Source organism: Herpailurus yagouaroundi, unplaced genomic scaffold (assembly GCF_014898765.1).
Source record: "Herpailurus yagouaroundi ecotype Mexico unplaced genomic scaffold, PumYag 139, whole genome shotgun sequence".
Taxonomy (NCBI): Eukaryota; Metazoa; Chordata; class Mammalia; order Carnivora; family Felidae; genus Herpailurus; species Herpailurus yagouaroundi.
In genome coordinates this window covers 58,964,438-59,108,616 of record NW_024412394.1, presented here as the reverse complement: position 1 = coordinate 59,108,616, position 144,179 = coordinate 58,964,438, and the positions used below count along the sequence as shown (strand labels likewise).

General features: G+C 38.5%; 1 long non-coding RNA gene across 2 annotated transcripts; it reads left to right on the top strand.

Moving 5' to 3' along the window:
* The first annotated feature begins 45,385 nt into the window (after nucleotides 1-45,385).
* Nucleotides 45,386-113,160, top strand: LOC121029824 (uncharacterized). 2 transcript variants are annotated; one of them, XR_005789923.1, is made up of 4 exons: nucleotides 45,386-45,539; nucleotides 109,869-109,972; nucleotides 112,601-112,650; nucleotides 113,066-113,160. It is a non-coding gene; the product is annotated as an uncharacterized LOC121029824 (long non-coding RNA). The 2 variants fall into 2 exon arrangements; XR_005789924.1 differs by lacking the exon at nucleotides 45,386-45,539 and adding an exon at nucleotides 84,609-84,749.
* The last annotated feature ends 31,019 nt before the right edge of the window (nucleotides 113,161-144,179 follow it).

Sequence of the window (144,179 nt, the reverse complement as noted above, 5' to 3'; positions counted from 1 at the left end):
GCAAAAAGCTGACTCCTAGCAGTATCTTTATTTCCCTTTGTCCATGATTGAAATTTTCTGTGTTCAGCTCCTAGTTTATTTTCTACACCTGGAAGGTCATTTAATTCTCATGATATCTTAATGGAACAATGGAGGGGTGTGTGTGTGTGTGTGTGTATGTTGTCCATTTGGGCTGTTATGACAAAATGCCATAGACTGGGTAGCTTGTAAACAGGAATTTATTTCTCACAGTTCAGAGGTTGAAAAGTTCAAGATTAGAATGCTGGCCGAGTCAGTGTCTGGTGACAGCCCATTTCCTACTTCATAGATGGCTGTCTTTGACTAGCCCTCACCCGGCAGAGAGCAGAGAGAAGAAGAGAGCTTTCTTGTGACTTTTACAAGGGCACTAATCCCATTCCTGAGGGCTCTACCCTCATGACCTCATCTAATCCTAATTACCTTCCCCAAACCTCATCTCCTAAAATGATCACATTGGGGGGGGGGTTAGGCTTTCAACATACAAATTTGTGGGGGAGGGACACAAACATCCAGTGTGTAATCTACATATTAATAATACCTGTCTCTCTATATTATGTATATATCAATGTACTTCATACAATTTCTTTCCTGGCCTGTCTGTAACATTTGATAGCATTGATCACATCTTTCTCTTCTTAACTTCTAGGATAGCCTTCTTTTGATTTTTCTCCAAGTTTACTGACCAGGCTTTCCTTAACTTGACCTTTGAATGCAGGATTCCCTAATGCTGAGTTATGGGTCCTGGTCCTCTCCTTTCTCATCCTCTTCCCAGGGCTTTCAGCTACCATCCATGAGCCCAGAACTCTTAAATAGATATCTATCTTAGGCCACTTGCCTTTGCTTCAGGTCCATATTTCCAGATGGATATGCCACAGGCACCTCTAACTCAGCATGTGCAAATGTATTCTATTCCTTCCTCCAACCTGCATCTACTCTGGTTTTCCTCACTTTGGTCAATTGCATGAGAAACCTTGGGATCATTGAAAGGTTAAATCTGAAGTCATCCTAGGTTTCCCTCATCACCCCCCATTTCCAACTCGCGTTCTTTCCACCTCCTAAATACCTCTCCAATCTGTTTTCTCTTCTCTAACCCATTCCCAGTATCCTAATTTGGGATCTTCCTAAAGAGTTACTAAATTCCTAAAACTGGGCTCTCTTCCTCCTTTTTCCTCTCCTTCCTCAGAACTTCCAGAGGGTTTGTTCTACAACATCTATCAGCCTGAGTCCCCTCCTTGCCTAAAATCCTCTACTAGATTCCTAATTCCTTCATGGCAAAATTTCCCATTCACGCTCTTTAGAAAGGGAAGTAGAATCTATCATAATCTGACATCTCTCTACCTTCCCTAAAATAGGTTGTGGTGGAGGAGGAATTAAGATGGCGTAAAAGTAGGGGGACCCTGGGCTTTCCTCAAACACAGCTGTATTGAGGTCAGACCACTTTAACACCCCGGATATCAATCTGTGGAGTGGCAGAAGGATCTCCACAGTTGGAGGGAGACAGCTTGGTAGATGTGAAGTGCATGGAAGTGAATTGGGGGAGAGAAAAATGGCGGTGCCACGGAGGAGAGGGAACCCTTTCTGTGGAGAGACAAAAGGGAGAGAAACAGAGGAGTTGAGAAAATGCGGCTTGAGTTTGCAAAAGAGGAAAACCTTTTTTAACCATGGACTGGGGTGCGAGAAGTACTCAGTATCCCAGGTTTTTTTGTTTGTTTGTTTGTTTGTTTGTTTTTGTAAATAGCATTTGGAGCTCAAACTCTGAGGTTTTGGAAGTGTGAGACTCTCTGGAGCTGAGGCACACATGCTCTTGGAGAGGAGGGAGTTGGCCTTGGAGTGCATAGCGTGGTGTAGAGATCTCCAGAGTGCAATGGGAAAGAACATCCCCTTATTCCCCTTCCTGGAGTACTTTTGGAAGAGGGTATATTGCCTCCCCGATGACAAAAGGCCCTGTAGGTGCCAGCCAAAAGCCTTTCATCAGCAGCGGACAGAGGTGCACCCAGAGGGAATATAACCTTTGCTGTTCTTGGCAGTGCTTCACCATATATTCTGCGCACTGTGCATGAGCACTGTTTTTCAGGGACAGAGGACTTCACAAAGCATGGATAGGCTCTACTCCAGAGGAGGGGAGCAGATCTGCATGGTGCCAGGTCCTTTAAGACTTTGGGTTTTGAATCCCAGTCGCATGCTAAAGAGAAAACACAGGAGAGTTGTGGTGCAGGGCGAGCTGACTGCCTTCATTATGCCTGAACAGTGGGGAGTTCCAGAACCCCAGTATGGGGATGAGAGTTTGGGGTGGTACCATTTTTCCCCCAACACCAACACAGTGGGACTTCAGAGAACAACACAGCGACCCCCAGTGGAGGCGGAACCTGCTTACACCAAATTCCACCCTCCTCTGCCTGGCAAGTGCGTATATAAGAAGGCAAGACTGACTCTGAGCCAATGCAGGGGACCTCTGCTCCAGACCAGCAAAGCCAGCACCCCGCATGCACCAAGTGTACTGAACATCGAGTCCTTCAACACAACACCTGCAGTTCTTTCTTCTTTTTTTTTTCTTTCTTCTTTTTTTCTTTTGGAATCAGGCTCATAGTTTCTTTATTTCTTTTATTTCCTTATCTCTTTTGTTTTGGATCAAGCTTTCTTATTCTTTTCTTTTCCTTTCTTTTTCCTTTTCTTCTTTTTTTCCCTTTCTTTTTCTTTGGAGTTAGCCTTATAGTTTTTGATTCTCTCTCTCTTTTTTTGTTGTTCTTCCCTTTCTTTTTATCTTTTTTTTGGGAGGGGATCAGGCTTTTTTCTCCACTTTTCCCCCAACGTTTTTTAAAAAACAGATCAAAGCACATCTAGTTAAAGGTCCAAACACTCCCTCACTGCAAGCAAGGAGGAGGTCTGCAGAGGACTGACCAGGAGGAAAGAGGAGTCAGAACACAACAGCAGAGTGCACACAGCATACACCAGAAACATTTAATCAAGTGCCAGGCCCTGGACAGTGTATGACCCCTTTTTAACATAGCAGTACTCTCGGGTGCAGGAAACATAACAAGCTTTAAAAACACGCAAAAGACAGAAATTAACCAAACTGACAAGATGGAGGAATTCTCCTCAAAAGAAAGGAGAAGAAGATTTTAAGAAGAAATAACAGCCAGTGACATGCTCACAACAGATATAAGCAATATATCTGAACATGAATTTAGAACAACAGTCATAAGACCACTAGCTGGGCTTGAAAGAAGCATAGAAGACACTAGAGAAACCCTGGATGCAGAGATCAAAGACCTAAGAAGTAGTCAGGATGAAATAAAAAATGCTATAAATGAAAGGCAAAACAAACTGGATACAGTGACAATGAGGATTGAAGAAGCAAAGGAGAGAAGAGGTGACAAAGAAGATAAAATTATGGAAAATAATGAAGGTGAAAAAAAGAGGGAAAGGAAATTATTAGATCACAGAGGGAGACAGAGAACTTAGTGATTTCATGAAATGAAACAATATCCATATCATAGGAGTCCCAGAAGAAGAAGAACCGGAAAATGGGGCAGAGGTTTATTTGAACAAATTATAGCAGAGAAGTTCCCTAATCTGGGGGAGGAAACAGGTATTCAAGTCCAAGAGGCAAAGAGAATTCCCCTGAAAATCAATAAAAACAGGTCAACACCATGACATATCATAGTGAAACTTGCAACATGCAAAGATAAAGAGGGAATTATGAAAGCAGTTAGGGATAAAATGTCCTTAACCTACAAGGGGAGAGACATAGGGTAGTAGCACACCTGTCCACTGGAACTTGGCAAGCCAGAAGGGAGTGACAGGAAATATTCAATATTGCTGATTGGGAAAAAATGCAGCCAAGAATTCTTTATCCAATAAGTCTGTCATTCAGAATAGAAGGAGAGATAAAGGGTTTCCCAAACAAACACTAAAGCAGCTTGTGACCATTAAACCAGCCCTGCAAGAAATTTTAAGGGGGACTCTGAGTGGAGGAAAAAAAAAAAACAGACCAAAGCAACAAAGGCTACAAAAGACCAGAGAATATCACCAGAAACACCAACTCTAAAGGTAACACAATGGCAGTAAATTAATATCTTTCAATAATCACTCTGAATTTAAATGGACTAAATGCTCCAATCAAACATAGGGTATCAGAATAGGAAAAAAAAAAAAATAAACAGATCCATCTATATGCTGTTTGCAAGAGACTCATTTTGGACCTAAAGATGCAGATTGAAAGATTGAAAGTGAGGGGATGGAGAATTATCTATCATACTAATGGGCATCAAAAGAAATCCAGAGTAGCCATACTTATATTAGACAAACTGGATTTTAAAACAAAGACTGTAACAAGAGATGAAGAAGGGCATTATATAATAATTAAGGGGTCTATCCATCAAGAAGATCTAACGATTGTAAACGTTTATGCTCCAGAAGTGAAAGCACCCAAATATATAAATCAATTAATTAGAATCATAAAGAAACTCATTGATAATAATACCATAATAGTAAGAGGCTTTAATGCCCCACTTACAGAAATGGAAAGATTATCTAAGCAGAAAATCAACAAGGAAACAATGGCTTTGAATGACACCCTGGACCAGATGGACTTAACAGATATATTCAAAACATTTCATCCTAAAGTAGCAGAATACACATTCTTCTCGAATGCACACAGAACATTCTCCAGAATAGATCACACACTGGGTCACAAATCAGCCCTCAATGGGTACAAAAAAATTGAGATCATACCATGCATATTTTCAGATCACAATACTATGAAACTTGAAATCAACCACAAGAAAAAATTTGGAAAAGCCTCAAATGCATGGAGGTTAAAGGACATCCTACTAAAGAATTGAATGGGTTAACCAGGATATCAAAGAAGAAATAAAAAAATACATGGAAGCAAATGAAACTGAAAACACGACATTCCAAACCCTTGTACTTTCTTCTTAGGATGCAGCAAAGCCAGTCTTAAGAGGAAAGTACATTGCAATTCAGGCCTAGCTCAAGAAGCAAGAAAGGTCCCCAAAATACAACCTATCCTTACACCTACAAGAGCAACAAATAAAGCCTAAAGCCAGCAGAAGGGAAATAATAAAGATTAGAGCAGAAATAAATGATATAGAAACAAACAAAACCTTCAAAACAGATCAATGAAACTAAATGATAGTTTTTTTAAAGAATAAACAAAATAGAAAATCCCTTATCCAGAATTATAAAAAGAAAAAAAGGAAGAAAGAAAGAAAGAAAGAAAGAAAGAAAGAAAGAAAGAAGAGAGGACCCAAATAAAATCATCAATGAAAGAGGAGAGATCACAACCAATACAACAGAAATACAAACAATTATAAGAAAATATTAAGAAAATTGTATGCCAACAAACTGGGTAACCTGGAAGAAATGGACAAATTCCTAGAAACTCACACTACCAAAACTGAATTAGGAAGTAATAGAAAATTTTAACAGACCCATAACCAGCAAAGAAATTGAATCAGTTATAAAAGATCTCCCAATAGGGGTGCCTGGGTGGTTCAGTCGGTTGAGCGCCCGGCTTCAGCTCAGGTCATGATCTCATGGTTTGTAGGTTCGAGCCCTGTCAGGCTCTGTGCTGACATCTCAGAGCCTGGACCCTGCTTTGGATTCTGTGTGTGTGTCTCTCTCTGCCATTCCCCTGCTTGTGTTCTGTCTCTGTATCTCTTTCTCTCTCTCAAAAATAAACATTAAAAACAAATAAGTGATAAAAAAAAATCTCCCAACAAACAAGAGTCCTAGTCCACATCGCTTCCCATGGGAATTCTACCAGACATTTAAAGAAGGGTTAATGCCTATTCTTCTCAAACTGTTCCAAAAAATAGAAATGGAAGGAAAGATTCCAAACTCATTCTATGAAGCCAGCATTACCTTGATTCCAAAACCAGACAAAGACCTCACCAAAAAGAAAAATTACAGGGCAACATCCCTGATGAACCTGGATGCAAAAATTCTCAACAAGATACTAGCAACCGAATTCAAAAGTACGTTAAAAGAATTACTCACCATGATCAAGTGGAATTTATTCCTGGGCTGCAAGCCTGGTTCATTATTTGCAAATCAATCAACATAATGCACCACATTAGTAAAAGAAAGGATAAGAACCATATGATCCTGTCAATAGATGCAGAAAAATCATTTGACAAAATTCAGCATAATTTCTTGAGAAAAACTCTCAACAAAGTAGAGATATAAGGAACATACCTCAACATTATAAAGGACATACATGAAAGACCCACAGCTAGTATCATCCTCAATGGGGAAAAACTGAGAGTCCCCCCCCCCACCCAGGTCAGGAATATCACAGAAATGTCCACTCTCACCACTGGTGTTCAAAATACTACTGAAAGTCCTAGCCTCAGCAATCAGACAACACAGAGAAATAAAAGGCATCCAAATTGACAAGTAAAAAGTCAAACTTTCACTCTTCACAGATGACATGATACTCTACATGGAAAACCAAAAGACTCCACCAAAAAACTGCTAGAACTGATACATGAATTCAGCAAAGTCGCAGGATATAAAATCAATGTACAGAAACCGATTGTGTTTCTATACACCAATAATGAAGAAACAGAAAGAGAAATCAAGGAATCGATCCCATTTACAATTGCACCAAAAAACATAAAATAGCTATGAATAAACCTAGCCAAAGAGATAAAATACCTGTACACTGAAAATTATAGTAAGTTTATGGAAGAAATTGAAGAAGACACAAAGAAATGGAAAAACATTCCATGTTCATGGATTAGAAGAATAATATTGTTAAAATTCTATATTACCCAAAGCAATCTACACATTCAATGCAATCCTTATCAAAATAACACTAGCATTTTTCACAGGGCTAGAATGAACAATTCTATAATTTGTATGGAACCAGAAAAGACCTCAAATAGCCAAAAGAATGTTGAAAATGAAAACCAAAGCTGGAGGCATCACAATTCCAGACTTCAAGTTGTATTACAAAGCTGTAATCATCAAGACAGATGGTACTGGCACAAAAACAGACACACAAATCAATGGAACAGAATACAGAACCCAGAAATGGACCCACAAATGTATGGCCAATTAATAATCTTCAACGAAGCAGAAAAGAGTATTTAATGGAAAAAAGACAGTGTCTTCAGCAAATGGTGTTGGGAAAACTGGACGGTGATATGCAGACGAATGAAACTGGACCACTTTCTTACACCATACACAAAAATAAAATGGATGGAAGACTTAAATGTGATACAGGAAACCATCAAAATCCTACAGAGAAAACAGGCAGCAACTTTTTGACCTTGCCTGCAGCAACTTCTTACTTGACATGTCTCTAGAGGCAAGGGAAACAATAGCAAAAATGAACTATCGAAACCTCATCAAGATAAAAAGCTTCTGTACAGTGAAGGAAACAATCAACAAAACTAAAAGGCAACAGAATGGGAGAAGATATTTATAAATTGGATAAAGGGCTAGTATCCAAAATCTATAAAGAACTTATCAAACTCAACACTCAAAAAACAAAAAACACACCAAGAAACAGGCAAAATACATGAATAGACACTTTTCCGAAGAAGACATCCAGGGATGTCATCATCATCAGGGAAATACAAATCACATGAGATACCACCTCAGATTTTAAGGGCTAAAATGGACAATTCAGGTGTTGACAAGGATGTAGGAAAAGGGGAACACTTTTGAACTGTTGGTGAGAATGCAAACTGGTGCACCCACTCTGGAAAACAGTATGGAGGCTCCTCAATATATTAAAAGTAGAACCATCCTACGACCCAGCAATTGCACTACTAAGTATTTATCCAAAGGATACAAAAATGCTGATTAAAAGGGGCACATGCACCCAAATGTTTATAACAGAACTATAAACAATAGCCAAATTATGGAAAGAGACCAAATGTCCATCGACTGATGAATGGATAAAGAAGAAGTGGTACATACATATAATGGAACATAACTTGGCCATCAAAAAGAATGAAACCTTGCCATTTGCAACAACGTGGTTAGAACTAGAGTGTATTATGCTAAGTGAAATAAGTCAGTCAGAGGAAGACAAATATCATGGTTTCACTCATGTGGAATTTAAGAAACAACATAGATGAACATAGGAGAAGGGAAGGAAAAATATGATAAAACCTAGAGGGAGACAAACCATAAGAGACTCTTAAATACAGAGAACAAACTGAGGTTGATGGGGATGGAGAAAATGGGTGATGGGCATTAAGGAGGGCACCAGTGCACTGGCTGGGATGAGCACTAGGGGTCATATGTAAGTGATGAATAACTGGGGTTTACTCCAGAAACCAAGACCACTCTGTATGTTAACTAACTTGAATTTAAATGAAAAACATATCTCCAGTATCTCCTGCACTGTAACCTTTCCTTCAGCCCCGCTGGGCTAATTTGGGTTCCCAAAGTTGTCTGTGCGCTCTCATTCAAGTCTCTTGTCTCTGCCTGAAGTTTTCTTGCTCCTTCCCTACTCCCCTCCACAACGTTTCTTTTCCTGCTCCCTTTTCCTTGTCTGTTCTGCTTGGATCCTCCCAGATTTTCCTCAGACTTCTCTGATTGCTCCTTCTCAGGCTTCCTTACTCTCTCTTCCTCCTTTAACTCCCAAGTGTTGATGCTCTTCAAGGCTTGATTCCAGACTACTTTCTCTTTAAATTCTCTCTTTTGGAGACCTCATACAGTTCCATTCCTAAACTTATCTCCAGCTGAAGTCTCTTTTGCATACTCTACCTGGATGTTTCTGACTTTTTAAAATTTAACCAGTCCAAAGTGGAGCATCTGAAATTCCTCCCTTGTTCTCCCTGTTCCACCTTTTGTTCTCTCATCTCAGTAACTGGCACCCCTGACTACCTAGACTTGAGTGGAAATAAACCAGGTTTGAACCATCTTTTGCATCTGGCCCATCCCTAGGTCCCATCTATTATACTTCCACAGTACATCTCAGGCCTCTGGTGTCCACATCTCCACTGCTGTCATTCCAGTTCAACCCCTATCTTCTTTCACATGTATTTGTGGTAGAGCCTCCTGCCTGGCTTCCTTGCTTCCATTTATGCCTCTTTACAATTCAGTCTCCAGATAGTCATCAAAACAACATTTTAGAAAAGTAAATCTGATCAGGTTCTTTTCCTGTTTAAAATCCCCTGATAGCAAAACAAATGAACAAACTAACCCTCAGTGGCTTCTCTTTACACTTTTGATAAAGTCCAGAGCTCTTGCGCTGGCCTTCAGTGCCCTGAAGAAACTGTCTCCTGCCTCCCTCTCCAGGGCCATTTCACACTGCTCTCCTACTTGTGCACTACGCTCTGTCACATTGTCTTTCTTCACTTTCTAAAACAGGCCATTTTGTTTTCAGTTACTTACAGTTGCTTCTCCCAGAATCCTTTTCACTCTACCACCTCACTTGACTCCCTCCTTCTCATCTTTCATGTCAGAACTCAAATGTCACCATTTTAGATAGGACTTCTCTAACCATATTTTTCTGAATAGCTTCATATAGCCTTAACATTTTATACCAGAACAACTGATCTCCTCTGTGGCATTTATCACACTATCAGTGTTTTATTTACTGACCATCAACCCTACTAGAATATTTGCTCCATGGAGACAGGAGCCATGTCTCCCTGGTCCAGTGCTGAATTCCAGTACTTAGCACAGTGCCTATACTCAACACATATCTGTGAAGAAATAAATACTTGATGAACATGCATTTTAGGTGTTAATCTCTTCTTGGAAACATTTTCTAATAATACCCACTGGAATTAAGGGTTTAAGTGAATCTTGCCGAGTTAAAGAGCCCCCTGGAACTCTTTCCTTCCTTCTGTATTCTACTATAGCAGTTTTTTATAGTATGGTTGTTGATTTTCATATTATTCTATTCCAATAGATTTCAGGCTTGAACCATGTTCATCCCTGCATCTCTGATAGTCTTAGCACAGCATCTGACCCACAATGGCTGCTCAACAGTCATTTGTTAATGAGTGAATGCATCGGGGTCTGCAGTATCAAATTCAAACTTTCCAGGGGTTTCTCATTTGGGTTTCAAAAGCAGTTAACATTTTGTGTTGAACAGTCTTTGGTGTATAGAATCATCTAGAGTGTGGAGGAACTTGTAGATCTCTGATTTCTGGGCTCTAACTGCTGGTAGCACCCACCAGCCATTGTGTCAACCAAAACTGCCATTCTACCTCTCCGGTGTTATCTCCCTTTCTAGAAATTCCAAAGAGTTCAACTGTCAGCTTTAGATAGTGATTGTGTCTTGACTTCTCCCTTTCCCATAGAAACAGTGCTACTCTTTCCACACATGTGCTTAGAGACTGATAAACACCTATTCATCTTTAATTCATATTGGAAGTCATTAAGTTTGTTGGAATTCTACACACCAAGATGAACTTTTGAGATCAGTTTAGGCATTGTCACTTTTCTCCAGTATATTTATTTATATATTATACCCTATTGTCTTATTAAAAAAATAAAACAAAGCAGTTAAAAGTATATACTAAGAGAAATCCAGAGAATATCAACTTTTTTTAAAAAAAAGAGAAGGAAAAGAAAGGAAAGAAAGAGAGGAGTTTGCTTGGTACAGTGGTATCTAAATATAATTTGAATATAATGTATAAATTGAATATACAATATACAATATAACATATAATATATAATTTGAATACTCAAAAATCATTGTATTCCCATACTTAAAAATAGCTGAAAGATGTTTTCAATGATCCTTTATTTTAAAAATATGGAATATGAGATAGAATCAAAAGTTTTACTTATCAAGCTAAAGTGGCATGTGATTTCAGTGCCTCCTTTTTCAGAGTGCAGTCATGATTTTTAGTATTTCCTAAAGCACTTTGTTATCTGTAATGCCCTCATGATATTTGTTAACTTGCTTCTAAGTGAAGCCAATTGTTTCCTTTTTATTTTGCTGTGAAATCTGCCAGAATTGTGTTTTTAATGTGTGAGGATACTTCTTTTATAAAGTGATTAGTCTGGCACATTTCTCTCCTGAATTTGTTTCTTCTTGTTTCTTGTGAGATAACATTGTACAGAATAAAAACACAAAGATTAGACCAACATCAGCCACAAGAGTAAATTTCTATCACATCTAGCTGTGGGATGTGTGCAGTAATGTGTTTATCTTTTTTTTTTCCTCCTCTTATTCTAATGAGTTTTATTCAAATGGCTGATTCTGAATTATAAATTTATTATCTATAAAAGTGGAATCAAATTCCTTTGCTGTTTCTAGCTCCAAATTAAACCTATAGTCTTGGGGTGCCTGGGTGGCTCAGTCGGTTAAGCATCTGACTCTTGATTTTGGCTCGGGTCATGATTTCACGGTTCATGGGATTGAGCCCCATGGCAGGCTCTGTGCTAACTGGATGGAGCCTGCTTGGGATTCTGCCCCTCCTGGACTCATACTTTCTCTCTCTGTCTCTCTCAAAATGAATAAATGAACTTAAAAAAATAACAAAAATAAATAAATAAAACCCATGGTATCTCTCCTACTACCCTACCCTCTTGTAAGTATGTCTTTTTTTTTTTTAATTTTCTTAAGTTTATTCATTTTTGAGAGAGAGAGACAGAGCACGAGCAGGGGCTGGGGCAGAGAGAGAGAGAGAGAGGGAAACACAGACTCTGAAGCAGGCTCCAGGCTCTGAGCTGTCAGCACAGAGCCTGATGTGGGGCTCAAACCCACAAACCACAAGATCATGACCTGAGCCGAAGTCGGATGCCTAACAGACTGAACCACCCAGGCACCCCTGGAAGTATCTTATATAATGTTTTTTAAATATTTAAACTCACTTTTATCATTCCCATTCCAGACTTCAGTAAGGAAATTGAGGACTCTATCTTTATAATGATTCAAACATGAATTTTTCTGATCAGGTTATCAGTACCAATTCCTCATTAGTGCTCATATGAACTGAGTCAGTTTATCAATTACTGTAGAAGAGGACAACTCAAAGCTCATTCCCTGGTGTCCCAATTTCTTCCAGACTGGTCCCACTGCCCTCATCCCATGTAGCTAGGTGAGCTCTGTCTACCCACACCCTCCTTCAGTAAACAATCACTGAGGACAGAGGGAGAGGCAATTTAAGGGTGTAATGAACTTCTAGACAATTTAGAAATCCTATAATATTGTCATAAGCAGAATTCCATTAGCAATTTTTAAATACAACTTTTATAGTTTGTCTAAGAAAAACATTATTTCTTTCTTTTTCTAGAAAAGAAGCACTAGCATGAAGGGAGCTACCAAATCAAGAATAAAAAGGAAAAATAGATCTGAGACTTAGCTAATTAATGAAATGTTTAATCTCGGTATAGAAATGATCCCATGCTGTGCTTTCCACAAAATCCAGACTTGGTGCTATTTTGGCTCTATTACATATTCAAATTCATTCAGGTTTAACTGAGAAATCACTTACTAGTGCATGAAAACATGGACTACCCTTTTAACATTTTCAAGTGAGGTTGTCAACTTCGTTTTACCCCATGTGAAATGTATGAGCTCAAATGATTTGGATTGTAAATCATCTATATTCCTGTAATTGATTGGAGCCAAGTAAAATGGAACTTACTGTGAGCAGTCATCTGAGCTCAGTAGAATTTGGTGACAGCTTTATGAAATGGAAAATTTTAAGGTGAAGATATTAGCACACATATGAAAGAGACACTAAACATAACAACACTAATTTGTCTTCCTTTAAAAGTTCCAAAATTCGTTTGAAGAAAATATTGGAGCTATATTGTCACATTTAAAAAAAGACTACGGCACTTTAAAAAAATCAGAAAGGGACAGTAGTTATTTGCTTGAGATACGCTTTGTAGTTTTATTTCTAAGAATAAAAAAATCTGAGGGCATCCTAACTGGCAAGTTTATAAGAGACTTGAATAGTAGATTGTGGTACATAAATTAGAATGTTATGGAGTTGCCAGAAATGATGATACGCAATGATCGTTTAATATTTAGTTAAATGGAAAAAAAAGAATGCAAATTGAAGCTGTGCTTTGATTTCAGTTATGTTGAATTATGTGTGCTTGTAATTATGTGTATTAGGATGATGAGAATGTGGAAATTTTGCCCTTTTTTCCCCTTTGCTGCAGTACAAATATGATTTGCACATTAAATAAAAATTAGGCAATAAAATAAATATTAACGGTGCCATTCCTAACATAAAATACTGTACAACTGTTTTCCATTGTTTTTGGTTCTGCTTCTGTTGAACTTGGTTCTTATAAAGAACAGTGAGCCTGACTTCAGTGATTTCGTTGTTCACCAGATAGTCCCAGGGTAACTGCATTTTACTGTTAAAAACCATCTGGACTTTGTTCAAAATCCTCCTTAGCATGAATTGTAGTTGGCTAATGTCTCTCCCTGTACAAACACCATAAATTATCTACTCTCAGTACGGACCTCTATCACTTATAATTTAAGTTCTTTCAACTTTTCAGGACACGGCTACTGAAACGTTTTAATACTTCACACTATTTTTTGGTTATAATTAGCATATTTTTAAAGATACTGTATACTGAGTTCACCTTCCTCCTTTTTCTTTCTTTCTTTCTTCTTTCTTTCTTTCTTTCTTTCTTTCTTCTTATGCTCACATTCAGGTATTATATACTAGTTTTTTTTTTTTTTCTTTAACTATCAAACAAAAAAATATGTTGGACACACTGTGTTAGAACAAGGGTAGCAGGGAACTGCTTCCGAGTTTTCTCTTACTTTAACCAATAGAGGTGTGGAAGTAATTTTAATTTTCTCATCCAGCCATCTCACATTCCTTGGTCTTGCTCCTTGTCATCCTGGAGGTTCCTGCTCCTTAAGTAGCAAGCAGCTGTGGAGGTGATAAGAATGTGATAATAATCACCTCGAGGTGATTCTTTGTGTTGACTAAAGGCAAACACTCCAGCCCCAAGAGATGAGGAAGAGAGATTGACCTCCTGGCCCCTAACTGGAGAAACTAGAAAGAAGGCTTCACTTTGAATCTTCAGGAACACAATGGCTGCCCCTTAATCTCCTTCGAGCTGATGGGCGGGACTTTGCCTTTCTCCATGTACTGCATTTTTGGTCCCATAGGTATTTTGTTAACTTCAACTCAGAAGAGCCACAAGCCTATTCTCTCTCTCCTGCTTTCTGGGTGTGGCAGTGACCCAATAGTCTCTGAGATTTGGGTGTTAGGTTCACTTTGGAAAGAGAGTTGACAAGACAGTCTGTCAGCCATGCAACAGCCCACCTGGACAGAAAGGTTTGAAGTGATTACTTACTTCTCAAGCAATTATCCCATAGTTGGAGCACACTAGTGGCTCTGGATGGGTCTTTGCAATTGGCCTTCCATGACACCCCAGTCGGTAACCCATGGCCAACACCACAGAGTAGTGGATTGATAAAAGGAGTAAAAGGAAGCGCTGAGACAAGGCTGTCTTTATCCCACACTGAAGTGGCCCATCCAACTCTACTCTCTCCAAAATAGTGTTTTGAGTGAGGCCTTCATGAGCCAAGTATCCCAACTGTTACCACCAAGTAAGGAAGGTGGGAATAAGGGAAAACAAATATTGAGTACCTACTGTACCATATATGGCACTAGGTGTTTTATGTATGCTAAATCTCAGAGAAACCCTGTAGTAAGTGATGTGTTATCGTCCCTGTTTGCTGGATCAGGAAACCACAGCTCTTACTCGATAAGTTGTGGAGGAAATATTTGAACTCTATCAGCCCATAGCCATTCTTCTAACACACACTGTCATTCATACATTGCCCAAGCCTAAAATAATTTCTGGGGCTTTGGGGGCTACTATATGGAGACTTGACTGCAAACAAGCAGAATGAGAAAGAAGCGAATGGGGGTGGTGCAGTCAGTGGATTTCAGAGCAGCAATGGGAAGGAGCAAGCAATGTGCTGTTTTTAGGTATTGGATGTTTAGTAGAGAAATGGTGATCACTAATAGTGTGTCTTTATATTTGGAACCATTAAAAAAGCTTTCCTCTCCATTTTATCTGCCAAAGTTAATCAATTACAGTGAGGCCAGGTCTGGCCAGACTAGATGTTTGTTGAACTGCCAGGGTGAGGACTTGCATTCAGTAGGGCTGAACTTGTAGTAGGGAATTTTATGCCCAGGCTGGAATAAGACCCTGAGAGTACGGAATACAAGTCAAGTCAAAGTCCATAGGAAAATGTCAAAGGTCACACCCAAGGAGACCATGTATAAACATCAAGTCCACAGTGCCAAAGGTAGGATTGAGGGCAGGGTCAGAGATCAAGAGTTTGAGACCAGATGGGGATGAGATTGGAGCAAAGGCAGGCCAGGGGCAAGCAGGTTAAGACTGAAGGCTGGTGGTGCAGCTTAGGATGAGTTCTTTCAACCATAGTGGAAGTCTGCACTCATTTTCCTGGAGGTGGATTCATTGTGTGTGGATACATAGGACATAGGACTTGGCTTAAAGTTCAAAACAGGGTTAATATTGGCATTTGATTTTCAGGATGATAGGGGATGTAATACTATTTTTGTTAATAAAACAGACCAAGGGAGACTGACTCTCAGTCACACAGCATGTGAACGATGGAACAGTGGGTTGGTTTGCAGAATGGCACAGGAAGAAGTGAACACATTCAGCACTATTCATGAGAATAGTACAGAGGTAGGCAGGACCCAGGTACATCATCTCCAGTTGTCTGGTTGACAAGCTGTGAGGTTAACACAGATGTGTGGGGTCTAAACTCAGTCCACAGACTCAAATGTGCATGAAAGGTAACTTTATTATTTTTATAAATTATATTTAATATCATTTACATTTCTATGATGATGCCCTGCCCCATGGCCAAACATCTCAGCCAATTCATGGAAAATACCCCTTCCCCCCAGAGCTGATTTAAGATGGAGGTGGTGTGACTGTATGTGGGCAGGGGGAAGAAAGTGGGGACGGGGATCTGGTGCAGGTCTGTTTTTGCACAGTGATGTCTGCTGAGTTATCTTCAGTTTGTGCTCCTTGCCAAAGGAGTTGGCCCCTTGCCATCTCTTAGTCCCAGAAACAAGGTTCCTGCAACTCTCACCAATGTCCTCAAGAGATAGGGCCTCACTTGCTTCCGTAGTGGGGTGTCCCAAAATCTGGTGGTGAGTTGGTGGGGATCTCTGGTCCCAGGTGCAAGGGAATTGGAAAACTCCCCCCTGCCCCTTTAATTATTTCCACAAGTCTTGGTCTTCCATTTCACCTCTCCTCTGATGTGAACAATTGATATTTCCTCAAACTAATGTGAAATGTAGGCAAATGCCAATGAAGCAGCTGCCTCTTGCCCATAAGCCCTCCTGCGTGGAAATTCTGGAGCTATCCTGGCTGGCTCCCCTAATAAAACCAGCAAGACTTCATGGGGTGCTGGGCAAGATGCAGAATACAGTGAATTTCTCTGAGGTATCCTGCCCAGTGTTCATCTAGCTGCCTTGATTTTCCTTAGTGACTAACAGGATTGCCAAATATCAAAATGGGTATGATTCTGGCTCCTTCATCAGAAATTATAGCTAAGGCCAGGTCAGCTTGACATGAAGAGAAGTCAATTGCTGGCAGCTGACCTCATCTCTGGCTGATATCCTTTTGTTTTTTTGTTTTGTTTTTTTTAACATTTATTTATTTTTGAGACAGAGAGAGACAGAGCATGAATGGGGGAGGGTCAGAGAGAGGGAGACACAGAATCTGAAACAGGCCCCAGGCTCTGAGCTGTCAGCACAGAGCCTGACACGGGGCTCAAACTTACAGACCAAGAGATCATGACCTGAGCTGAAGTCGGCTGCTTAACCGACTGAGCCACCCAGGCGCCCCTGGCTGACATCCTTTTGTAAAACATCTATAACCTTACATGTTTTGGGAACATTTGATGAATGCTAATAGAAGATTCTGCTACTATTCAGCTATTACATATACTTTTCTTTGGATTATAATAATTATGTATTTTTACAGTTGATTGATTGAAAGTAATTTTTCTCTCATGCACACTATTTGTTGTTGTTGTTTATGTCCTAGGGTTGTATTCCTATGTCATGTTGTAAAGGATGAAGGTTATGCAATTTCTTGCATGAGACTGTGAGTCATTTTAGGTAATTGTGTTGTTATAAAATTTAACTTATTCCGGAGACAATTCTATCACGTATGTAAGTGGAGCCTTTATGGGCAACTGCCTTTCTCTTCATCCACAAGTAGAGATGCTCTGGGTACAATGAAATGGGATTGTATCAGATTGTGTTCAAACTCTGGCTCAGTAGTAATGAATATCACCTTAAGTCATTCCCTTAAATTCTCTGAGCCTTGGTTTCTTCCTCTGTAAAATGTGCCAAAGTACCTGCTTTGACAGGAATGGACCTTACAGTGAGCACTTGTTCCACATGTACCTCATCACATCTTCTTCAGCTACCTAGTAGCTATTTACAGATAGGGTATATTTAGTAAAAAGTGAGAACACAACAATAAGGTTAAAAGAAGTAATTAAAGAAGAAAGACCTTTTAATTTCTTCAGCTGAGGCTGCAGCTGTAGCAGAAGGAGTGCAGGTGTCAGAAGACTTCATTTCAAATCTTGTCTGTTGTTTTGAGCTCCTGGCAAATAATTTCTCTGAGTCTGAGCTATGAAAGAAAGAAAGAAAGAAAGAAAGAAAGAAAGAAAGAAAGAAAGAGGAAGGAAGGAAGGAAGGAAGGAGGGAGGGAGGGAAGGAAGGAAGGAAGGAAGGAAGGAAGGAAGGAAGGAAGGAAGTAAAAAGAAACAGTCATGAGTCATGTCTAACTTAAAGAGTTTTAGAACATAAATGGGATAATACCTGTGAACATTTAGAATGATGCTTGCCCTTTGGTAAGTGTGTAATAAATGTTGCTGAATTAAAACATTAAGGTTATTGAAAGTTAATTATTTGAATTGAATTCGTATTGAGATAGTTTTGTATTGTGGCACATTCCATAGTTTGTTCTAAGTAAAAATATCCAAAAATTTGACACCAGGAAACATTTCATAGACTAGCTTTTCCTCCACAAGAATTAGTGGCGATGGCCTCATTTACATGAAGAGAATCCCTATGATAATCTATCCTGTGATAACACAAATTTGGCTTTGACACAACTGGTAATTGGGTGCTGTCCTCCACAACAGGCTTATCCTCATCAGTTCTTTAATCTTACAATAATGACTGTAAATAATGACTCACAATCATGATTGCAAATCTTGCAATCAGTTTTTTAATTTTGCAATTTTTTGCAATAATGCAGAAAAGCCAATAATTGGAATTTGCAGATCCAGTTACAGTATTATGGTAAGGTTAATGCAATTTTATCCCTGTGGCACCACTATGTTTGCTCAATATGTTAGTAGAAAAATGAGTTGTTACTATGTTGCAGGTGAGGAAGCTGAACAGAGAGATGGTCAATGTCTGTTCTAGGAAGAGATGATGAAAGCAGAAGTGGGTTGGGTTTAACAGAGGATTGGGTTTGAGATAGTTTGTCTTCAGTGCTTTCCTACACTCTCTCTTTTCCCAGGCTACCATGTGGATCTCTTTTTTTCCCCTCAGGTTTTAAGCTTCCTTCACCCTTTATCCATATCTTCATATCTTGAACTTGGTAAAATGTATGGGGCAGATTCAGTGCTCACCAAATATTTCATTTGCTCCTAAGTTTCCCCATCTTCCTTGGAGTTTACTGCCAAATGATTAAGACTGACTAATGGGATATAAATGGAAGCAACACGTGTGATTTCTGAACCAAGTCATTTAAGAGCTCGTGTGCTTCCTTTACTTCTTTTCTCCCCTGCTCCAGTGACCTTGGAAACAAAGTGTCCAGAGGGCAACATCCCAGAGGGAGAGAATCTGAATCTCTGAGTCACAGGGTAGATAAGAGCCCTCATGGACCGCATTAGGTTTCATGTGAGGGAGAAATAAACTTTTCTTGTGCTGATGCACTGAAATTTCAGGGCTCATCTGTTACAGCACCTAGTATTAATAACTTCAATAAAGAACAAGGTATTCATTTGCACTTGTATAATTATGTGTTTATCTTCCTTTTGCAAAGAGCACCATAGCTCAGTTTGTCTTTTCAAGAATTCCATATAAATGGAATCATACAGCAGAAATCTTTTGTGTCTGGTTTCTTTTGCTCAGCCTAATGTTAATGAGATTCACCCAGGATTTTGCATGTTAATTCCTTTTGATTGTTAAGTATTATCCCACTGTATGGGATATATCACAATTTATCTATCCCGTTTACCTATTGAACATTTGGGTTGTTCTCTGGGGATCTTACAAAAAAATGTTTTTAGAAATTTAGGTATCATCTATATATGAATGTATGTTTCATTTCTCTTGAATAAATACTTAGGGGTGAAATGGCTGGGTCACAAGGTAAGTGTATATTTAACTTTAAAAGAAATTCAAAACTGTTTTCCAGAGTGGCCTTGTCATTTTCTGTTCCTATGAACAATGTATGAGAGTTCCAGTTACTCTGCATCCTCATCGGACCTTGGTCTTTCTTCTTATTTTTAAAATGTAGCTACTCTAAGGGAAGGAAAAAGAAGATACATACAGAGAGGGAGGCAAACCATAAGAGACACTTAAATACAGAGAACAAACTGAGGATTCCTGGAGGGTTGGGGGGTGCGGGGATGGGCTAGATGGATGATGGGGATTAAGGAGGGCACTTTTTGGAATGAGCACCGAGTGTTATATGTAAGTGATGAATCACTAAATTCTACTTCTGAAATCATTATTACATTATATGTTAACTATCTTGGATTTAAATAAAAAATTTTTAGATTTAAAATACAATCATTGTGTTCCATAACCAAAAAAAAAAAATTAAAAAATTAAAAATAAAATGTAGCTATCATAATAGGTACATATACCTATTATATATCTCTATTATATTCCTAGTGGCTAGTAATATTAAGCATCTTTTCACATGTTTCTCTTTGTCATAATATCTCCTTTTTGGTCAAGTGTCTGTTCAAATCTTTTGCCCACTAATCAAAATCAGGTTGTGTATTTTCATATTGAATTGAAGAGTTTTTATCTGTTCTGAATAGAAATCCTTTATCAGACAAAAACTTTGCAAATATTTTCTCCTGGTATATGGCTTGCCTTATCATTCTCTTAGCAGTGCTTTTTGAAGCGCAGAAAATGTTAATATTAATAAAGGCTAATTTATTACTTTTTTTTGATTCGTAGTCTTTGTGTCCTAAGAAATCTTTGTGTAACTCAAGTGAAAAAGATTTTGTTCTGTGCTTTCTTCTAGAAGTCTTATAGTTTTGCTGATATACTTTGAAGTAATTTTTGTTTGCGATGTGAGGTATATTTATGTTTGCATATATTTACTTTGTATTTTTGTTTGGGCACCATTTTTAAAAATTTTATCATTCTTCATTGAATTACCTTGACAATTTGTTGCAAACCCTTTTACCGTATTGGTCTGGATTTATTTCTGGATTCTCTATTCTCTTCTATTGATCTTCATATTTATGCATATGCCAGTTTCACATTAGTTTGCTTACTGAGGTAATTCTTGAAATTTGACAATGGGAGTTCTCTAACTTTGTTCTCCTATTCCCATCCCAAAGTTATTTAGGCTGTTTTAAGTTTTATTGTTTTCCACATAAAATGTAAAATCAATTTATCACTTTTTACCAAAAACAAAACCAAAAACACTGTAATGATTTTAATTAAAAATGTTTTGAATCTGTACACTAATCCAGGAAGAAACGACATCTTAACAATATTGAACTTTTAATACATGATACACCTCTCTGTTTATTTAGTTGTTACCTAATGCTTTTTAGTAATGTTTTGTAATATATATATAATATATATTTTTTAAATATGTCCTAAATAGTTCATATTTTATGATGCCATCCTTAAAAGTATTGTTTCCTTGTTCCAGTTACCAACTGTTCATTGTTAATATATGGAAATACAACTGATTTGTATATAGACCATGGATCGTGTGAACTTGCTAAATTCACTTGTTAGTTTAAAGAGATTTTTGGTATATTTTTTAGAATTTTCTACATGGACAACAAAGTCATCCGCAAACACAGAAAAAGAAATGAAATTTTAATAACGGATTTTCAGACATGAAAGGAGTCCCAGAAGAGATAACGGAAAGGTGTCTTACAGGTACTATTTGTGAAAGTAGACACTAAATTGATTTGTGTATGAAGTTGACTTCAAACCCTGTGGACAAACAAACAAACAAACAAGCAAACAACAACAAAACAAAACTCAAGTCTTCCCTTTCCATAGATCTGTGTCCTAAATGTTAATTGTAGCGCTTTTTTGAACTTATGCTTAAGGTTAAACAGCATAAACTGTGCTAAAGGTTAAATTAAATACATTCAGTGATTCCTCAGGGGACTGAAATAATTAGTCATAATTTGAATTAAACTTCTAAGCAAAGTGACTGCAATCATTTCTTGAAGAGGTGCAAGAAAATCATAGTGTTATATTCATTCTTACAAGTCCATAACATTAAGCCTAAATAATTGTAATTAAGGAAGAGCAGATATACAAATATTATTTATTGATCGTACTCTCCTCTTTCAAGGTTACAATAAAAATAACTTGATGGTTAAATATTTGTTGATAAAGGTTCACCATATTTTATTCATTTAATTTCTAATATCATCCAGCTCTCTCCCATTGTTGCCAGCTCTGGCCATTTCATCGTGTCTGTGGTTAATTTATATTCTACTGAAGGAATATCTTCCAGAAGAATGTGCTTGTCTGGTTAAAAGCTCTGGCGTCTTAAAGACCATAAGTCTTTCAAAATTTCAGAAGGCTGTAGAGCCAATTTTTTAATCAAGGAATACACTCATAATGTTTTTATGGATAGTTCACTTTTAAATAATGCCAATCTTACATTATATTGATGCTGGCTTCTCTCAAATACATATAGAGCTTTAGGATGTGCATCATTTTTTAAAATGGTCAGTTTTATTCCCCCCAAATGTTGATTTACTCAAAATAGATTTTTTTTCCCTCTGAGACTGCATTCCAGTCTATATGTAAATTGAAACACACTCAGATTAAATTAAAATAACCGTGAATTATGGGGCAGTTTCCTCACATGAAGTCTTTTCTTACTTAACCTTTCCACATGAAAGAGAGAATCTGTATTTGGTGTCTACTGAACCTGTTTGACATTCCAGAGATGTCAGAATCCCGAAGAATACATCTTAGCTGGTCTGGGTAATGCTTTTGTTGCATAAAAGAACTAAGCTGGAGAGGGATTTGTGATTTTTCAATTCTAGAAATGGTATGATGAAAAAACTAATGATCCCACACAGAGTTCAGTGTTTGTGAAATGTTTATTCAGCCAAACAGAGCTGTTTTCTCTGCTATTAATCCTCAGCTTTTCTTAGACTATGGCATAAAGTATTGGTGGAAAGCAATGTTTCAGTAGCATGTTACATTTCATTAAATAAATGTGGGCATATGAGTGAATCACACAGCTCTTTTTGAAGTCAAGCACATTTCCTAACCTAAAAATTTACCTCTTTAATTTGTATTCACTTTTACCCCAGAGAAAAATTATATTTTCAACCCAACTCCCTTTTACATTGCAAATCAGTGTGCAAAAATTTAATGTAAGATCTGAAGATCTTTTCATGGGACCATTTTAAATGTCTTGAAGTAAAAGGAGATTTTTTGTGAATGGCACATTTTATGCATACCTCAGCTTTCTTAAATTTGTCTTTACTTTTTTCCAAGTTACTCTGAAAATATCCATATGAAAACATTTGGAATGACTTGATCCACTAAGAATTCAAATTCCACTGCATGTTTTCCCTTTATATTTTCCCGGTGAAGATGACAATTCTGATGGGATTACCATTTTATCTTTCCCAGAATCACTTATGTATCCTTTTGTGAAGCATTTTGGAATCAGTATTGTCAAATTCTCCATATGGTGGCAAATAATTGAGCTGAAATAGGTGAGAAAGACAGGGAGGGAGGAGAAAAGGGGGAGGGAATGAGAGAAAGGGAGAGAATCTTTTGGAATCTTAATGAAGTTCAATCAAATTGCAAACCTTATAAAACAATTACAGCGACAACACTTGGCTTTTATTGAATACTTACTACCTGGAAGGCACTGTAGAAAATGCCTTCCACAATTTGTCTGACTCAATTATCCCTCTTCTGTGAAGTAAGCAGTCTCATTATGCCCATCGTGAGGTGGAGGAAATGAAGAAATACAGAAACTAAGTGGCTTTTCCAAAGTGAAACAACAAATAGCAGAAATGGGACATAAACTCAGGTTTGCCTGGTTCCATTGCAGACTGCAAATCCGTAGCGTCAGCACTGCAGCCAGCTCTGTTAGGAGCACACATTTCCGAAAAGGCTTGTTTGCTTCTGAAATTACCCAGAATGAGGCCAAGGCTTGTGTTTTTGGTTTTATGTTCCCCTGACAACTTGTAGCCAAACCCTCACCCTCGTCCAAAAAAACTTTGAAATCTTATTCTAGGTTTTTTTTTTTTTGTGCAAGTCTCTTTGTAAATAAAAAGAAAGAAAAAAAAAACGCAATAGAAACAGAGAGGTATTAGGTTCAAGCCAGCATGAAATTTGCCCGGTGTTAGTCAGTCAAGCCATGCTAAGGGCCCCACAGGGGCTTGCTGGAGCCAGAGTAGCACTGTGAGAAGGGTCTCAGAACTGCACGCTGCTCTCCCAGCCAAGCCCCACTTCGGTGCCTTGCAAGCACCCTGCTTTGAGTGTGCCTGCATCTTATTACTGAGCAAGGATCAGCTTTCCAGCACTTCGTCTCTTACAAACCGGAAGACCTGTGGTTAAAGATGTAGACATTTTATTTAAAATCTGAACATCTCTTGTTCTCCCATCCTCCCGTCTTATTCCCATCCCCAAACTTATAGCCATCTTTAACTTTTCGTCTCGGGGCGGACAAACTTTTTTGTGCCCTGATTTCAACTGCATTTGATCTCATAAAGAATGACTTCTGGGCAACAGAAGATATCATAAGGGGCTGTCCCAGTGGCCCCCTCTTTCTAAGGGTGGCACAGAAGTGATGTTCTAGCGCAGTGCTGACAGATGCCAGCGGTGTTTTCTTCTACCTGTAGCTATCAGCACTTATATTTGCAAAGTATTTTGTCCTCTTTTATGCAGAGGAACGCTTGTGCCAATTAAATTTTAGCTAAGGTAGTTCTCCGTCTGCTGAAACTTTTTGCTTACAACTTTTGAAGTATTCCTATTACGTAAAGTATTTCTTCTTCCTGTTGAGTTCTTAAGCAACAGAGTTGTGTTTAGTAGGACTGGTTGAGGAAGTTTGTCTTCTGACTAAGCCAATATTCTGATTAATTTGATTTAATGTGAAAGTGCTGTTGGTTAAGTCTTTGAACGTTCATTTTGTAAAAAGTGATTGGTAAACATAGCATATGTAATGTAGCACAACTGTTGACGGCCAAGGAGCACTCCCGGGCTGAGTTCGTTATCTGAATGCAGGTCCTGGGGAGAACTGGACAGATTGACAGCCAGTGGACCTACTACTTGTCCTCTCTGTGGCCTTCCTTCCTTGAGTTCAAATCCCACCTCCTTTAGGTACGATTTGATCTTGGGCGAGTTTGTAATTTTCCCTGAGCCTCAGTTTTATCTGTAAAAAGAATAATAACTGCCTCAAAAAGATGTTGTGAAGATAAAATACGTTAATTCATAGTAATGTCTTACACAATGTCTGTCAGAGGACAAGTGCTGAATTAAGTCTTCAGGTCATTAATACGCCTTCTGAAACTGTGCTGACCTCAACACATGCTTTGAAAATTGTTTCCCTTTGGGTAAATACTACATGCATCAAATTGTTTTCTAGCCATTTGCTTCTTTTGAAAAGAGAGTTCAGTTGTAGTTCAGGAAACACTACCGTATCTGGCTGGACCTGGATCTGGGGGGAAGGGCAGAAAATGTTGTGTGTCATTTAGCAGACGTAATAGTTATTTTACAGAGAGTAAAAATAACTTGTTTAGGTTTGATGAATGCCAGGTAAACATAAAACAGACTGGCTGGCTGACTCACAAATATGAATTTTAGATTAACAAAAATTCATTTCATATTAACAAAAATCCTTAATCATCTACATGGTTACTTTAATGACTTTCCAGAGTGAAGTGGCTAATGACAGAAGTTTGCACCCAAGTAGAGTGTCTGCCTGTTCCTCCCTCCTTTCCTTCTTCTCTTTCTTCTTTCCAGTAGATGCGTACGACAAAGAGAAATAGGAAGAGGCTTATTTGTCCACTCTCTGGTCCCTCTCTTTGGTCATCCTCTCCATGGTGGAAGGTCAATGTACAAAGGTCACCTTCCAGGGCCCCTACGATAAACACGCTGACCTCACTGCCAAATCACTTTTCCAGAAAGTGCCACCAGATCATGTGTCACTTTTATGAACTTTTGGTCTGGCAAGCCTGATGTTGTATGTCACCTCCTTTTTGGTCAAAATGTGTGCTTCTTAAAAGTAAACACTATAGGCAGATAAAAGTATGTTTCCAGCCTCATTTCAAGAACTTTCGTCATTTCTTTCTTTGAAACACAGTTCTGCAGCAGAAACCTAGAATCTACTGGTTAGCTCCTTGTTAGCATATCATAGTCACACAATGTACTAAAACAAGGTTACAGTTCATGAAACTTTCTCGTAATGATCTCTTTTAGGAAGTATATTTGAATTTCATGGAGTAGAAGAAGTCTGCAATTTGATTAGAGAGTTGATTCATATAAACATCAATTTTATATTTTTCCCACTTAAGAGCCAGTTTTTATGGCTTTGCAAGTGTTTGCTTTAATTTTATTAAACACTCAATGGTATATTGCTTACAATGTTGGCTTCATTGAAATAAATAAATGTTTCACATTTAACTTTTAAAACATTTTAACGCTTATTTCTTTGTATTTTAACTAATATATTAAAACACTTTTGCATCCTTTAACTTCAAAGCTAGAAAAAACAAGAAAAAACAAGCCACCTCCTCCACTTTACCAAAAACATCCAGCTAGATGTTAAAGCATTTTGTAGTTAATACACACATAGATTTCATGCTTTACTTTTCATTTATAGTCCTGAACAAGAAAGACATTCACATTCTTAATTTTTAAAAGACGATTGGTGTTACTATTTGACAACTGGTATCTAAGTGTATTTTATATATTCTTCTAATCATTATCTTGTTCAAGACCACCATTATCCTTAAGTAGGCTGAATATATATACTTCACATCTGTGTATGATATCATTTTAAAAGAAATATTCACACAAAATCTAATACTTTTTGGCATTGGTGTTACAAATGTTTATTCATACTTTTTAAATTTTTTTTTTCAACGTTTATTTATTTTTGGGACAGAGAGAGACAGAGCATGAACGGGGGAGGGGCAGAGAGAGAGGGAGACACAGAATCAGAAACAGGCTCCAGGCTCTGAGCCATCAGCCCAGAGCCTGACGCGGGGCTCGAACTCCCGGACCGCGAGATCGTGACCTGGCTGAAGTCGGACGCTTAACCGACTGCGCCACCCAGGCGCCCCTCATACTTTTTAAATGTACACTCTTCTTAATCCTATGGATTTCTCTGTGTATATTTAAGTAATTACCTAAGTTTATAACTAACTAAATTAATTAAAATTCTTCAGTACTTGTATTTTTTTTTGGAAAATCTAACCACCCCAATTTGGAAATAGTAAGAAAAAGCCTGTACACTCATTTTATGTTTAAAGGCACAGTTGAAGACCCACAATATATTTGATTCTACAAATCAGAAAAACAGATTTTTACAATCCTGCTAGCTGTGATAGGTTCACTAAATTTTGTTGATATTTTTATACATTGCTGGCAGTTCTTATACTCTAGCAGCTTGTGGCCTATGGGAATGTCATTTAGATGTAAGGGGACTAATATATAATTTATCCAAGGATCAGCAAATATTTCCAGTGGTAGGCAGGCCGTGATTATTTTACAAGATGAAACACCCTTATAAATTTACTTATGGCTAGTGCAGCGTGATTAAATGCTGTAAATACTTATAAAAGATAGTATTTTGTTTTGGTTTTTTTTCTAGCTTGAATTCACCAGTGCAGTGAATGAAAAACTAGAGAAACAACATCTTGAAATGACAAAACCATAGACTTACAGCACCGGCGGGGAAAAAAGAAAACTCCAGAAACGGATCTTTGAACCATGTTGTAACTATGTAGGCTCCCAAAGGTAGTGCTCTGTCCTATTTCTACAGATCTCCACAGAAAGATACTATATAACTTATTATTTTTAGACTGATTAAAACTAAAATGCTAACAAAATCAGTAATTATATCCGACTTGCTTATGTCCATTCCAATTCAGTGTGGAAGTGACTAGATACAAAACCATTCCCGGCTCATATATTGAGTACTACCTGAGCGGGAAGCTCAGAAGCCTATCTTTTCCACCTGGCTGCCCGGTCTGGACAGAGTATACCAATCTCCCCATAAGACTACTTTTGGAGGAGTGAAAACCCATCACTGTCTTACATCCATTACTTTCTCCTCATTCTGAACAGTGTATCTCCAGTGGTTGGACATCTTTCATGAGGGCCCAGCATTAAGATGAGGGAGGCTATCTAGTCTGCTAAATTCACTCAGATCTCTTTCATACCAGCCCCCTACTACACTGGTGTCAAATTGGAGCCCTGACGATAAGTCAGGTTTGAGGCCAGGCTTTGAATAGTTGAATCCATAACTATTAAATCTGGGAATGTAAAGGGACTTCACTGTTGCCTCCAGAGCAGCTTACTTTTAAATATGAATGACCCTTGAAGGGTGACACACTGAGCTGATACAGGTCATCTTTTCCTTATCTGCAAGGAAACTTGTTAGATTTCTTTCTTCTGTGGCCTACTGCTTAAGGTGGGGTTTCTGAGATAAACTGTCAGATCATTTGAAACCCTGTTAATGGTACTGGATGGGAAAAATCTACCTTCAGGGATCCTTAAGGTAGGCAAATGGGTTGAAGAAGTTATCAGGCAGAGATCATTTCTAGGCAGATAATAATGGGCAGAAGAGCCAGCATTTCTAGAGTGCCTACCAGGTGCCAAGCACTGTCCTAAGACTTTTTATATGCACTGACTCATTTAATTCTCATAAAAAACCTTAAGAAGTAGATTCTACAGTTATCCCCCTTCTACAGATGATGTAACGGAGGCAAAGTCAAATAACTCGAAGGTCACAGTAAACGACGGCATGGGGATTTGAACGCAGCTGGCCTGGCTCTAGAGTTTAAGGATTATTGTCCTTTAACCAGTTCCTTACAAATAAGAATGAAGATCTGGGACTGGGAACCTATAGGGAAAAAAAGCCCAGAAGAGGAGTATAGGAGCCTCACCAGCTAAATCACAAATTTCAACTTTGCTTCGGATTAGTTTTCACAATCTGTTCAGGGAAGGAGACAGTCTTGGTCCCATGATCTCTCGCAGAAGAATCTGTGTATCATGTCAACTTTGTTAAGCCATGCCACTTTGGATAAGCTGATCTTTTCCTTGTATCTCGCATTAATTTACTAATAAATAAATTGGCTCTATAAAAGAAAACAAATGTGCATAAATACTTTTAAACTGTAAAGTAATCATTCTATATGATGGTACGTAGCATTGGTTTTGATAAGGTTTTTTGTTGTTGTTTCATATGGGAAAAAACAGAAAATCTTGGTGGTCCAAATAAAACTACTCTAAATAAGGTGTGTGGAAAAGAAAGTCAAAAAATCCTTTTAAATTTTTTTTTCAACGTTTTTTATTTATTTTTGGGACAGAGAGAGACAGAGCATGAATGGGGGAGGGGCAGAGAGAGAGAGGGAGACACAGAATCGGAAACAGGCTCCAGGCTCTGAGCCATCAGCCCAGAGCCTGATGCGGGGCTCGAACTCAAGGACCGCGAGATCGTGACCTGGCTGAAGTCGGACGCTTAACCGACTGTGCCACCCAGGCACCCCAAAAAATCCTTTTGAAACAGGTAACTTTTAAACAATCATTTTGATGTTTATTGTATTCATAGATCTTTTCTCCAAGGCAAGGTGAAAAGTTGGTGAAATTGTCTAGATAATTCCTAAAGAAATATTACTTGTGTCCATATGTCCTGACAAATAAGAACAAATATGATTAGTCTGCCCTACCATGTATGTGGGTTTTCTTCCATCGGTCGATTAATTGGTTGTTTTTTGGCCTTAAAACTATTGTTCTCCTAAATGCTCAGGAAAATTTGCCATGAGCATATAAGCCAAGGGCAATTTCTGGAAATTTGCTTTCTTTTTAAATTGAAAGACATTTGGTAAATTTTCTGTTCTAAAAGTGGAAATTGAGGCAGGAACATTCTGGGATTGCTTTTAGGATCACGCTTCAGTTCTATACTTCATTTTGCCAGTAGAGATTGTTCACACTGCACCAGCCTGGGGTTTGTGTTTTGGAACTTGGAACTTGCTATCACTGGGAGTCATTACTACGTATTGCTCTGGGATCAACTACCTTGCTAGTTTCCAGGAAAGGCATTCCACTCACTTTCCTGCTCAGTTATTACTTGGGTCCCTGGGCAATTTCCCTAGGATGAGTCCAGCCTGGGGAGTAGGGAAGTAAGGACTAGGGTTGGGCCCAGGGGAGTGGATACTTCTTTAGAGTCATGTGACAAGCATCACCAAATGATCTCAAATACTGCTTTCATTTTAAAGTGTAAGTTAGCATAAATTGTTTCAGGTGGATCAGAGTGTTTTGATGCAACTGGAAAGTTATTATTTAGCCCAGTTTCCCTTGGAGGGACTGGTCTTCTGGATGATGGCATGGAGGTAGATGATCAAGGTGATAGTAGCAGGGTGGAGAGCAGGAAGCTAGAGTCAGCTCATTCCGATGAGTAAAGACCCAATCAAGTGCCATATCAGCAAGGTAAAGTTAAATAGCATTTGGAAAGAACCACCAATGCCAAGGTTTTCTTGCATGAAATATAGCACAAGTTCAGGCTTCTAAACTCTATATACCTCTGACCTTTGGCTCTTTTATGTCTCTATTTTTCTGGCCTGACAGACCACATGCCAATGTGCAACCCAGAATCCCTCACCCTTGTGATTTATGGCTTACAGCTGCTTCAGTGTCTCAGACATGGCAGCTGCTTTTCAGATGTCTTCAAACCAGAGGGAGAGTGTTAATGTGAACTTGAGTGGCTGCAGAAGAAAAGAGGAAAAGTTGATGAAAAAATCATCTGAATTCAGCCCCAAAGCTTTCCATTGATCTTTGCCTTCGGGGCCAAGCAAAATGTTTGGTTTATTTCATAAGCTAATTAGGTGTGTGAAAGGCTACTTGGCATCTGCTATTGACTGAACCCAACAAAAGTGATCACCAGGCTGGGTAATCAATAAGGGATCAATAACAAGCGTGTGATTGGATTAGCCATTTGATCAATGCTGTGTGCTAATATATTAACAAGCAAATTACTGAGCAGCCCTTAAGAGCAGAATGCTGACTCTGATTGCATTACAAACTAGTGAGATCTAATGACCCGCCAAGTGCAAGGGGTTAGTTATACAAATCAAGACCTGAAAGTATTTTTTCCTTGAAGATTTGTCTCCCGCCAAAGAAAATGCTTTCTTAAGTGGGATTCAAATTAAATTACAATTAGCAAGCAGTTGCACTGGGACACCTAATTTCCAAGCAGATATCATTCATGAGGAAGAGGGCTTGGGAAGTCAAGATACAATAGCCGGGAGAACTTTTAGAAAAACCCAGGTAAATATCAAAAAGGGCAAATGCAAAGAATGCCAGAATAGTCACTAATATTTTCCCCAGCACAATTTTGGTAAATAGATTCCCAGTTTGGACTTACAGAATTCCATCATCATACAATCTAATGGTGCTGGGTCTTTATCAAAATCATACAGTCTTCCTAGCTCCCCTTTTTGTCTTAAGGTGACCTATTAACTAGTTCAGTCTAAAAATGCGTAAACCATGAGACACATCTGTGTGACTATGTGTGCGTGCACATACGTATACACACAGTGTGAAGGACTGTGGCTAACGGCAAAAAGTGCACTTTTGGGGCGCCTGGGTGGCGCAGTCGGTTAAGCGTCCGACTTCAACCAGGTCACGATCTCGCGGTCCGTGAGTTCGAGCCCCGCGTCAGGCTCTGGGCTGATGGCTCAGAGCCTGGAGCCTGTTTCCCATTCTGTGTCTCCCTCTCTCTCTGCGCCTCCCCCGTTCATGCTCTGTCTCTCTCTACCCCAAAAATAAATAAACGTTGAAAAAAAAATTAAAAAAAAAAGTGCACTTTCAAAAGAAAGACAAGAAAAGAGAAGAAAAAGGAAAATTATGGCATGGGATGTGGAGGAGTGAAGAAGATGTCTTCCATTTTCAAACTTTTCAGAGCTTGTCACTATTAGATGATTCTATAAGAGCAAAAAGCCGCAAAGTAGAGCTTTCCTTCTCCCTTGCTGCCCCCATGATTAGGTGAACCATTTATTTCATTGATTGTACTCTTTCTGATTCCCTAAGTGGAGACCAGGCAAGCCTTTGCTCACTTTCCCTCTTAATCCTTTTCCTTTTAAGAAACCTTTTTTTTTTTTTTTTTTTTTCCTTTGCCTCAGGGAAGCTGAACCGATTAGTCGGAATTCTCCAGTGTTCTCTGCCGGATAGAAGGTCTCCCTGGGCCCAGGGCAGAGTGGCAGTCGGCAGCCAGAGCAGCAGCGGTGAGGCAGGCAGGGCGGGCTCCCATGGCCTGGAGCCTCCAGCAGCCTGACAGGCTGCCTGCACCAGCCCCGGGCTGGAGGCAGAGACAAAATAGGTGGCCTGGCCCGCCAGAGCTGGGGGGGGGGGGGGGGGCGGCGGGGGGGCCGGGGCAAGGCTGTCAGTCAGTATCCCAGAAGTGCAGGGTGCAGGCAGGGTAAATATGATATCTGATGGAACTCTGTCGCTTCCAAGAATTTAAGGTGAACCATGGGTGGTTGCCTGAGGCTGAAATGCCTAGTACCTCAGGATTGTGAGTTTGGACACTAGGGGCTATAGGTAGATTCTCCCATTTGAGGTGCATTTGGTGGATTTCAATTTTTATACCTTTACCAATTAGTTTCTATGCCCAAGTAGCTAATTCAGTGCCATCAAGAATGTCTCTTGACATTTTTATGAGCACTGTTTTTCCTTTTGTATAAAATTGTTGATATGCCGTGATCACAGTGATGACAATCCTCTTAGATCCCTTCCTTCATGATGCTGTCTTGTGTGGAAAGCCCTGTTCGGTGTTTTAAAATACTTTTTTTTTCTGGTGCCTACCAAAGCGTAACTTATAGGAAGATAGCAACATACAGTTAAAGAACTTAACTCTCTTTTCATACAGCAGTACATGAAACTATGAAGCCATTACATCTGGTATTGATGGATTCTCACCCAACACTTTACCACAGAGTGAGATTTTGTGGATAAATGACAAATCTTTGGGATCTGACAAAGCCTATGCTACAGTGACATATGGTAGGTATAATGATATAATAGTCGGTGCTACAAAATTAATTCTCTTAGTCATCAAAAATTACATCCATGGTAAGGAGCAAATACTTTGAACCAGCAGTAAAAGCCCATCTAATTAAACTCCATGTTCATCAAAAATCTTATAACAGAGCAGTTAAAGAATATCCCACATCTCATAAATGCAAAACAGGTGACTATAATTCTATAAACCCCTTATTGTAGTGTTACTGCTTAATGCTTCTCACATTATTCTACTCTTCTCCTTCTGCAGTGTTATAAATTTGAAGCTTTAAGTGATAGCGTAATAGCTATTTCTGCAGGAAGACCCAGCTGCATGGTTCTGGGTAATAATGATTACTTAAGATAGAAACCATTGGAGGCCAAGCTTGCTTGTCACTGTGTCTGATTTTTGTAAAATGTTGGTTTGCAGGAAGAACTGAGATGGAAAAGTGAATGGTAACAGGCAAAACAAACGAACAAACAAACAAACAAAAACCAATTTGCTGATATTCAGTAACTCATTTAGGAATCTGTGACTATTTCACTTGAGGGAAAAAACACAAAATCTTAAGTGACTGGATAAATATGATCAACAGAATATATTACACTTTGCCCATCACCTAAAATACATACATCTTCTAATCAATACTTTCTTTTTACAAAATTGTTTGGTTTCTAAACTGTGTCATTTCCCCTATTGCCATGTTAAGTTTAATGACAGTCAACACTGAATATTGAATGTGTTATTTTCTATCCATCTGAAGATTACTGCGTTTCAGAATCTTATAGTTTTATTTGGCTTTAGCTAAATCATGTAGAGCCTGATGTGGCCTATCAGTGTGGGGATGAAAGACGTGTTCCTTTTCCTGCTTTCACCCCCAGAGGATTCGTCTTCCCCAGACATGAGGGGTTGCATTCTTGAAAGGTCCAAAAGGCTGAACTCTGACTTGGTTCCAGTAGATAGCTCAAGTGTTTTCCTGTGAAGGACTGGTAATTATCAAGATGAAAAGGCAAGGATGGATGGTTAGCTGAAGCATATGAGTGAAATGGTTTACAGGAAAGGAAATGGTTCTAAGAAAATGCTACAAAATACTAGTTAGGGGCCTTCACACCCAGTAGGCGGTTATTATTTTAAAAAAAAGACTAACCACTTAGCACCCATGAGATGGCTGCGAAAAATATAGCAGACAATGACAGGTGTTGGCAAGGATATGGAGAAACTGGAACTCTTATGTACTGCTGGTAGGAATGTAAAATGGTGCAGTCACTATAGAAAACAGTATGATGGTTCCTCAAAAAAAAAAAAAAATAGAATTACCACATGATCCAGCAATTCCACTTCTGGGTGTATACTCAAAATAATTAAAGGCAAGGACTTGAACAGGTATTTGTATACCCATGTTCATAGCAGCACTATTCCCAATAGCCAAAAGTTGTAAGTAACCCAAGTGCATATTGATGGATGCATCGATAAACAAAATGTGACATATACACAAAATGGGGTGTTATTCAGCCGTAAAAAGTAAGGTATTTTGACGCATGTTACAACATGGATCAACCTTGAGGGCATCAGGCTAAGTGGAATAAACCAGTCACAAAAGGGCAAATACTATATGATTTTACTTTCATGAGGCATGTAGAGTAGTCAAATTCTTAGAGACAAAAAGTAGAAGAATGATGGTGCCAGGGGTTCAAAAGAGAGGGGTATAGAGTATTATTGTTTGATGGGTACTGAATTTCAGTTTGGGAATATGAAAAAAGTTTCAGAGATGGATGGTGATAATGGATGCACAACAGTGTGAATGTACTTAATGTCATTCAACTGTGCAGTTCACAATGGTTAAAATGGTTAGAGTTGACCTCAGTTAAGACATACTAGCTAGGAGATAACCCACAGAGACATCTATGACCTTCATACATCTCCTCCCTGCGTTTTGAGAAGAGGAAAGTAGCAGTCACCTGCCAAAGTACATGCTGCATTTTTCCTTTTTTATTAGGAGCTCAGGCTAGAGGAAAATAGTTTTCATTCTTGTGCTGCTCTTGATGGCCAGGGAACGGGGTTTGAAGGTATGCTGAACAAGGAGTTGAATTAGTCATGCTTACCGTGGTCAGCTTTCTGGAGTAAGGTTTACAATTCACACAGGTGGACTTTGCCTACTAAAAGCTTCCTCTACTGCCTTGGGGGATCACAGTAAGAAGACTTGCAACTTTCACTGTTCTACTTTATTCAGCAAATATTTACCAAGTGATAATGTGCCAGGCTCTGTTATAGGTCTCACTTTACCCAAGACCAAGTCCTACATCCTCAATATGAGTCACGGTCATGCCCACCCTTGCCCAACACTCTCTATACAGATTGCCATGATAATGCTTTTTGTCTGTCTCAGCAGTTAAGGCTGTAACCACAACAAACCGGTGTCCTTTAAACACATGTCATTGGTCAGTTAGTGCTGAGATTTCTAATTTTTTTTTAAATCTCATTTATGTTTTTTTTTTCTTGGCCTTATAGGGGAGCAAAAGTTTCACTTGTTCATGAATATTATTGAGTGATCATGGCAAATATTACTTCTTCAATGTGTATAGCACCTGGAGTTTATATAGACTAATATCCTAAACTGACCATCCTGTAGTCTTACATTTTGAGATTTGTGTTTCTTATTTATATATTATGTGACAGACTTTGGGTCCAATCTTTATACACTGGAATTACTTGCTTTTTATCCTCATTTAAAAAGTATGAAGTATGTGATATGCTCAAAAGAATTTATGCAATGTATGTGTAAATTATGAAGCGTAATAATGAAATGAATACCTGTGAACTGACCATCCAAGTTAAGGCATAGAACTACATCAATATTGTTTAAAACAACCTTCTTACTTCTCCTGGATCCCATGAATCTTTTCAAGAGTAATTCTAACATAATTTTAAAAACCATCCTCTTCCTTTTCTACTATATAAGTATATATCCCTAAGCAATATATTACTTTTCTTTTGTTGTGAATATTTAAAACGGTACTATTACATACATTGTCTGAGACTTGCTTTTCTCATTCATTATTATGTTTCTGAAATTCATCTCTCTGACCTGGCATCTAGAATTCCATTAATTTTCACTGATGTAATAGTATTCTATTGTATGAATACACCAGAATGTGTTTATCCAATCTCCTATTGTTGGATATTTAGTATGTCTCCAGTTTTCGTTTCTATTCTACTGTGAACATTGATACTATGAACAATATTGTGCATACCTTCTGGTGCACAAGTTTTTCTAAAAGTTTTTCTCTGCAAAACTTTTTTCTAAGATGCAAAGGTTTTTCCAAGGTCAGGAGAGAAAATGCTGGATTATAGCCCATGTTAGTATCAGTTACCTATTTTTTTTTTGTTAGAGATAAAACAAGTGGAAACTGACCTCTAATTCTCACCACATATGCACCACTTCTAATCTGTTTCCTTAGGTTTTTTAAATTTATATCCTCTTTAATTTGCCTTTTATAAACTGTGGTGCCTCCCCTTACTCCAAGGAAATACCTTTTCCATCCTAATCTTTGTTTTTCCCATAAATGAGCTCTGCCTCCTCAGATTGTATGTTTCTGGCTGATCATTAAGCCCAACTGAAAGCAATTTCTATCCTCTGTGCCTAACCTGCAACTATCCCAAAGCTTGTCAATAGAATTTGTCCAGTTTTTAAAGGAAGTAATTAATTGCAATTGTTATGCACTACTTTAGTACTTATATTGAATTTAATTAATACCTGGAAAAAGAAATAATTTAGAAATACACAAGTAAATTTAATGCAAGCTGCTAATATTCTAGCCAAGAGTTTAAAGCATCAGTTAGGTTTTTTATTCGTTTAATCAACTCAGCTTGCTCTAGGATGGGCGCTGCAGTAACTACTGAGGTCATAGCAGTGAGCAAAACAGACATGATTTAGAAGACAGGTAATAACTAAATGTGATTGGCTTCATGAGGAAGAGAAGTGCAACGTGTTTTAAGACAGTGGGTTGGGGGACCAACCATGTCTGCAGGTATAAGGAGTGGGGGCCTGGGAGTTCTTCCCAAGAGAAAGGTCACTCAGATGAGATGAGCAGCAGAATGTGGGATGGTCATCCAGGTTAGAGGGGCTTGGGGCAGCTGGTGGTAGAAGCAGTTTCCCAAAGCCCTAAAAAGCTGTAGGAGTTGGGGGTGAGAGGGATTTGAGATTGTAACCTAAAGAGGTAAGCAGGGGTTAGATCACACATGTGTTCAAGAACAATGACATACTTTGGCTTTTTTCCCCCAAAGGTTAGCAGAATGATCTGATGGAGTTAATGTTTTAAATCTGTTGTCTGGTAGCTATATGAAAAGTGTATTAAAGGCGGGTGCCGTTGTTAGGAGTGGAGAATCTATTAAGAGATCTATTGCAATGAGAGAAGATGGCACTTGGGCTGAAAGGGTGGGTGAGGGAATGAAGAAGACTGGATATATTTGAGAGAGTTTTACTTTTTTTTTTTTTAAAGTAGGCTTCATGCCCAGCATGGAGTCCAACACGGGGCTCAAACTCACAACCGTGAGATCCAAACCTAAGCTGAGATCAAGACGCTGGTGCTCAACCTACTGAGCCACCAGGCACCCTGAGAGTTTTAGAAGCTGAAATCAGCAGGGCAAGAAGATGACGATGCAGAAAAAGTTAAGGAAACTTTCAGATTCTGGCTTGAGTATTTATTGCCTTATAACTAAACACAAAGCAAGCAAAAGTAACATTTTAGGATTCTACTCTGGGACGAGTGGAAAAGAAACATTTATACTACTGGTGCAACAAGGAGAGAGGAAATTGCTGACATGTTTCACAGTGGAAATCATGCTAGAAATCAGTATCTGTCTTTGAACACTTTGCTTCATCTTTTTCTCAACTTGCTTCACAATCCCCACCTGTTTCAGTCTAAACCCTTCCCTCCGCCAGGGCTGTTCCTCCAACACCATCTCCTCAGCAGAATGGGTCCTAATCTCTCCACAGACAAATCTCTCTCCACAAACCCCTCAGCAGAAGGAGCTGAGCTTTCCTGGCGTTTGCTGCCTCCTCTTGCTGACACGACTCATCATTGCTAAACTGGTTTATTCACATGACCTGACTGTAAGCCCTTTGAGGCAGAGACCATGTTTTACAAGCATCTCGCAGCTATCATATTCTCTGCTTCCTCCTACCTCTCTCTACTCTGGAACCCTCTGCCTCCTGATGGGAATTGCCATCAACATTGGGGATTAATCCGGAGACCCGTGACTTCTTATTTTGTAATCTTCATGGTCACCCACAAAGAGATAGATTTTGAATGTAAGGTTAGCAATATAATAATATTATCTCCCCAAAATAAGCCCGTTTTTATTGCTATGTGTAAAGTAAAAGAATAATCGCATTTCAAAGTATCTAAATAACTAAACACCAACCACTTAAACCACTTTATGGTTGACTCTTTGCTCAGGATAAAAATACAGCAAATATTCATATCTATTTGGTTGTGGGCAAAAGTTTCTGGAGAAATTTGAACAGCTTGCATTTCAAAATAGTGCACATGAACCACATATTTTTCTAAGAAATATTTTGTAAATATGATTCACATTGCAATGAAGAATTATATGTCAATAGTCCTGGTAGTTTTCTTTAAATTAAAATGAAATAACACACACATAAACGCACATACACATGCATATACACATTCATGTTTTGTTCAAAGATAAAAGGCAAGAGGTAATTTAAAGTAGTGATGTGATGTGTAATTTAAAATTTAGATTTATAATCTAAGTTTTAAAATTCAAATCTACAGGGCCACCTGGGTGGTTCAGTCGGTTGAGTGTTGGACTTTTGGTTTTGGGTCAGGTCATGATCTCGCGGTTCGTGGGTTTAAGTCCCATGTCAGGCTCTGCTCGACAGTGCAGAGGCTGCTTAGGATTCTTTCCTCCTTCAAAATAAATAAACAAATTTTAAAAAATAAAATTCAAATCTACAGCTTTAGGTTATTTTCTTCCCCCACTTAGCAGAAAAAGTGTACCCACAATTTTATAATGCATTTTTGTATTAATAGTCAGTTTATGCATAGCCAACAGAGTCTTGAAGGAGAAATATTCTGAGGTGTTTATGATACCTATGCTTCATAATAATGTACTGTTTTGATTTAAATTTGTGGTTAAGACCTTGTGAAGGAAGAAGCCACAGTTTTACCAGCTTTTTGGTTTATACAAGAATAGCTAAGATAATGAAGGTTCAAGCCACATTCTTAAATAAACTTGGAGAAGGACTGTAACGTCTTCCCTTTCAGGCCAGTAATGCTTTTTCCCACTACATTTCACTACTGCCTCCCTAATCTGTCTTGGACTTATGTTTCTAGAATCAGATAGAACTTAGGGATGACTCACTGAATCAAATTTTTTATGAAGACTTAGAAATGGAAACCATTCTAGATTTTGGTCTAGCCCCAGATTGAATTGGATAAAATAAATGTTGGTTCCATTCAAGTTGGTTTTTCAGAATGGCAGAAACTTTTAAGATATCAAATTGTTTTCCTTTGAAGCAATAGCATGAAATCCGGTAGGATTTTATAGTTTGAAAACCAAGGAAGACATTAATTTAGTTAAAAAGAAAATACAAAAATATTTTCATTATCTAGAAAGTGAATGTTAAGTATTGTATTACTTTCAAAGAAATAATTTCACATTATTTATATTAATACATTAGTAGTAATGACAGTTTTTTAGTAAATACAAATTTTTGTGAAACTTATTATAATAGAAATATAGAGGGGCGCCTGGGTGGCTCAGTCAGTTAAACGTTTGGACTCTTGATTTTGGCTCAGGTCACTATCTCATGGTTTGTGAGTCTGAGACCATGCTGACGGTACGGAGCCTGCTTAGGGATTCTCTCTCCCCCTCACTCCCTGCCCCTGCCCCACTCGCTTGCTATCTCTCTCTCTCAAAATGAATAATTAAATAGTATTTTTTTAAAATATAGAATAATAGTACCAATAAAAAAGTAAAAATCTCAAGTGATGCCCAGGAGCAACATATACTTGTGTTTTGTTTTAATTAACTAGAGTTAAATAGGAGTATCTCTAAACTTCTTTTACACCTTCCTGAAGCATCAAGATTCTTTCATAGTGTGCCAGAAAAAGTGCATGTATTTCATATATTAGGTGTTATCTACCTATAAAAACCTTATGTCATCCTAGCTAAGTTATGTATTTGTATATTGAAAGTGTTACTATTACTACTTAATGTTAACACACATTAGAAGAAAGAAATGATTTTTTTAGTGTCGGTATTTATTTTATTTTTTAAATATTTACTTTTTGTGTGTGATCTCTCCACCCAACATGGGGCTCAAACTCATGACCTGGAGATCAAGAGTCACATGCTCTTCCAACGGAGTCAGGCCAGGTGCCTCAGAAACTACACAGGCATTTATGTATGCATCTTGTGATGATAGGGCAAAATATGTCCTTGGATATGCCTTCAAACAACCTAAAAGCAGCCTTTTTAGCAACATTCGAGTCACTTAGCATCTGCCCCTAACTGTAGTGTATATGGCATCGTGCACTCTGACCATAACATTCCAACCAGCCAAGGGAGAGCAACAAAAATGGGCATGATGTGAAGGGCAGAGATCCAATGGCATCTGAGTGGTATTGTCCTCTGCAGCTGGATTCCATTCTCACACCGAAAGGGCTATGAGAGAAATATGGCCACCAGTGGCTTTATCCAGCATAAAAACTACAGAGCTATTCATAAGGAGATTTTGAAGCATAAAATACATATTAATTTGTAGAAACAAAAGATATAAAAGAGAAAAGACTGATAGCCATCAATGGATAAAATATATTAATATTAGTAAACACATATTTTTGATGAAATGTATCTGCTTTTAGTAATTATGTCAATGTAATTTCAATAGTTCAGCTTAATATATACTCCAGTCATTATGAAAGATAAAGTGCTGTACCAACAACCCAGTTTTTCTTTGATTTAGCTTTTATTTATCTCCCTTTTTTTTAGTATATAAAATATATACATTTTAACATTTATATAATGTCATCAATAAAATACTGGTTTTATCTTCACTCCTGGGTATGAATACTCCTTGACTCATTTAAGGATATGAATTATACAAGCCACGGATTCTTCCTTCCCTGTTACATAGGATGCTGGCTTGCCTTTTGTATTTTCAATCTGTATGCTGAATAAATTGGTGTGTTTCTTTCCCTTGAAGAGGCTACATATTTCATACATATGTGGCAGTTGTAGGTACATATGTCTGCTGTAGGTACAACTCCCATTCATCGCAAGTAATTACATAGAATGGGTTATAGTGAGCAAAGTGAGTTGATAAAAATGATAATGCAAGGCTCTATATTTATTCATTTGCAATGATTTCCACATCAACTTCACTCAGTTTATAAATCTAAACATTAGTTCTCTTGCTGTCAGCACTTCAAACTCCACCTGGGATCAGTCAGCCAAGCTGTGCTTTCTGCCTCCTAGAATCATCATGCAAAATAAAGATTCTGCATTTGGAATGTAGCTGACAGGTTGGTTGATGATGCACCAGACAAAAAGGAATGCACTTTTCCTCCTCAGCTGTATAAGCTCCTCTGTTCCACGGGCTTATTTCTTTAGTAAGGAAAGCAGATGTGACTTAAGGAGCAGGGACCACAGGGTGGTCGGGAAGGAGCTACCCTTTCATAAGCACATTTTTAATTGCAACACATTTTTTTCAGCTCACCTTATAAGATATTAAAATTTCCTGGTGACCAATAGCTAATTAGGGCTGATACTTTTATTCCTGAAAGATAAAAAATATATGTAAGTTTTGCATATTTAAATGAAGGGCATGATAACAAAGTTACCAAATAATCAATTTTGTCCAGGGTGTAATTCTTCTCCTTTGAAATTTCTTTTTCTTTTTCTTTCTTTCTTTCTTTCTTTCTGTTTCTTTCTTTCTCTTTCTTTCTTTCTTCCTTCTTTCTTTCTTTCTTCTTTCTTTCTTCTTTTTATTTACATTCCAAGTTTTGTTTTTTGTTGGTTTTTTTTTTTTTCCTGCAGCACTGACCGTGGTGGAATTTATCAAGCTATTTATCTTAAACATGCTAGTCATGTGTTACCTATCTCTGGGGCCTAGAATATTAAATTCATGTATTCTTCTTGACTTGAGGCTTTGATGACCATTCGTTTGTACATTTTTTCTTTTCTGTTGAATATATATATTTCACAAAAAGAATTACCATTAAAACACGGTGTTTAGGGGCGCCTGGGTGGCGCAGTCGGTTAAGCGTCCGACTTCAGCCAGGTCACGATCTTGCGGTCCGTGAGTTCGAGCCCCGCGTCGGGCTCTGGGCTGATGGCTCGGAGCCTGGAGCCTGTTTCCGATTCTGTGTCTCCCTCTCTCTGCCCCTCCCCCGTTCATGCTCTGTCTCTCTCTGTCCCAAAAATAAATAAACGTTCAAAAAAAAAAAATTTAAAAAAACAAAACAAAACACGGTGTTTATCTTGCACTAAGCAAATACGAGATCTCAAAAAAATAGACTTCAAAAGTAAAGAATTATTCAGAATTAGGTTGCTAGTTACTTCTATGTCAAAGAGGTAGACTTTGTTAAGCAGAAATCTGGCCTATATGGGGTTTTGTTGGGTATCTGCAAATGTTACAGGTATAACAAACCAGTAAGTTGACTGCATACATAGCAGCTAGAAACTCATCATATGAAATTTTAGGTATCTTTGCCCATGGGCTTTAGCAAGCTATGAATGGAAATGTTTCCATAAAGGAACTATCCCATTTGTATATTTAAAGCTTACTTTTGAATCATTCTCTCTGCTGTCTCTCCATCTCCTCTTTTCTCAAATACAAGTTAATCTGTTTATTTAGATTAGACAGTCGATCAAATAAAGTACCAAATAAGAGTCTGAATAGCCAAGGAGAGTTGAAAATTACCCTGCTGTCGAAGGTAGGAAAATAGACTAATAAAAGTAATGCCTTGGCAATATGTAATTCTATTTCCTTTTCATATTTTGCCTACTATATCAAACATAAAATTGTCTTGGATACACTGTATTGTTTTTTAACTCAGTAAATTTGTTATTAGTTGGTATTTACCTATATAATTTTTATGTTACTAATGAAAATATTTTTACAGCATTTGATTATATCTTAAAAATATCTTTCTCGCCCAAGAAAGGCATCTCCATTTACAAATGGAATGCAATGTATACCTCTAAATGTGTCTTACAGGACCTATTGTTCTTGTACTGACCCTTTGGAAAGTCAGTTCATTAAACAATTATTCTGTGCTGTGTTCTGAGCTTCTAATAGAGCAAATTTAAAGAATCTAAAGCAAAGATAATAGTTCTGACACAGAGTCAATGATTTGTGCATTAAGAGGGGTTCGCTGACTATGCATTGCAGTGGGTTATCTCCATCCCCGGTTTCTCATGCCATTGGGGTTCATATGATAGCACCCAGGGAAGATCTCGTTTCATCCTTTCTTTCCTTTTGAACAGCCAAGATTAGGGATGCTTTCATTGCTTTTTCTAACAACTGCACATTGACAAAATCCACAAACTGATCTTTCCTTGGAACCATAACATTAATGGAAAGCAAAACAAAATAAAAACAGATCCTGACTGCTTTGGTAAAAGAATTAGGTAGCGATTGGTGGATGGGATGGCCTGGTACAAATTGGTACTCAACAAATATGTGTTGAATGGGGGGAACTTACCAATAACATCAGCAACTTTTAGAAACAGCCCTGTGATTCATGTTTTATCCCCAAAGGGGTTATTTAGTCATTCAACAATTATTTCCTAGGTACCTACCCCATGTAAAGCTGTAATATCCATTCTAGGGAATATAAACATGGATAAATCATAATATAATACATACTGATAACTGAATTATCATAAAATTTGCATAAGGACAGATGTAAAGTGGAAAGAAAATGCTATGAAAGAGAGCCAGATAAAGCTAGTGTAAAGATAATTATTAGTTATTCCCTGCTGTGGTTAATGCACATCTCCCGCACGGTAACTATCAGTATACCCCCTTAATAAAAGTTACTACTGGGGACTCTGGTGGCTCAGTGGGCTAAGCGTGTGACTCTTGATTTTGGCTCAGGTCATGACCTCACGAACCATAATTTCAAGCTCCATGTCAGTCTGCATGCTGGCAGTGCAGGGTCTGCTTGGGATTCTTTCTCTCTCCTTCTCTCTTTGCCCTCCCCCTCCCCACTCAAAATAAATAAGTAAACTTAAAAAAAAATAAAAAATAAAAGCTACTATTTATTTACTGCCATCATGAATTGCCTTCTCGATGTCAGATACTTTGCTTCTCTTTTCTAATTCACACAACAATCCAGCATGGAAAGCATTGCTGTCCTCATTTTATAAACAGGGTAATGGCAGCTCAGAGAGGCTAAGAAGAACATTTTCTCGAAGTCATAGAGCTAATCAGCTCCAGATCCAGTGCCTCTCACTGCTGCAAAGGAAAGACCTACTGAGTTCCTGCCTCTGTTTCCCTCTTCTTTCTGCAGCCCAGACCCTTCACTTTTAACGGCTCAACATGTTCCCTCCGACCACTCACCCCCTGCTCCTGCCTGCCAACTCCTCTCTCTAGAAAAGAGAGTTAAGAAACACTAGTGCAGCATTCTGAAACTCTGCTCCAAGTTACCTCCAATGCTTGTCTGGGAGAAACAGAAGAGTTCTGGATTTCTTTCTTGTCCCTAAAATCAGTCCCCACAGGATAATCTCTGCCCTCTTATAGCCAGTGCCCAAGTCATGCCTGGATTGTCTAATAGACTAGGACCTACTAGGATGAGGGTCGTGACTTGCCTGGGTTATTTCTCTCTGTGGACTGGAATCCTATCCTTGAATTCCAGCCAGGAGTCTGAGGACCTGCCGCCTGACAACAGAGTTCCCTGAGAGTCTCCTGGCATTTCCTGCTCAGATCCCTTGGGGCTGCAGATTACCTAACATGGAACACAAGGCCTTTGAGGATGGGGCTCCTGGTCACCTGTCCAACCTCACCTTCATACCACCTCTCAGTCATGCTGAACTACTGCAAATCTCTGAATTTGGCCCATCCATTTTCCCACATAAGATTTGGCATAGATTGCTCCTTCTATCAGGTTACTTTTCCTCACTCTTCTTCTGTTTTCTGTTTTGCTCTTATTCAGAGCTTAACGAAGATGTCACCTCCTCCAGGAAGTTGTCCTAGGCTTTCCCAAGGCACTCTGACTTAACTCCTCAGTCTCCTTACTAGGATAAGAGTGATTTGACTCCATCTTCATTGTATTTACAGAAACTAAGCCAGGACTGACACACTGCAGACACTTAACAAATATTTTTTCATTGATATAAATCTACTCACAAGGCAATTTATAAGGACCGTAAAAATCAGACTAGTAGCACTTGGATGACACTGATTTTCAGTTCCCTATTCTTTGATACTGTAATTTCCCCCTTGATGTGATATTCTGATATACTAGCTGACTCTTGTGAATCTTTCAGGCAACCATGAGAATTGCACTTCTAGTACATGAAAATTCTAAGTCCCTCCTACTGGGAGAATTATTTCCACTCATAGTTATTGCAAGGACTTACTGGGTACAATAGTGTGATTTCCAGGTGAGGAAGCTGGGACTTAGAAAAGTGTCCCATGCTGTCGTGATGAGCCTCATTAATGGAAGATTTGAACTTTTGTTCAAATTATACTTCTACTGAGATACAATGTCAACATTTCAGCTATGGTGTTAATTAAGATGATTCTATGCCTGTGAGTTTTATGTATGACAAAGCAATTGGAAATTTTAGAAATTAAGTAGCTATATTCGTAGGAAAAATGTCAGTCTTGCCAACTGTCTGTGTCTGCAGTGTGGGTAGTCAGTCTGCTCCGTCTCCGAGCAATGCCATCTGAGGAGGGAAAGGATCTTTGTCTGGGAGGGGTGATGGCAAACTCGGGAGATGGAATGAGCATCTTACGTGGCATGGAACCATTGCAAAAGGACTGGGACGCTGGCTGAAATGTGGTAAGACTTTTCTGGCCACATTCTCAAGTGATTAGGAACCTGTCATGCCTTTTTATGCTTTGTGGAAATCTACTGTGTTGTTGTCATCCTTTAAATATAAATTGCCTCTCTTTGCACGGAAGGAAAGGATTTCTCTGTTTTACATTGAATTGTGTTCCTTGAGGCTGAATTTGCACACAATGCTTCCTTAAATAAGCAGTTCCTGACTGTACCGTTGGAAGAAAACAAAGAGAAAGTTCAAGTTTTCTGGCACACATTAGCTAGCACTAACATTCATTTCACATTCATTAATTTAATGATGTTCTAGAAACCTAGATGATGCCAGGCACTGTGCTGGACACAGACATCTGGGTGATACTGCGGTGAGCAGTGAGCAAGGGACCATCACTGTCTCCAAAGGGCATTGGGGTCCTGGCGGTGGGGAGTGAAGGGGATTGGCTGTCATTAACCAGGATGCGTTTTTCCTTTTGACCCAAGGTTTTGGTTTTGGTTTTGGTTTTTTTCCCCGGATTCAGAAGGCAAAATGGCCCATCAAGAACAATACAAGGAATAAAATCCTTTGTTCACCTAGCTCTAATTTCCTTCTTAAATAAACTGGTAACTCTCAGGTTGTTCTGCAGATTCTTGATCATTGGTGAGGGAAGATTCATAAATTGCCACCCTGCCAGGAAGAGTTGGGCACATGAGTCTACTTTCCACTCTGCTTGCATTCTCCGTGAGACTTCTGTGCTTGTGTGAATTTCTGTATAGAGCAGAGAGACACTTCATTCTTGCATGAACTCGGGAGAAGTGAATTAGCCTCCACATTTTAGATATATGAATTATTCTTTAGTCTTCTTTATAATATAAAGGGAAATACATTTCATCCCATGCAAATACATATTCAACCTTTTTTATTTAATTGAGTGCATGAGTCAGTCTCCTATTCTATTTTTATTTACTTATTTGGTAGTTTTGAGGAAATTCTCCATTTTCTAACCACTTTAAAATCCTTCTTCAGATTAAGATCAACATCCGAGGCTAGAATTTAAACCCCAGAAAAGGTAGTAAGTAAAGAATCTTTAATTTATGAAACTGAACAAGTTGACTTATCCAAACATCTCTAGGGCTTTAATGGGGGATATCTATAATTCTCTGAATTGTATTCCTTTCACAGTGATATTGTGTAATTCCATTCTATTACCCTTGCTTAACATTAATGAGATAAAAAGATCACATTATGGCGATTGATGTTCTTCAAATTGAATGCACGTTTCCATGTACAAAGCTGGCTGCTAATTTAAAAAACATAGCATGTAACATAGAATCATGACCATGGTCATCACTCAGCTGGGACCAGATAGCATTTTTTATCTATTCATTGGATTTAACAAGGCATGAGATGGAAGCAGAATACAAAGTGTGGGTAGATTATCCCATATCCCTCCTTTTGGCCAATTCTTGGCAATCTCAGCAAGGAAACTGAGGCTTCATGTTTCCATGGAAATAAACCTCAAGGTCAAAGGGGCATATGGAAGGTCAGACAATGACAAAGGAACATCTGAGAGGCCATCTGGATGAGTGACCTGACATAATTAGTCATTAATCCCACTCTGGGGAACAATAGAGCTGGCAGAGAGTGTGTTTGGGCTTTGATCGTGGTCTGGGTGATCTCATGGGGAAGAGGGAAAAAAGCTCCACTTGGTAACTAAGCAGATTACCCCGGCATGCTATTAACTAAAGACGGGGTGGCCGAGGAGGCCAGTGGGATACGCATTTTACATATTAGACTACATTTCCCTTTACTTACCACAGGCCCCTCTAGGGCCATGTGGCTTTCGGATTAGCTTCTGGGTAGCATTTTTTACAGTTTACAATGGAAAGAGAGCAAGAGTCCCAAAATGCGTTGCTTAAAATTCTCAGGCAACAGATGGGAAGATAGCTGGAGAGCCAACGGCATTAGCCAGCTTGGTTTACAGGTGTCAATATTTACTAAGCAAAGTTTGCCAGGGTGCCTTTTGGGAAAAAGCAGAGAGAATAGTTAATCAGTAAAACAATAGCAATCAGTCCGTTGTCTGTTTTTAGCAGAATGGTTAGAATTATAAGTTGTCTTAAATGGTAAGAAGTACTCATTGGCATCTGTCTTTCTCTTTGGCTCTTCTTTTTCATGTTTATTAGTCTTAGCTGACTGTGATCAGTTACCCCTCACATGTAGCTGGAATCCTCCTATTTGAAGAGTTGGTGATTTTTGAGATTGATTGTGTGCATTTTTGTAGGATGTGAACATGCTAGCAGTCTTTATAAATGCATGTATTTCGGCACCTGCTGAAATCACCCTCTGCCCCCCAGGGATAACTGATTATACTTGCTGTGTAAAGAATGGTGGCCAGATGAGGTAGTAAATATATTGGACCAAAGTCTCTTTATTAGAACAGCTTTCTGAATAATGAAATTTAAAAGTCATTGTGAGGATTTTAATTTCGAAACCAGAATCTGCTTAGTCATTTGGGTGTTATATTCTGGTAAAGTACATGGGGCAGTGGAAAGAGCACTGGGCTGAGAGCTGGGGAGCTGACACAGAATGTTATACGCAGTCTGCCACTAATTTGTCATGCATTTTGTGAGCATTTCTTCGTCTGTGAAAGGATGGGTTGTGCTGTATCAAGGATAGCAAATATTCTCTTTCTTGTAATGCCAACGATGATAGGTGGGTAGTGGCTGCCTACACATCCACTGAAAGTTGAGAAAGACCCTGAGGGGTGTCTATGCTTAGTGGGAAAGAGTGATTAGTAATGTCTGCCATTTGGTGGGGAAAGACAAATGGCATGAGTGTTAAACATGTATATCTCCAGATTTGAGTATCTTATATATCGCTCTCAGCTCTATTTTAGATAACTTAGGGGAGGAGGCTATTTACATAAATACTTTAACAACTATTGAAAGTTGTGGCACACATTACTGTTATCATTATTCCCAGTAGTGGTAGTAGCAGTAATGGGAACTGCAACCCAGACTCTTGCATTAGGTCCGGTCCAGAAGTGACAAGGATGAAAAAGTCAAATGAGTTTGGTTACCGATATTTAACTGTATTTTCTCAAGCAGAATGTGGGTGCCTGAGTCATAGAATGTACTGACAGAATTAAGATGTCAAATCAAGGCTGAATGTAACTAATGACAGAAAATAGCTCTTATATAGTGCCATGGACAATTGTTATTTGGTCATGTTTCTTCTTTCCATGTGAAAGGTGAATTTTGAAAGTACATCTTGAAAACTGTAATTGTTTATTCAGTTGTGTTTTGAGTTAACACTAATCCTCAAAGGCTGCTCAGAGTGGCTAGACATAGATAACACAGGTACATGTCCATGGACGTTTTAAGTTTTGATGTGAAGTGTGGCATACAGAGCTTTCTAGATTTCTTTCTAGATTGCTTTCACTGAGGATTAAATGGAACTGAGCATCCAAGATTTTGTTCTCCCTCCTTGTCCCTTTAATCTATTATATCAGGAGTCTGTTTCTCTGCTGACATGTTAATTCACATGAATGATTTACTTAGGCATTCTTGCTGATGCAAAAGATTTCTGAATTCCCCTCTATGATTAGAAAGTACCTAAAATCAGCATGAAATATAACTCGAGTTATATCATCATAATGGCTTGAGTTATTCAAGGGAGTATCCTAATATCTTTTATTTATGGAATGTCTACATGTGGGAATTTTTACAAAGAGAGTTTCAGGTGTTTAAAACATTTTAATACTCAGGGTGCCTGGATGGCTCAGTCGGGTAAGCTTTCAACCTCGGCTCAGGTCATGATTTCACAGTTGGGGAGTTCGAGCCCTGGGTCAGGCTCTGTGCTAACAGCTCAGAGCCTGGAGTCTGCTTCGGATTCTGTGTCTCCCTCTCTCTCTGCCCCGCCCCTGCTCACACTCTGTCTCTCTCGCTCTCTCAAAAATGAACATTAGATTTTTTTCAAATTTCAATACTCAATTTTCACTGAAACTCTCTTAGGAGGTCACCTAATCACTCTCATGTTTGAGTCTATAAGTTCTAGGAAAGTTGTCTGAAGATACCCACACATGGAAAGTGCTGGGGTTTGCTTCCTTGGCCCATGTTTCCTGGTGTGCACCTGCTTCAGCTCTTTACTAGAGAAGTTCGCAAGTAGATAGAAATGTGCCTCATATTCTCTTTTTTCCCCCAAATTTTCATGGTGTAATTGACAAATAACATTGTAAAATATTTAAAGTCCACATCAGGGTGATTTGATGTACAAATACATCGTGAAAGGATTTGCACCATCTCAATAATATATCCATCATCTCACATATTTATCTTTCTTTCTTCCTTTCTTTCTTTTTTCTTTCTTTTTGTTTTTGTCTTTGTTTGGTGAGAACATTAATGTTTTACTCTCAGCAAATTTCAATTATATAATACAGTGTTGTCAATCATGTTTTTTTTCCTTTGACCTTTTGTCATTTAATACTCAAAACCTTTAAGTAATACTCCCCCAGTACAGGTATGTAACCCTGTGTAGCTATCATGTTTTCGGTTTTTTTTAAGTAATCTTTACACCCAACATGAGGCTCAAATTCACCACCCTGAGATCCAGAGTCACCTGCTGTCCCGACTGAGCCAGCCAGGTGCCCTTATTGCCATTATGTTTTACATCAGGTCTTCAGAACTTATTCATCTTACAGCTGGAAGTTTATATACCCTTTTACCAACTTCTCCCTATTTCCTTAACCACCCCAGCCCTTGGCAACCACTTTTCTGTCTTCTGATTCTATGAGTTTAACTTTTTTTCTTTTAATTCCACATGTAAGTGATACAATGCAGTATATGTCTTTCTCTGTCTGGCTTATTACACTTCACATATTGCTTTTAAGTTCCATCCATGTTGTTGCAAATGGTAGGATTTCCTTCTTTCTCATGGCTGAAAAATATTCCTCTGTGTGTGTTGGGGGGGTGTATGAAAAGTCTTAAAAAATATGTTCGGCAGAGATTCACAAAAATCCCAGAAAAAATTCACAATTATCACACAAAAATTCATCACAAATTCCAGAAACTGCATTACTACCCATATTTTTATTTCTTTAATATTGATTCAAATAGTTTTCAAATGTCTCTATAATTGCAAACATCCACTAAAATATTTTCATCACAAAACTGATAAAAAAAATTCTGTCACTCTTGGTAAAAGCTCCCAGAGTTTTTCCTCTACAAAAGTCAGAGAAAATGGCTGGCATTATTTGATCCATTTTTAGAATGAGTGTGCAGGTCTTGGTAAAAATAATTGAAACATTCAAACATGGCCCTTTGATTTCTTCTGATAATGAAATGCTAGCATCTTTTGTCATTTGTCCTGCCACTCTTCTTTAAAATTGGATTCTGTTTTCTATGAAATAGTTAATGGCTTATTTCATAATTTCTGTGGACCAGTCAAGGAGTGATTGTAAAGCTTGATGTTTTTATTGTTCATTGTTCAAAGTGAATGTCAGCTCTTTGTAAACATTTCTTTGCATCTGATTAACCTCATTATAACTTTATGACTGAAAAAGATCTTTCAGAAAAGAAAAATTTATATAATCATCGCTATTTATTTCATATTTACTGTTTAGTTAGAGGACTATGTAGCACCCTAGGGGTTGCAGAGACAAATTATGCCCAAAGTGAGGTCAAAGCATTTCAACCTGTTTAGAACTTTTGCATGTAAGTTGAGCTTGCATGTATAACTGAGTCTGTGTATGTTAAAGGATAGCTCAAAAACTGGGAACTCTCTAGGCCAACTTCCACGTAGGAAATAATGCTTATGAAAAGCTAAGTGACAGGGGCGCCTGGGTGGCGCAGTCGGTTAAGCATCCAACTTCAGCCAGGTCACGATCCCACGGTCCGTGAGTTCGAGCCCCGCGTCAGGCTCTGGGCTGATGGCTCAGAGCCTGGACCCTGTTTCTGATTCTGTGTCTCCCTCTCTCTCTGCCCCTCCCCCATTCATGCTCTGTCTCTCTCTGTCCCAAAAAATAAATAAACGTTGAAAAAAAAATTAAAAAAAAAAAAGAAAAGCTAAGTGACAAAAATATGCTCATTTAAAGCTTTCACATAGGGGTGTCTGGTCGGCTCAGTCTTAAACGTCCAGCTCTTGATTTCAGCTCAGGTCATGGTCTTGCCATTCATGAGTTCAAGCCCCATGTTGGGCTCTGTGCTGACAGCACAGAGCCTGCTTAGTATTCTCTCTCTCCCCCTCTCTCTCTGTCCCTCCCCCCCAATCACACTCTTTCACTCTCTCTCTCAAAATATATAAATAAACTTAAAAAAATAAAGCTTTCACATATATCATTGAAAGTCAATGGCAGCCACACTAATTGTTTGGAACTTAAACAAACAACAGATTTGAGGGAGAAGTGTTTTATCACGGATACTGTTAAGAATTGTCCATTTGAGGTGATAATGAAAAGTGGACTAATTTTTCATCAGTGTTATTATTTTAAAAAAATGCTTTACAATACACCCCCACCACATGCGCCTTTACTGCTGGTGTCCAGGGCTCACCCTTTCTCCTCCCGCCCCCCATACTGAGTATGAGAAAAGAATGAGTGACTCCATCACAGCACAGGTTTTTCCCACCATACTCTTGACGTGTGAAAGGTCTTAAGATCTCTTGGCCCAATCGGCAGGAAGATTATGGGGATTTTAATATAGTGAGATGCACATTGTTTCCCAAATTATTGGGACATAATTGGTATCAAGATCTCCACTTTCTCAATTCTTTTTTCTTCTTGTTGGACCTTACACGATTGGGTAGTAAGGCCAGCTACCCCCTTTACCTATGGTTCTCACCATCACGTCTCTTTCCCAGCACAGCACAGATGCTCTTCCTACTTCATTATACTTTGTCACAGGACCTCCTCTCTTCAGTTCTTAACTTTTGCAGTTCGCTTGAATCTATTTTATATTGCTCCATTTGACTGTGGTAGTCTATATTTATCATTTACATTGGCTTCTTAGTAAATTAAAAAAATCCAAACACATCCAAGTTTTATCAAACAAATTCAAATTTCTCACTCTACTTTTCAGAGAAGCCTGCCCAGAACCCTGGCTAGAATTATCTCCTTCTGGACTGAGATCTGAAACTTTTTTCTGACATCTCTAATGTAGGTCTTACCGCAAATATTGTAATGATTTCTTATATATAAATTTTTATTTTCCCCTTAGTATGTGAACTCTAGGGGAAGAAACAATTTTTTTCTCTTTCCAATATCTTGTACAGCTTGAGACATAGCCAGTGATTAATAAATTATTTTGAAAGTAATGAATAAATGAAGATTTTAGTTGGGTTGTCTAAGAATAACTCACTGCAATCTTCTTGTTCTGTAGATTTTTTCCCCAAATATATTCCCTTTCTTTTCCTCAAAAAACATACATTGACTTATATGTAATTAATGCTGTTATATTTCCCCGGCAATAATTTTTGTCCGATCATGTAAACATTCCACACCTTTCCCTTCACTTGGGTCAGAATCGTCAAGTCCCAGACAATCAGACCTTGGTTGTCAGAGGTGTTGTGTAGAGAACCCAACACAATACTAACTGATACAAGCTATTTCATGCTTTTGAAACCAAATAATAGCAACTGGTGGCTTACGTAAGAATCAGGGAGAGGCTAATGAACCAGAACACAGAAGACCATATTGTTGGTTTACCTAAGAAAACATATTCTTTCTCAACATACATAAGACAAAATGCGTTTGAATGCAAAATCGTATTTTTTAATGAATATTCTTTATTAAGAAGCTTTGCTTGTTTCATTAGCAGAGATTTTGGATTTCTCTGGTAATACACTTCAGGAGAAAGTGCCGAGCTAGACAATTCTTCATGATATACTTGAGTGATTATCATCATTGAACAATTTCCTGCAAAAACAACTGTGAACATAATACTCAGTTCAGTGTTAGGAAATAGAAATAATATAAGATGTAGCCTTCCCATGAGGCTAATAATCTTTTGAGGGGAGATGTGGCACATGTAGGAAATGATTTGAAAACAATGCAGGGGGATAGAGCAGTATTAAATCATGTAATACAAGCACTTAGTACTAGGTTGGACTACAGAGTATTGGAAGAAGATTCTCTAAGGATCTGTGAAGTTTCTGCCTGTCTCGCAAGCAGAGGCACTGACTGCCTTAGTTCTAAATTATCTTTTCAAAAAATTTTTTATAGTGAACAGACTTGGAAGATAAAGATAGGGTCTTCCTAGAGGCAAAGAACACACTTGCTTACAGCCATTATTGAAAAGCAAAAAAAAGATTTGGGTCCCTAAGCACAGGATTTCTCTCATGTAATACAATCCACTATATGTTTAGGCACCAATTTCTTTCTCCGTGGAACTTGGGAAGAAGAAAATTTAATGTAACTATAATGATACTCAGGATTCTTGGCTTTGTCATGAGTAATACAGTCCTTTATCTCTGAACCCTGAGTCTCATGTCCTCTGCCAGCATCTATGAAATTATAGCAGGCTAATTTGTAAGCTTGCAAGTAGGGTAATGTCTTGGGACTTTAATAGCTCTTGACAGAGAATAGGAATAAAGCTTTATGGAATAAATACGATTAAAGATGTACCTGAAAAATGAGCATGGTTTGGTAGTGAAAGAAATTTATTCCCAAACAGTGCACTATGTAAAATGGGCTCAGACTTTGGAGGTTCTTAAACTAAGTGAAGTGGTTGGATTTGTTCTTACATACTGTATATTTTTGAAGAGGGTGATAAGATGAAAGAAATATTTTAGTAACATTAGTCTGTGTGTTAGAAAGGAGGAGAGAGAATCTAAAATCATGGAGGTCCATTAGGAATTGTAGCAATCTGCTAAGAATAAGAGTATAGGGAGTGAACATGATAAAATCGATATCGTAAGAGAAAGAATATGAGAGAAGACAAAAAAAAAAAAAAAAAAAGAGTAATGGGAGACTGTAGCTTTTCATTCCAGGTTAAGCCTTTCAGTGACTAATGGTGAGATGAGTTTTAAAATCAGATAATACTAGCAGTGTGATCTTAATCTAATTAGTTAACCTTTCTGAATCTTAGTCATGAACAGAATCTATCCCACACCAGTTATTTGTACGGATTAACAAAAATAATGTAGGTGAAAGTGAAGAGTCTTCATTCTGCAGCAGTCTTAATTACATAATATAATGCAAATAAAGGGTAGGATAGGAAATAGGATATTTTTGTAAAAGTTGCTGATTTTAAACTAGGTGCTTTTATCAAGTCATTCCTGGATAAAGGGTTTGATTATTTCAAGGTAAGGAAAATAAGGAATAAATTGATATTTAAGAAAATTTTACTAACAATCATATAACCAATTAAAATATAACAGAAGAAAAGTCTTTATTGGAGGGGGGCGGCACAGACAATTGCTTTGGATGACCTTGACTAAGATTATCAGTTGCAAATCACAAAGATTTTCAGTTGCAAATCACAAAGATTTTTTTTCCCCCAGTTACTCAGGAAGAAAAGGGGAAAGAATGGAAAAACCATTGGACCACTATGTGTCAAGGTGACCCTAAACTGGTGCTTTGCCAAGTTCTCCCAGAGATGGCTATGATGATTTCATGGGATTTCTAGACTGTTCCTTTTATTCTTTACATCTCATTTTTATGCCTATTTCCATTTCTCACCATGTCCACCACATAGCCATTGGAAAAGGAGAGAGCATCAAGTACACATCAAGCTGTTTTGTTACTACTTAGCACCCTTAACAAAAGCTTTGCTTGTTAAGAGTCAGAATGAGATCAGGCAAAAGGCCCCTGGGTTTCAAAATCCTATCCATAGGATCCATCCATCCTATCCATCCCTAACCACCCAGTTCTCTATACCAAGCACCATGACCAGGTACTGTGCTCTTTGGCATAGGAACTCCCTGTAGCTTCCACTTTAATTTTGCATCTCTGTTTTCACAGACTTAGGTCAGGTCATGTGTTCAATATGCTCATAGTAGATATCACTGAAAAACAGTTGACTAGTGATTACTGAACAGAGATGCAAGAGAATATGAAAAAGTTGAAATATTGCATGTTAAACACTTGAAAAAATTAGTTATTTCTCATTCTGAGAAAAATTGATATTGGCTTTCAAATTCTAGAAAGAATGAATAATGGGATAGATTTATGGAAATGTAACTTATACCCTTGGACTTGTCAAATAACTAGGAAGCAGCCCCCACTAGAGCGTGCAGCCTCGGAGTACTGGGGAGTATGTTCCCTAATCCCAGCACATGTTCTCACTCACCTCTGCTGGATTTCTGTTCATAGTACTTACCACTTTCCAAAATATCATTCACTTATTTGTTATATTGTCTGTATCTTTCAGTGGAATCTAAGCTCCACGAGGGTAAGCATGAGCCAGGGCACAAACTTTTGTTTTTGTCTCCTTTGTTCTTCACTTTATCTCTGGCACTCCCTGGCCCAGAGTATGCCAAGGAAACAGTTGTGGAACAACTGCAAATATGGAGACCAAAACATGGAGAAAACAAAAGGATACAAATTATGGGTGCTATCAGTGTTTCCTCAAGTTAGCAAAATTCTTATGTTTCTTAGGAAGAAAAAGATGCAAAGAAGGATGAAATGGATAACTGAGTTAGAGTTATAGCAGAGTTGAGAATGTGCTATCAGCACTGGTCTCTAACATCTGTGACTTCTGCTTTCTGGCTCACGTACTAAGGAAGGCCCTCTTAGAACAAATTGTGAGAACTCAATAAGTGTCAGCAAGACAGTTTTGCTGCAGCTCCACTTGGATACATCCCACTGTCCAATCTCCACCACTAGTGCCCCTCCTGCCAGGCTTGAGCACATTCCCAGGCACATTCAGTGCAGAGGATTCTGGAAAGCTAAAAATTCCCTGTGCTTGTTTTTAAAGGGGAGTCTCTCTTGTTCTCTTTCTCTCTTGCTGTTGATGTTACATTTCTTTACCTGTTACTTAGGACCTGTCTCCCTTATTGTTATTTGACCAGTGATTATTTCTTCTTTTGCTCTTATCAGACACAGTTAATCTTCCACTAAAACTTGATTAGATCTCCTTAACATATCTTGCACAGGACTCTCCAAGATATGACTCTTTCCTATGGCCTCAGTTCTGACCTCTTACTACTATATCATGTTCTGGATCTAGGACCTCAAACTGCATAATTCAGCCAGAAAATGTATTTTACCTTGTTTTGGAGACTTTTAAGAATCGGGAAGTTTCATAGAAAGCTGTGGATTTCCAGTGACTTCTGCAAAACCCAAGTTGGCCATACTTTGTCTCCTTTATCACAGACAACAATCAGCTGAAGTTCTGTCATTGCTGTGACACAGAGTGGACATGTTCATTTCACCAGCTTCCCTTCTTTTCTGCCCCAGCTGGTGCTGATTATCCAGTTTACTGTTAAGACCAAAAGACATTGCAAAATGAGAGGGCCAAGGATGTGCCAGGCCACATTCCCAATGATCTTATTACTAATATTTACCCATTTTGAAAGACTTAGATTAAAAAACTTCTACTCTATGACATTGCCCTGCTCTTCTCCATGCAAAAATGTATTCACTCATTTGAAACATTTATTGAGGATCTACTAGATGGCAGTGAGGATTCAGCAGTGAAAAGTTTGGAGAAGTGTACAGACTAGGGATATGAATTTGGCAGTCATCAGCATCAGAGGGTATTTAAGCCACAGGATGGGGTACTGTCACGAAGAGACAGAGTAGGCATTGAGGGAAAACGGGGAAAGGCTTCCCAATGCTTTTCTCATGTAATTTTCATGATATGTGGCAATTATTCATTTTTCTTTTTCCAATAATTACAAAAGTTCTCAAATATGTATTTCAAAATAATTCAAACCTATGGAAAGGTTGCCAACTGATACAATGGATAGCCATATGCCCTTCCCCTACATTTGTGGATGGTTAGTGCTTCATCGTATTTGCTTTCTCTGTCCCTCCACCCCCATCTCTCTCTCTCTCTCTCTCTCTCAATCATCTGAGAATTATTTGTGAACAGCACTGTGTTTCACTCCTAGATATTTCAACACATCTCCTAATGACAAGGACGTTTCTTTTACAACCAAGATCACAAAATTTAATATTGACACTATTATCTAATATGCTTGTCCCTATTCAAATACTCTCCCATTGTGTAATAATTTCATTTATAGTTTTGTTGATTGGTTGGTTGGTTGGTTTTAGTATCTGATCAACAATCACTTGTTGTATTTGGTTGTTATATATATATTTTTTGTCTTTAATTTCAAACAATTTCCTGGAATTTTGGTGAGGGGGGATGAGGATGGATAGAGAGGAATCTTTTGTGTTGACATGTTTTTGATTTTTTTTTTTTTTGAATCCTGGACAGTTGTTTTCAGAATGCCTGTCGATTTGATTCTATCTAAACTTAATTTTTTTTATGATTAAATGTTTACTTATTTTTGAGAGAGAAAGAAAGAGCAAAAGTAGGGGAGGGTCAGAAAGAGGGGGACAGAGGATCTGAAACAGGCTCTTTGCTGACAACAGCGAGCCTGATGTGGGGCTCAAACTCACAAACCACGAGATCATGACCTGAGCTGAAATTGGACACTTAAGTGACTAAGCCTCCCAGGTGCCTCCCTTTATGATTAATTTAGGTTAAACATTTTTGGCAAGAATATTACATAGATGATATTATATGTGCCTTATTGAATCACATGGTGTCAGTTTTTCCTATTATTGTTAAATTTTGTAATCTAGTAAGATAATGTTTCTCAATTCCGTTTGCCTGTATACTGCTCCTAACAAGGTTTCATCCAATAATTCTAGCATCTGAGGATGACCCTAACTGAATAAATTATTTTTATAGTGCTAGCAAAATGATGACTTTCTATTTCTATCATTCCTTCTATATTTATTAGCTGACTTGTAATAAAGCAAGCATTTCCTTTCTCCCTCGTTCTCTCTCTCTCTCTCAAATAAAAAAAAAAGCTTTTAAAGTATCAGTTGGGATTCATAAACTTTTAAGAAACATTTCATGTCTTTCTCCCATTCCTGTCATTCTTCGCTTTGATTCTCAGAAGTAATTATTTACAAGCTGTCTCCCATTTAACTGTGAGCCTTTTGAATGTGAGTAATAGAATCATGTCTCATGGATCTTTTCCCCTAACACACATGGAAACCTATAGATGTTTATCAAATGAATGAATGAATGTAACTACCAAATCATCTATCAAATTTGTTCATGGTCTTTAGCAATTAAAGCAACGAGATATATATATTATTTATTAATTTGACAAATATTAAAACATGTATCCATATTTTATATTAACATGTGTTAGGGTTTTAAAAGGATATTCATCATATGCTACTGGAGGATAATTTAGTAACATGTATTATAAGTATTTAATGAATAGTGGATAAGATTACAATGGAAATGATTAGAGTTAAAACACCTTCAAATTTATGAAGAATAGATGAAAAACACATTTCCTTCAACTCAACAATTCTATTTCTAGTGGTTGGTACCAGAGACACATTTTTGAAACATGAAACCAATGTTTTATGTGGCAATCCCTTTTTAGAGTAGACCTATGCAATGGATCAGTGGAATTCATTGCCTTGTGGAAGTGGGGTGGGAGCTGCCAAGGTCAAGGGAATCATTGCTTGACTGTATATTTCACAACAGAGGTTGTTGAATCCATTCTTAATTAAAAGGCTAAAGCAAGTACTTTTGATTTTCAAAAGCCAGACTTTAATGCCAAATGGGAAAAGTTTGTATGTTTCAAATGAGTCAGAGCCTGAAAGACTGACCACAGAATAGATAATAAAGCAGGGAAAAATCTGGACTATTATGCAAGCCTTTCCTGGGGCATGAGAGGAGAAGCCAGAGAGAAGGGGATGGAAGTCTTGGAGTCAAATGCCAATGTCCGTTTGAACATCACGGAGGGGAGGTGGTTTGAATGGGAAGCCAACGCATGTGCTCTGTTTTTCATTTGCTATCCTTTCAGGAGACTTGCAGAATGCCCTGTGCCAAGAGGACAGTAGAAATGACAACACGGCTAGCTTAAAACAGAGAAGGGTTAGGTCTCCATGGGCTGCCCGTAGCTGTCAATAAGCCAGAGGTCGTCATGGGCCCAAGGAAGAATTCTGGGCACAACTGAGAATTAAAATTGTGGATCTTCCAGGGTATCATGATGGCAGCAGGCAAAGGGAGGGCCCAAAAGTGGACTGACTCAGAGGGTGACCACCAGGGTATGGAGAGTGGGATGTGGACAAGCTCCCAGACCTAGCATTTGTCCTAAAATAATTTTTAAATGATATTTTTAAATGTTTAATGGACTGCAAATACTTTTAACATGTATAGTAAAATTTTTGGCCTTAAAACTTTTTTATATACATTATTTAAAAAATATAGGGACAGGGGTGCCTGGGTGGCTCAGTCGGTTGAGCGTCCGACTTCAGCTCAGGTCATGATCTCGCGGTCCGTGAGTTCGAGCCCGACGTCGGGCTCTGTGCTGGCAGCTCGGAGCCTGGAGCCTGTTTCAGATTCTGTGTCTCCCTCTTTCTCTGACCCTCCCCCATTCATGCTCTGTCTCTCCCTCTCTCAAAAATAAATAAATGTTAAAAAAAAAATTTAAAAAAAATATAGGGACAGTTAGTGTTAGGTCTCACATTTAATCCCTTACCAAAAACATATATGATTATTAGATTCTAAAGGTTGAGTCATGAAACATTGGCAATTATATTCTTTATATTTAAAAAAGATTCAACTGACTTGTGTATTTTATACCCCTGTATTTGTTTCTTTGTCCAGATTCACTTAAGGGCCAAACTATAAGATGTTCCTCCCATTTGTAACTGGTCACAAAAGACCTGTTAGTCAGGCCCATCTACTATGAAGTCCCATGCTTAGTGAAGTTAATACTTTCTACTTTGTTTCATTTAGTTTAAAGGAAAGAGCAAGTTAATTTTTACTACATAGCTCTTTGGGAAAATTTAATTCTGCTCCGTCAGAAATTTCCTATTCTTATTGCGCCGGTCTGAGATCACAGCCAGGTCTGTAGGGAGTTTTGTGGTTGTTTGGGGGTGGGGAATGGATCAATCATAGCAGCTGTTGGCATTTAACAGAAAGTTTCCATTCCATGCCCTACTCATCAAATTATAAATGAGTGGATGAGATGCGATTGGCTAGAAAGCCACACCTGCATCAAAACTTAGAGCATTGCTGGTGTGCATAGTTCTCAAATGACTATATTTTCTCCTTTGGGAATGCTGTGAACAATTTGAGAAAGTTCAGTTGTGAAATATTTTCATCATGCTAATGAATGGCTTTTGCGTTTGCTGCTTTGTTTTTTCTTTATTTGATTGTTAAAGTAGATGTGCCTTCAAGTTTTGTTTACCCTTACGATAGATATTTTTGCTTTAAAGAAACAAAGTTTATAAAAATCTTACAAGATATTTTGATATCAAATGGCTCTTACAAATGACTAGCTAATTCTTAGCTAATCAGGACATGTGGGTTAAATTTCTCCTCCTTAATACCTATTGGTTTAATATTGTAAGAGACCTCAGGATACCTCAGCATATTTGTGTTACTTATTATATTGACTTTCCAAATAGCAATAAAGTCATGGAGGAAATACTAATTCAAGATTTAGGTCCCTTTCCCCAATTATCCCAAACTTTTTGAAGAATAGCTTATATGTAGACATTTATACATAGGCATAAATAGCAGTTAATAGGACAAAATTTTCCTAGTAAAATGATTTATTTAAAAATGCCCTTTCTGGAAAAGATGCTCAACATCATCTTCAGGAAAATGCAAATCAAAACCACAATGAGATCACCTCATACCTCTCAGAATGGCTAAAACAAAAAAGACACAAGGAAAAAAACCAAAAAAACAAGTGTTGGCAAGGATGTGTAGAAAAAAGAGCCCTTGTGTACTGCTGGTGAGAATGCAAACTGGTGCAGCCACTCTGGAAAACAGTATGGAGATTCCTCAAAAATTTAAAAATAGAACTACTCTGTGATTCAGTAATCATACGACTATGTATTTACCCAAAGAATTGGAAAATGCTAATTTGAAAGGATATATACACCCTTATGTTTGCTGTAGCAGTATTTACAATAGCCAGACTGTGGAAGCAGTCCAAGTATCCATCGATAGATGAATGGATAAAGAAGATGTGGTATATATATACTATATATACATACATATATATATGTATGTATGTACTATATATACATACATACATACATACATATATATGTATGTATGTATGTATATATATGTATGTATGTATATATAGTATATATATACTATATACCATATATAGTAGAATATTATTCAGCCATAAAAAGAATGAAATCTTGCTATTTGCAACAGTGTGGACGGACTAGAGAATATTATGCTAAGTGAAATAAGTCAGAGAAAGAAAAATACCAAATGATTTCACTCCTATGTGGAATTTAAGAAACAAAATATAAGCAGTGGGGGAAAAAAAAAGAGAGAGACACAAACCAGGAAACAGACTCTTAACTCCAGAGAACAAACTGAGGGTTGCCAGAGGGGAAGTGAGTGGGGGATGGGTGAAATAGATGATGGGGATGAAGAGCACACTTGTCTTGATGAGCACTGAGTAACATACAAAATTGTTGAATCACTGTATTGTATACCTGAAAGTAATATAACACTGTATGTTAACTATACTGGAATTAAAATAAACACTTACTGAAAAACAAACAAACAAAAAAAAAATGCCCCTTCTGTTAGAGTAGTTGACATAATGACTTACTCTTCTGAGGAGATAACTTCACCAGGCTTTCTTGGTTAGAGTACCTCCTGGCATTACCTGCTAGCATACTTTTTTCAGTGATATTGATGTGCAGTGCTTGCTTAAGTTGAAATTCTCGTCTCACATGACACATTTTGCAGGAATCATGTTTCCATATACCAATCCATAGACTGAGGCATATAACCTTGATCCTGAAAAACTAAAGTGTGTTATCTTTGTGTCAGAACAAAGCACTGAGAACCAATACAATTCATTTCTATTTTTCTCTTTTTTTTTTTTATTTTTTTAAATTTTTTTTAAAATTTTTTTTTCAACGTTTATTTATTTTTGGGACAGAGAGAGACAGAGCATGAACGGGGGAGGGGCAGAGAGAGAGGGAGACACAGAATCGGAAACAGGCTCCAGGCTCTGAGCCATCAGCCCAGAGCCCGATGCGGGGCTCGAACTCACGGACCGCAAGATCGTGACCTGGCTGAAGTCGGACGCTTAACCGACTGCGCCACCCAGGCGCCCCTTGTTGTTTTTTTTTTAATTCTGTATGAGTATCAGCTGGTTTGTGTCTAGAATTAGTCCCTTATACGTTTTCTAGAAGTTGCTAATGTGTGGCCATTCCTCAGTTTGACAGTTGGCTCCACTGTGGCATTAGCACACAATGGTACATGAGTCACACTAGCAAACTCTAGTTTCAAATGAGTTCATGATATAAATACACAGATTTTGATGAATGTGTTTTCTTTTACACTAGTGTGAAGTAAGAGCTGAAAACCAAACCACCTGCCATGACCTGCTGGGCCCTGCATAATCTTGCCTGGACCCATGCTGTGACCTCATTCTGCACCCCTCTCTGCCTCACTATTCTCCAGCTACACCAATTTACCTTCAGTTTTCCACACACAGCAAGTGCATTGCCACCTGCCTTCCCCAGGCTGCAGCACTACTGGGGCTCAGAGATGCCTTCCCTGTGTACCTACCCTGTCCACCTTCCTTTCCCTGCCCAATGCCTTCCCTATGGAAAGATGACAGGTCTCTTCTCTCACTGATCTCCATCCACACTTAGATTTGTTTCCTACACTGCACATAGCACTATTGAAATTAATTTAATGTAAGTGTTTCTGATCTGCCTCTCTTTTTTAGAAAATCAGCTTTAGAGGAGAGGTCATGTTCATTCATCCTATTCAATGGCATGAGCAAGGGCTTGGCACATAGTAGATTCTACATAAATAATGTATAAACAATGAGTGAATGAATGAATGAATAATACTCTGATATAACCCTTGCAGAAAACTGTATAAATTTCTTAGGCAAATTATTTGATATAAAAAAATAGAATAAAAAAAGTTTTAATGCTGGGGACTCTATGAAACTGAAGGCTCTCAGCTTCTGCATGTTCTCTGGTCAAGAAAATTTCACTGCTGGGTAGGCAAAGGCCCTGTCCCCACCTCAGCATAATGCCCAACAGAAAGGAAAGGTCTCTAGGACCATTCCTAGAGAGATGGATTAAAATTATCAATGACCAAAGGGCAATGTCACAAGTTGAACAGGATGTTGATGAAGAGGTGATGGCCAGGAAAGCCACACCATAAGTCCCCGAAGCATCTAAGGGAGGGAGTTACTCACGAGAAAGGCAGGCATGGGAAGTCTGAAGCCTTAGTGATTTCACTTGTGGGACTTACAAGCATGGAAATTATTACAAGTTTTGAAAATCATTATTATTGTGCCATTTCTTAATTTTATTCCCCATCTTGGTATATTCTGGCAAACTCCACTGCATATTTTCAGAAGACAACTGCCCCACCCCCGCCCCCGCGACACAGCTTCAAAGCACAAATATCTCCAGGATTGCTACAATTACATTCCTCTCTGTTTGAATTCAGTACCCCACTTTTAAATATATATTCTCCTCTCATCATTTAAAAACATTTCAAAAATAAACTGACCATTTTTATGGGAGTGATTGGTCCTCCCTTTGTGTCTCTGAAAGAATTAAATTTGGGCAGCAAAAGTAATACTGTTTCACAAAGTTTTTCTTTGCACTTACAATTAGAAAGTTTTCAGAGTCTGTGGATTATGAAGATTTTTTGCCACTACTAATTTCCTATTTGAGGGGTTAAATGTATTTGTATTTGGGAATAATAAAGCTAATAATAAAGTTCTTGCCCCCCCCCCCAAATAATGGGCAAAAGAATGAAGAATGTACGTTTTCTCTGTCTTTCTCTTTGTTATAGACAAAATGACTTACAGATGGTAACACAAAGTGAAAGACACTTGCATTTCCTCGTTCAATTTAACTTAAAACAAATCAAGAATCATTAATTAAAAAGATACAATTTAGCAAAATTAAGATTTAAACACTTAGCAGTCGGTGAAAACAAGTGTGCTAATTTCCATGACCATATAACATAATTTGGTGATTGAAACTGACCTTATTTGGTGGGCAGTCCAACATCAGACAACAGATCAGGGAAGAATCCAATTACAGAACAAAGACAAATGAGAAAAATCTAGATGCTGTTGGAATAATCCAAATTATCACTTTTCTTTGGTTTAGAGGATACTAATGGGTAGCATTGCATGAAATGAAAAGTTTGATGAAAGTGGCGATTATGCACTGTTCTAAATGTTTTATTTCTTGAATTAGTGGGTCATGTAAAAGAGAATGAAAGAGAAGGGTTGATGGTGGCAGTGGAGGACCAGTCATCATGGAAATGAATGATTGCAACAAAGGGGCTAGGGAAGATCCCTCACCTGTGTTGATGAAGGTAAGAGCTGTTATTTGAGCCAAGCATTCCTTCCTCAGACTCCATTTCCATTTTATTTCCAAAATGCTAGAGGAAACAGCACAGGCGGCCGTGGCTCCAGTAGGGCACAAATCCGGCTTGTCAGAACCCAGGATAGTTGAAGCAGCAAATCCTTCTGAAGCTCTGATATTTGTATCATTAATTAATCACTCTTCTAAGGTCAGTGGAGCAGCCGACCAACTGCATGATCAGTTCCAAGTTTAAGGGGCTCTCCTGTAGGCTACCATCTTAGATCTACAAGCTATATTACGTATTTTTAAACAATAGCATAATCATAGTGTATCACAGCTGGATAATTCTGAGATGTGTGACATGTTAAATGTATTCAATTATGACTTTAAACCTATTAAGGTATCAAATTGTTTTACATCAAAATCTATTGTTTTAAAATACATTTTTGAAATCCAGATAATGGCATGCTTGTTTCAAATAATGTTTCCTATCATATTTCTACAAAAGGTCTTTGGACAGTAGCTTAGAGCTTTTTGCAGTGAGGTTTGAATTACCCATAAAAATCCTATGCAGTTGACATGAAGCTACTGGCGAGGAAAAGTTGCTATGGAGTGGGTAGCAAAAATAATGTTTTAACTTTCTATTTTTATACAAATAATTCTTTGAACTTACAATTAGAAGAAGGTCTAATAATCAGACTAGTAGTAAAATTTTTATGTGAACTGTCCAGGTAAGTCCATTCCTAATATGCATACATTTCACTGTTGGCATTTACACAGAAAGAATATACGTAGACAATGAGGAACATTCTTCATGTACTCAGTTTTAGACCTGTTTTGCCACATTAACTCTAGCTTTCTTCTCTTTTTAAGGAAAATAAAAGGAACCTCAAGGCATAGAAACAAATATAGAAGGGGAAAAAACCTTTCTTTAACTAAAAGGAATAACTTTCTAGATGACAATGATGACATTGTTTTGCTTTTTTTTTTTTATTTTGTTTTTGTTTCTGTCTGAAAAGTTAATATCTGTCTTCAAGTCACATTTCTGTAAAGGTTTGCATTGAAAGAGGCTTTATATGCAAGGAAAGTTTGGTCAAGGAACACAGAGGACCATTGAGGCCTCTCTACTCTGTCAGTACAATGGAAGACTGACTCAGAGCCCAATGTCCTCATAAAGGTGCTTGTCAACTCGAGTAGGGCTCACTCACACAGGGTCACCTTTGGTGCTTAGTCCTGCCTCCACTGCATTCTTTTTTTTTTTTTATGTTTATTTATTTTTGAGAGAGAGAGAGAGAGCAAGCATGACTGGGGGTGGGACAGAGAGAGAGGGGGACACAGGACTTGAAGTGGATTCTAGGCTCTGCGCTGTCAACACAGAGCCCAACGCGGGTCTTGAATTCACAAACCGCTCAGGACGAACCTTGAGATCATGACCTGAGATCATGAGTCTGACTGAGCCACCCAGGTGCCCCCTGCCTCCACTGCATTCTCATTGATCCACCACGTGCTGTTTTTCTATACTTTCCACCCTGGTGTTACATTGGCCCAAACACAGAATGCAGTTCGTTTCCTTGTTTCCACACACGTGCACGTGCACACACCACATATACCATCTACTGACAAAAGACCCTTTTGGAATTAGCAGACTTTATTGAAGATTTGGGGCAGAAAGAGAGTGGCTTATATAACAGAAACTCAAACAACTTCACCTTAACATTTAGATGTCATAAACCCTTTGCCTTGCCCTGCGTATTTGCTCGCTTTACTCTTATTTATACTCTCCCCTCTTCTCCTACTTTTCTGTCTTTCCATTGCTCCAAATTTCAAAGGCAGAGCAGTTTAATCCTTTTGTTGTTTGTCTTCTGCCAGCTCTTGCTGACATGGTTGTACTTTTCAATTCAATCAGTTTATAAAATATTGTTTTCCAAAGCACTCACGTCCTTCAAAGGAATTCTAACACTATTTTAAGGGATTGTTTTCCCAGTCTGCTATAGTTAGAAATAAGATGAATATATTCACATGTTAAGATAATTAAGTGTAAAACAGACTGCCAAATGAGAAAATATATAGAAGATCCTTGAAATAGAAATTCACTAATTTGTTCATTCACCCAAGAAAATTTATGTGCTGGGTTATTCTAAAAATTGAAGAGATAGCAGGGAAAAGGAAAACAAAGAAAGACCTTGCTGTCGTGGAGAGAAGACAAGCAATAAATCTACAAATAAATTAATACAGAGAATATGTCAGATAGCGACACATGTTATGAAACAAATGAAGGTGTGTACCAGAGAGTAATGGGGATATGTGGGTGGATATATGTGTGATATTTTATATGGGGTTCAGCAAAGCTCTGAAGGAAGTGAAGATGTAAGCCATGCCAACATCTGGCAGAAGATTCTGGGAAATGGAAATCGCAAATGCAAAGATCTAGAAGCAGGAGCATAATGGTTTTGTGTTCAAAGAATAGCAAGAAATTCAGAGTGACCAAAGCAGAGTAAGTGACAAATAAAATCAAAGTGTCCAATAGCCCCTTATCACATAGAGCCTTGTAGAGAAAGATTTTAGATTTTATTCCACATGAGATAGAAGCCATTGAAAGATTTTGAGCAGAGAAATGTTATGATGTTAATTTTGTTTTGGTGTGGCTGCTGTGTGGAGACTAGATTGAAGGGGGTGGATAGGTGCAAGAGTGCAGAAACAGGGAGACAAGTTAAAAGATCACTGCAATAATGTGGCAAGAGATAAGACCAGCTTGGGCCAAGTCTACTGTGATGAAAGCATGAGAAGTGATCAAAACATAAGGCTGGGATTTTTCACTACATCGACTAGAAGGAACGAGTTGTTATACTGCAAGAAAAACAGGTTTGGGGAAGAAGATGAAGAGTTCAGTTTGGGACACGTTAAATTTCAGAAGTCTGGAACACCAGTCAAAAGCTGTCAAGTGGGCAACTGTATACACACTTCCAGAACTAAACAGGGAGGCTGGAACTGGATATATAGACTTGAGAATCATCACCATTTAAATGTTATTTAAAGGCACAGAAGACTAGATGAGATCACCCAAAGTGTGGTTCTAAGGATTGAGCCCACAAGAGACTCAAAAGATGTGGCCAGTATTGAACAAAATCACCCATCATTCCACCAAATGAGACAGAGAAAAATATTCTTTAAGAACATTTTCCAGCAGTAATTCTTTAATTTACCCTATTTTACAAGTGAAGAAATTTATGGTTGGGAATCTGGGAATATTTTTCTAAAAAAGATGCCGAGAAAAGGACCTATCTGAAAAAAAAAAATGGTTGAATTTATGAGAGAGGGTATAATTGGTAATGTAAATTTCTGAGGGGTTTGAAAAGATCAAATCCAAAGTGCAAGTAAAGGGACTGGCTTTAGGATCAGAAGAGCTCCTCTACTGTTAGATTTAAATGCTAGAATAGGGATTGTGACAGAAGATGGCAGCATAGGAGAACGCTGGGCTCACCGCGCATCCTGCTGATCACTTAGATTCCACCTACACCTGCCTAAATAACCCAGAAAACCACCAGAGGATTAGCAGAACGGAGTCTCCGGAGCCAAGCGCAGACCAGAGGCCCACGGAAGAGGGTAGGAAGGGCGGCGAGGCGGTGCGCGCTCCACGGACTGGCGGGAGGGAGCCGGGGGGGAGGGGCGGCTCGCCGGCCAAGCAGAGCCCCCGAGTCTGGCTTGCAAAAAGCGGAGGGGCCTGATGGACTGTGTTCCGACAGCAAGCGCGACTTAGCGGCTGGGAGGTCATAAGTTAACAGCTCTGCTCAGAAAGCGGGAAGGCTGGAGGACAAAGGGAAGGAGAGCTGCTGAGCCCCTGGAGGACAGAGCTCAGTTTGGTGGGGAACAAAGGCGCTCGCCAGCGCCATCTTCCCCGCCCATCCCCCAACCAAAATCCCAAAGAGAACCAGTTCCTGCCAGGGAACTTGCTCGCTCCGCGCAAACACCCAACTCTGCGCTTCTGCGGAGCCAAACCTCCGGCAGCGGATCTGACTCCCTCCTGCTGCCACAGGGCCCCTCCTGAAGTGGATCACCTAAGGAGAAGCAAGCTAAGCCTGCCCCTCCTGCCCCTGTGCACCTTGCCTACCCACCCCAGCTAAGACGCCAGATCCCCAGCATCACAAGCCTGGCAGTGTGCAAGTAGCCCAGACGGGCCACCACACCCCACAGTGAATCCCTCCCCTAGGAGAGGGGAAGAGAAGGCATGCACCAGTCTGACTGTGGCCCCAGCGGTGGGCTGGAGGCAGACATCAGGTCTGACTGCGGCTCCGCCAACCAACTCCAGTTATACACCACAGCACAGGGGAAGTGCCCTGCAGGTCCTCACCACGCCAGGGACTATCCAAAATGACCAAGCGGAAGAATTCCCCTCAGAAGAATCTCCAGGAAATAACAACAGCTAATGAGCTGATCAAAAAGGATTTAAATAATATAACAGAAACTGAATTTAGAATAATAGTCATAAAATTAATCGCTGGGCTTGAAAACAGTATAGCTGACAGCAGAGAATCTCTTACTACAGAGATCAAGGGACTAAGGAACAGTCACGAGGAGCTGAAAAACGCTTTAAACGATATGCATAACAAAATGGAAACCACCACGGCTCGGATTGAAGAGGCAGAGGAGAGAATAGGTGAACTAGAAGATAAAGTTATGGAAAAAGAGGAAGCTGAGAAAAAGAGAGAGAAAAAAATCCAGGAGTATGAGGGGAAAATTAGAGAACTAAGTGATACACTAAAAAGAAATAATATACGCATCATTGGTATCCCAGAGGAGGAAGAGAGAGGGAAAGGTGCTGAAGGGGTACTTGAAGAAATAATAGCTGAGAACTTCCCTGAAGTGGGGAAGGAAAAAGGCATTGAAATCCAAGAGGCACAGAGAACTCCCTTCAGACGTAACTTGAATCGATCTTCTGCACGACATATCATAGTGAAACTGGCAAAATACAAGGATAAAGAGAAAATTCTGAAAGCAGCAAGGGGTAAACGTGCCCTCACATATAAAGGGAGACCTATAAGACTCGTGACTGATCTCTCTTTTGAAACTTGGCAGGCCAGAAAGAATTGGCACGAGATTTTCAGTGTGCTAGACAGAAAAAATATGCAGCCGAGAATCCTTTATCCAGCAAGTCTGTCATTTAGAATAGAAGGAGAGATAAAGGTCTTCCCAAACAAACAAAAATTGAAGGAATTTGTCACCACTAAACCAGCCCTACAAGACATCCTAAGGGGGACCCTGTGAGACAATGTACCAGAGACATCACTACAAGCATAAAACATACAGACATCACAATGACTCTAAACCCATATCTTTCTATAATAACACTGAATGTAAATGGATTAAATGCGCCAACCAAAAGACATAGGGTATCAGAATGGATAAAAAAACAAGACCCATCTATTTGCTGTCTACAAGAGACTCATTTTAGACCTGACGACACCTTTAGATTGAGAGTGAGGGGATGGAGAACTATTTATCACGCTACTGGAAGCCAAAAGAAAGCTGGAGTAGCCATACTTACATCAGACAAACTAGACTTTAAATTAAAGGCTGTAACAAGAGATGAAGAAGGACATTATATAATAGTGACAGGGTCTATCCATCAGGAAGAGCTAACAATTATAAATGTCTATGCGCCGAATACCGGAGCGCCCAAATATATAAAACAATTACTCATAAACACAAGCAACCTTATTGATAAGAATGTGGTAATTGCAGGGGACTTTAACACCCCACTTACAGAAATGGATAGATCATCAGACACACGGTCAATAAAGAAACAAGGGCCCTGAATGAGACATTGGATCAGATGGACTTGACAGATCTATTTAGAACTCTGCATCCCAAAGCAACAGAATATACTTTCTTCTCGAGTGCACATGGAACATTCTCCAAGATAGATCATATACTGGGTCACAAAACAGCCCTTCATAAATTTACAAGAATTGAAATCATACCATGCATACTTTCAGACCACAATGCTATGAAGCTTGAAATCAACCACAGAAAAAAGTCTGGAAAACCTCCCAAAGCATGGAGGTTAAAGAACACCCTACTAACGAATGAGTGGGTCAACCAGGCAATTAGAGAAGAAATTAAAAAATATATGGAAACAAACGAAAATGAAAATACAACAATCCAAACGCTTTGGGACGCAGCGAAGGAAAATACATTGCAATCCAGTCCTGAGAGGAAAATACATTGCAATCCAGGCCTATCTCAAGAAACAAGAAAAATCCCAAATACAAAATCTAACAGCACACCTAAAGGAAATAGAAGCAGAACAGCAAAGGCAGCCTAAACCCAGCAGAAGAAGAGAAATAATAAAGATCAGAGCAGAAATAAACAATATAGAATCTAAAAAAACTGTAGAGCAGATCAACGAAACCAAGAGTTGGTTTTTTGAAAAAATAAACAAAATTGACAAACCTCTAGCCAGGCTTCTCAAAAAGAAAAGGGAGATGACCCAAATAGATAAAATCATGAATGAAAATGGAATGATTACAACCAATCCCTCAGAGATACAAACAATTATCAGGGAATACTATGAAAAATTATATGCCAACAAATTGGACAACCTGGAAGAAATGGACAAATTCCTGAACACCCACACTCTTCCAAAACTCAATCAGGAGGAAATAGAAAGCTTGAACAGACCCATCACCAGAGAAGAAATTGAATCGGTTATCAAAAATCTCCCAACAAATAAGAGTCCAGGACCAGATGGCTTCCCAGGGGAGTTCTACCAGACGTTTAAAGCAGAGATAATACCTATCCTTCTCAAGCTATTCCAAGAAATAGAAAGGGAAGGAAAACTTCCAGACTCATTCTAGGAAGCCAGTATGACTTTGATTCCTAAACCAGACAGAGACCCAGTAAAAAAAGAGAACTACAGGCCAATATCCCTGATGAATATGGATGCCAAAATTCTCAATAAGATACTAGCAAATCGAATTCAACGGCATATAAAAAGAATTATTCACCATGATCAAGTGGGATTCATTCCTGGGATGCAGGGCTGGTTCAACATTCGCAAATCAATCAATGTGATACATCACATTAACAAAAAAAAAAGAGAAGAACCATATGATCCTGTCAATCGATGCAGAAAAGGCCTTTGACAAAATCCAGCACCCTTTCTTAATAAAAACCCTTGAGAAAGTCGGGATAGAAGCAACATACTGAAAGATCATAAAAGCCATTTATGAAAAGCCCACAGCTAACATCATCCTCAACGGGGAAAAACTGAGAGCTTTTTCCCTGAGATCAGGAACACGACAGGGATGCCCACTCTCACCGCTGTTGTTTAACATAGTGCTGGAAGTTCTAGCATCAGCAATCAGACAACAAAAGGAAATCAAAGGCATCAAAATTGGCAAAGATGAAGTCAAGCTTTCGCTTTTTGCAGATGACATGATATTATACATGGAAAATCCGACAGACTCCACCAAAAGTCTGCTAGAACTGATCCATGAATTCAGCAAAGTTGCAGGATACAAAATCAATGTACAGAAATCAGTTGCATTCTTATACACTAACAATGAAGCAACAGAAAGACAAATAAGGAAACTGATCCCATTCACAATTGCACCAAGAAGCATAAAATACCTAGGAATAAATCTAACCAAAGATGTAAAGGATCTGTATGCTGAAAACTATAGAAAGCTTATGAAGGTAATTGAAGAAGATTTAAAGAAATGGAAAGACATTCCCTGCTCATGGATTGGAAGAATAAATATTGTCAAAATGTCAATACTACCCAAAGCTATCTACACATTCAATGCAATGCCAATCAAAATTGCACCAGCATTCTTCTCGAAACTAGAACAAGCAATCCTAAAATTCATATGGAACCACAAAAGGCCCCGAATAGCCAAAGTAATTTTGAAGAAGAAGACCAAAGCAGGAGGCATCACAATCCCAGACTTTAGCCTCTACTACAAAGCTGTCATCATCAAGACAGCATGGTATTGGCACAAAAACAGACACATAGACCAATGGAATAGAATAGAAACCCCAGAACTAGACCCACAAACGTATGGCCAACTCATCTTTGACAAAGCAGGAAAGAACATCCAATGGAAAAAAGACAGTCTCTTTAACAAATGGTGCTGGGAGAACTGGACAGCAACATGCAGAAGGTTGAAACTAGACCACTTTCTCACACCATTCACAAAAATAAACTCAAAATGGATAAAGGACCTGAATGTGAGACAGGAAACCATCAAAACCTTAGAGGAGAAAGCAGGAAAAGACCTCTCTGACCTCAGCCGTAGCAATCTCTTACTCGACACATCCCCAAAGGCAAGGGAATTAAAAACAAAAGTAAATTACTGGGACCTTATGAAGATAAAAAGCTTCTGCACAGCAAAGGAAACAACCAACAAAACTAAAAGGCAACCAACGGAATGGGAAAAGATATTTGCAAATGACATATCGGACAAAGGGCTAGTATCCAAAATCTATAAAGAGCTCACCAAACTCCACACCCGAAAAGCAAATAACCCAGTGAAGAAATGGGCAGAAAACATGAATAGACACTTCTCTAAAGAAGACATCCGGATGGCCAACAGGCACATGAAAAGATGTTCAGCGTCGCTCCTTATCAGGGAAAGACAAATCAAAACCACACTCAGGTATCACCTCACGCCAGTCAGAGTGGCCAAAATGAACAAATCAGGAGACTATAGATGCTGGAGAGGATGTGGAGAAACGGGAACCCTCTTGCACTGTTGGTGGGAATGCAAATTGGTGCAGCCGCTCTGGAAAGCAGTGTGGAGGTTCCTCAGAAAATTAAAAATAGACCTACCCTATGACCCAGCAATAGCACTGCTAGGAATTTATCCAAGGGACACAGGAGTACTGATGCATAGGGGCACTTGTACCCCAATGTTCATAGCAGCACTCTCAACAATAGCCAAATTATGGAAAGAGCCTAAGTGTCCATCAACTGATGAATGGATAAAGAAATTGTGGTTTATATACACAATGGAATACTACGTGGCAATGAGAAAAAATGAAATATGGCCTTTTGTAGCAACGTGGATGGAGCTGGAGAGTGTGATGCTAAGTGAAATAAGCCATACAGAGAAAGACAGATACCATATGGTTTCACTCTTATGTGGATCCTGAGAAACTTAACAGGAACCCATGGGGGAGGGGAAGGAAAAAAAAAAAAAAAGAGGTTAGAGTGGGAGAGAGCCAAAGCATAAGAGACTGTTGAGAACTGAGAGCAAACTGAGGGTTGATGGGGGGTGGGAGGGAGGAGAGGGTGGGTGATGGGTATTGAGGAGGGCACCTTTTGGGATGAGCACTGGGTGTTGTATGGAAACCAATTTGACAATAAATTTCATATATAAATAAAAAAAAATAAAGAAAACAAACAAAAAAAATAAATAAAAAATAAAATAAAAAAAATAAATGCTAGAATAATAGTCCATTGGATAGATACACCATCCTTCCCCTATTGTTAAATGAACCTTCCTTCCCCACTTCTTATGTTGTGATAAGTGCTAAAGTAGAGCTGGGCATAAAATCAATTAAAATTAATTAGAATGTATCCATTAGGATATTGCTGTAACAAATTCGAGAACAACAGCAACTTAAGCCAACTGGTTTATTGTCTCTTACTTAATAGTCTGAGCATCGACAGCCTGGGGCTGCTATGGCAGCTCCACAGGGTTTAAGACTGGAGCTCTTTCCATCCTACTGCTTGCCAGTCTCACATGTTGCTTCTCTTTTTGTGGTTTGAGATGGCCATTTCATCTCTATAATGACTAAAGTCCAGAGAGCAAGAGGTGAGGGGCTGGGGGAGGGGAGGACATGAGCCACCTTTAAACAACCAGAAAGTGGCTCCAAGCATTGGGATCACATATCATTGGTCAGAACTTTGTTCCACAGGCACAGTATGGAGGCCAGAGATGTAACCTCCAGCTGAGTGGCTTATGTGCACAGCTCCATTCGGCATGGTGCTGCTGAAGAAGGAAGGATCCATGCCAGCCTGGGTGAAAGAAAAGGTCCAAGAAGTTATTGGCACGACTGAGGTCTGAGCTGAGAACTTTGAGAAAACAGCCTTGGATTTAAATTGTATTTTATTAATGACAAGTGATTTAATGGCAAGTGATTATTCAATACTATACCCATAGCAGCCCTGTTAGGTAAGCAGGGCAAATGCAATGATTCCTGTATTACAAATCAGGAAACAGAGACGGGTTAAATGATTTGATGAAGGTCATATGTTTAATACATGATCCTAAAATAAACCTATGTTTTCTGACTTCTCAAATCCAATGCTATTGCAGAGAACACAGCAAAATCTGACTAGTATCCAAATGGAATGGTGCTTAAGCAGAATTATGTCTTATTTCCAGATATTTTCTGCTTGGGAATTTTAGTTGCTTCAGCAATGTGGCATCCAAAATAACAGTCTCTTAAGCGTAAGTGGACTGAATGATAGAAATAAAAATAAATTTCTATCTTTTGAGTTTAATTCATACTGAGAAAACATCCAGTCTTTTCCAAATGGTTTGCCTTGGGAGGGGAAGAAGGAGATCGGGGCAGCTGAGAGGTCCCGGTGATGAGTCATGGCTCCCTGCCCTGGCTGACTGCTTCTGTTCAGTGTGAGTCACTTCTTTGCACAGATGACTCTTGCTGCCAACCGCTGTCCTCTAGGGAGGCTGTGGCTGTGGGTACCAATGTGTGAGCATCGCTTTCACACCTTCCATAAGCAGAGACTCAGTGGCAGCTGCTATGTGCAATATAACATTGGCTCTGACTGCTTTCGTAAACTCTTTATTTCAGTAGTGTCTTGGGTCCTGAAAACCTTGCAGGCAAAAGTTTTTTTAAGCAGCTATCATTTATCCTCTTTTTTGAGGTGGGGTTTCAGTGTGCAGAGTTTCTACCTTCTTGTGGGGTCCTCACTTCATATGACACATCAGTGCATGGGTGGCCTTCTGTAGCCCACACTTAGCATTTTTTATGAGTATTATTGCTTCCAAAATAAAAGACAAACTTTTACCCAGTTTCACAATTTTTTTTTGCAATAATCAAAAAGAATGAAACCCAAATCTATCCTGGGATGTGTATGCTTCAGCTTCCTTTAGAAGAATGTACAATAATAGCCTTACTCCTGGACCCCCAATTCTCCATGTGCTTTTTTTCATCTTCTGCTTAAGATTTTACAATTTAGAAAGTCCCTTCTTTGTGATATGATATATATCAGAGCATATTTATTCAAATGGATAGAGAGATCCATGAAAATGGATTCAAAACACGGTAAAATGTGGCCAATGCTATGATTAATTCATGATTGAGAAGTGATGGAGAAGATAAGGAAAAACAGAATGTAAGTCTGAGTTAACAGTCAGAATATCTTTTCGTCTGACACCTTATGGAGTTGAGAGAGAGCGTACCTCAAGAGTGGACTTTCCTTTTACTCAGTATAATTTTTGCATTATGGTAACATCTGCCAAACTCTCTTCTCCCCTATGCTTTTCTTTTCTTAATATAGGGATATGGTATATTTTCACAGAGGGAAGGACAGAGCTACCAGTGTATGGGTGCCCCCTCCCCATCGTCTCCAATACAAAGAATCTTAAAGAAAATCCCATGCGCATCCCCTAACTTCTGTTCTAACCAAGGGATATGATGGGAAGGGACACCGTTGTAATCTAGGAGAAGCATGGGTTTCCTGTCAAAAGAACTTGAAATCAAATGAAGGCTTTCCATCTGCTGCAAAATGCTCCTCATTTCCTTGTGGGTATGTTTTTCCTCCCCTTCACTTTGGTGTCACACTCTAGGGACTGCTGTGGTCATTATTACCGTCATCATCATTGCGGGACATGCAAGACTTCACAGATCCCTTGATCTTTATACCTTGTCCCCAAGGGAGGATATGGTTTTCCTCCTTTCTGTCATTGGCCAGCTCTCCTCCTCAGGTAATAAATAAGGTCACAAAGCTGGTCAGCAGCTGCTCTCTCTCTATTTGTCACAACTAGTTGGGTTCTTTCTTCTGTCCCATTTGGCTGGAGACCTTCGCTCACCCCTCACTTCCTTTCTTATCAGACTTCACCGCTTCAAAATTCTCTTGGCCAATACAGAAATTCTCCCAGATTCTACAGTGTTTTATTATTTTTGACTCAAAGCTCAGAAAAAGTAGGTGATTTTTAGATTAAATTTGCTAAAGATAATGATAATGAAAGTATTTTTCAGAAAAATGAAAAACATTTTCAGAAACTTCATTCATTTTTCATCATCTGTTTCCTAGTGATTTTTAATAAATCATAAGGCCTAAATTTTCAAAGCAATCGACCACTTACGTCTTACATCCAGAAATAGTAGTATTTAGTTTGATTACCAAATCCAACATGTAGGTCTGCTGAGTTAGCACTTATTGGAATTTTAAAAATTACCAATTCATGATTTTGTGTTATTATCCAAAGACAGTTTTCAAGAGTTCTCCTTAGAAAGAAAATACCATATGATTTCACTTATATGTGGAATCTAAAAAAACAAAACAAATGAACAAACAACCGAAGAAACAGACGCATAAATACAGAGAACAAACCAGAGGTTGCCAGAGGGGAAGGACATGGGGTGGGGGATGGGTGAAATAGGTGAAGGGGATTAGAAGGTACAAAGTAAATAAGTCACAGAGATGAAAAGTGCAGCATGGGAAATATACTCAAAAAAAATAATTTTCTTTAGTTACTAGATCGATAGCTTGTAACTTTCTACGGATTTATGTATATGTCCCTAATACTTATAAATGGAAATATTTTTTTCTTCATTTAATATAGGAACAGAGTGTTAATCACATAAGGCTATTTTAACTCTGTTGCAATCTCATATTTTATTCACCCCTACATTTTCCTTCAATTCAACTCACCATCTTAAATGTTGGCCTCTCAGAAGTATTTTTCAATGATTTATATATTTGACATATATATTTACATATATAGCTGGTCTGAAGAAGGCAGGTAATTGATGTTCTTTGCAGCCTGTGTCTGATGCTATCTCAGGTACATACAGTCTTCTCATGGCTGTTGTTTCTTGTCACCTAGGACTCAGTTCAGACATTACCTGCTCAGGGAGGCCTTCCCTCTGCATCCAGTCCAGCTAAAGGAGTCTCTGGTCCCCTGCCTCCATGTGCTCTTTGTTATTCTGATTTATTTTCTTCATGATCCTAATTTCTTTCTGATAGTATCTTGCTTCTTGTTATTTATGGGAAGCTCTCAGCTACAGTGAGCTATATTATCCATTTAATTATCTGTTTTGTCATCATTATGTCCTCAGTGCCTATAATGGTGCCTGACACCAAGAGGGTGTGCAATAAAGAAGTATTGAAAGAATATGTATTCTAAGTTGCTGTTAGGACCAAGGTCACAGAAAAAAATATATAGAACTGTCACAAAATTAGAAGAGAGGGAACCTCTCCCAGGCTAATGATATTGGATAATTCTTTACAAGCCACACTATTGTGCACCACAAGGGCAAAATCATTTCCTGTCCTATCTGTAGTCACCACTTTTACAGGAAAATGGGACAATAATTAAAATTGTTATGCCTGAAAAGAAGTGGAGAAAAATCACTTTTAAAATAACAATTTTTTAGTTTATTTATTTTTTATTTTTGAGAAAGAGCACAAACAGGAGAGCAGTAGTGAGAAGGAGAGACAGAATCCCCAGCAGGCTCCATGCTATCAGTGCAGAGCCTGATGTGAGGTTTGAACTCATGAACTGTGACATCGTGACCTGAGCTGAGATCAAGAGTCCGATGCTTAACCGACTGAGCCACCCAGGCGTTCCCAAATAACAATTTCTACAAAGAGGAGAGGGGCATCTGTATGACTCAGTCAGTTGAGTGTCCACCTCTTGATTTCAGCTCAGGTCATGATCCCAGGGTCATGAGATCAAGCCCCTCATCAGGCTCTGCACTGAGTGCGAGCCTGTTTGGGATTCTCTGTCTCTCCCTCTGGCCCTCTCCCACACTCACACGCTATCTCTCTCTCAAATCAATCAATCAATAGAGAAGAAAATGAGGAGGAGATGGTATTGCTGAAGTGGTTAAAGAGTTGACATAAGTATTTTAAGAAGACTATAAATGATTTTTTTAAGTAAAGATTATTTTTATCCTTTAAACTTTCACTGGGGGAAATTTCATTTGGAAGCAGATTCTCACAAATCATAATTTAAATCCTACACACACAAGGACCTTTCTGTTTCCTTTGTCAGGTCCCATTAACCCTTTGGAGGGCTGGGGAGACCTTCACACTTGGTCGTGGCTCTCCTTTCTCCTTTCTCCTTTCCCAATGGCACTGCCCTCTTCCTGGGACAGAGATGGCCATGCTGAGCAGGCAAGTACCACCTGGAAAGAGAACACACACTGAGTACGCTAGGTCCAAGTATAAAGGAAGTTGGAGAAGACTAGGACCCAGTCTGAAGGAGGGCTACAAGACAGAGAAAGCCAGCAGGAGACTATACCTCATTTTTGTTCTTAACCTTTTACTCAAGGGTAATATTGTCAGAGAAAGTCCTAAGTCAGGTGTATAAGAAGATGAACTTTTACAGACAGAGCACCCCTATACCATGCCTGGAAACAGAGCATGCATGACCAGTGTCCCGGAAGTTCTCCTTATGGCCCCTTCCTGTCACTAACCCTCCTCACCAAGGGTAACCACTCTCCTGTTTTGCTTAGTTTTATACTTTAAATAAATGGAATTATGCAGGATGTATTATGTGGTGTCTGGCTTCTTTCATTCTCTATCACGTTTATGAGATTCATTCACATTTGTCATGTATTATGTTTGTTCCTTCTTGCTGCTGTGCAGTGTTCCGTTGATGAACACAGCACATCTCATTCATTCTGCTGCTGACAGGCAATTGAATAGTTTCCTTCCTTGGAGAAGGGGGTGGGGGGCTACTCTGAATAGTCTGTTATAAACATTCTAGTACATCTCTTTTGATGAAAGTATGCACATACACACATACATTCCTGCTGGAGATAGAGCTAAGAGCAGGATTTCTGGGTCATAGGGTGTGCATATGTTCAGATTTAGCAGATGAGCCAGTTTCCAGAGTGGTTATAAGTATTTACACTCACACCAGTAATACACGAGCATTTTAGTTCCTCTACCTCCTCCCAATATTTGGCATTTTCTGTTTGTTTTCATTTTTAACCATTGTGGTGGATATTCAATGAATGTGTTTTAATTTCTATTTCCTTGAGGTTACCTTGTTTTTAATTGCTCCAGTCACAAAGGTTTGGTATTATGTCCTATACTGAACCCAAAAGTGAGCTACCCAGGAGATTATACACAGAATGAGACAGGCCAAATTCATTCCAAGACAGAAAGGTTAAAGGTTCTTGGACTCAGAACCAAAAAGAAAAAATAAAAGAGGGCAGCAAGGTTACTTCTGAATCAACTTCACTTTTCCCCAGCAGTTCATCAGACAAGGTAGAACCCATCTTTTCAGATAAAGTAACTCTCTATTCTATCTAAGAAAAAGAAGAGTCGACTAAAAAAATCTTCAGTCTTCACTAGAGAAATGGCTACATAAATACTAGACTATAAAATTCAGAAGAATAGTTTCATGATGGACAGATAGGCGACAGACTTTGTCCTCATGCTTATGACCATTCTAAAGTACCCAGAAATTTACAAATTAATGTCCTTGATAAGCCTCAGAAATCACACGTCTCATTAACATCTCTCCAGGAGTAAAGCGAAGAGATATTTAATCACCACTGCTTGTTTGTTCCTGACTTTCTCTTTGGCTAATGTGTCAAATTATGAGCGGAACTCATTTGAGGAAGCCAGATGGAAATACAGAACATTGTAGCCGAAATTCTGAGGCTACCCAAAGAATCACAACATTTGGTTTCTGCTTCTTAGAGACAAGCAGTGGGGCTGGATTTTGTGTCTTTGTAAGGGTCCTGCCTCAGAAGTCACGGGCTGGTCAAAAGTCTTTTCACTTTAAAAATCCATTAAAGTGCTGCAATTATACAAGTTTTTTCCATGGGAGAAGCTGCGCAAAGCATACACAGAGCCTCTCTATTTTGGCAACTTCTTGTGAGCAACAGATATTTCAAAATGAAATTTAAACATCCTAAACGTCCGTCTTCTAAGACAGAGAATCCATAAAAATGAATCTCTTTAGATTTCCAACAGATATAAAAGTGTTCTGCAATTTTAGCAGCAATCACGTGCATTCCTTTAGTGTAGACATAGTAGAGAAACTCCCGTCCAAAATGCCTCTTAAAAGATTTTTACACAAGTTGGAAGCATTGGTGCACGAAGCTGTGATATACTGGAGCACGATGTCGCAAGTGCTCTGTTTTAATGATGGATATATGATAGTGATTTTCACCGCTTTATTTCTCCAACATGAAATTGCCACTTAGCTTTCATAAAAATTTTAATGAAAAAAATAAGAACATAATCAAATAGTCTGCAAACAAATCAGCAAACTAGTTGGATATAATGGCTTGCGGTAAGTCAACTATGTTAGCCTCACATAAGAAAGATAAATAGAATTATTTCTAAACTCCCATGAGATGCTGATTGAACAGGAAAATACAACCAAATTATTCATCCACCTCCTTTAGCTTCTAAATTATTGCCAATTTTAGTCCTTCTGACTTAACTTTAAAAATAAATGACCAGATTTTTAAGTGTGAAATAGGAAGCAATTAAACACTTAACAACTTTAATTGCTTCAATTAAAACTGAGAATAAAATAATGAAGATTATGCATTTAGATTTCCCTGTGACCATAATATGAGAGTTTTCTTTTTATAAGCTGTAAAGGAAAACAGAAAACTTTTGAGAAATTAATTATGCTTTACTGATTTTTAACACATGAATTTTTCTTCAGGAATAATCTGCTATGTCTCTTTGTAGAGCTTGCTTTCCTGGAGACTCCCACACATCTTTTTTTTTTTTTTTCCCCAACAGATACTTGTTTTCAGTGAGGAAAGGCAAAAAGCAAATAAACAAAGAACGAGTGATTAAGTAAATGCCTCAGTGTAGATAAGCACCTCATAAAAAGTGATAAATATACCAGACATCAGGATGATTTAGTGGAAATGTTATGCATATTGTAAAACATATGTGAATTTATCCATAGGATAAAATAGAGTGAACGAAAGCTAAATATTCCCACCAGGTAAATAATACATGTGAAGTTGGATAATGCAAACAAATTCTAAATATGCATAAAACATAACCAACTAAATACATATTTACTTAAGAGGTCCCATAGAAATGTATGCTATTCACTAATATTCATATAATATTAGTATGGAACATATTAAAGGGCATTTGGTCACACATACCAAACATGCAAAGACTATGATGAGTGTTATATATCAGCTAATGTTAGCTTTTCACAAAGGAATGTGAGACCCCAAGAGAGGTAATTAGACATCATGGTAGAAGGAGGTGACTGGAGCATTATCTTACAAAGGAAGTAATACTTGTGGCAATATGATAAAGTTATGAACACACTTGCTCTCAGAGTCAAACAGTAGGAGCCTCAATCAATACAGTGACCTTGAAGCACTGATGGAAGCAAATTATTTTTAGGTAAGACTGAAAGAACCACGATGTGCATTAAATGTCACTTTCGTTAGAGGAAACTTGCATTTCTTTCCTTTGAATGCTGCATATGTAACTAAATTTAAGGCTCACTTACTCTTTTATTCATTCATTCACACATTTGCTCATTCACGCAACAGCAGTGAACAAAATGAAAGAAATCCCTGTACTGTGAGGACAGTAAACAAGTGGATAGTAAGTCCTACAACATAGTATGTCAGATGGGGAAAATAAAGCAGGAGGGAAAGTGGAAAGGGGATGGTTTGCAATTAAAATAAGGTCAAGGAAGTTGCAATTTGTGAGGCAAATGGAAGAAGAGAGAGGGAGCCTGGCAGCTATCTTAGGGAGTAATGTTCTAGGTAGAGGGAACAGCAAGTGCCAAGAGCTTGTGATGGGAGAAACCTGATGTGTGTGAGGAACGGCACTAGGGGTGGGGGGCAGTGGGGCTGGAGTAGACTGAGAAGCAGAGATACGGAGGACAGAAGAGTAATGCTTATGTGGTATAGTGCATTTGAAAGGCTTCAGCTTTCACCCTAAGATGGAAGAACATGTTCTCTCATGGAAAGCAGCATGTGGGCTGGTGGCGAGGGACAACTTAGCTGGAGAGAAAAATTAGGGGGGGGGGCAGTGGAGACCATGGCTGGTTAATCTGGTTTTATTCTGTTTGAAAGCTTATCAGTTATCCCTAAATCTACCTTCATGGGGATGAGTGAAATCATAAACCAGGGGTCCAATTAGGAGATGCAAGTTCCATTCCCAACCAGGACACTGATACCTCTCTGCCACTTCCCTATAGCCACAGGATTCTTTGGTTCCTCCTTCATTTTTGCACAGTAGAATATTGTGGGCAGGTGGACTTTCTTTCCCCCACGGATTTTTAGTGGCCTCCCACGTAGAAACATTAACAGACAGCAAGCAAATATATCACGCTTGCCATATTTCTTCACCCAGACACACGGGCAGATTTTATGTTGATGAAATAGAACTTCAAGATATTATTTCATTAAAGTTGAATTGCTGTGCACTTTCGCTCCCTCTGCTGGTCGTGAGGAATGTGAATAACCACAACTCTTACATTGCTCTGCTAGAACAGTTCAAGAGCCACCTGCCAGATGTGGTGTTGCCATGGTTTAAGCTAGAGGAGAAAGAAAATCGAGCGAGTAGTGCGTATTTAGGCAAACAAGCCCACGAAGGAAATATTCATTCTCTGACCTGCTCATGATAGAGCTGTGGAATCATGTGGAGCCTCAGGGTCCCAGGAACTTAGGGGCAGAGTCAGGGCTTGGAGAAATGCATTCAGTGCTCCTCATAAGTAAGAAAACCTCACGGGTAGTGCGACTGTGCTGTTAACAAAGAGTTAATATAGCTTTATTTGGAGGGCCCCTTTCTTGTGAGCTGATCATAATTTCAAGGTAATAACTGGTGGGAAGGAGTTTCTCTTGATGTTCAGTTTTTAATATGTTAGTAGGGCAATAAAATTCTAGGTTAAGGTCATCTCAATTATTCTCTGAACTCATTTAATGACCACTTGGATTGGACCTTAAAAATATAGTTCCATAAAAATAAGCAGAGTCCTAGAGTTTTTCTTGGGTTTTAATGCGTTTGCTCTGTGAGACCAGAAGGAAGTCATCACCACCAGCAAAGCATTTATTGTCAAGTCTTGTGTGTGCCTGGTGTGACCTGAGGACATGTGCCAAGTTAAATAAAAGAAGCTTTGACATCATTTGGGAAGAAATTAACTTGTATCATTTTTTTAATAGGTCGAACATTCCCTACTCCCTCCCATCCAATGACTTACACCAACAATAAAAGCAGATCCATTGAACACACATCACGCTTCCTGGGAAAGCAACAAAGACAAGACTTGCATCAGTCAGGGTCTTTGCACAGTGTTTGTGGCTCTTTTTATCTCTACAGGAGGCAGAGGACTGGAGGAGCTCCCGCTTCCATCCTCCATCCTGCAGGTGACCTGCGGGTCGTGTTGATGCAAGTGGTGAAGGAGAAGAAAATGCCTGACCCTCATTTCTTGGCAGCACTGCTGGCTTCAGGAGTGATGGCCTTGTTCTCATCAGTCACATGGTATGTTTTGCCTTCTTCCTTGTATGACAGATATATATATATTGCTTTTCTTATCCTATTTCTTGGTTATAAACTCACCATCTGAGTGACGGTTATAAACTCACTTAGGTCTGATACAATGTCTTATTCCATACAGCCCCTAGTATGCACTAGTTTCCCAGAAGAGAGGTTGAATAGCTAAAAAGTTATTTACTCAGGTGTAAATAAATGTTTGTTGAATGAGAGAATTAATAAAGTTATTCATCTGAGACTTTTCCAAAGTATACCAGAAGTTATGGATTGTCTTTAATCAATAATAATGATATTATTATTAATAGCTACATGCGTTAAGCATTTGTAATATGTCATGGACTGTGCTCAACTTTACAAATACTCTCGCACTTATCCATATAGTTGGATGAAGTAGGTCACAGTTATTTATCTCCATTTCACAGGTGGGAAAAATGAGGCTTAAAGAGATTAAATTACTTGCTCAGGGCTAGTCAGCTAAGGACTGTGCCACAACCCATTTACATCTTCCTTGATTATTGTCTTATGAAATGACTTGGCCCAATGGGGCAGTGCTATCAGGAAAATGGGGTCTCGTTCTACTAACCTGAAACTGCTTTAAACCCCATTCCAAAACAGAACAATCAAGGATCATAGTAGCAACTAGAGTATGAATATCTTTGGATTTATAGGGATCCAAATATCTGGAATGCCTTCTAAGGGACTTTTATCACATGTTCACTCATTTAATAAAAATATCTTGCTGTAAAGTGCTGCAGATACAGAGATGGTAGCGACACCTCAACTCTAATGATTCAATAATTAGAATTAAAATCCAGTATGCTAAGGGCTTAATTCGATGTGTGTAAGAGGCACCACGACAGCTTAGAGCAGGCAGCACAAAACTCTCCCTGAGGCTGGTCTAGACAGCCTTCTCAGGGAAGAGGACATTGGAGAGGTGTTTCAAAGGGCAGCTGAGAAGGAAGGAGGGGAGGAGAGGGAGGCACACTGACAGAGGGCCAGTGTGGGGAAAGGCAAACATGTGTCCATAAAATAGAAGTTGTCTCCCCTAAACTCCCCATTCAGTTCACACTTTTAGCCATCCTTGGTGAATGCAGTGCAGTATGTATTTTGTAAGGATACTCAAGAACCCCAGGTGCAGAGTGCTTTCACGGATAAGAAGGCTTTTTTTCTTTTTTTCATTGAAAAACCCATACAACTACATATAAAATGTCTTGCTAAAGGCAAAATAAGGAATTGTTGAATGTTGGTGGATTGATTGAGACTGGTTACCAAAGTTAGCTAGAATACTTTGTAGACGGGTCAGTATGAGAGCCCTTCCTGTGCCATTGGTCTCAAAAGAACCAGGTGAGAACAGGTAAATGGCACTGAACGAATGCATCCTCCCATGCCAATCTCAATACAAGAACAACCACCACATATATGTCTTTGAAAGAGTTATCAGGATGTTATGAAATAGCAAATGCTAACATTTATTTTTTGGCTACTGTGAAGCAGTAAATGCAAACTAAAATCCCTATGGCCTCTCTCTCAGTTTCTTGAGAACAGCCTCTATACTGATTTAAACCTTTGGAGTTGGCAGAATAGGAAAAGTACAGTTTTTCAAGATAATTAGCTATGATTTTAATGTTTCCTTTCTCTGTCACCTGTAATTAAAAATGCATATTTATTATTCTTTTGTATTTAAAGGTATGCTAAAAGCTGATATAGATTAGATAGATAGATAGATAGATGATAGATAGATATCTCCTTGGACTAATGTTTGAAGTTTCTTTGTAAAGCCTGTGAAATCTGACTGCCCTATTTCCACATTATTTAAATACCCTTTCCTGCCCATAACTTTAATTGCCCATTAATATTATTTTTAAACATACCTTTTTTCATATTAGAGATGAATACTGCCTTAAACGGAAATGCATGCATAACCTGTTATGATCTCTACATGAGATCATATCCATGTGAGCCAGACCTTAGTTCAGCATGTGTTAGGGTGATGTATATCAATTTCACCATGCTCTGGTCAAAACATTTCCTGGACATCGTTCTCACTTCAGATGATAATTAGCAAAGCATCAGATTGTTTATTCCCTTATAAATTATTAAACATCAGTGAATCAGGAAACTATTTCTCAAATTGTATTTATAGGTATTTATTTTCTGAAAGGCTCTAACCATAAGATTTTCTATGTGATAATTATTAGTATAATTTCTTTGCGGAAAGACTATTTGCTGCACATTTAACACTAAGTAGTGTAAATAATGTGTAGATTGTAGGCTGTATGGATTTTTAGTAAACGTTAAGTCTAATTTCCCTTAACAAGTCTAGTTGAAAAAAGCACGTTTCAATTGATAAAAGAATATGCCACTTTCATTCTTCTCTGGCAAGTCAAAGGGCTTGTCCATTTTCTTGACATTGTATTTACTTAAAAGAGTTTATCTAAAGGGAAAGAGCAAGGTTGCAGGCAGCTTAGAACAATGTTGTAATTGTCACTAATTAAGTGCCCTCAGCTGTGTCTATACGGGGCCACTGTTTACTTGCCTTACACATACTCAGCTGTAGGTAGCCACACTAAAAATTCCTCCACTTATTACTTTCCTTTCCGTTTTCATCTCTATGTGGTGAAATATTGACAAATATGTCACATTTGACTTTCACACTTTGTTTTCTGAGTAGATAAATTGATGATGCAACTAGTCTCCTTTACTTTGAATTATCTGTATAAAATATGGGTTGCAGTTGTAGGACACTGGCAGTTGCTCATGGACTTGACTGATGAAATGTTTCTGAGGAGCAGAAATGTAGCAAAATTGTCCTTACAGTATGCGGACATGTTCTCAAAAATCCTCTTTATAGCCATGGCAAGCAATTCCCAAAGCCGGCTGGAAATTGAGCCAGCATCCAACCACCAACAAAGTTAACTGTGACTTACAGACCTAATCCCTTACTGGGATCTATTTAGCATCATATTTTAACCACTGAAGCTTTCAGCCTTAGAGACCTGTAGGAGTTAATTTTTGCCACCTTGAACAATTCTTAAGCTTTTTTTTTTTTTTTTTTTTGGCCTTAGCTGCCATGTCTGTACAAAAAAATAAGGAGAGACTAGACCACTATCCTCAAATTTTAATGCACAGGTGAATCTTCTGGGTATCATATTAATTCACATTTGGATTTGGGAAGCCTACAGTGAAGGTGTAGAGTCCACACTGGTTCCCAGATGCTGATCCATGAATGCCAAGGAGCTAGCTGATTTCTAGTGAGTTCCTCAACTCTGACATTCTCTCATAGGATCTTTGCTTGTGAGATATGCTTTATCCCAGATTAAGTGATAAATGCACATTTCACTGATTCTTTGGGGGGGGTGGATATCATGTTATACATCATCTTATATTGTCAGTGAACAAGATCATGAAAGAGCAACTAAATTTAACTTTGGACTGTTTTCTGACGTCTTTAAATTCATAAATGTACAATAATTGTAACTGTAGAAATGGAATACCAAAACTGTGTGCTCATGATTGTATCACTAAATACTAAATGGCAGAAAAGTAGACAGCATCTTCATTATCATTACCATTTCAGAACTTCCCAGGGCTGTATGAGGTACCTATCAGTGTTAGCTATTTCACTTCCTTCATTGTCGATACAAACACATTTTGAGAATAGAATGAGCTTTTGAATATTTATTTCTGAAATGTTTCATGGATTTCATTTTGATGCATTGATTTTCTTCAAGATACCCAGAACTCTGGACATCTTAAATTTTTCTGCAGTTTTGCCTCTGGCCACATTTCTCCCATACACCACAATACCACTCCACTCAAGCTCCCCAAAATCAAATTAGGTGGAATTTTATTGAAGAGAACTCTCCTTCTGGAGTCTTTTTATCGGACTCAATTGAACAGGTAGGTTTCTAAGAAGAGCAGAAATACACTCACAAAATTTAAAAGCCTCTATACTTCTTGTTTCTTGGGATGTTATTTTAGCATCTGCACTCAATTTCAAAATCAGCTTGCCTATTTCATATTCTTAACAATTTTATAAACCTTGAACAACATTTATCCATCTTGCTCTCTTGGTTTTATTGTACCAATTGCTAAGTGATGGTATGGAGAATTTTAATAGAAATATTCATTTCACATTTTTCTTTAAGAGATTAAATGCAGCAGGGGCAAATATTTTTTAAAAAGTGTTTCCACTGTTGTTCAAAGCATAATATGAAAGGCTAGAGTAAGGGTTTATGCAGATAATGCATTCATGACTGAACTATTTGTATATTAAATATGGTCATGGGATATAAATTAACTTAAGCTCTTGAAATTTATAGATGAATTCAAAAATGTAAATCTTCTCAGAAAAAAAGCTATTTATCTCATCCGTTTGTATGGTAATTGATGGTTCATAATGAAATAATCTGATGCACAGAGTCCAGCTAAATTAGTCTGCCCATAATGCACTATCTTGAAGTGACTTCACATTCTCATTAGAGCCTTTCTAATTTCTAAAGCAAAATTAATGCAATTAGTGATCAAATCAATACATATTGATCATGAGTTTCTTCAATATGGCATGAAAATATCAGGTCAAAAATAAAGAGCTTTTTTAAATCATGGAATTAATATAAGAAATTTAACTTATGAAAAAAAAACCAGCTTTGTGCTATTTTCCACAGTAGCTATTGTTTATGAGAAAGTAGCAATATTACTTTTACCATTGTTTGGGTGGAATTCAACATAATGTGCTATGCCCCCAACCCTTCCCCCCAACACATCAATACTGTATTCATTGTCCATATGGATTTTTCTCCCCATAAATATCCAAAAGCAAATTTTTTCCTCATGGTGCAGAATTTCAGATGACTAATTACTCAAAAGCATTTCTTTCTTTTTACATGCAAATGTAAGCAAGATTCCAAGGAGAAGTACACCCCCCACAACCCCTCGACCCAGTAAATGTACCCAGTGTTGGAGTGGGCTGCAGTTAAATGTATGCAGGAAGGAACTTGAGGCCCAGAATAAAAAATCAAAACACATTTGTGGAAATCAAGAGACTGTTGCTTTTCTACATACTAATCAGCTTATTTCAGTGTGAAATAAAATACTTCCAAGGAAAGAAAAAAAAAAAAAAAAAAAAAAAAAAAACCTCAGTCCCTGGAGTCCCTTCCATGCCCACCCAAATGGATTCTGAGATGAGTTCAACTGGTGTCTACGGAGGTTGTGAGGGCAAATTAGGGGTGGACTATCTCAGCTGTTCAACTTCTGGTTCTAAAAGTCACCAGATTGTGTAGATTGTGGAGGAAATTTCTGAGTAAACTCAGAGAAAGGGATCATCGTGTTGGGTCACGTCTACCTTTGAGATTTTCCAAAGGCTAAGCTGGAGAGACCTGATCCAAGGCTGTAAGACTATGGACAATAGCCATGGCCACAAGCCACTTTTCCTAGGTCTTATTTCATGACGGTATTTCGAGAAGTTTTGTGACTTGTGAATAAATTCCCTTTTTTGTCTGTGATAAAATTAAATTGCTTTGTTTTAAGACAGGTAATTAATTTGAAGTTTCTCCTGCAAGTTTCACACCATATGAACATGAATAAAGCTTTTCATGGCATGTAAATTTATAAACTGTGATTATGGAAATGAATGGCAGTGACAGGTGTACATTTTATTTTGTTTGCAGACTAGTCCCATTTACTTGAAAGTGATTTCACAGATTTTGGGTAAAGTTCAGACACGTTTTCACTGGTATGAAACTCTGGTGCTTCTGATGAAGCAACCTGGCAGAATTGATTTAATATCCTCACCAATGTCACAGTTCTTGAAATTAGAGAGTGTTTTGGTGAAAATAATGGATTTGTATTTGCCAAATCATTTTTTAATTATCCTGAGGGAAACAGTATATTTGTTTATAGTGTTTCTAGAATAGTATTTTAGAACAATATTTCCCTAAATGCGTTCTATGGTCACTAGCCCTGTGTGATGCTTTGGTGAAAAAAAAAATGATTCTATGGATAAATATGAAATTTGGAAATGCTTCATGACTTCAACAGTTTTCAGGAATTTACAGTGCACATTAGCATAACAAAAGCTCTGAGAAGCCCTGCAGTAAAGAAACCTATTTAATGTTTATTTAGCTCAGCCTTTCCAAATTAACTTGGCACTCAGGTTTTTAGTATTTCTTCTTCTAAAATCTACCAATGTCCCTTTGGATCTACTTTGGGATACTTTGATTTTGATTTGGTAAGTGGCAAGGAAGTTATAAAATCTGAATTCTGGGAATATGCTGAATGACAATAGCCACTTCACATTTGATTTTGGCCATCAGGAGACAGCTGGCAAATCCAGTTCATGAAAATACTTCTCTCCCCAATATTAATGTCTTGTTCCTCAACCCGAGATAGTTCAATCAAATCAGCACTTTAAAAATCCACTAAGGGGGCGCCTGGGTGGCGCAGTCGGTTCAGCGTCCGACTTCAGCCAGGACACGATCTCGCGGTCCGGGAGTTCGAGCCCCGCGTCAGGCTCTGGGCTGATGGCTCAGAGCCTGGAGCCTGTTTCCGATTCTGTGTCTCCCTCTCTCTATGCCCCTCCCCCGTTCATGCTCTGTCTCTCTCTGTCCCAAAAATAAATAAACGTTGAAAAAAAAATTAAAAAAAAAAATCCACTAAGACTGGGGCGCCTGGGTGGCTCAGTCGGTTAAGCGTCCGACTTCAACTCAGGTCTGTTCCTCCTGGGGGCGAATCCCTCCCTCGGTAGAGGGAGATCAAAGACCAAGCAGAAGCTGAGCACACTGTCGGAGTCGCCCCCCACCCTTCTCCCTAGCTCATCTTCCCAAACACCTACCCTGGCATGGCTCTCCTTGTAAGTGCATCTTCCTCACAGGTCGGAGGTGACATTCACCTTAGAGATGGTCTCTGCAGTGCAGAGCAAGCACCGCCCTCCCCTCACAGTCCCTCAGTGCAGGATAGTCAGTGTCTCTGCCTATTATGACGTCTGGGATGATCAGAGCACCAGCCAAACCCACCAGCCAGCTGAAGCTGCTCTGGAGATGCCTGGTGGCTACTCTATACCAGAAGCCCCCATGAATTCCCCAGGATTGGACCTTGGTTTCTGGTCAAGCTCTGGAAACCTGTGTCCTGTTGCTGTGGGCTCTGATCTTGCAATGGCCTTGGCAGGAGCTAAGGGTGGTACTAATTTGATTTGATTTGATATTTAAAATTACTCCTTGTGGACACGCCGTGCACACTTATGCCCAAGGTTACAAGAATGCTTGCAGTAAGACAGGGGGATATATAACAGTTAAACGGGGGGACATATAACGAGATTTTCAGAGGAAATGGAAACCAAAACTCATTATCTTTTTGAAAAAGATTTCTCTAAAGACTCCAGTCTGAATTAAATGCTCCCTTATTTACATTTCCCAACTATTTTGCACATTCCTATGATTCCTGCCACCCTATAGTGTTTGCCTATCCGTCATTGTCCAGGCATGCGAACAACTGAAGAAGATACCACCCTGTCTTATTTGCTTATTTTTAAATTTGTATAATCCAGCGGAGACCCTAGACGCTAGTTGTGGAGTAGGGAGATTGGGGCTCTTATTCCAGCTTAGCGAAGTGGTTAAAAGCACAGACCCTAGAGTTCCGGTCTCAATCTCTCTCTGCTTGGGTTTCCCCATCTTAAAAATGTAGATGATGATAGTACCTGCTATTCTGAGTACTATTCCGAGTAATAATGGTTATTCTGAGTAATAATGAGTTTGTATTTATAAGGCACTGCAAATAATGTCATATGGCTATCAATTTAATTGTAGTCATACCAAATTGCTACTGAAGCCTCTGGTTCTTTACAGGTACAAGTGAGATATATTGGAAGTGACCAGCACAGAACCTGAAACATGCTACAAGCCCGGTGGATACTTTCCGGGCCACACTTACAACCATTGTGTCTGCTCACGAAAGTTTTAGATGGGGCAAGAATGACCTACACTAAAGATGTGCCCAACTTCTTGGGCCTCTTGCTTCCCAGCCCTCTTTCCTGCACATCTGTAGTTGGTCATGCAGTTGGCTACGTCAGTTAAGTTAAACCACCAGGTTGTTGTGGTCGTTTCTCGTGCAAGGAGAGATCAGAAAATGTATGTGTGTTGGGTGGGAGTACTCATGTTAAAAGAGTAGGAAATGCTCAACCATGTCTTCCCTGAACCCTTTCTCTCATAAGCCGTGACACTCTGTAACGTAGGTAAGACAAGAAATTACAGTGGGGTCTTCAGAAGGGAGATGCGAAGGAGGCCCATTTTTAATGGCATTGAAATAAGAGGTGAGCCTAAACCCATCATTGCTTATTTATGGCTGTAGTTATTTCTCTCTGGTACATCCCAGAGGGTTACTTTCTGTTGTTAATTGGAACTTCTAAGCCGTTTTTATTTACAAAGTGTTTTACAGTCATTGGTATTGATGACTTATAATTCCCCCATGAGTTAGGTGTCAGGATGAGGCATTGACACAGGCTCCACTCTCAGGAAGCTGAGACGTGAGGGTGGATAAATCTGCCGGCCCCCTCCCACACGGCAGCCATGGGGTCCTGGTTTGCTTTGTTGTGGCTTGTCGGAGGCATATTACCTTCTCCGTGTGCTCTGATAGCAGCTACGATCGGATTCCCGGATAAAGGGTCTTTACAGGAGGGTCGGAGAGAAATAGCAACATGGCACGCTTATTTTGATTTTTAAAGAAGTAAGACAAATAACTGCCCGTTTATTGTTAAATTTGTAGTGCCAGTCATGACAAGCATAAGGATAGTAACACTTTTGCCAGCAGGGTGCTTATCTGTTTTACTAGTTCAGAAGGACTTGATTGATGTGAAAGGCCAAGGTCTCAGTGAAGATAATTTAGCCATTTCCATACAGTTTATGCTTGTGTTAGTTGTATCCTGCAGGGGAGTCCCAGGGGGTGGTTTCCCTGACCTCCCCTCTAAAAGGTAACACATAGGAGATTCCTGAAGGAACCATCGTCTAACAAGACTAATGATGGCTTCCATGCCTATTATCATTCAGAGACATAGAAAGAGGCTTTAGAAATGCAGTTTCACATTCCTCCCTTGATGTTCCACATGATCTATTAAGGCGTTATGTGGCAGATAAATTAATCATTAAAAACTTACTGTTAAGTCTTTACAAATAATAACCAGGTGTACCTTGATTATCTTTGATCTCAATATATATTTTTTCTGTCACTAAACAGATGATACATGGCAGTTGGTTTTACTGACAACTTTTCTGAGCGACTCAAAGAAAGAAGGCTATTTTCCTCCAGTGCTTTTTTTTTTGCCCCCCCCCCCTTTTAAGTTAGAAGGGCTAAAAAGAAGTTTTTCACTCAGTAATAGCTCATGACAGCCAGGATCACTTTTTCATATTGCTTTTCTGGGATGTTAGTATGAAGCCTCTCCCCTGTTTATTATTCCAGCCACCCTCCCATTTGATTTATTTCTCCCACTCACTGCTACTTAGTATTTAAAAGTTCTGACCAAGGGACATGCTCCACATCTTGTGCGCATTAGGTATTCCGTGATACACTGGATTCCACTTAATGCCATCACTTTGGATTGACGTGGATTTTTTTAATATAATGTGTTTTTCGTCACATAAACCACTTCCAGAGCTAGCATTTTCTACATTCCAAAAAAGAAAAAAAATGATAATATGAAATAATACAAATGCAATAATCAAGGTATATATATATATATATATATATACATATATATATGACTTAATGATTGAATCCTTCTTAAATGATTTAATATGCTTCTGGGGAAGCTCATGTTAATAGAAATTGTTTGAGTAACTGATAAATTCAGGAACAGCACCAGGAATGTGGTGACGGAGATGAGTGGTAACAGGAGAGGAAAAGGTGTCCTTCTGTAGGCAGTAGGTTTTGTAAAGCTTAAGGCAGGAAGTTTGTTGAAATTCTTGTTCACACCACAGATTGCTACAATCTACTCCATTAAATAACGCATGCTTTTTATTTACAAAGTATTTTTATTGCCTCAGTTTAAATATCTTAAAAAGGTATTTTTATTACCTCAATTTAGAGACGTAAAACTTTTAATTTGGCATTTCAAAAATTCCTTCAAAAATCTCTTCTTTGGAGATGTGTGATCTCCTTTTGTATTTTTTTCAAAACCTTCAGTAAGGACTGCTTTATGGTTACATATCAAAAGATGGGGATTACTTGGGAGGGGGAACTAAAATTCTTTTCCTGATCTGTTAAATACAATATATGTGAAAAGGGTATCTTTATTTCCTCTGAATTCTGGGAAATTGATAATGATATGCATTTTTACTTTTTAAAAGTTTATGTAGAACATGATTAATAGGAAGCAAAAATAACCAGATCTTCATAAAGATGTTGATTACAACAAGAACTTACTAGGGATATTGATATAGTTTAATGTTTTCTTTAAAATAAAAATGCTTTTGAAGGGACTAATGGCTATTATTAACTATGATAATAGCTAAAATTTATCAAATATCTATGTGTCAAGACTGTTCTAAGTGCTTCACATTTGCTACATCATTTTATTATCATGACATCATAATCTAGTAATTATTGTTTTTCCCTGTTTACGAAGCAAAGAGAGATGAAATAAATTTCTTAAAAACATGTGACTCTTAAAGAGTAGGGCAATGATAGATGAGAAAATATATGTTCTCTTCTGAACACGATATAAGGCCTTGATGATGTAAGTTTTTCTTTTTCTTTTCTTGGTAAGACTGACAATCTATCCAGTACCATTTTGGCATCTTGTATTGATAAAACTGAGGTCCAGAGAAGTTAGTTGATTTGCCTAAGGTCACACAGCAAATTCGTGGTAAACAGGGAAAGCTCTTCAGCACCCTACCACGCTATCTGAATTGGGTTTGTTTGGCAGCCTGCACTAAGACCAAAATGGTACCAGTGGTGAATGGATCCCACTCTCCAAGATAAGGGAGGAAGGGTATTTGGTTAAATAATATCAATCCCCTCTTCAATGAAAAACAAGACACCTTGGGAGTAGAGTAGAGCATAAGTCAGGATGGATCCAAGGTTCATTTATGGGCAAATGATATTTTTCTTGGATATGATCCTAACTTCCTACAACTAACTATATCCCCATTTTGTTTTGCACTATCCAGTGACTTGAATTCAGATTCATAATGCTTATGCTGACTGAAATCCAGTCTCAACATAAGAATATCTACACTAAAGTCTTAGTGCTTTAATAATCCCTTTCTGGGGAATTAAAGAGACCAGCTAAAAAGATCACTGCATGTGGATCTTTTAAGTATTTTAGCATCTAGAGACAAACTAATTTAACAGAAAAGAGTTTTTTTTCAAGTATTCTTAAGTTCAGATAATATAAACAATGAGCTTTTCCATTTGTGAATATGTCTGACCCTAAAATAGTAATGAAAATTAGGGGGGGAACATTTACAATATGTATACTGTAATATGTATTTACTTTAAGACTATCTATCTTTGAGATGCTCAATCATGGTCAGATTTTAAAAATAAAATCACCCCTTAGATTATTATCCAATATGGTAGCATTAAAATCCCGGAAGATAAAATAGAAGCATGGGGAAGTTGTTTTCTATAGAAAAAACCAAGGTAAAGGTGGAAATTTCCTGATTCTCATTTGCATGAACCTTTATGCCGATTTCTTTAGTTATAGTTGCATGGATGGGAATAGGCACTGGGGATACATACTCTTGGACTTCAAACTAAAATAATTACTTTGAGTTCTTAGATTTCTGGACTGCTCTGACTAAACACCAATTTTCTAGGTTCTTTTTCCTGTAAATGAGTGAACATTCACATGGAGAATACAGACTCACAAGCAAAAATCTTGTATGACTTCCTTTCTTCCCTAACCCAGTGAAGAAGAAAAACCCTAAGAAGGAAGCATTTTCTCCTTACTATAGACATAAAGTTGTCAGATTTAGTAAAGAAAAGTACAGGACACTCAGTTATATTTGAGTTTAAGATAAAGAATGTATAATTTTTTAGAATTTATTTATTTATATATATATATATATATATATATTTATTTATTTATTTATTTATGTATTTTAGTGTGAGTGCATCCCATTGAAGTATTTGGATGTACAGTATTTTATCCAGCAGCTCTAAGGAGGAACTCTCAGCCCACTCCTGGTTGAACATGGGTGTGGACATTGACCAGCAACCTATGGGTCCCTGTGGAAATGGTTGCCTCATCGGGGCTATGGAAGAAAAGCACTTTGGTCAACAGATCTTGGTCCCTGCAATTGCAGAGGCACTGTCCCAGTGTTTGTCCTGTTATCTTAGGCTGTACCTGGAGAGATGGTCATTTTATCGTCTCCATGTATTGAGACAAATTCATGTGGGGGAAGTGGCCAAGCATGCAGGAACTGGGCCACGAGGCAAAATTAATCCTTCAATTCTTTTACACTATTCTGATGGAGGCCATTTTAAGCACGGCATTGATGTCTATATTCAAACGGCTGCATGGTAATCCGGTTGCATTTGTTGGATTATATTCAAGGTCTACAGGCTTCATCTAATTTAGGGCATAATCTGCAGACCAAAGAAATAAATTTTATGACAAAGAAGTATTTGTTGTGGGCCTCCTGCACAGTCTTCCAAAGGGGATTTTTCCAGGTACCCTTCCCAACTCTACGGTAACGAAGCCAAAATCGTTTGTCCTTCTCAGTCTTGGCTTTCTTACCGCACTTATATGCAGTATAGGAAGTGAAGTGGTTTGAGATATAAGACTTAGCCGAATATTATAACCAGAGCTGAGAAGTGATGACTTATCCAGCAAGTACTCAAATGAAAATCGGTGCGGATTTTTTAAAAGAGGTAAAGCCGTTGTCCCAGCAGTGATTTTATTCCCACCACTGGCTATTTATGATTTTTTTTTAAAAAAGTAAATTAGAAGATGCAAAACATTTATAAGGAATTTAAACGTGTAGTGTAAAAAAAAAAAAAAACACTCAAACCATCATCCTATTAAAAAAAAAAATCTGATGAGTTATTTTAGCCAAGGACAGTAAATTAACACAAATTGACCAGTGGTTTGAACAATAAGAATGATAACATTTTGACAAATCAATACAATAAAAGGCATGCCAGGAGCATTAAACAAAAGAGAAAAGCCAAAGAACTCTACGGAAAGGCATGTTTTCCAGCATAGCTGTTTCAATTGCTCAATGTTCTTTTCCTGCAGCATATGAAGGACGCCTAGTGCCCCCTAGCTGAAGAATCTATGTAGTTCCCCGCCCTTCCCCCACTTAAGGGACAGCTGACATTCTGGGTGCCTCTGCCCCTGCACTCCTTTAGCCCTTGGAAGAGAGCGGCTCTCCCTGCAGGAAAGCACAGAGCTGATGTAGGCTCTCTCTGCCTTGTCTTTTATAAGTTGTAGCAAGCAAAACTAACATCTTGTCTCTCTCTTTTTTAATGATTTGTTTCTCTCCAACACTTAATCCAAAAAGAACATGCTCAGAGTGTTAAAGTGGTCCAGAGCCTCTAATGTTGCAGTAATGAGGTATGAGGAGCATGCATTGCCCCTTGGAAATCAAGTGCATTGTGAGTCAGGGCTTCCAAAAGCAGCCCAGTGTGTACCTGCAGGTTTCTATATCAGTGGCTGCTATTAATTTGTTAGAAATTAAGACAAGCGTGTCTATGGGAAAAGCTTTTTAAAAAAAATCTTGCAAGAAAATAGACCAAGATGGATGTTTTTGGCTGAGAGACTACAGTTGGTTTTTTGGACTGGTATTTGCTATAATTTAAAAGTATTCTAAAATGAACACTTATAACTTTATAGGTTAAAAAAATAGAGTAAACTTAAACAAAACGAGAGTAATTGGGGGTTGTGTATTCAAGTTTGTCTTTCATTAGGTTTCAGGAGTTCTATATAAGCCTGATACCTTTGTGAGCTTTCATGGTAGAATCAACTCAGTGTATCAACCATGCAGGAGCAGTTTCTATACTTCAAAGACCTAAAGCAGGAGAATATTACAGAGACCTCTTGTACCCCTACAGCCCTAGATACAGAATGTAATGGATGTGCCTCTTGAATTAAGAGAGTAGTTTTTAGCTCTAAACCACCTGGGCTGAGCTAGCTTTGTAGCAAATCATGTGGCAGCTGGAGAACCAATGTGGAAGTCGCTTTTGAACATACAGAGATGGATCCCTTAAATAAAATGCAAAATTACGGGTAGTAATGCATTGTCCAAATACACTCCATTCTCCTTTCCTTCTTGAGTGTTGCAGAATCTCTGTATTGAAGTCAGGGACTCTATGTATCATGACTATTTTCCCCCAGAAGTGCCTGGCACATAGTAGACATTCAGTGAACTTCTCTTGAATGAATGAACTGTGAATCAAAACTGAATCAAAATTACATCGACAGATCTGATCAGAATCCAATTAGGAACAAGCACAGGTTAAGACATCTAGCACAAATCCAGAACAAGTGTAGGCACTCAGTAAGTGCTAGATAAATGTCCTCCCTCTAGACCTCAGGTTTTTCTGCTGTCTACAAATTTGTGCTCTTTCTGCAAGATGGTAGTTACCAAATGGCAACATTGTGACTTTGAAGATGTTAACAAGTGTTTAAAGGAATAAATACAAAAGCTCTGGGGCCAAATAAGTTTGGAAAATGCTGCTTACCTTATTTTGCCCTTAGAAAAGTACATCAGTTAAGCAACTTGTTTAACAATTTTAAAAAATACTTTTATCTTTATGAGTTATATATGCATATAGTTCCACAGTGTTTGTTATAGAAAATAGAAACCTCTCTTCCCAGCTTTACATTTCCCACTTTCCAGAGGCACTTTTGATTCTGTTGATATTACTTTCAATATCTCTAAATAGCCCTAAACAACTATTTATACTCCTCTATTTTTTGATATATTGGTTTTAGGTATTATCCATTGACTGTGACAATGAAAATATTTTTAAAAAAGGGCTCAGGCAGTGCTATAGCATCGAACAGTGCAGGCTGAAATTCAAGGGTGGAAGGACTAACAGGATACATGCCCACCCCAGTCTCTTGGCATCATGTGGAGAGGGGTGCTTGGGCAAGCATGGCCTGACAAAAGGATGTGCTCTGAAGAGGGACACTTCTATTGCTCCGGTTGCTTTCTTTGTATGGGGGGTTTGGGTGAAGGAGTGTGACAGTGACATTTTATACAGATGAGGGTGGTGTTGCCAGTAGATATCAATACCTTGCAGCTTTATGCCCGTTGCCTATGGCAGTCACATTGGTCCCAGTTGACTCACTGCCAGATAACCAGAGAAAACTTCTGGGTTCAACAGCAGACAATCCAGTATTGTCTTTTACTCCACCCTCCTGGTAGTTATTTCACACTTCGGTTAGATCAGTATTTGGTGTGTTCATTATTATGGCCATTTGAAATGCTATTCATGGTTGAGCTATATAGTCCCCTTCGATAAATTTCTCCTCCTGTACAACTTCTAGTTTTCTCTGGAGTTATTTTACTGTTTTATGTTGCAAAGTTTTCTATGTACCTATGACTAATTTATCCCCAAACTCTCCCTAAGTTGTATAACCTTCCTCTCAATGTGTTCAAACACAATCAACATTCCCTTGGGTTTGTCTTCTTGAAGACATCTCTCCCAGAGCCTTCAGATCTTCTCTAGTCTGGATGGCTTGCCCTCAGTGCCTGTCTCACACTTGTGGCTGGCTTAGTTCCTCACCCTCATAGTGGTCACTGTTGGTGTCCTTGCTCAGATCCCCTTAAAGGGCTGGGGTGCCCATCCTGCAGTTGCTGTGTATGCTCATGCTTCACAGATGACTTTTCTCCAGCAAATTACCCGAAGTCAAACGGGAGCCACTTCAATCGATAGGTTACACCTTTCCCACAGTCAATGCTGGATTGACGCAGGAGTACAGATGTCTGGCCTCCTTGCCTTTAGGTGCAATTTATGCAGCTGAGCTCCCCATGGGATTGGGCTGAGCTGTACTTCAGCTGAGTCCACATCCTTGTTTGCCTCCTTCCCCTGCCCTATCCTGCTTCCCTCTCCCTTTATCCTGAGAGCTCTTTCTCAATAGATCTCCCTCGATAAAGAACATGGATTCCTGTTTCAGACTCCACCCTAGGAAACCTGACCTAAGACAACTATCATCCTGAGGAGCCCTTTCACATTTCTCTTGACTTGAATTTCTCACAGTTCTCCCTCATCTTCTGAAATTGTGTCTTCCTCCCTCTTAGTTTATTTCCTTGGCTTAAGGCATCCTTTTGTAATTTTCTGAGAAAGGTTGCATGGGAGTTAAGTTTTAGCTCTTGAATGACTTAAAACATTGTAGGCTACTCTTACACATGATCAATAGTTTAGCTTGGTATAGAATTTTATATTGGAAATCATTTTCTGGCAGAATTTTAGAGGCGGGGTTCCATCCCTTCTAGTTTCCAGTGTTGTTAAGAAGTCTGGTGACTTTTTGATTCCTGAACCTTCTTTCTGTTACCTTTTTTCCCCCTCACTGGATTCTCTAAAGATCTGTTCCTTTCCCTAGTGTTCTGCAGTTTCTCAGTGATATGAGTTGATGAAGATCTATTCTTTGTTCATTATTCTGAGAGTGCAATGAAATCTTTCAGTCTGGCAACTCATGTGCTTTGGTTTGGGGAAATTTTCTTGAATTATTTCTTAGAAGGTTTCACACTTAAGTTTTTTCTCTTTTCTTTTTCTGTTTGCAATTTCTATTATTTATATGTTGGAATTCATGAACTGATTCTTTTTTTAAAAAAATCTTTTTATCTTATTTATCATCTCTTTGCCCTTTGCTCTGTTTTCTGGGAATTTTTTTTTTCAATTTTATCCTCCAGCTCACATTGACTTTTTATTTCTGTAATCATATTTTTTAATCTCAAAAGCCATAATGGTCTCTGTTCCATTTTTAAAACATCCTTTTCTTGCTTTTGAATTCAAGATATTTATCTTATCTATCTGGAGTACATGATAAGTTTTGGATTTTTTTTCTGCATAGTTTCTTTTTTCTCCAAATTTCTTTCTTACTATCATTATTATTGTAGTTGTTGCCTCTGTATTTTATGATAGCTCAAAGATCTCTCAAATTTCTGTGGTGTTGGCTGACCTCTTAACTTTGGATGTAAAGCTGTTTGGTACCTCCATGTGCTTGGGCAGGGCTCTTCAACTGTGTGCTTCCCTGTAGGGTTACTGGGCTGTGCCATGTCATTGGAGAAACATCTTACATTATTATATTGCTTAATATATATGTTCAGCTACATGTAACATAAAATTTTTAAAAAGAGTAGCATTAACAAGGAAAAAGCTTATTTATATCTAATACAGGTTTGGGATTAGCACAGCACTCCAGAGTGTCCCGGACCCAGACATCCTCTACCTTGTTGATCTACTATTTTGTGGATGTTACACTGATTGATACAAGAAGACTCAGTACCATGTCTACATTCTAATCAATAAGAAAATGGAAAAAGCGGGGGCGCCTGGGTGGCGCAGTCGGTTAAGCGTCCGACTTCAGCCAGGTCACGATCTCGCGGTCCGTGAGTTCGAGCCCCGCGTCGGGCTCTGGGCTGATGGCTCGGAGCCTGGAGCCTGTTTCGGATTCTGTGTCTCCCTCTCTCTCTGCCCCTCCCCCGTTCATGCTCTGTCTCTCTCTGTCCCAAAAATAAATAATAAACGTTGAAAAAAAAATTTTTTTAATAAAAAAAAAAAGAAAATGGAAAAAGGGAAGAAAGTATATATATCCTATTCCTGTAAGTTATACATATAACATCTGCTTATATCTCAATTGGCCAGAGATATTGGCCCATATCTCATGGCAAAGTAGGTTGGCCTTTTATGATATACACATAGCCATATGACCAATTAAAAATTATACTACTATAGAAGAAGAGAATAATGGATATTAGGATACAACTAGAAGATGATGGCATAGTCAGTATATTTAAGGCATTTCTCTTGGGCAGGTCAAATCTCCCAGGAGAGATTCTTCCAGAATCCTGACTAGATTGCTATAACTCTGGCTGTCAGAGTTCTAGGAATTGAATGAGACAAAAACAAGCAAACAAACAAACAAAACAAAAAACATAGAAGTAGCAATAGTGATAGTAATGGGGTATGGGTCTCATTATTTAGTGTGTAAACTTGTATTTAACATAGATAATTCTGGTTTTCTAGTCCAAAGATCAGTGCTCCAGAAATAATCTAGCTTTTGGTTGGGGGTGGGGGTGGGTTGGTTGGGTTGTTGGTTGAACAGTCAGCCACTTTTCTGCATGGAGTGGTAAGGAGGTCTGAGAATCCAATTTTCAACAAATCTTGGTTTTCAGTCCCATCTTCACTTCCAGTTTCAGAAGTGTTGCCTCCAACTGCTGAGTACAGGAGAAATTAGGTTGCTTCTCAGCTTTCCTCACTCTTGACTTAGAATTCAGCTTTCTCAAGTCTCCCAAGTCATTAACCACTCACTTATCTGCTTTATAGCTTCAAAATTTTGTTCTTTGTTGATTTCTCACCCATTCTCTTTATCTGAGAGGTTTATGTTAAAAAAAATCCCTTATATTTAAAACAATCTCTTAACTTCTGAGATTCAACCCATTATCATTAACCTAAAACCTGAATTGTTCTTGAAAACCATTCATTTTGAAACCTCACTTCTTTTATTCTTGGAGCATCTATTAACATTTCCTAAGGAAGGTACAATTTGGTGTGATGATGATGGTGATGATGATTATAGCCAACACATACTGAGTTCTTACTGGTATATAGGTAATGTACTAAGTACTTCACCTTTTATTTCCGGGACTGACATGAAAAGCAATTTACAGGTAGTACTACCCCTAGACCTAGGCATGCAGGCTCCTGCACCAGACCCCAAGATCAAGGGGTTCTGTGCTTTGGGAGTGACTTCTTTGACAATTTTTAAGACTTTATCTGGGCCTTAGGACCAACCAGGGCTGGCACTGCCACCCAAGCAAGGTATAGCAAACTCTACTTAAGACCCATGTGAGTTCTGGCTCCAGTTTCTCCCATTTAAGGCATTCTCTGGCCCTCTATCCCTTGTGTTAGGTTGACCAGATGCCCTAAGGTACTCTATAACTCACACCCGTAGAATCATCCCAGGGCGTGGTGGCCAGCCTGGTTCCAGTAGGCTGCCCTGGTGAGCTGATCCAGCTGACTGGAGCAGCATTCTTTCACAGACTCATGTAAGATTAGATCAGGAGAATGTGGCTGACATGCTAATCTGTGGGAATTCTCACTCAGCCACAGAATAAAGAATCTGGATGTGCACTGCTTACGCAGTAAACAAATAATGCATGTTCCTTTTCTTTACCATTATTAAATCTTCATTGATACATCACGATACCTCACATGAGCCTGTAAATATTCTTCATCCTGTGTCCAACTGTGTAACAGTTACCCCAAACCAGTACCTCAAATCCAACTCTTACCAAGTATATGAGGAAAGTAAATGATAGTTCATTTTATGGCTATTTTAAACTTACTATGGCTATTTCAAACTTAAAATATGGCTATTTTAAACTTCATAGTGTAAAAGTAGAATGATACCTCTTCCAACCATGTTTCCTCTTGAATTCTTTAGACTGTAATCATTGCACTCCTAAATTGTTATGTCTCTCAACTTTGCACCTCTGCCTTTCCATGCTGCCACCAATGGAGAAGATAAGGCAAGAAATCTATGGGCAAAGTGAGAAAAATGGTCTCTATACATACCTATAAGCTCGACTGGTGATTTCTGCTGGTTCTGATCGTTGGGTGCCCTATGCCACCAATCAGTATATATTCTGAACATCAATCCTTGTTACTTCATGTAACTTTGTTTTATTGTTCTTATTGCACTAACATAACTGAAGGAAAAATGGAAGAAATATTTTGCTTAAATTCTCAAGCTAAGAAGTTAATGGCAGAACAGGGATGTTAGCCTAGAGCTGTCTGACTCTAGAACTTGGTTTCCAGGCTACACTCTACCACCCATAATATCAAAAAACATAGATGCAGGGTTTACACATATTTTCCCCCAGAAGAATCCATTGCACTTTTTTATATTCTCCACTCCAATTAAAGTCATTATAATAAAGTATAATACTTTAAAATGATAACTCCATTTATCTGAAATCTCTGAAAGAGCGAATAAGGTAGATTTAAAATAAAATGGTAAAAGGCTCAGAATGTGGTGCAGTGAAAATTCTTGGGCTTTTGATTCACACCAAAGTGAATCCCAATTCCAGAAAATTACTTCGACTTTCCAAGAGTCATTTTTCTCATCTTTAAAAGATGAATATTAAATAACTATCTCAGTAAGCAATATTGGGCATTAATAAGATTGCATGGATAAACCATAGCAACTGTACATGTAGGCATTCAGTGAATGTATTTTGTCTTCCCCAACTCCCAAACACACACAGTCAAGGATATGGGTGATTCTGGTTTACAGACCTATCTAGAAAAACCAACCTCTGACTGTCAACATATCCCCTTGAGTTCTATCAAAGATATATAAAATGAAAGTGTCAGGGAAATAATACACCTCTGTCATAGTTTCATATCTTTTACTTAATTTTGCCAAATGCTTTGATCCAATGACACACCTGAGTTTCTAGAAAATTTGTTGAGTATAACCTATGGCTGAGTCACTGTTTTTCAATATTTAGATCTTGGAACAAGGAAGAAAAAAAATTTCACAGAATACTTGTTAAAGACAGCTTTGAAACTTTAAGAAAAGGAAAAGAAAAAAAGAATGGAATTTTAGAATATATATAATTTTGGAGATTTGTTTTGGAGACATTTTGAGCATGGAAGACACAATGAGGGCAAAAGTTATTTTTATGGTAAAATTGCTTTTGGTGAGTTTGCAAAAGCAAAGTTGGAGAGTTTTTTGAGATCCAAGTGCCAAGATTTATAGACAGCAGCTGGCTAGTATTATCCTCATATTTCCAAGCACAATAGACATATAGAAACAAACTAGTTTATGAATTTAACCTTGAGAGAAAACCAATCAGAAATTCTGCTGCTACCCACTGGCATTTGAGTTGCCCTTTTCCCTTTCCTGCCACCCCTGTCCACTCGTATAACATACTATACTGGTCACCAGGCCTATGAGAAAGGTTTTTCACATTGATGCTCCACTGGCTTACCCCATCAAATGTGAAGGTCAATTCCTCATGGAGCTCTCTGCTCTCCACAGGCCTGGCCATGTGTGCAGAGAAAGAGTAATCACTCTGCGGATCCTATGTGGGGAAGTACTTTTGCTGAATATTTACTATATGAAAAATAATATTTTATTGTTTGATGGTAAGAAGACTCTTTTGGGGCTTCTAGCAGAGCTACATTACATGAATTTGTAGCCTTTTTGCATGGGAAAGTAGCATTTTTATTTTTAAAATAATACTCCCAATTTATTTTACTTCTTAAAATCTAAGTCTTCATACCCAGTCATGGCCACCCTGCTTCACCCACAGAAGTAAAAACATTCATACTCATGATGATTATGTTCCAACTATAATTTAGTGAATAAGAAAATATTCTGGGAGAGAGAAATGTATCACTCTATAAGCACTGTAGAAATAGAAATTTTCTTTTAGTTTGTGGTTCTAACAAACACATTCTGAATAGGAAATAACTTCTACAAAGGCAACTCAAGAGGCCTAAAATTAGGACCATCCTTTGAGTTAAGTAGAATATAGTATCCAAAGGTTAGAATATAATGAGACTACACATTTTCATATCTGTCCTTTCATAAGGGAAATAGAGAATTGAAAATTAAACTCTTACTAATAGGATTCTGGATATTGTCTTTGTATATTTTGAAAATATAAGAGAAATGAAATTACAACTCAAAGCAGCTTTTAAAGTTGTAATGGAATCATGCTTACTTGAAATGTCCATGCGCAGGCTCAATAGACTGCCCATAACATTATCTAGCAAAAATAAGAGTCGGAGAGAAAACTGTTTATTGTGTGGAGTTGCTAAATACATATATACTTCAAAACAGGGCAACAGATGTGGAACAGCTGCTCATTACCCATAAGGAAGGGGGAGTCTGTCTTCTTTGAAATTATTTATAAGCTGCTTCATGTTCAGGTCTAATATTTTTTTCTTTGGGGTAAATAGAATTAAGCATTCATGATCAGAATTTTAAAGTATATGTTGATTTGCAACAACAACACTCACATATATCACATAATCAAAATGCTTCACACTTTAATTATAGCAATATTCATGAGGGTCCTGTTACATCTAGTAATTATAGTAAACACCTATCAAATGCTTACTATGTGCCAGGCACCACTCTAAGTAATTCAACTCATTTGATCCTCACAACTACCTTCAGAGGCAGGTGCTATTCTCATCTTCATTTTACAAAGCTCAGAGAGGTTATTAACTTGCCTAAGATCACATAGCTAGTAAATGGTGTTTGCTGCCTGGATTCAAACACTAGCATTCTGATTCCAGAATCTATACTTGGCTCAACCATCACATTATATATTGCTGTTCATAAAACAAAATATAGACTATTTCAGGCATGTATGCTATGTAGTGTGTGACAGTCATCACCTTAAAAGAGAAACTTTCTGACCAAGAGGATTATCAGTCAGAATAGGCTTGGCTAAGATGCGGAAACAAAAGTGACACAATAACATGACATGCCCAAGGTCGGTCAGCAAGAAGCCCTGCTTCCCCAGTTACCTAGGGACCTAGACCTCAGTTTTCTCTGGCAGGGGAAGACAGGACATGGCAGTGGCACCACAGTTCCTAAATGTCTCCGCTCAGAAGTCTCATATTTCAGAAGTAGAAGGAGGAGGAGGAGAAGGAGGAGGAAGAGGAGAAGAAGGAGAAGAAGAAGTCGTCTCACATCTCACTTTCACTTACATTTCATTGGATGAAACTAGTTGCTTGGCTGCACCTACCTGCAAAGCTGTTGGGAAATGTAATTAACCAGCAGAAAAATATTAGAAAACAGCCACTGACCAAAGAAGAATAAGAAGATTGTAAGAAGCATTTAGCTACTCTGACTGTTTAGCTACTGTAAATGTTACAGAAATTTAGGAGACACGGTATGGCCATATTTCCACAAAGCATTTGACAATAGTGTCAAGAGGACAAGACAAAGAAATGATGACCGGAAGGTCTTGTGGTTAAAGGACAACGATGGCCCCTAAGGACACAAGACACAGGGCAGCCCCTCGCAGAGGCCTCAGCCTGATCACTGGTTCTAAGTCCAGAAGCAACAGATGGCTGGAACACCTGAATGTTCAGGTGTCTCTCTCACAACAGTGATATTTAAATCAGATTGCTAAATTAATTGATTTATAGTAACAGTAAAGGTGGAGAAATCTTCTTATTTTGGCAGATACATTTGGTATTCTGGCTGATTTGTAAATTCTGAATGATATATAAATTCTGTATATGCATCGTATAAAATCAGAGAATATATGAAAAGAGCAAGTAGAGAGAATAGATTGTTTTCATTACCATTGGCTTAAAACTAGGAGAGCCCTGAGCTATGCCCGACTACCAAGGCAGGTCCACATATAAGAACTGGTGAGAATGGCATCTTGGATACAGCCAAGCCTACTTTGGGTCAGTCTGCCATTGCTTCAGCTGTCAAGTGGAGGGAAGGGCACACCAGATCAGGGATTCATGAAGGAACAAGAGGATGTGGCTCCCGGTCCTTCTCTGGTCCTCTCAGAGACACACCCTGCTGTCTGAGCAGATTATGAGAAGTAAGTGTGGATTCTGCCAGCTTGGAGGATCCCAGAACTTGAAGTTCACTGCCTTCGTGCAGTCCAGGGCTCGGGAAAGGGAGTAGCGGCGGGGACATAGCCGTGCCACGAGGACTTCACATCTGAATTCCAGACTCATCGTTTCTTTTCTTTTTAATTTTGGTAAAATATACTAACATAAAGTCTATCACCTTAATCACTTTTAAGTGTGCAGTTTGGTGATATTAAGTACATTCACATTATTAAGCAACCATCACCACTATCCATCTCCAGGACTTTTTCATCATCCCAAACTGGAACTCCGCACCCATGAAACCATAATTTCTTAATTTATTTTTATGAAAGTATAATTGACATGCAATACCCTATTCATTTCAGACGTACATCATAGCAATTTACTATTTTTATACATTACAAAATGATCCCCATGAGAAGTCTAGTTACCATCTGTCACTATGCAAAGTTATTACAGTATTATTGACTGTATTCCCTATGCTCTACTTTATATTCCCGTGACTTATCTTCACCAAAGTTACAAAAACCTAGGTACCCCTGTGTTTTATTTCTTGTCTGTCTGCCGTCTGCTACAAGGCTGTACTCATTTACACGTGGCTATACCTACCTGGAGGACTGAACACTCGTCTCCTGGTTAGGGTTGTAGGCACACAGAACAAATTTCTCTGCTCCCTGACTCTGTTCCCCAGAACATGAACATCTGATCCCTGCATGACCACATTCTTTCTTCCAAGTTAGTATTTATTTATAACAAATTTGGACAGTAAATACATTCATTTTTAGTCCATTTCTGCTATAACAAAATACCAGAGACTTGGTAGCTTATAAACAATAGAAATCTGTTTTTCACCTTTCGAGAGGTTGGCAGGCCCAAGGTCAAGATATCAGCTGATTTGGTGACTTGCAAGGGACTGTTTTCTGGCTTATAAACAGCACCTATTGCTGTGTCCTCACAGGGTGGAAAGGGGGGCAAGGAAGCCTTCTTGGGCCTCTTTCATATGGTCACTAATCTCTTCATAAGGGCTCTGTCCTTATGACCTAATCACTGCCCAAGGGGCCTAAGTTCCTAAGACCACATCACATGGGGTATTAGTTTTCAACATATGAATTTAGCCAGGGAGGAATACAAACATTTAAACTATAGCACGCTCTTCATAGAGGCGTATGCCTTATTTATCACAATAAGGGTTTCTCAAGCTATCTCGGGTATTTATTCATAGATTACTACTACAGAAGAACAATCTTATTCTTATATGTATTTGTTTTCTAATTTAATTTTGAAAAGTATCTTAACTGGATGATAGGAAAATACTCTGTTCCTCCTTCCATTTATTATCTACAGATCCTAGGTCAATTAGACAATCCAGATCTGGTCAAACAGCACTACAGATGCTGATGGAGAGGGGGAAACCAGCCTGGACAACACCCTCTGGAGGCATGTTTTAGGTAAGACTCAGTTCTTGGCCCTGTTCAACTAAGAAGTTTATCCCTTAACTGGATAAAACTATAAGATCAATATGGATCAAATTGTTGAATAACTTCAAGCAAGGAAAGAAATGTAAGATTTCAGAAACAGAATCTAAAAAGGGCTAGTGAGATGAAATGATGACCTCTAACACTGAGACTGGATGGTGGTGGTAAATTCAAGGCTCTGAACCTGGATCCCAAGCTTCAACTACTCAAGGGCAGGGCAGGGGTCATGGGTTTTGTAAATGCTCACTCATCTGACTTTGCTCTTTTATACTTCCCCGGCTTCCTTGTACTTAGGCTTGCTAGTGACTGATTCTGACAGTGGAATGTGAGTGGAAGTGACATATGTCACTTCTAAAATAAAGAAGCTAAAGATCAGGTGTGCCTTTCCCCACATTCCCTTCCTCCCTTCTGCAGCAGGATGATGCCAGGAGACCAAGAAATGACAAGTTGGAGGAGCCACTAGATGAAAGCAGCATATTTCCTTAGTCACCTCTTTGAAGTGAACAGCTCAAGTCTCCCTGGAATAGGATGTGAGGAAGAATATACCTTGATTCTGTTAAGCTATTGAGATCTTGGGGTGGTTTGTTTACATGTGAAACACAGTTAAGGATTTTAGTTGGCAGTAACTTTATATGAATCAACTAGAAGGATGCTTCCTATTCTTAACTTCTCAGTAGCACTTGACCACCAGCCCCTCCCTCTTAATGGAGATACTGATTTCCTCTGGAAATTTCAGCACTTTCTAGGTTTTGTTCCTACCTTGCTAGCTGCTCCTTTCTCTTTCTTTGCCTTTTCTTCTCAAAGGCTATTAATTATGGTGAGTTTCTCTAGGTTCAGTGTTCTGTCCTTCCCTCTTTTTATTTGATGTTCTTCCATATGGATTCAATTACCATCTATATGCAGAAGACTCACAAATTCATTTCACCATCTGAGGACACTCTTCTGAACTCCAGACACACATAATCAAACTTTCTCCTTGATATTTCTTCATGGACTGTTCAATGACTCTTCTTACAAAACTGTACTCATAATCTTTCCTCCCAAATCTGGCTCTCTTCCAGTGTTTCCCACCTCAGTGAATAGCACACCACTTCTCCAATCACACCAGACAAAAGCTGTACATCCATGAATCCCTCACCTTTATCTAACCCTTCCCTTCCCCATTTTATACGATCCATTATCAAGTTCTACCAATTTTCCTTCTAAATACTTCTCAATTCCATTATCCTCTTGCTAGCTACACCAAGCCACCTTGCCACTATCTGTTACCCAAGTTCCTGCAATAGACTTTTCACTGACCCACGTGCATATACTCTGGTGTCTTCTCAATCCACTCTTCATGGTAATCTTTTAAAAATTAAAATTTCATCTCCCTCCTGTTTAAAACTCCTCACGGTTTCCCATTTGTTGTATTAGGCTGAAGGCAGAACAGGGCCTGGCACCCCCTACTTTCTGGCTGACCTCACTTCCTACAGCCTTCCTCTTTCTTTGCTCCATTTGTGTTGGACTTCTTTCCATACCTCATACCTTCACAAGGGTTTTTCCTACCCATTCCCACTGCATATGCTTGTCTCCAAGACAATTTTCTGTCTTCTCATCACCCTATTAGCTCTATCCTTCTTTCAGCATCCTGCTCAAGAGAAGTCTCTTTGAGCTCCCTGATTATCTCAAATCCTCTAACTACAGGTTTTCATAAGACTGTATACCTTTTCTTAGGACTTATTACAGATGCAATATTACATTTATTTGTCAGATCATTTGTTCTTCTCTGTATCCTTCACTAGATTATAAGCTCTATGAAAGTAGTGGCCATGGTTTTTTTTTGCTCATTTTTATCTCCAGCACCTAATACAGTGCCAAATATAGATTATACTCTCAGTATTTGCCAAAGGAAGAATGGAAGGAAAGAAGGTAGAAAGGAAAGATGCAAAAAAAAGAATAAATGAAAGAAAAAAGAAAGAAGACAGTTGCTTTCTTCTCTGTAGTTGCCAATTTGCACCTGGAGAATTGGGTTAGGTTGTGAGTACCATAGTTTGAGACAAGAACAAACTAGAATATATTCAGAAGAGAGAAACCAAAAAAGTAAGGGAAGGCCAAGTTGGGAATCAGCACCAGATAGGTAATTGGAGGTGTTTGGTTTTTTTTACAATTTCTTATAATCAAGGGATTCTATTTTTTTTTTCAACGTTTATTTATTTTTGGGACAGAGAGAGAGACAGAGCATGAACGGGGGAGGGGCAGAGAGAGAGGGAGACACAGAATCGGAAACAGGCTCCAGGCTCTGAGCCATCAGCCCAGAGCCCGACGCGGGGCTCGAACTCCCGGACCGCGAGATCGTGACCTGGCTGAAGTCGGACGCTTAACCGACTGCGCCACCCAGGCGCCCCAAGGGATTCTATTTTAAAGAAAAATATGATGTACTATTTTATGATGTGAAACAATTTACATCATTTCTCTTTTGCAAATAAAGGAATTTAAAAGAAAAACACCTTCAGGTTTATAAATAACCTTCAAAATCTATTACTGGGCAAAAATACATGCAAAAATTCTGCAATGTCTCCATGCACACATATTGATTGACACTTTTGTCCCCTTTTCCAGCTTCCTATTTCTATACTAATATAATGGAATTATCTGCTTCAATAAATCTCGTGAGTATTCTCCTGTGAACATCTACAGTTTAATTCAGGAGGGATAGTTTATAATAATTATCAAAACCATTGTTTTATGTTAGGTAGAATTATTGCCTGATTGCTTCTGAGTTTGATTTTTTTACTTTTAATAATATTGCATATTAATATGAAAGTTATAGTCATGTAGTCCTGAATTTTTTAAAAAAATATATAAATACACATGCACACAGTAGCAAAGTTAAAATTAATAACCAGGTTAGCTACCAACTTGGACATTGATAAAAGTGACCAACCAAATTATAGAACCATCTGTGATAGTCATTTATTGGGAATTTCCAAGTTCCTAAAAGTTGTTGATATTTATCACAAAATATATTATATGCAAAACATATTTTGCAGTTTTTTCACTTGTATTTCTTTTTTTATCATTCAGAATTTCACAACGCCAAATATATCCTTTTCACCACTTCAAAGCCTTTCAACTGCATACCAGAGGACCTTTTTTTATTTGTTTGTTTCACCACCAGTGAAAATAGAGGAAGAATCAAATGACTTGATTCTGGATTAAGGAAGGATCTTATCTGAATCAAAGGAAGGATATATACTCTGCAGCACTTAGCTCACAGCAGAATATCAAACTGGATCACCTCAGTCAGTCACCAAGGGCTTCATCAGTGACTATGTTAAGGGAGCAGGAACAAGACTGCATTCCACATGGCCAATCACATTGGCAGGAGAGCGGGGCACCCACCATATGTGGGGAAGAGGTCTGGATTCAAGCATTGCTCACAAGAACATGGTTGAGGAACAACTCAGAAATCACATGGGACTGGCCTCCAGCTTCAGATCTCCAAATAGGTAAAGGTCAAGGATAAGGCCACTGGCAAAATCTTATGGGATTGTTTTAGAACAGAGTCCAGATCAGCTGCACTCCTGAATGGATCAGAGTCAGAAGGAGCCAGCACCATAGAGTCAAGAGCAAAATTGCTTCAAATAAGCCTTAAGTAAATAGAAGGAATTTAGAATCTCCCCAGGTAGTGGGCAGAGAAGAATGTGAAAATAAAATGATCGCATTGAGCTATGAAAGTCATATGTGAATCAGAAAGTTAATGATTAAAAAAAAACACTTTTGTGTCAGTTACATTCATGTATCTTATGAAAGTATTCTAAAGAAATGAACCTTGACAATAAAAAATTGTATGGCTAACAGACTCAGATCCTCTCTTCATCATTCTTGCACAAATCTGGCCATTGGCAGCATCTATGGAATGAAGAACAAGGAATGAAGATTTAAGGTTGCAAAAAAAAAAAAATTCTGAAATCCCTTTTAAGAAATATTTTTTAAATGTACTTGGCCATCTTATCAGAATAAATACATTTATAAACATTGTTACCAGGTAGCAAGAGGTGATCCTGTCCAATGTTTGCAGAGATTTTAGGGTTGGCAAATATAGTGTAAAATTTGCAAAGATACTGGGCTAGGAGTATGTTTACATTGGATAAGTGAAAAAGCCCAGCTAATGCAGTGAGCTTCATTAATGTCGACAGTCAATTTGAAAAATATAGGCCCCAAAGTTCACTCTGCTTATCAAAACTTTTGGGTCAAAATTATTAGGAAAAAATATTTCAACTCACACCTCTCTTGGGTTTTAAGGGAAGGGGTGTTAAGTTTATGAAATATCAAATATTTGTTACTTGAAAAGATTAAAAGAAATTCCACTTAAAAATACTTGCTGGCAACATATTCTATGATTATTTAAAAAAATCCATTAATGAGGTGTGTGTGTTGGTTAGGGGGTGTTTAACAGCCTTAGACCTTGTAAGCTTGAAGTAGTCACATATTACTTGCAGTAATTCTTGGAAGTAACACATGTAATTCAACCCTGAATCTAAACCTCTAATCATTTAGTTTTGACAACTTCTGTTTAGCGTGTTCTGCCAACAGCATATTAATTAGATGTGACCCAATGGTTCCAGGTCATTGCAGGAAAGCAAACAAAGCTTCAGAGATTACATGCTAAAACCCAACCATCTTCTTGGCTGCTTTGTGAAATGAAGGGAGTGAAAATCTAAAGTAATTCTCATAAAGACCAGCAGCATGAGGACAAAGAAGAGACCAGGGATGCATGGATTACTACGATTATATGTCTCTATGAATTGTTTACGTTGCCTGCATAAACCTATTCAGAGTGGTCTTCACACACTCCCCATACAATCTGCTGAGTTTCTAAGGAAAACATAGAAGACTAAATAAACAACTTTGATTCTGCAAAACAGTTGGTATAGAAAGAACACTTACTGTGGCGGTCATTGAGTAATGTATAAAACTGTCAAATCAACATGTTATACACCTGAAATTAATATGATGTTGTATGTTAATGATATTTCAATTTTAGAAAATCCAACCATTTATCTGGGCATATCTAAGTGTTCTAAATATGAAACAGTATTAGTTTGCTAGGCTGTCGTAACAAAGCACCACAGATTGGGTTGCTCAACCAACAGCGATTTATTATTTTTTTTAAGTTCACTGCTAAGTAATGGAAGCGAGTGTGGAAAACATGTGTGCACCACAACAAGGAATGTAACTTAGTCACTCAGAGGAAAATTATTATATCGTCTGTCCCAGTCATATTGGTATTTCATTGGTATTTCAAAGTAGTTATTCCCCTAAAAGATTAATATCAAAATGATACTTCTCATCTTTATTATTATTATTATGGCAATAAGGGTCACTGGTGAAAATCAGTATTGATCAACAACATTGATTTGAATTAAACTTCTTGCAGCAAAAATCTTGGCAGTAGAAAAAAAGGGAAGTGATAGCAACAGGATTTCTATGATTGTAACGTTAATGATTAAAAATAAAAACACTAATGGAAAATAAATATCTATAGTATATTTTGGTTTTTTGTTCCTAGATCGTTACAGCAAGAGGTATCCTGACCTTTTAAGCAATTTTCCTGTCAGAAACACTAATTTCTTTCTATATTCGGTGCTGGGCAGGGATATAGATGCTTTTGCTTTTCCCAGCATGTGGTATTGACTTTGGAGCAAAACTTAAATGGAACCCAGATGTTTCTGCCCTTAGCCCCAACTCTTGCCTCCAGGCCTGCGGTCTCCGGGTTTCCTTAGGCCAACCCTGATTCATAACTCAGCACCTTTTGGAATTCCTGGAAAAGAATCTACCCACTCAAAAGTATTATTGAGATATATAGACTTTATTGAAACCTCTGAGGGAATGGTTTGCTTTTCAAACTCCGTAACAAGCAACTTAAAAATTAATACAAAATCTTCTCCTAAGCTCTTAGACACCCTCCCCTGCTTCTACCCATCCTGGCTGAATTTTCTGCCCTCCTTCTGGAAACTCTGACAATTTCAGATTACTCCCCCATCTCCTGTGCAGTGCCATTCAACTCTCCCCACATCTTCCACGCCAAACATGGTGCACTTAAACGCAGCATGGCATTTAGGCAAAGGGCCCTCCAGGTAACAAGACACACTTGCTTTATACGGCAATTTATTGACCTATTAGGATCTCATCTTTCATACTAAGAAGTTCATCCAAGTGGTTTTTTTCCCCTATAAATATAAAATGTTCTCCCTAAGAAAAATTCTGTAGAATAAAAATTTCTCCATTTTTCTTTTTATTTATTTATTTATTTTTTTTTCCAACGTTTATTTATTTTTGGGACAGAGAGAGACAGAGCATGAACGGGGGAGGGGCAGAGAGAGAGGGAGACACAGAATCGGAAACAGGCTCCAGGCTCTGAGCCATCAGCCCAGAGCCCGACGCGGGGCTCGAACTCACGGACCGCGAGATCGTGACCTGGCTGAAGTCAGACGCTTAACTGACTGCGCCACCCAGGCACCCCTCCATTTTTCTTAATAAAAGTCACTTTCCCTGATTCAGAAATTCCAATAGCCTATAACTACACTGTAAGAAATAACAAGGAATGTGACAATCCACAAACATATCTATCAACTCCCTAGAGATCTGTCTCCTAGAATAAATTCTAAAAAATTCTAATTTCAAAGTATAAATTTCCACATATGTTTTGGTCTATCTAGAAGATCTGGTGTTAAACAGATATGCTTGTTTTGAAAATGACCTTTGATCACCCAACATTATTTCCCCATTCTACTCCTCAAGATTACATATATTTTTTAGAAGAAAAGCCTCAGAAAATTGCATATCTCATAAGTTCATATCAATAGGATCCAAAATTTTTAAAGAAGCAGATTCATCTAGTAAAATAACTTACTCAAAGATCTTCTTTTCTTGTAATAAACCATAGCAAAGAGAATTTGGACTTGCAAATGTGTATGTTATGGCATAACTAAGATATAATTAACAAAATGAAATAAGCATTAGAATATGAATCTAAGATGGGCCTTGGTGGAGTGATGAGGAGTGGGGGTAAGGGTAGCATGGAGTGGGTGGAAATCACACCTGTTTGATTTTCCACTTGTGTGCTGTGACACCATGTGAACTTAGTGTCAGAGCTTCAGGTCTGACTCTGGCTCCCTCTATAACATTAGTGAATTATGTCATCTTTTGAGTTCCAATTTTCTCATCTGTCAAAGAGGGCTAACAAATCCTACCTCATAGCATTATTGTGGACATTAATTATATGAGTATTTTACACATGGGAAGACATTAAGGCAATGCAATTGGAATTTCATAGATGCAGAAAATGAGCCTCTTCTTCCTATGCTCAACTCGGGGTGCCTCTTTGTGAGCCCCCCAGATCATCTGTGCTTAACACTCAACAAGCTTCCAAGGAGATTGTTTTGATCCAATATTTTGTCTAAAATTTGCTAGGTTAGCTCTGGGGCCACATTCTGACTTTCACGGGCCCAGGCACTTTTGCCCTTGTGGGCTCCTTCCTCCATAAAAGCATATTCAAAATTATGTTTTCTGAATGTGTTGGCATAAAGATGAACACAACCTGGGCTTCATCTATTTTTATATACTTATTATTATAATACTCATTTTTCTTCTGGTTTTTTTAAAGGAGTGAAAACATTTTTGTGGGCCTCTACAAGTATCTTGGGCCCTGGGCACTCTACCTACTGAGCCTACTGGATAAGTCAGCCCCAGTTAGCTTCTTGCTCCTCTTGGAGGCTCCAACTTTTCATTTGTGGTACTTTTTCTCAAGTTTTTAAGGAAAAGTCTCACTCCCCTCTCTTCTCTTACTCTTTGTTGTACACATTAATTTTCTCTAATCTCTCTTCATAGGCTCAAACCTCTTATCCTTTTATCATCTGGTTGATTTCCTTGGGTGCCTTTGAATTCTAGCCAAGGTATTGATGTTTCTCTTTGGTTAAGTGTAAAACTGTATATGATATCCTATGCCACCTGATGTAGGCCATATTGAACAAAATGATTTATTTCCTCTTCAGACATGTGAAACTCTACTTTTTGAACTTTTCTAAGTGCATTTGGGCTTTTTAATTTTTATTTGTTTTTAGTAGCTGTCAAGGCATATTTAATTTCTTCTGAACTCTTACCCTCAGATTTTACTGCTTCCCAAATGTCATTGTTTCATTTGTTCCTTTTTATACTTCATACACAGAATATTCTCAAATCAAAACTAATAATAAATCAAACACTTAGCCATGGAGATTCGGCATACCATCACCTGTCTCCAAAGTGTAGCCATTAAAAGAAAGGGGCAACCCCAGCGACCCAGATTTTAAGAGTGTTTACAACAGAATGGCACATGAAATATGACACAATTCACCTTTCTTTGCTACATGGCGATCACTTAAAACATTCACTTTACACTTATCTAAAAGTCATTTATACTAGTTTTTGCTTTACATTAACTTAAGTAGTTTAAATTTTTATTTCATTTCTGGTTTCAAAATTCTAAATGCTCAAAAAAATGGTTTCTCTGTTTTCTCTGCAGTTTTACTAATGAGTATTGAATTAACATAATTCATTTTTAATTATACTGTGCTGTATTCTAAGAAAAGAGTTAAGGTCTATAAAGATGCTTGCAATATGGTATCACAAAATAAATTTGAAATAAATTAAGAAACAATCAAAGAAAATAAAAGTAAGGAAATACGTTAGAAAAAGAAATAAAGAAAATAGAAAAGGAAATAAGTCAGAAATGTATGATAATATATGCTTTGAGTGCACACACTCTTGCTGGAAACTGGCCACAGATTTGACTTGAAGCACAGCTTTTGAATACTAGGGTAAGGCAAACAATGTATGCCTCATTTCTTCCACCCAAAAACTGATAAAAAATATTTACTAGATACTTACTGGGGATGAATAAAAATAGTATCAAATAATTTTTATTTGATCACATGGCTGTGAATCCTTTAAAGGGAAGACAAAATGTTATATCATAAAGTTTACCTCTGTTCCATCCCCCTTAAGCTTCCCATCTGCCGCTTCTGATTTCTCAGTAACACAAGGAAAATTGTCAATTATCTACAGCCAGAAATTCTCATCTGCTTTTTAAAAATCATCAGGGCTGTCAAGCTGTGCACTGCCAAACTAAGGGATGCTCTTCACAGGCTATATGTTAGAAATTAGAAAACAAAAATACAAAGAATATACAAAAGAGTATAAGATGCATCTTAATTACACAGAGACAGTATCTGTTAACACTTTGTTCATCTTTTATTTTTTTAAGGACAGCTTTCTACAAGGGGAATTCTTGCATCAAAAGATACACTTGTTTATGGGGCACCTGGGTAGCTCAGTCAGTTAAGCATCTGACTCTTGATTTTGGCTCAGGTCATGATCATATGATGGTAAGACCCAGCCCCACGTCAGGCTCTGTGCTGAGTGTGGAGCCTGCTTGGGCTTCTCTCCCTCTCACTCTCTCTCTGCCCCTTCCCTGCTCCCCTGATCGTGCGTGTTTTCTCTCTCCTTCTCTGTCTCTCTCTCTCTCTCTCTCTCTCAAAATAAATAAATAAACATTTAAAAAAAAGATGTGCTTGTTTTTAAAACAAAATTTGTCAAATTAGCCCTCAATCTGTAGTATATGAGGATGGTCATTTCAGTATATCCTTGCTAAATTTGTGGTTCAAGTGTTTCCTTTATAACATGAAGATAATATTATCTAACAATAACCCTATTAGCTCATAGGGTTACTGTAAATAATAAATGAGTTAGCAATACATAAAATACTTAGAACAATATTATGCACATTTTTCCATTATTCACAAATTTCATAGGTAAAGTTGGTTTCTCATTTTTTTCATAGTTATTAGGGATATATGGAATACATTTTCATATATTTATTGGACATTTTTTCTTTCATTAATTGTCTATTCAGATCTTTAGCACCACTTTCTAATGGTTGCTTATTTTATGCTTTCTTTGTATATTGAGGATATTAATTGTGTACCTGACATAAATGTTTCAAATATTTCTCTCAGTTCCTGGTTTTTTACCTTTAGTTTTATGTTTCTTTACAAATATGTTCTTTACAAATTTTCCTCTTTTTATATAGAATTTAGGACCTATCTTAATCCAGTATGACCTCATCTTAATTTGACTGTATCTGCCAAGACTTTATTTCCAAATACAGTCACATTCACAGGTTTCTGTCAACATGAATTTTGGCAGAACAGTATTCAACCCATTACATGAAGTAATTTTGTAGCCCGAGATCACAAAAATATTCACCTATATTTTGTATGTATGTATGTATTTTTACATTATTCTTTAATCTATCTGAATTTCCATTGTTTTCTGATGTAATCAATGTTAATCATTTAGGCTGGGTACATTATCTTGAAACTTTTTTCAAGTGGTAATGGAAAGGTAAAATATCAAATGTACCATTTAAATAAAAACTTAGAAGTTTCACACACACACCCCCCCCCACACACACACACAGTGAGAGAGATAGAGACAGAGAAATAAGAAAAAATTAAGAGGACAATTTGATGACCCAGAGCAAGCCAAAGAAATACCAGGCTTACCCATTGCCAAATAAATGTTCATCACTCTTGGAAATCTTAGTACTCATCCTAAATCTTAGATTTACATAGCTTTATGAGGATGAACTCACACCATGATTTATCAGGGGGTGCTCAGCTGAACAGAAGACATTTGTAGTACAAGATGCCCTTCAGTATTTTTTGTCTTCCGTGACATCACATGTTTGCTTTCATGCCACACTCTCCCTCAGATCTGGCTTTCGGATGCATGCGTGTTCCACCTAGTGCACTGGCTTCATTCATTTCCATGTTGTCCCTCCTCATCCTGGAGCGGATGTCCTGGCAGAACTCTGCTTGTTCCCCATATACTTTCCTGTAAGTCACATTGGATTCTTCAGTGATCTTCAATTATACCAGCGTTTAATGGGATCCTCCTTGGATTGCCTTGCTGTCTGTGTTATGTTACAGTTTGCAATGCCTTGTGCTTTGGTTCTCCCTAACAGTAAAGAATATATCTATTTTGGTCTCTGAGACTAAAATCCTCTCTATCCTGCCTGAAATGTCTGTGAGTAGACTGGTATGCTAATTTATCACACACCGGTTATTTTTTTTTCTGGAAAACTGTATACTTCTACTGAAGATTTTAGGTGGTTGTATATCCTATTAAAAAGATTGTATTCAAGGGGTGCCTGAGTGGCTCAGTCGGTTAACCGTCCGACCTAGGCTCAGGTCATGATCATGGGTTGGAGCCCCCCATCAGGCTCTGTGATGACAGCTCAGACACTGGAACTTGCTTTGGATTCTGTGTCTCCCTCTCTCTCTGCCCCTCCCCTGCTCACACTTTGTCTCTCTCTCTCTCTCTCTCTCTCTCTCTCTCTCTCTCAAAAATACATAAACATTAAAAAAAAAAAAGATTGTATTGAAGAAATTGCATCCACTGCAGTAATTTCTGGGTTGTATAGCTTCCAATTAACATAAGATTTAAGCTGTTCTTCAAATTGATGCATACATTGAATATTAATCTACCTAACAGCAAAATTGGAAGAAATTATTTTTCAGTCAGTTACTAAATACACCCTAGTGAAAATACTCCTTTTGGATCTAGACTTCTGGGTTCTGGGAAGAAATAGAAGCTAAATCAATAGGCTAATATTAAGTTACATAAATATTAAAACAATACAAGAAAAACCATTTTGGGCAGAATGAATCACCTTATCAATAACTTTTATCTTATAAAGCTTAGTTTAGAAAGTAAATGGCTAAGTACTATTAGGACACATGGACATCAGAACTCTTTGGGTGTTCATTATTTCATATATGAATATATCTAAACATTGTTATATTTAGACACAAAATTTGCAGATGTATGCCAGGCCCCATTCTCAACTGCTTCTGCAAGGCCACCAGCAAAATTGTTTCTACATATAGATATTACCATAAGCTCTCTGGGCTCCCCTGGGTTTTTCTACATCATTGTCATCATCAATACCCAGTCATTGGAGATCAACTAGGTGCTTTCCTTGGAAACAAGCTTTTACTCTACCACAGTTATGGATGCTGACAGAGGACTTTGGTTCTGGGAGAGACAATCTATCCTAAATAGAATATTTAGTCTAGAGATTTTAACAAATTTCTAAAGGTTTTGTTCTGTAACCAGATTGCTGTGAAGGCCTGGTTATCATTATGACCCATCCATTCTATTTATCCAACAAATAATTATTTAATGTCTACAATGTGCCAGGCCCTGTTCCAAGTATTAATGCACTAAACAGAAAATAATTCCCTGCTCCTATAGAATGTACCATATGGTAGATCCTCTTTAACCAAAACTGCAAGTTTCATAATCTCTTAAGACGAATGTTCCAAAAAGGATGTTGGAACACCAGAAATAAACAGACTTTTTATTGAGATCTGATAAGAATAACATTTTTTGATACAAGAATAGATAGAAGATCTTAATCGTGTAGGTATGAGTTGTGAGAAGGAAGAGGGCCCACATCAGTATTTTAATAACAGTGGAAAAAACTATATGAGGTCAGGTGTTACTGTCATCGAGGTGAAATGGCTGTATAGAATATATGTTGGGTCAAAGAAGGGTGTTGGCCAGTCGGGCCCCCTCTATAGTCATTGGAGGAGTATGTTCATTAATGGGGCGGGGGAGGTTCCAAGCAGCAATGCAAGACACAAATTAGCTGGTTGGGGTTACACACTTTTGGAATTCTAGGTTATGGGTGAGAACAGCACCAACCCAAATGCTGTGCTCATTTGGTCCTTCATTGAATCTTTTTGTCCAACAGCGGAATGCTCAATGACAGGAGAAAGCCTCTTCATAAACAATAATGATTTGTGTCCGATGTCAGCTGCGAAGCCATCTAGAAACAATCCCTTACCATCGCCCTGCTCAACTGAACAGCTGCCATTTCCCTGGCCTCGCTTGTACCCTTGTAGATCTGGGCAACACAAACGATGGCCCTGCACCTGCTGCCAGGCCTGCCAGAATGACGGTGGTGCCACCGTTCAAGCCAGGAGGAACATGACCATAAAACACAGACACGCGCCCTTGCTAGCTCAGCTGTTCTCCTCCCTGGTGCTCTCTCCTGCCAGACCAACAACGGGCCCAGTTTGCCTCACAACTGTGGCATGGACACAGAGGCATCACGGGAAGCAGACCTTCTGGAGAGACAAAAAATAAATCCGGTCAAGTCCAATTTAGCTTCATTAACTTCCCATGGGAGAAAAAATGTAACTTGAGTGTTAGGGTCACACGTGAGACTCCCTATTCCAAATGCCGGTTCTCTTTGTTTTCTTCTTATACTTTCACCTGTCGCTTCCCTTTGTCAGCAGGATTGGGCTGAGATATAGTCTTATTTACTGGATCCAGGGAAGGGAGATAGGGCTTTCACGATTGCTATCTCCTCCTTGACTTTCTCTTCCCTGGTGATTTTCTTGACATCCAGGCTGCAATCACCACTCCTCCTGTGATGACTCCACCAAACTATAACTTCAGTTTAGATCCTGGACATTTGGTGCTGGAAGCAACCATTGAAATTATCCTAACTCCCAAATTTTATAGATGAGAAAACTGGGGGGCACCTGGGGGGCTCAGTCAGTGAAGCAGCTGACTTTTGATATCAGCTCAGGTCATGATCTCACAGTCCTGAGATTGAGCCCCGTGTCAGGGGCTCCGTGCTGGGCATGGAGCCTGCTTAAGATTCTCTCTCTCTCTCTCTCTCTCTCTCTCTCTCTCTCTCTCTCTCTCTGTCCCTCCCCTGCTCGTGCTTGCATGCTCTTTTTCTCACAAAAATAAATAAATAAACACTTAAAAAATTGTTTAAACATGAGAAAACTGAAGCTCTGACATGTTAAGTGACCTTCCAAGCTTACAAAAAGACGGGGCTAGTAAAAACAAGATTACCTCCTGGACCCCTGACTCCCAATTTAGTGCTCTCTCCATCCTACCCTGTTGTCTGTGGTGTCTCTCACAACAGCTCATCCCCTCCCCTTATTTTTATTTCTGTTGCCACTTCTGTGTTCCAAGTAGTCATTAATTTTTACATGCCTCTGTAATAGTTTTCTGGCTGATATCCTACCTGCATTCTCAAATCTGTTCTAAGATAAACAGTGCAGATTACATCTTTAGAATCTTTAAAAGACCTGGGTTTTTTTTGTGATTATTCTAACTCAAAAACCTTTAATGGTTTCTTATTGCCTCAAATTAGGTCTAAAGTGGATTCAACCCACTGTATCTGCCTACCTCCAGTTCCCTGTTCTTGCAATGATGCTCATGCTTTTCTATTTACTGCTCCTTCTAGTTGGAAAGACCACCCCACATCTCTGCCTGTCAGTATCTCCCCAGCCTTCAAAACTCAAATCGACTGTCACCAACTCCATCTATTATTCCTCACATTGACTGTGCTTTCCCAGGACACTTAATTTTCTCTCTCACATGGCATCCAATTCCACAGTGTAGTTACTGGGGTATGTATTTTATCCCTTCGGGTAGACTTCAGATTTTTCCATGCCTGAGATTCTCTCCTATACAGTTGTATACTTGCCTCCCCCCACCCCGAACAGCACTTAATACACTTAAATATGGTGGATGCTCAATTGAATGTTATACTATTTGAGTAAAATCTGACAACAGTATAGTTTCTTAGCTTAGAAAGTTCATTTTGACTTTGTAATCTGCATTCATAGCTGCACTGTATCTTGGAATTAGGAACCAAAGCTTAAGAAAGAGGGATTTTTTTTCCTTTGTGTCTTATTTTTAAAAATTTTTCAGCAGGCAGTATCTTTTTAAAAAATGTTTCATTGGGGTGCTTGGCTGGCTCACTCAGTTGAGTGTCCAACTCCACCTCAAGTCATGATCTCACGGTTCATGAGTTCGGGCCCCACATCGGGCTTGCTGCTGTCAGTGCAAAGCCTGCTTTGGATCTTCTGTCTCCCCCTCTCTCTGCCCCTCCCCTGCTGGCATTATCTCTCTCAAAAATAAATAAATGTTAAAAGATAAAAAATAAATAAGTAAAAATGTTTTAATTGCAGTAAAATACACAATAAAACAAAATAACATAAATGTACTATCTTGACCATTTTTAAGCGTAGTATTAAATACATTTGTATTGTTGTGTTACCATCATCACCATCAATCTCCAGAACCTTCATTTTGCAAAACTGAAACTCTACCCGTTAAACAGTAACTCTCCAGTCCCCTCTTCCTTCAGGCCATGAAAACAACCATCCCACTTGCTGTCTCGGTGAATTTGTCTACTCTAGGTACTTCATGTAAATGAAATCATACATTATTTGTCTTTTTGTGATTGGCTAATTTCACTTAGCATAACGTTTTCAAGTTTCATTCGTCTTGTAGCATGTGTCAGAATTCCTTCCTTTTTAAGGCTGAATAATATTGATTTTTTAATTTTATATTTTTAAGTAGGCTCCATGCCCAGTGTGGAGCCCAAAGTAGGGATTGAACTCATGACCCTGAGGATCAAGACCTGAGCTGAGACCAAGAGTCAGACGCTTAACCAACTGAACCACCCAGGGTCCCCGAGGCTGAATAATATTCTATTGTGGGTTTACGTCACATATTATTTATCCATCCATCCATGGATGGACACTTGGATTGCTTCTATCTCTGGGCCATTATGAGTAGTGCTGCTATGAACATAGGTTTACAAATATCTCTTTATGACCCTGCTTGCAATTCTTTTGAGTATATACCTGGAAGTGGAAATTCTAGGTCATATGCCGTTTTTTATTCTATTTTTAATTTTTTGAGTGACTGCCATACTATTTTCCACAGCACTTGCACCATTTTACATCTGAAAGTGAGATTCCTTTTTTTTTTTTTTAATCTTCCAAAAGTCTAAGATGTAATAGAACACCTGAAGTAAAAGATAATAGAAACTGCAGCTCTACGATCCAAGCTGCTTCAGTCAGATGAATCACAGCTGGGTGTTCGGAAGCCAATTCCATGTGAAGAATATGACAGAGAACCCTGGAGTTCCTGAGCCTGACTGCGCATCAGTATCCTCCCACCAGATATCCTGAGCTAGAACCTCTGGGAACCTGCAAACACATAGAACTCCTCCAGTGGTCATATGGCCTGGGTGTATGTGGAGAGTTTTCTCATGGACTATGAATATGCCCACAAACTTGTTTTGCTGATGGTATTGGGGCTGGCAGAGAGGAATAATGAGTTAGTATTTATTTTAAAATACCTACTTGTTTAAACAGATTCATAGTCATAGTCACACCTGGGAACAGGACCCCTTCATGTGCTTAACTCCAGAGTGGTGGGGCAGATGGACTCTGGGGCCACATCCTGCAGGGAAGAATTGAATGGAATAATAGATGGGTGTCCAAGAAATCAGTGACTGTGGAGTTGATTGGCTCTCCGTGTGGTGGACAGAGGTTGGTAGAAGAAGGAAGGCAACAGAGAATCCAAGAGTAGGCAGAACTTGGAAACCAGGTAGTTGGGAAACAAGTTGGATCAGGGGAATTCACCAGTAGGGAGCAGGGGTAAGATAAAATAGAGGGTAAAGAAGAAAAATCCTAATTCTAGAGGGAATGAAGTTTTTGGAAGTTCACAAATTAAGAAATCAGGCATAAAATAATAACAAGGCTAACATTAAAGGTGACATCCTTCTTTCCATAACTTTTTCATTTGGTCCCCTTTCATCTATGCAGCGACAATCAATGCAGACCTTCTTGGTGCTTGGCATTATTACTCTGGGCCCAGAGTGCTCTCCCGGAATCCTCCGATTCTTGTTACTCAAGGTAAGGAATGGTTCAGCGGCCTCACCATAGAATATTGTTCCTAACACCCTATAAACTGGTTGATTCACTTACTTTAAGTAGTGTGTTTTCCAAACAGTCCTAGTCTGTAAATAAAAAATGGGCACTCTTTCAGCAGACATTTCAATAGTACCATTAAAAAAGGGCATTTGGGGCTCAGTCAGTGAAGCAGCCAACTTCAGCTCAGGTCATGATCTCATGGTATGTGAGTTCGAGCCCCGTGTCGGGCTCTGTGCTGACAGCTCTGTGCTGACAGCTCAGAGCCTGGAGCCTGTTTCGGATTCTGTGTCTCCCTCTCTCTCTTTGCCCCTCCCCCACTCATGCTCTGTCTCTTTCTCTCAAAAAATAAAATAAACATTAAAAATTTTTTAAAAATATAAAAATAAAAAGGGCATTTGGTCTTCAGCATTATTTTGATTTCTAATTTTGCTGACACACCCTTGATTAATTTAGGGAACCATTGCCTAATCAGTAGATATTTTCCCCCGATGTTGTTTTGTCTTAAAAAAAAAAAAAAACAAACCTCTCTCCCCTGTGCCCTACTTTATGCACTTTCATTGCTTATTAATGTGTGAATAGGAGTAGGAAAAATAACAAAACTAAAATTAGTCATGTTTCCTACTTTTAGCAGCAGTGATGTGATTTACTAGAGGAGGAAATTGGAACTGTGAACTAAAATTAAACTCTTGAATTATCTGAAGATTTCACTCATTCTTGTTATTCCTAACCCCAGGAAAGAACTCTGTGTTTACCACGAGGCAGGAAGCTTCATGCAAGAACACAGTTCAATTCCAAACACTTCCTGCCAATTCTGAACAAGCATAAATTGTGTTTATATCTCAAACATTTAGGTTAGCAATCTTAATTTAAAATATGCTTCCTATAATTTCATCACTTATGTATTTGTTAATTAAACTGGTAATGTTATAAAAGTCAAATTGAGTTTCGATTTAGTTTTGCAATTATATTTTTCACCACCCAAAACAGTTTTATAGCCAAGTATAAATACAGAGCATTCTTTGAATAGATAATCATCATTACCTAAATTAAGCAAGTGTTTGGGGGTTCCTTCAATCTTCTAATGGCACATTATTTCTGACTTTAACTGACAAGAGGCTGACTTACCTGCCCCATGGTAAGTGAATCACCAATAACATTAATTGCATCCAATATTCCCTCTGAAACTGTGCTCTTTTTTTTTTTCTTCTTGATTTGTACTATCTTCGTGACAACTTGGTTGTTAAATAGGTGTTTAGGGTTATCACCTCTGAGAGTTTCTGTGGAAGACATTCAATGCATTGGAAGTAGAGACAGAAATACTTATTCTGGTCTAATCTTTGTTATCTTAAGCAAAAATTTAATATAAAAATTCAACAGAGATGCTTTGTAATGGCAAAATCCAATGTATTATGATTGATCCATCTTTTTATTTCTAGTCCATCATTTGTCAAAGTTGTTGTAAGCATCTCTAACCCACAGGATGCTCCACAAAAAGTGGCTCTGAGGTAGAAGACTCTGGAAAATGTTGAGCTGCATTCTCACCTTTGGAGAGGTCCAGGACAATTAGTGTATTACAGATTGAGTAACCTGTGTAAATTTATTCGAGTCTTTCCTACGGTTATTCAGAAAATCTCTTTCTCCTCCATGGAAATAATATTCCAAAAAACACTGCTTTTTTTTTCATGCTTAAATCACATTTACTAGTGTCTGTGTCATGACCCTATGGTAAACCCACAGCACTAAAAGAAACTGCTTTCTGATCAACAAGTCTTGTGTTACCTTTAAAACACAGTGGGGATTCCCCATTACATGGCATATCCTTCTGTTCAGAAAGTTGGATAGATGATGCCTAGCAAATAATGCCAGGTGGTTAAAATTGGGTTGCTGAGGACAAGTACAACAATCGAAATATTCCTTGGGTTTATAGCATCTTCAATAAATTATAAATCAAATGTATACATTCTTGAAATTACTATTAGCTTCTTGCAGAAAGAACAAGTATTCATAGGGATGTTAGCATTGATATGTCTTCCTTCAGTGAGATGAACCATTAAGTTCTAGTTCTTGTTATAGACCGTCATTCTTGCCAACACATTTTTAATTCTTATAACTAAAGAAGTGACAGTTGTCTCCTTCTCTGTTTTGACTTTTCCTTAAACTGATACTACTTTTCAACAAAAATTTGCTGTTTTCCTCTTACACAAATGAGTTCTTACTTTACATGGGACTGATATTTGCAGGAGCCTTTCAGCTGTTTGAGGACATAGCACAGGATGGCCATTGGCATCCATGCACTTCTGTCCCAGTTTTGCAAACAAACCCATTTAGCCTCTTGCCAAATTTTCACACTGTGGACGCTGATGCAATGGACCTCAAAGTATCCAGGCTTGGGGAATAGATTAACGTTGAATGTAAAAGACGGAAGTCACCTCAGAAATCATTCAGATCAGGAGCTCTCAGTGCTGGGCAGCTTGAACACAAACCAGCAAACAAACAAACAATGCTTAAGGGCCCAGCACATGAAAGATTTAGATTTAATTGATCTTGGGTGGAGTCTCAAGTCTGGGATTAATTTTTTTTTAATCTCCATTGGGGAGGGGAGATAAAAGTGCAGAGCAATTGAGAGCAATTAATCATCGCAAATTTCATTTTATGAGTGAGGGATTTCTTGAGCAGTTAAGTGATTTGCTTGCTTACTGCTGCAAAATTAATTAGCTCATTTGAATCAGGACACATTCAATCCAGATCTTCTGACTCTTCACCAGTACACTTCTGTCATATGGAGCTACCTCTCCTCACCACTCTCCTTAGCTGTGTGACCTGGGCAAGTCATACAACTCCTCTGTTACCTTGTCAATCGTACCTGACAAGAACCACTGCAGGATCAACTAATCAATGGAAAACATGCCTGTGCAAATTTAGATAGCGTCGCTAATTCATTATAAATGATCCAAACCACATTGTTCATTTGCGCTGATTAGTGCAATGCTTCCCATCAGCTTTCACTTGGAAAAGTGTTTTCCTCAATTCGTATTTGAAATATCTTGGCATGTTATTCACTCCCAGATTCCGTGTCTTCCTGGAATCTACTGAGAGTTTTTCACACTTCTGTGCCACCATCGAACCCACCCTGAGACACAATCCCTTTTTAATAGTTTTTCAAAGGGAAACAAAAAAAGGAATCCTTAAATAAGTGTTCTACCCCCGTGTCCTGGGCTATGACAGTGCTTTGCGATACCACAAAATAAGAAGCAAGAACAAGTGAAGAGAAAATACTTTCTCCACACTTTCCCGTGGGGACCCAGCCAGCAGCCTGGCCCCTGGGAAGTGGCCCCCGTGCTTTCCTCACCTGCGGCATTCCTGCCCCCATGAGCTCAGCATGGCCCGTTCTCCACACTCCCAGCTGCTGTCTCCACGCCAGCAGAGCGTCCATTCTCAGTGGGTCAGCTCTACACCCAGAGGAAGACTACAGCAGAGGACAGAGGAAGGCCACACACGGGGTTGTGTGCGGGACCGCCAGTGTGTCTCTGCAGAGCGTATGAACTGGGTTGCCTTGATGCTGGAACTCTAGCTAGTTCTTGGAATACCCTTTAGAATCTCGACATTGTAGGCCACTGGGGATAGTTGGGTTGTCTGACCGGTGACTACCAGTCTAAGCTCTCAGCGACTACCCTGGGAAAATGCAAAAAGTACCACTGACAAATGCCTAACTGACCCCTGGATACACAGACCCAGAAAGTGCCATTATTTCTAGGCCATCAGGATTTAACTTGATGTTCCACTGGGAATTACAGGGCTTCCTGCGTGATCCTCATTACCGTGATTAACTGAATGTTGGAAGTATGTCAGAGAGTTTCTTTTTTTTTTTTTTAATTTTTTTTCAACGTTTATTTATTTTTGGGACAGAGAGAGACAGAGCATGAACGGGGGAGGGGCAGAGAGAGAGGGAGACACAGAATCGGAAACAGGCTCCAGGCTCTGAGCCATCAGCCCAGAGCCCGACGCGGGGCTCGAACTCACGGACCGCGAGATCCTGACCTGGCTGAAGTCGGACGCTTAACCGACTGCGCCACCCAGGCGCCCCTGTCAGAGTGTTTCTATGGACAATGTTTTCCACCTACCTTAAAGTGATGGCGGTTTGTAGGAAAATCATTTCATGGAAGGTTCCTAGAACGTGCTGAGCTAAGCAGCTAATATCCGTCTCTCTAAATCAAGTCATGCCATGGTTTCAGCTTAATTACCGGAATAGGTGTTCAAGCTAAAATCAGTAAATACCAGAAAGTAAGTATTATCGTAAAACAGATTGCAGTTCCAGTAAAGGTGCTGTCTATGAACAGCACCAGTCTATGAAATGTGCTGGTTACAGGTGTCCATCAGCCCCAATCCTAAATGATATAGATTATAGAACAAAAGGGGAGGGTGCCCACAGTAGCCAGGACAGATGCTGCTAGTAAGGCACCACAAGTCAAAATCAAATCTAAGTGTTCACAAATGATATGTTGTGACCAGGCGGAATAACATCAGACAGACTCGGGTTTCATAACTGCTGTAGGTGACAGTCTTCTCCAGGAAAAAAAAGGGGGAGCTCCATTTTTAATTCAATGCCTATTTTTAAAATTTGTTTTATGTTTATTTAGTTTTGAGAGAGAGAGAGAGAGAGAGAGAGAGCAGGGGAGGGGCAGAGAGAGAGGGAGACACAGAATCCAAAGCAGGCTCCAGGCTCTGAGCTGTCAGCACAGAGCCTGACACAGGGCTCAAACCCATAAACCCTGAGATCATGATCTGAGCCAAAGTCTGACTGAGCCACCCAGGTGGCCCAATTCAATGCCTGTTTGAAAACCTTCATCTACATCTATATGACTTGCATACAGCAGGCGCCCAGTGATGTGAGCTAAATGAAGCTTGTAGATAGGAAGAGGAGAGAACATGTTCCAAAGAGCTTTCCATCAGTCTTGTTGCTCAGCATTGTCTACCTGCAACTCACAGAGGAGGACCAGTGGAGGGGCGGGTAGGAGGGAAGGCAGGTGGTTGTTTTGCTATGAGAATTTGAATCAAGTTTCCTAAATTTCTCTCCAGTATCTTTATGCAAAACTGGTATCCCTTTCTGGCAGTCTGATCTTTTCACCATTTATTTCCTAATTTCTTTTCCCATATAGGGGGACATAATGATCTCTTTGAACCTGAGGATGTGTTAGGCCTTTTACCCTCAGGCTGTAAACCCCCTGAGAGGGTAGCTGTATTTCTTTCCTAGCATAATAGGTGTTCAACAGATAATTGTGCATTCATGTTAGATGTATGTCTTATGCAAGTCTTCACCAATGAGGCCACTGTCAGCCAAGAGATTTTTCAGTTCATGCCTTTATATTCTGGACACTTTCCCATCGATACAGATGTGCTTCATTTCTCTCTTAATTTATCCTCCTGCCCTCCCTCCCAGTGTCCTCCTCAACCTCACCCCCTTCTATAGCTTAAGGTCTCACTGATTTGGGGAGAATTAACTCCTACTTCATTGATATGACTAGAGCTAGTGATAAAGATGTACACAGCTTACCTTGAAAATTTGTTTCAGCTTCTAAAAAGTATAACGCTCGTGCCTTCCTCCTGAGTTATTTTATTACAATTAAGTTTTTCATAAATGAAAGGAAAATTGGATTGATCCAAATTGGATTGATCCAAATTCTTAGTTCAAGACATGGTCACTATGGGCTCACGCATAGTGTCATCTTAAAACCTTTTGTTTATCTATTTGATAACGTAGTGAACCTTCAAGAACACACTGCCTGACACAAACCCTGGAATGTTGCCAATAACTTAGGTCAGCCAGTGTGTTCCAGTTACCGCTTCCAGTGCACAGGAGCCACTGTCCTGAAGTTTGTCTTTATCTATCATCCCTAGGCTTTTGCAAATGTGGTTTTCATCACATATATGTCTAGATGATATATTGTTTAGTTTAGTTGCTTTTTGAACTTTTTGGAAAGGATATCCTGTTGTCTGAGGTACTCTCGCACTTGCCTTTGTCACTCAACACTACCTTCCAATGATTCATCCATGAATCTCCTTTTACAACAAAATAGATTTATCTTTAAATGCAAAAAAAAAAAAAACCACAAAAGCAAAACCCAAAAACCCACAAAAAACAAAACAGCAAAAAAAAAAAAAAAACCACCCCAAATCACCACCTAAAATGCTTATATATTCTCTTGCTATAAATAGTAGGTCCCTGAAATTTAGGTTATGTTAAAGCATAAGACCAACTTCTGTAGAATAATATCTAGAGTAAAATGTGAGACTTTGTCTCATTTATTCTCAGTAACTTCAAGTAAGGCTAATACAAGAATAACTGACCCATTAATGTTCATCTATGTGTCATGCTGTTGCTATTTTCTACTACTTTTTTTTAAACATTTATTTATTTTTGAGAGACAGAGCAAGACAGAGCATAAGCAGGGGAGGGGCAGAGAGAGCAGGGGACACAGAATCCCAAGCAGGCTCCAGACTCTGAGTTGTCAGTACAGAGCCCAACACAGGGCTTGAACTCACGGGCTGCAAGATCATGACCAGAGCTGAAGTCAGACGCTTAACCGACTGAGCCACCGAGGGTCTCCTCTAATACTTTCTGTCAATTTGTTACACGAGGTAGGATACAAAAAATAATTTTACTTTAGGGGTGCTTGGGTGGCTCAGTCATTTAAGTGTCTGACTCTTGATTTCTGCTCAGGTCATGACCTTACCATTGATGGGTTCAAGCCTTGAATCAGGCTCTGCAAGAGACACAGTGCAGAGCCTGCTTAGGATTCTCTTTCTCCCTCTCTGCCCCTCCCCAACTCATGGTGTCTCTCTCTCCTTCAAAATAAATAAACAAAAGTTAAAAATTATATATATATATATTTTTTTTTACCTTAATATATACAAAAACTTTCTGTGCATCTTTTTAATATGATGCTCAACAATTTGATTCAAAGGATTTCTCCTGTTAGCCTCATATCTAGTCTTTCTAGATTATGAAAATACATCTCAGAAAGGTATTTCTGCCCATTTCTTGCCCAAACAGTAGCAAACACCCCTCAAACTTTTCTAGATAAGTTTTCTAGGCTCCATACTATTATAACTCAGAATTAAACTCCCTGAACTCTTTTGGGATTGCTCATTGGAACTTAGTCGTTGAATCTTCTGAGACTTGGCCATTAATAATCTAAGCTGATTCTGTCACTCAGTAGTTGCCCAACTCACCACAGAGCTGCAGCAGCAAATCAATCTGGCCCCAGACGTCCACTCTGCAGGCCTGGAGGAAGCTGGACAACTCCTCATTCTCCACTGGAGGACTCAGACCCTCACACACCAGATCTCTCCTGCCAGGCTATCTGCACAGCAGCATGGAATTCTGATTTAAAAACAAAAAGAAAATTAAGCCTCAGGAGCTGTGTTGAGGTTCTGGCTGCATGAAAGATGAGTCTGAGATATCAGAAATAAAAATACAGGATGAATGGCTGAAAAAAATCCAGAGTCTACTTCTTGCCTTGGTAATAGTACAGAGGAAATCTCTAAAATGTTAACCAGAGGCTGTGATTCTAACAAAAGAGGAAAGGTTTCTTCATTTCCTGTGGCCTCAAAGAATAGCTGTAGTTAAGGAACCAATTTTGAAATGAATTACTTTGATTATATGATTGCAGTCTTCTTGTGTGTTTGGCCAAGACCCTGCTGTGTTCAGCATTCTAGTGGGTGCTGGAGAGGACCCAAAAGGAAGAAAAGAAACTAACATTTATTACATGCCCAGCACTGTGTGAGAGACACTTCTCCTTTACAGCTGGGGAAACTGGTGGTCAGACAGGTTACCTAACTGCCATGCTGTATAATAGTTTCAGCACTAGGTCTGAGTGCAAAGCCCATGTTCTTTCCATAATAGCATTTCCTACTCTTAAGTAATTTTAGAATCTAATTGAGGAGAAGGGTGCAGGTGGGCACGTGCACACACACACACACACACACACACCCTATAGTATGTTTATTGATGGCCAGGAGACTGGCTGGATTGGACGAGAATTGTCACTGGAATGAAAGAAGAGAGGTAGAATCCATACGGAGAAATGCTGGTCCAGGGTTCAAGCTCAAGCTAATAACCATCAGGCAACAGAAGAGAGGCTTGAGTAGGACGGCTTTGTTAAAGATGGATCTTAGAAAAGCTAATCTGATTATAGCAGTCCAGATTTGATAGCAGTGATCATACGACAGAAGAGAAAGTGTCCCATAGGAGGGTCCCATTTTTTTAGAACATGGTACATGGTAAATAAAGGTTTATTAAATGAAAAATGGAGATATTGTGAATGAGGATGCGACAAAACTCAATATATATATATATATATATATATATATATATAGAGAGAGAGAGAGAGAGAGAGAGAGAGAGAGAGAGAGAGAGTCAAAGACAGTTCAAAGACAGAAATTGTTCCTTTTATTTCTTTCATATCTTCAGTGTCTATGGCCATCTGGGCACAGAGGGGGTACTTAATAAATACTTTTCTAATCCACTAAATGTCTTTGGAGCATAATCTAAAAAAGACTTATTTTTGCTTACGCAACATCAGCTCACCACATGGAAACTCTTTATCCTTTCTGCTCTCATCCACACCCTGCTGGTTGGAAGACTTACAGTTAGTTAGAGCTCTAAGAGAGTGGGATTTTCTAAAACTGTGGAGGGAACACATTAGAGCCACTGTGGTGCTACATTGAAATAGTAAGAGATGCTTTGTAGAAGCCTTAGGGAAGTGTTAATAAAAAACAAAACAAAACAAAACAACGACAAAACCCCAACCCTCTCTCTCACATGGTCACTACTTCCATTTTTACTTTATGTATTATCTGAAGCCTCACCTCTTCTTCCTTGTAGATATAACTTGTTTGCCCAGAAGCGTCCTTTTCTTTGTGGAACCTAATTTCACCTTTCCGGGTGGTTCTGGTGGGGCTGTCAACAACATCTCCTCATTGCTGAAAGGTGAACTTGACCTGTGAGGGTCAGTCAGACTAGCCACTCTCCCAGCAGAGTAATTTAGCAGCATGAAGCAGGGCCAATTACAGTCTTTCATGAATCTTGTCTCCAGGCCACCCAGCCACAAAGGATCTCTTCTGGAATCACACATTGTAAGAATAGGCTTATAGATGCCCTCAACTATCTTCCCCACCATATGAAAAGACTGCCTTCAGAATGAAGCCATCAACAGAGAAGGCCAAGTTGAGATACAGGAAGAGAGAGAGATCCTGGCATCATCTGAGTTCCTGCCTCATTCTGTGCTCACGGTAGTACCACGCCCGGACTTCCCAGTTACATGGTCCAGAACTTCCCTTTCTGCTTGCTCTATATAGAGCTTGAGTTCTGTTGCACCTAAAATAAATCCCTGATGAAAACCCTTCCTCCTTTCGCCACCCCTTCCTATCTGATTATTATTACCTGTCTCTCCTGGTTTCTTTCGCACCTCTGCTAGAAGCTCTTCTGTCAGAAAAACTTCTCTAAGGGTAGAGTTAAATTTCCTATTTTAGGACGCAGAAGCATGTAGAATAATGCACAGTGTGGTAGGTGCTGCTCAATGCAGATACTCTTCTTCACCTAGATCTGATATATTCCATTTCGTCTTAGAGTGGATTCTCCATCATGCACTTCAGGGAAGATCTGCTTTCATCCCTGGGGCTGAGCAATCAGGGGCTCCTTTCCTTTATGGAATGCCCAACCTTTAGTTCTGATTTAATTTTATTTTTTTAAGTTACTTTTCTCCATTTCCTTTGCTTCCCCTTTCTAGAACTCATTTTAAAGACTTTGGGATCTCCTCGAAGTTCCCCTAATTCTACTGCATTTTATTCCCTGTCACTAGCTTTTTGTTCCACTTTCTGGGGGGAGATTTGAACTCTATATTTTATGTCTTCTTCTGAGCCTTTCATTTCTGCCATCACAATTTTAATTTCTAAGAATTCTTTTTTGACCTTGAAAGTTGTTTTTATGACATTTGGGGAATCATACATTGCATAAATCATATTTTGCTGAGGATATCAATGATAGATTTTAGGGAAAACTTTTATTTCCTCATGATTGTTTCTTTTGTTCTGTATCATTTATGTTGAAGGCTTTTCCACAGGTTCTGAGGATCTGGGGTATTTGCTCACATTTAAGGAGGAGGCCCATGGTGCTTGGGCAGAGCTTGTCAAGGGTGGACCCCCTGCAGTGAGACAGGCTCTTATGTCCCCCAAGGACGAGTTTCCAAACACCAACAGGAAGGTGTCTGCTGGGCTGAGCCTATGGGAGCTGAGTGCGAAGAAGAGCTAGAGGTGTAAGTGATCAGTTACGGGTTTGGTACCCTAACCTTCTGCTTTACCCTCTTTTCAGAATAAACCTCCAATCTCTTGCTTGTGTGGAAAGGGGCTGAAATCCAGGTTATGTGTGGAAGAAGATTAATATGGGGACCTAAATACTTCTTCAGCTGAACTTCACTAACCTTGTGTTATTAGCTCACAGAAACCTCTCACGCCTGAGCCTTTGCGGGGAGTCTGTGGTGTGAGTCAGGTGGACCGTCCACTTTCCCTACTCCTGGTTTTGGTTCTGACTCTAAAGATTCTGCTAAGCCTTCCATCTGCTTTCCATTTTCTAAGATTTTGTTGTTGTTTCACCTCCTCTATTTTCTTAGGCTTCAGGTTTATGCAGTTTTAAGACATCCCTTTTGCCAAAATCCAGTCAAATATTTTCGAGACCGAGAAGGTAGTTCTATATGCCATTTTTACCTGAAAGTCTTCTTTCATTATTTTCATGGTATGGAGATCTTGCAAAGAAAATACATCATTTAAGTTACACATATCATAGATTTAACCCAGACTGGACAACATCTCAGAAGGCAGTGTCTCCTCAGGCTTCACACTCATTTTGAAACAGGACCCAGCGCCAACCCACATTCCTGACAAGCCAGCTGGATCCCATGAAGCCTTAGTGATCAAGATCACTGTTTTCCTACTTTCAACTGAAGACGACACATTGTAGCGAGTGATGCGATAAAAAACAAAAAATGAAAGTCTTCATATGCTGTATGAAGAAAAAATAATACTAATTAGAGATAAGATAGAGATTATGGTATGGGACTTAGAGAATAGGCAGATGTGTTTTGACAGTGATTGCACGATGGAGTAAATGAAAGGTCAAAGCCTCAGCCACCACAGGGCTCAGAATGCCTGTGTAGGGACACATAGGGACCCTGGAATATGACAGCTGAGGAGCTGAGCAACCACGTGGCAAGGCACACTTCATACTACAGCACACTGAAACCCACGGCTGTCACTGCCTCACTTATTCTAGCTTTTTTATACTAATTGTACATTCTAATTATTCATAGTTGATATTTAGGAATATAATTGATTTTGGTGTAAGTTTATATGCAACTACCTTGCTAAATCATGTATTCTATTTGTTTACTTAATTGTAGATAATTTTGAACTTTCTACACATACATGCATGTTATCTGCAAATAATTCATTTCTTCTTTTACTATCTTTATACCTTTTTTTTTTTTTTTTTTTTTTTTGTCTTGCCCCATTGCACTACTAAGGACCTCCATTTCAGTGCTAAAGTAGTGATAGCTGATATTGTTTTGTTCCCAACCTCAGGGGAAAAATTTTCAATATTTCAGCATTAAATACGATGTTTGCTACACATTATCATAGATAATCTTTTATCAAATTAAAGAGCTTCTCTACTATTCTTACTTTGGTACATTTTTGCTTTTTGTTTTGTTTTGTTTTGTCTGTTGGTCGTAAGTGGTTGTTGGATTTTATCAAATGCTTTTTGTTGCATCTATTAAAATTATAACATAATGTTTCCCTTTTAGTGTTAGTATGGTGAATTATTAAGATCAATTTTTTAAATATTAAAGCAAACTTGCATTCCTGGAATAAGCTGAACTTAGTCTTGATATATTATCTCTATCCAGTAGGGATTAAATTTACTAATATAGTGTTGGGATTGCTCATGAATCTCTCATGAAGTCTATAATTTTTCTTTATTTTAATATACTAATTCAATTTTAATTTTTTTTTCAATGTTTATTTTTTATTTTGGGGACAGAGAGAGACAGAGCATGAACGGGGGAGGGGTAGAGAGAGAGGGAGACACAGAATCGGAAACAGGCTCCAGGCTCCGAGCCATCAGCCCAGAGCCTGACGCGGGGCTCGAACTCACGGACCGCAAGATCGTGACCTGGCTGAAGTCGGACGCTTAACCGACTGCGCCACCCAGGCGCCCCTATACTAATTCAATTTTAGTATAAAGGTTACACAGGCCTCATAAACAAGTCGAGAATAAGGAAGTGTCTCCATTATTCTTTCTCTGGATGACTTTGTATAAAATTAGTATTATTTCCTCTTTAATTATCTGCAAGAATTGATTGTTGAAGCTACTGGAATTAAATATTTCTTTGTGGAAAGACTTCTAATTATACAGCCAATTTAGTTAATAACAGATACTCATCTTCTCTAATTTTTAGTGCCAGTCAGTATTGGTAATTTTTTGTGGGGGATTTTGTCTTTTTCATCTAATTGCTTTAATGTATTGACATAACATTTTTCATAATATTTCTATACATATTTTATGTCGGTAGGTTCTGTAGTGTCCCCTCTCTCATTCTTGATATTGGTAAATTGTTGCTTGTCTTTTTTTTCTTGATCAGTTTTACTATATGCCACATAATTGTATTAGTTTTTTCAAATAATCAACTTTTGGCTTTTTTGCTTTCATTAATATACATCTGTTTCCTATTTCAGGACTTTTCATTCTTATCCTGATTTATTTCTTCTTATTGTTTTGCAAACTTTTGCTTAAGTTTGAGTGTCTTATATTTTAATTATTTTGATCAAAATTACTCCTAACTTCTGATGTGATTCCTTTGATCAATGGGTTGTTTTTGAGAAGCATATTGCTTAATTTTAGAAGAGTTGATGAATATTCTAGTCATCTTTTTTATCTTGATTTCTAGTTTAATTCCTGGTTAATAAATTCTGTGGTGAGAGGAACTACTCTAAACTCAAAGCTTTGAAATTTGGTAAGACTTGCTTTATGGCCCAGCAGATCTTCAAATCTTGTCCAAGTTCCTTTTGAGTATTTTGTTGCTTTGTGTAGTGTTCTGTATATGTTAATTAAATGCAGTTATTAATCATGCTGTTAAGATATCATATATTTTAATTTTTTGGCTTTTTTTAATCAGCACTGAGAGATGTATTAAAATATCCCACTATTATGGTGGATTTGGTTATTTATTCTTGTAGTGCTAAGTTTTGATTTACACATTTTGAATTTATGTTATCATATGCTTACAAATTTAAAATTGTTGTATTTTCCTAATGAATGACCATCTATCTTTAAGAAATATCTCCCTTTATTTCTAATAATACTACTTTCTCAATCTACCTTTCGTTATAATTAATTTATAAAGTACTTATAAAGTACTTTATAAAGTACTTATAAAGTACTTATAAAGTAAGTAATTTATAGTTGGGTTTTGCTTTTTAAAAAACCCAGCCTATCACTATATTTTTTCTTGAAGTTATTTTATAAACCAAGACAGTATAATCACATACTCTCTGTTGTCTCTAAAAATGCATATAGTATGAATCCAACAAAATTACTAAATTCAACTCTCAAATGGCAATAAAACTCCATTTATTCTCTTCTTTCTTTTGTGTAATTATTGTAATGCATTTTGTGTTTAGGTATAGTATATTTATAGCATTAGATTTTTAGGTATTAGAGGTAAAATCTGTTTATTTCTTACTTATTTTTAAAATCTTTTTTATATTTTCTATTTCTCTTCAGCTTTCATCCTTTGTGCTAACTGCTCTGCTGCTATTTCTAGTTTAGTGTTTGCTTTTGGAATTATCTTATCCTTTATTTCAAATTATTTCTTGAATTCTGTCACTTCATTACTAAATTTTTTCCATTCTGACTTGTGTTGTTCTTTCAGCTCTTGCAATATATTCTCAATTTTTAAAAGATTTTTTGAAATAGTATATTCCAGTTTTTTTCTGTTTTTAAATGTGTTTGTAATATTTAACTTTAATGATTTGTCTCTCATTTTAATGTGAATTTAATATTCATGAACTTTTATAAAGAAGCAAACTTCAAGATAGATTTCAGAGTTTCTTTTCATGTTCTTGTGTCATGTTAAAAACAACAACAACAACAACAACAACAACAAAACCTGGCAGCTCTTTTTTTTGAGGTTTTCTAGCTCGGTTTTCCTCCCCCATTTTAATCTGAACCTTCTCTTTCCCTCCTCTCTATTGTCTCTGTCCTCAGCTTTTATTCAGATCTAATTTTTTTCTCCTCACTGTGGGGTTCTGTCATGAATGGAATCATGACTAGTCCATTTTAGGAGTTCGCAAGGACCGGCCTGCTCTGTCCCTCCAGTCCTTATCACCAGACTGTTTGCACTGCTGTTGAATTGGGCAAAATCTCTCCTGGCTGCACTTGTCATGAATATGAATGAATATGGTTTATGTGGGGACGCTCTGGTCCTCAGGTCTGACAGATGTTTGGTACTTCCCTATGCTTCTTCTCACATGGAAGCTAGTAACTGCTAGGTCTTGTGGCCATTAGTAATCTGTTCCTATATTCTTGTATTTTAAAGTTAATAGGGATATTCTGTCACCCTTTGTGTTGTTTGTGGATTTTTTATGTTGCTGTCTAGTTGTCTATCTCTTTTTATGTGGTATTTGGGAAGATCCAAAAATTATGTTGCCACCTCTGCCCCAGTCATCTCAGATTTCCTCCAAATAAGTTAGTAGTTCAAATGTAGTTTTTCTCTCTAAAGTCCTTATGAATTACATAGAAAGTTCCCATGACTTGGAAACTTATAAACATTTTTATAATATCTACATTTATTACAGGAGAAGCTTTATTGCCTTGGGAAAAATTATAAAATGAATCCACAGTAATTTATAGTTGATTGACAACCCACAAATCATAAATTACTACCTAAAATGAGTTTTTAAATAAAATTTTTATTGATCTTTGGGATAAGGGAAATGACATAAAACCCAACAATGTCAGCAACGTTGTTGCTGGCAATTAATATTTTCTCAGAGTTTATATGTCCTACACACGTTCTGATTGGATTTATATGGATTGATTTATTTAATCCTCACACCAATCTTATAGGACAGGACTTATTGTTATTTTCATATTATGGATGATAAAACTGAGGCACAAGGAGGTTAAATAGTTAGCAATAATCACACAGTCACACAGAGGTAAGTAGGTACCTGCCCACTACTCTACTGTCTTCAAACACGTACTATCAGAAAGAAATATCTTCCAAAAATGGTTTAGAGGGCAAATTTTATTCTTCAGGTACTGTCGTTGGAGTAAAATATGCATTTAAAAAATCAATATGGGATTTATAGAACAGAGTTGAATGTAATCCTGAGTAATTTCTGCATGTATCTTGAGTCAAGCTAGAATGCTCTCCTAGGCACACAACTTCCTCTCTTCTTGGCTTTTTCTACACTTAGAACAACAGAAAATGGCATCAAGAGTAGGTAGGGAGTCATGGCAACCTTAATTCAGTCGCTTGATCCTGAGAACCAACATGTTTTCTGCCCGGTTTTCAGAAGTGTATAAAGAGGAGTTAGGCAAGCAGCAGGGAAATCGATGTTCTCACCTCACCTGAAACTCTGGGCTGTGCCTGCATAACAGCAGACCACCAAGATTTCAGGTGAACAAGTTCCTCCTTGACTCATACAAATGGGTCTTGACTTTCAATAACAAGGGGTTAATTTAGACAGACATCAGAAACCAACGCAGGCCCCAGTCACAGAGAGAGCCAGGAAAGACCGGAACCAGCAGCTTCTCCTGCAGAAGGCTGTGGTCTGCATTCCACTCATCTGTTAGCTTTCCTGGTATGTTTTACCCATCTTAATTTGTCCCTGTCTCCAAACAACCCACAAAGCAGATAAGAGCATTTTAAATATATATTTCCTTAAGCTTTTTAATAAGAAAGCATACATGACTTCTCTGCCCCTAAAAGACTTTCAAATTCTGTAGGCTTTGAAGATACAGAGAGACAGCAAGGTAGAGGCAATTAGGAGAGAATGGGAAGACTCTTCCCCACTCTCCTCCACACAACTTCCCTCAGACCTCTCAGCCTTTATCTACAGATATTAGGGAAATATGCAAGACAGAGTTCCTGAAAGGGGCCCTGGAGAGGAGTTGGTTCTGAGTGATGGCATCAGAAAAGGAAGGAGGGGGTAGGTAGCACTGTGAGTGAAATACCCACCCAGGTTCATGTATGGTGGAAATGTATGCATTTCATTCACAGATTATGTCTTCTAATGAACTGCCACTCTAGGAATTTTGCTTCTTTTTGTGCATCTTTCTAATACCCTAATTTTTGGAAGGAATGGAGAATACGTTGGCAGAAAGTCAGAAGATGGAGTAAAACAACTTTTTATTTTTCCTCTTAAATTGCCCATCAGTCCATACTAAAGCCATCATAGCTCAATGTCAAGGATCTTCTCCTTTTCTGTCTCCCTCTCCTTTAATCACCTCCCAGACAGTCCAGGCTACATTTTCACCTCTCTACCTCTACCCCAAGGTATTAGATTTCACTAATGTTTTACTGCCTGGATTCTCATGGAGCTAGGGAGTGAAGGTGGGAGGGTTTTAAATTCTTCAGGTACTTCGAAGCAACATTTACAAGGTAAACATACCCCTATCTCTTATAATATGACCACTTCTCTCAGCATAATGCCAAGGCATTATTGTTACATGGTACCTTTATTCCACTGTGTCAAATATCTACTTCTAATGCTCTAGATTGACATGGGCAGCACTCAGAGAGATAGATGAGCCAGCTCTTCCCCCTGCCCCGCTATGAAGAGGGTTCAGGAGGAGGAAAGCCCTTCCTATTTGATGCAGCCTTTGAAATCCAGCACAGGTGTTTTGCTAAGGCTCACCAGCCAGGAAATAATTTCCACAAAAGCTAGAAAACGCAGGTTGCAAAGTTTGTCCAGGTTGCTCATGCAAAGACATGGAATACACTAGTTAAGCAAAACAGGCCATCTAGTCAAATGGCAGAAAAACTGATTTGGGGCGGTGATTGACAGTGCTAATAGCCAATGATGGAAGCCCCCTGGACAATTCCTTTTCCCCCGGGTTTTCACCTTTTCTGCTAAAGGTTTTCCTGCTTTTCACCGTGGACCATTTTTATGAATCCCTATGCAGTACCAGGTGCTTGGTACATGTTAACATGCTTATCTGTGGAATGTCATCTTTGTAAATTTGAAGGCTGCTTATAATTAAGGGTAGTTACACC